A 144,179-nucleotide genomic window follows, 5' to 3' on the forward strand; every position below is an offset into this window, starting at 1 on the left:
TTGAAAGCAGCAACAGCTGTTTCCAGGGATTCCTGTTTTCTCATAGGCTTTCATGATGGAAATTCTAAGCCAATTTTACAACCTGTGAGGGGACAGTGCCTGCCGCTTCTTTCCACCAGGGAGAGCCATCCACAGAGTGTCCGACTTTCTGAATGGTGGGACTCGATCCAATTAAGCTTTTAGCTTTCTAACCGGACACATTTTGTGTAAACTGTCATGCTCCTCGTCTGAATGTGGAGGAGGTCAGAAAGCCTTTACTGATAAGGTGCTGACCTGTGTAGAAGAAGAGAGACATTTAGGTGCGAAGTCAGTCATAGAACCAGCGTTCTATGAGTTCACCCAGGTCCACGTGGTGTCGCAGAATCTCGGGGTTGACTGTGAAACTGAAGGACATGTCAATGACGGAGTATCTTCTTGATCTATATGGGCAGGTGAGGAGACAGGCACTTTCAATTCGGAAGATACTCTGTCAAGACAGGCGACCTGAGCACAGGAGAGCACCAGGCCTCCGGAGCGGATCTAGGATAGAAGGGTCATCGTTCTCAGCGCCCACTCCTCAGGGCACTTCAACTCCGGTGGTTCTTCAAAAACAGACTTGCTTTTGTCAGTTGAGCTGTGAGTGGAAGCAGGGCCCCCAAACTTGCAGTGTACTTTGATCTGACAAAAACAAATTTTTGAAGCCAGAGTTCGCACTGACTGGAACCGGAAGAGAACTTGTCCAGTGAGAAACTGTAATTTTGGGCAGAGAGGAAACAGACCCGATACCAAAGTAATCCATCTTATATTTTATTCAACTTAGACTTTGGTTTAGATGCATACTTTTAGATACAAAGTTTTCTTCGTACACTTTTGGAGGGAGCAGAGGTGAGAGCAGCCGACTGGTCTCTCCAAGAGGAGCAGCGATGATCTGTGCGGCTATGATCCAGACAGCTGGGCTCTCCGCGCCCCTTCAACCAGCGATGGTGTTCGACCCGGGCGGCAGCTGTCTGTGGAGGAGGCGCCGCGAGCAGAGCACCACACCGACGGACTGTTGAATCTCCAAAATCTCTGGTGGAGTGACAGAGGTTCTGGAATGGATGAGCCTGTCCACGGAGCTCATAAAGACCACAATGATGTCTGCAAGCGCTATGAGCTGGTTGCCGATAGTGTAGACACCATTCCACTGCGTGATGGTGGGATGGTCACTCCTCAGGGGAGAAGTCGAGCTCCAGGGGCGAGGGCATCGCGCATCGCAAATCGGGCATGACTTCTGAGTGAGAGGGAACACACTCAGAAACCCTCCAAACCCTCCACCTGGCAGTAAGCTCCGTACCTGATCACGTGCGGTGCGAGTGCCAGTGGAGTGTCAGAACTGCGACGGGAATAGTCCAGATTTCTTCCAGATGTGGGCAGACAACATGCGGTAGCGCCACGTGTGTAGTCTCGCCAACCACCGCCAGTGGGCCGTCAGTGAAGTGGGATGATTCTTGAGCAGGAGGTGGAGAGAGAGCTCAACTTCGATACGACGGCCGGCGGATGCCATGAGGCACAGGTGAAGATCAAGCGGGAACTTGCCTGACTCCACCACACGGAACTCAGCCAAGTCTGGGAACACAGTCTACAGATCCACCTCATAGCAGTGCCTGGCTCTCGTCAAACTCATCCCATGGCTTGGAAGCAAGCGCCCTATTCGTAGAGGTTTAGTGTTGATCACACTAGAAAGAGTGTTATTCCTATTGCTGTAAGTGAAAATTTCATGTTCTCAGTCACCCCTCTAACTGCGGTCCTCCTCCATCAGACATGACCGCTGGAACTCTGAGTTCACTCAGGTCCACATGGTGTCGCAGAACCTGGGGGTTGACTGTGAAACTGAAGGGCGTGTCAAAGACCGTGTATTTTTTCGATCCATATGGGCTGGTGAGGAGACAGGCGCTTTCAATTCGGAAGATACTCTGTCAAGACGGGCACCCTGAGCACAGGAGCGGACCCGGCCTCCCGGGAGGGCCTAGAATGAAAGGCTCGTCGGTGCTCAGCGCCCACTCCTCTGGGCACTTCAAGTCCCGCTGGTTCTTCAAAAACAGACTCGCTTTTGTCAGTTGAGCCGTCAGAGGAATTCGGTTCCCCAATCTTGCAGTGTACCTTGATCTGACGCTGCAATTCTCCTAAGATGAAGACCCGAGGGACCGGCCCAATCATCCTCAGAAAGAGATGACTCTGTAGATGACGATGTCGTGCTTGCCTCTGAGAGGTTTGGAGGGCTGCAAAGAACAGAATCGCAGACAGACATCGCAGACAGACATCGCAGACAGACATCGCATCAGACATCGCGTGAAGGAGCTGAGAACAGAGCAGGTCTGGCACGCAGCGCCTACTGTGAGATCCTCTGAAGAGGTGGCTTTCGTGGTCCTGTGGCGACCCCTGCTGGAAACTGGCGAGTCTGAGGAATAAGAAAAGTTAATGGCAGAATTGAAACTCTCCTGACTTTTGGCTGCAACCGGGATCTGTAGAGAGACGGGAAAGTGATATTTGATGCCTATGCTTCCTATTGTGGCTAATCTGAGGAAAACCACCAAGCTCCAGAAACTTCCCCAGGTACAGTTCTGACGTCAGGGATAACGTGGCACATAGACCATTACTTTACCGCTCTGTCTCATGAGACGATGTCAAACAAAAACACATTTTTTAAGCCGGAGTTCGGACTGACTGGAACCGGAAGAGATCTTGGCGGGTGATGATCCTTAATTTTAGGCAGAGAAGAAGCGGACCCGATACCAAAGTAATGAATCTTATTTTTTTACAAGTTAGACTTTGGTTTAGATGTATGCTTTTAGATACAAAGCATACAGCAGAGGTGAGAGCAGCCGACTGGTCTCTCCAAGAGAAGCAGCGATGATCAGCGCGGCTATTATACGGTGTTCCCCCCGGGCGGCTGTGTGTGGAGGAGGCGCCGCGAGCAGAGCACCATGCCGACGGACTGTTGAATCTCTGGTGGACTGAGAGAGGTTCTGCGATGGATGAGCCTGTCCACGGAGCTCATAAGGAGTGCGATGATGTTCTCAAGCGCTATGAGCCGGTTGCCGACGGCTGAGACACCATTCTACTGCGCGATGGTGGCTCTGTCACGCTGGGTGTGATGGTCACTCCTCATGTGGGATGTCAAGCTCCAGGGGCGAGGGAATCGCACATTACGGCTGAGTGAGAGCGAGCGTCGTGCCGCAAAATCCAAACCCTCCACCTGGCAGAAAGCTCCGTACCTGACCACGTGCGGGCCTAGTGCCAGTGGAGTGTCAGAACTGCGCCGGGAATAGTCCGGAATGAATTGGACGAGCAGTTGATGTTTACCCAACAGACGGCAGTCCACACTCATTTGGGATTATATACTTTGAGTGTTGCGGGTACTTTAGCATTTCGAATAGTGAACTGCACTTCGGGGGGCAAAAGACTGCCTGCCAGCCTTGAAGTAGCCATGCTTTGAGGGGACGCCCCAGGATCAGAGGTCCGCTCATAATTTCTGCCCCGTGTTAAAGGACTGTTTGGGAGGGAGGCAGGCTCCAGGGACAGCTGGACACAAACATATTCCAGGAATATTACACCAGCCTTTCTACTTCACTGGAAGTGCCAGGGCACTCCACAAAATCTGATTGTGAAATTAAAGAGGCGTGAGTGAGTGACTCTGTAATTGTGAAATTACAGCCGGCGCATCTGGCACATCAAGAGAAGAAGAGGTGCGGAGCGGCTCATCTGAACCACGGAAACTTCATGCAGGACTGAAGTCTCATCGCAGTCAGGGGAGAACGATTGCCGCGCTTCCTGGCAAACCGATCCACTCAAATATTTGTGAAAGTGCTGCACCCCAAAAATGACTGCTAAGCCCTCTTTATCCAACTGTGAATAGTTTTTTTCTGCTGCTGTGGGTGTGCGCGAGGCATAACCCACAGGCTTTTCTGCTCCCCCTTCCAGCCTGTGTGCCAAGACTGCCCCCACCCCATAAGGTGAGGTATCATATGACAGCAGTAAGTTTTTGTTCATCATAATGAACCAACACTTGACTGCTTTGTAGTAACTTCTTTGCCTGCTTAAAAGCCTCTTCTTGCTCAACCTCCCACCTCCGTTTGTCATCTTTCCTCAGTAACTTGTGTAATGGAGCCGGCACAGTAGACAAGTTCGGCAAGTTATAAAAGTTTAACAGACCTAGAAAAGCTTTAACCCTCGTATTATGCTTAGGGTCAATTTGACCGATATCCGTTTTTGTGTTCATAAAAGTAGTGGTTATCCTGACTTTTTCTTCATAAAATGTTGTGACTTTTCCTCATCAAGGGTAATGAACAGGTGTGTAAAATCTGGACACTTTGATGTCAAGTGGCATGTCTGTACAGAGCTTGTATACAAAGATGATGTTGCGGGTCATTTTGACCCGGATTCTTTAATGTGGGTAAGTGGCTGTTCAGATCCAAAATAAACATGTCTCTTTGATATACCTATTTAGACTGCCCAGCTATGTGTATTTTGATTGATTTGATTGTCTGAATAGCCATTCAGACCCAGCTGTGTGTAGAGGGATAACTTTCTCTCCCTTGTTCTTGTCAGTGTTCTCATGTAGTCTCTTTGACAAACCAAAAATGAGCTACAGAAGGTTTACAGTACATGCCCAACAAGCCCGCCAAGTATGGCATCAAAATATGGGTGGCCTGTGATGCAAAATCTAGCTATGCCTGTAATATGAAAGTATACGCTGGAAAGCTACCTGGAAGAGCACCCGAGAACAATCAGGGGATGCGTGTAGTGATGGACATGAGTGAAGGGCTTACATTCTATCTCCTTGGAGATGAACTTCAGAAGAGAAAGCTGGACAGCGGGAACAGTCAGAAGAAAGAAGCCAGACCTTCCCAAGGAAATTCTGAAGGTGCAGGGCAGACCTCTGCATTGCTCAATATTTGCTTTCAGTGACAAGGCAACAGTTGTTTCATACTGCCCAAAGAGAAACAAGAATGTTCTTGTAATGAGCACAATGCACAGAGATGCATCTCTAAGCACAAGAGAAGACATGCAGCCACACATGATCCTGGACTGAAACTGCACCAAAAAAGGAGTTGACAAAGTCACAGCAACATACAGCTGCCAGCGCAAGACTGCCCATTGGCCCTTGGTGATTTTCTGCAACATCGTTGTTGTGTCTGCTTACAATGCCTATGTCCCGTCACTCCCAAGCTGCAGAGTCAAGCCAGGCCACCTCGATGCCCAGCAACTGCTGCTGTCATTGACAAAGGTCAAGCTCACATCACCCTACCAATCTGCCAAGGATGCATTGGATACAGGTGTGAAGAAACGGAAAAGATGCGAGATCTGACAGTAAAACAAGTACCTGTTTTGTGAAATGCAAGAATTGCATCTACAAAACACACAGTTACAGTCTGTCCATCATGTGGAGAGCATTGAACATATTGAACATTGAAAAATGGGTCAAGTTAAATGAAAATAAAAGTGTTTGTGAGGAGGGAAAAACTGAAATTGCTCTTAAATATAGGGTTGAAATTGAAAATGTGTTCTATGTCTGTTTTACAAATTTTTATATAATCTAAAATGAAGATGTTTTGAAGATTGAAGATTGGTTCAATCTGTTTTTTGGACTGTTTTGAGTGGATTTACACAGTGTGTGTCAAAATGACCCCCAACATAATCAATGTAATTTTTTTTCATCATAATACGAGGGTTAAGTTCACTTACAGACCGTGGCACCAGAGCCTCCTGGACTGCTTTGACCTTCGCTGGCATTGGATGCAGGCCTGTCCTGTCCACCTGATGACCCAAGAATGTTACTTTGTTTTCCATGGACTGACGCTTTCTCCGTTACAACTTCAGGCCTTTATCCTCCAACCTCTGCAGCACTTCGTTGAGTGTTTGCAGATGAGAGCTGTCATCTCTTCCTCTCAATAAAATTTCATGTAAATACACTGCCACATTTAACATACCTTGAAGTACATTCTCCATGGTGCGTTGGAAAATAGCAGGACTGGAGTTTACTCCAAAAGGCAGACGTGTATATGTTAAAAGACCTTTGTGAGTGTTGACACTCACAAAATTCCTTGATTCCTTTTCAAGGACTATTTGCTGATATGCTTGGCTCATATCGAGTTTTGTGAACTTCTGTCCCCCTGCAGGCTTGCCATCATATCCTCCATTCTTGGAATCGGATACTGTTCGGTCGTGGAGACTTTGTTCACTGTTAATTTATAATCTCCACAAATCCTCACACCACCATCAGGTTTGAACACAGGCACAATAGGTGCTGCCCATTCAGAGAACATCACAGGTTCCAATATTCTTTCCTCTGCTAGTCTCTGAAGTTCGATTTCCACTTTTCTTTTAATGGCAAATGGAACCGACCTGGGTTTGTAAAATAAGGGCGTGGCATCCTGAGCCACATGAATCTTGGCTGTGGCCCTTAATGACCCTAACTCTTCTTTGAATACCTTCTCATGTCGGGAGAGAACCTCTTGCAGGGAACTGTCCACCTCATCTGTTTTGTGGACAAACTGCCCCTCTATCTGGAATGCTTTCATCCTGCCTCTGCCCAGAAGACTTGCTCCTGAACCTTTCACCAACCTTTCAACAATGACAGGCAGCCATTTGATCTGATCATTGTGTTCAACCTTGACCTTAATTGCCCCCACCACTGGAACCTGATGACCTCCATATGTTTTTAACTTTATCTTGCAGTCCACAAGTTTAGTGTTAGTTCTGTTTTGTCAACCATCTGTTGAGCCATAATAGTGTAACTGCAGCCGGTGTCTACCTCAAAAACCACCTTCTTTCCATTTACCCTCAACGGCTCTACTCTAGGAATGTCCAGTTCCTCACTGCTGCATCTTCTTTTATCTGTCACTGTAAACATCTCTTCATTTTCACTGTCATCCTTCTCCTGCATGAAATTTGTTCGACGGCGTTGTACCTTTCCCCCTTTTTCTTGTTTGTTTTGTCTCCCTCACCTCTGTCATACTTTTACGTACTGTCTTTAAGTGATCCACTTTTCCACAGTTATGACATTTGACCTCAGCAAACCGGCAATCACTGGCCAAGTGAGTCTCTCCACCACATCTATAGCACCTTCTCGACTCCATGGACACTACTGCCCTCGTCTCTTCCACTTTGTTGACCGGTGATGATCCACTTCCTTGGAGTGAGTCCTTCACACCTCGTGGGTTCATCAAGTCTCTATCTGCAGCTTCCATCGCTAAGGCCACTTTGAACGCTCTGTCAAATGTCAGTCCATCCTGCGACAGCAGCTTCCTCTGTATCCTGTCGTCGTTGAACCCACACACCAAGCGGTCTCTCAGCATCACAGTCAGTGTCTCACCATAGTTACAATCATGAGCCAGTTCCTCAACTCCGCCACGTAGTCACAAACGGTCTCTTCAGTCCTTCTATTCTTCTTCCATCGTTGCATAATCTCACTCGGTTTCAGATGGAAATGATTCCTCAAAAGGATGACCAGTTCAGCATACGAACGATCCCCTGGTTTTTCCGGTCTCAACAGGTTCCGACGTTTGCAATAAAAAAATGTTCCAAAATTTCACAATAGTCCTCCCATGAATGCGAACTAGCTTCGAAAGGCGTCACTGTACCCACAGTAGCCGCCATGATTATCGCTATGATGAACAAACTACACAAAAACATTGCCGTCAATTACCACAGTGACCGGTTTGCAAAAAGTCTCGTTCTTTATCCTCGTCGCTAACAGTGATGGCCGAAACTGAAAGGACTCACAGGAGGTATCAACACAGCAGGTTTTATTCACGATTCCAACTTCCAACAAACCGGATGGTGACACGGCAACATAACAAGAGCGCCCCCAAGTTGTGACCCCAAATAATCCCATGACACATCGCAACACGTCCATTGAAGAACTTCTTCTCCGGTTTGCTGTGCAGTCTGAATATGAGGCCTGAGGCATTCTGAGGACTCATGCGCTGACTCCTCCGAGAGGCGCACTGGACCCTGGAGCAGAGGATGGTCCGATGTTGGCAGTCAGCTGCACCTGGGTCACCTCATCCCCCGGACAGAGTTGTCTTGAGAGCACAAAAAGGCCAAACTGTTGGCCATCGCTCTGATCTGTGCAGCTCCCTTCCCCCCATGCAGGTCCGGTAGTAGAGGGGAGCCGTCGTACGATCTCCGGACACTGAGAGGGTTCCGTCCCAGCCAGGTTTTGGCCGAACCCCGGCATCAGCGTGGCTCTCATTACGTCGGTGATGGACGTTGCACTTTCTTCTTACCCCTCAAATGCGCCGCCGGAGCCGATGCACCTGGCACATCAAGCGAGGGAGCTTGAGAAATGAAGATGAGCGGAGTGCCTCATCTGGACCACGGAAACTTCAGCAGAGACTGACGTCTCATCGCAGTCATGGGAGAACGATTGCCGCACGCCGTGACGCACCGGTATTTCATAGCTCGTGATGCCGACATCCTCCTATTTAAGGGAGCAACGCCGTTTAGCTTCAGCCAAGCACAGAGGCATGTCGGACTTGATCGGGTAAACTGGATGGTCGCCATCTGCCTGTAAATTGTTACCGGTCACATGCGCCGCCGGAATATAGGCACGATTCACACTCTCATCCCACCCCGTTGAAGTAAGATGGAGAGAGAAGTGTTGTGATGGCTTTACAAATCACTCCCAATGTTTCAAAAGAAACTAGCCTCATAACTGTGCTGGATTTGAGATCGTAGAACAACCTATATGCTTATTAACGTTGTCTTTGTTTGGATGAACCGAAGGAGACAAGTGATCAAAACACTAAAGCACAGCATGGCACAAAAAGTGCAAGAAGCAACGCAGTCCTTGGCCTCTCCGGGGCCAGGAGGCGATGAGTTAATCTCGTCCATCCTGCAGTGACTGGAATCCGAGTGTAGCCAGGATGAAGGGGGAGCTCAGGTGAGCAATCCGGAACCCATCCGGAACTCTGAATCACCCAAGAGGTCATCTTGACCACAAAGCTTAACCGCCAGCCTTGCAACATGGCCTGACCTGAGAACCATGGGCCGTCCAGACCGGAAGTCTGACTGGCACAGCTGGCTCTTTTGCCAGACTGCTGTCAATGAGATGCACGTTTTGCTGCACTGAACCGTCTGCAATGTCACCGGCGATGTTGCTTCGGTATGACGGACGGAGGTGAGGCCAGAGTCCTGTCGATATCTCGGATGGGCCATCTTATGATAGTCCCTACGCCACCAGCCTGTCTGTCCAGCCTGATTGAATGAATGGGTTGTGAAGATGTAGCATTAACAACCCCTCATACGTAGAGTGTAATTTTACACTCAAGGTGGCAGGAGCTGCCGCCTCGCCTTTACCACCGTAAGCTGAAATAGAGGGTGGCGTTAACAACCCCTCATATATAGAGTGAAACTTACACTCTGAATCAGCAGGAACTGCGTTGCCCTCTTTTAGCCACGATACGGCTGAAATAGAATGTGGCATTAACAATCCTCCATACCTGGAGAGAAATCATTTACTGAGCAGCTGCAGTGAGGGTTTTAGTCTCAGCTGAGCAAGAAAGAGGGAGTTTATTCACAAATGAATAGACAGTTATGCAGGAATCCGGTGGATCTTGGTACGCTGCACACCCCACAGCAATGTAATGAAGCAGATACTGGTGTCCCAGAGCCTGTGCTGTCAATGAGGGACTATTCGTCGAAGGGTTCGGCTGCTCCTGAAGACAGAACGACATGAGGGAAGGAGGATGGAGACACATTAGACAAATAGTGGTGAGCAAAAGTCGAGATTGATGACCAAGAAGCTGCCTGGCAGATTTCTGCCAGAGATACTCCCTTGAAAGCAGCCACAGATGTTGCCAGGTCATTTTTCATGATGGCAATTCTAAGCCAATGCGACAACCTGTGAGGGGACAGCGCCTGCCCCATCTTACCATCTGCGACAGCCACCCACAGACTGTCCGTCTTTTATGTAGGGTGGGACTCGACCCAATTAAGATTTTAGCTCTCTCACCGGACACATTTTGTGTAAATGCTCATGCTCCTCATCTGAATGGGGAGGAGGGCATAAAACCTTTCTTGAAAAGGAGCTGACCTGTGAAGAAGAAGAGAGTCATTTAGGTGCGATGGCAGGGTTGGGTCTAAGTGACACCGCCGAGTCATTGTCACCAAAAGAGATGCAATCAGGGCAGATGGAAAAAGAACTCAGCTCTCCCACTCTCTTTGGTGAAGCTAAGGCTATAAGATGAGCTGCCTTGTAAGCTGCTAGCTCCAGGGAGGCCTCATCGAGTGGCTCGAAAGGAGAGTGAATTGAGTACCAGCGGCAGGACCCAGTAGAGACATAAATGTCTTGAGGTTGGTCTAAGCCTTTTCACTCCTCTCATGAAACGGCTCACTCGACGATGCTCGCCAAAGGGGTGGCCGTCCAGACCATTGTGTAGCATGGAATGGGCTGCTACATAAACCCGTAATGTGGTGCAGCTCCGATCTTCGTTAACCAGATGCTGGAGAAAAGAGAGGATTAGAGAAACAGGCGCCGATTCTGGGAAGGCTGACTGGGTTCCACACCATTGGGGAAAAAATGTGCAATTAGCATTGTATGCTCTGAGGGTTGGCAGAGCTTAAACGTTCTGAAGAGTCAATTGGACATCAGGAGGCAAGTGACTAATTCTTAACCCTGGAGAAGCCAAACCGTGAGGGGTCGTCCTATTATTGGCGGAGACCTCAGGGTTTCTGATGCTTGCAGAAGCGCTGACCTCGATGGAGAGAACTCCCAGGGGCCTTTGATCCCCATCTGACACATGTCCGGATACCAGCTGGACCTGGGGCTGTTTAGATTAAGGCAATGAGGAGGAAAGGCATACAGGAATCCTTCTGGCCACCTTGGATGAGCCAGGGCGTCCACTCCCAGTGGAGGGTCATCGGATCTACGGAAAGAGAACCAGCGAGGACATTTGTAGTTCTCTCTGCTCGCAAAGAGATCAGCCACTGGGTGGCCGAAAAACTCCAAGATCATATTTGCCGTCTCCTGAGATAAACTCCATTCAACTGGCAGTGGTCTCCGAGATAATCCATCTGCTGCCACATTGTCTCCACCTGGAACATGCAGAGTCCTCAATGAGGCTAATTCTACATCAGCCCAGAGAAAAAATCTTTCTTGCTAGGTTGTGTAACACAGACGACCTCACGCCACCCTGGTGGTTGATATAGGCCACTGTGGTGGAGCTGTCTGATCTCACCATAACGTGGTTCCCACTTAGATGGAGAGAAAGAGCCACCAACACTTTAAAAACTGCGAACAGTTCCAGCAGGTTAGTGGAACGACTTTTGGAACTGCTCCAGATCCCAATGACGCATGTTGATCATGGTGGCCTACCCAGCCTGACAGAGATGCATCTGTAAATACTTTTAAAGAAGTGTTTTGACAATGCAAGGATAAAGTGCGACGGAGGTTTGAAGCAGAGTTCCTAAACCTCACAATTGTCAGAGCTCGTGGAGACACTTTCACCAACCGTCTCTGATCCCGGACAGGTTGAAGATTGAGCGGTCGGAACCCTGACTGCAGACTTCGCATGTTCAGGAGACCCTGGCGGACGACGGAGTGGGCTGCTGACATCATGCCCAGGAGCCTCATAATCCATAAGGCTGGAACCACACGTTTTCAGAGTTATCAACGTTTTTATTTTTGTCGGACTGAAAACCACATTTTCTTGGGCTGAATACACTTTTTCTGCTCTATTCAGTCACTGCTTTGGGGGGACACAGAACATTAAAATTTCACCTGCAACTACAGGAAAAACACTCTTTGTTGTATGTTCAACACTTAATCTACCTTTCTGAACTGTATTTCAAGGGGTTATCAACTTTTTTTCTTTTTCCTGCTCTGAATCTGAGCTTCTTTCGGGCTGAAAACGCGTTTTCTGCACTGTTCACTTACTGCTCGGGGATGCCTCAGAACATGAAAATTCCACCTGAAACTATAGGAAAAAGGGGCGGGGTGAGCCCAGCTGTCCGGATCATAGACGTGCTGATCATCGCTGCTCCTCCTGGAGAGACCAGTCGGCTGCTCTCACCTCTGCTCCCTCCAAAAGCGTAAGAAGAAAACTTTGTATCTAAAAGTATGCATCTAAACCAAAGTCTAAATTGAATAAAAAATAAGAGCCATTACTTTGGAATCGGGTCTGTTTCTTCTCTGCCCAAAATTAGGGTTTATTACCTGCCAAGTTATCTTCCGGTTACAGTTAGTGGGAATTTGAGTGGCAGCTCTCCGGCTTCAAAAATGTGTTTTTGTACATACAGCTCTCTAGTGCCTCGCACCTTGGCCAAGTGCGTGGAGGTGGGGCTCGAACCACTAAGGAGACATGGTCTGCGGATTCTGACGTACTTGGACTACTGGTTGATTCTCACCAGGTCCAAACAAGAGTCATGAGCGCACACCGGCTTGGTGTTGGAGCACATTGTGTTATTGAGGTTCAGAGTAAACCTCCTGATAAGCGCGCTTATTCTCAGTCAGAGCACGACCTTTCTGGGGGTCATGCTGGACTCAGTCTCGGGTCAGGCCCGCCTTCCACCGGCCAGCGTTCTCCCCATCACACAGCACACACTGATTGTTTTGAAGGCCGCCAAAAGGAGTTACAAATGTCCATGTGCGCGGTGATTGTGGCGTTGCGGAGAGGCAAAACTCAAGTGCTGATGGCTGTCGGAACTGATACCCAGCCTGCTGTGTCGCTCGACCGAAACCTGGGGGATACTGGAGGGACGAGACCGACAGCTGCTCATCCCGTTGCCACGGACGCTTCAGGCAGGACTTACATCAGAGGTGTCAAATGGATGTCGAGATAACACAGGTTTCATCCAGAGCTTGCTATGTTCTCCTATGTGGGAAGCTCACTATCCAGCTTATTCTATATGGATCAAAAGGATTCTGAAGGTGGGTTATCCTCTCCAATTCAGCCAGTGCCAACCTCAGTTTAATGGCATTCTGAGAATGCGTCAGATCCGGCAAAAAATGTCTTCAGAACGAGGTCAGTGTTTGATTGAGGCATGATTGAGTCAGTTACTCCTCAAAAGTCTCCTGAAGTGCATGCGTCATGGAGACTGGCTGACGTCCATCGACCTCACGGACGCTTATTGTCACGTGCCAATTTGGCCTGCTCATAAGCGATATCTCCACTTCGCATTGGACGGCCGACTTTTTCAGTTCCGGAGGCTCCCGTTTGGCTACTCTCTGGCTCAGAGAACCTTCTTTAAGATGGTCGACACAGCCCTACAGTCCTTGAGGGCAAGGGGCCTCAGGATCTTGTCTTACCTAGACGACTGGTTAATGCTCGCCAGATCGAGGGAAGAGTCGTTAGCTCACACCAGAATGGTGTTGGACCACGAAAGCCACCTTGGCTTTCCGGTGAACCAAGAAAAGAGTCAACTCCAGCCATCTCAGCTTACAGCTTTTCTTGGTGTACTTCTGAACTCTCATGAAGAGTGCGCTCGCTTGACAGACGAGAAGATACTTTCTATTTCAAATCTGTCAGCCCAGGTTCTGGCGGTTCGTCTATGTGTGGTCCCAGCCTAATGGATTATGACGCTCCTGGGCATGATGTCAGCAGCCCACTCCGTCATACGCCTGGGTCTCCTGAACATGCGAAGTCGGCAGTCATGGTTCAGCCGGCTCAATCTTCATCCTGTTCGGGATCAGAGACGGTTGGTGAAAGTGTATCCAAGAGCTTTGAGAGATGTGACTCTGCTTCAAACCTCCATCGCACTTGGATTGTAAGAACTCTTCTTTCTGGAGCAGTTCCGAAGGTCGTCACATTAACGTACTGGAACTGTTGGCAGTTTTTGGCCCTTTCTCTCCATCTTAGTGGGAACCACGTTATGGTGAGATCAGACAGCTCCACCACAGTGGCCAATTTCAACCGCCAGGGTGGCGTGAGGTCGTCTACGTTACACAACCTAGCCAGAAAGATTTTTTCCCTGAGCTGCTACATTTAGCCTCATTGAGGGCTCTGCATGTGCCAGGTGGAGACAATGTGGCACCAGATGGATTATCTCGGAGACCACTGCCAGATGAATGGAGTTTATCTCAGGAGATGTCAAATATGATCAGGGAGTTTTTCGGCCACCCAGTGGCTGATGTCTTTGCGAGCAGAGAGAACTTCAAATGTCCTCTCTGGTTCTCTCCCCGTAGATCCGACGACCCTCCACAGCTCCAGCTGGTATCCGGAGATGTGTCAGATGCAGATCTTTTCCGATCAGCCCTGATTGCATCTCTTTTGGTGACGATGACTCGGCGGTATCACTTACACCCAACCCTGCCTTCGCACCTAAATGTCTCTCTTCTTCTTCGCAGGTCAGCTCCTTTTCAGTAATGGCTTTCTGCACTCCTCCACATTCAGACGAAGAGCATGAGCGTTTACTCAAAATATGTCCGGTCAGAGAGCTAAAAGCTTAACTGGATCGAGTCCCACCCTTCAGAAAGTCCGACACTCTGTGGGTGGCTCTCCCTGGTGGAAAGAAGCGGCAGGCACTGTCCCCTCAAAGGTTGTAAAATTGGCTTAGAATTTCCATCATGAAAGCCTATGAGACAGCGGGAAAACAGGCACCGGAATCCCTGAGAGCACAGTCGACGAGATGCCTGGAAACATCTGTTGCTGCTTTCAAGGACTTCTTAAAGAAAACTGCCAGGCAGCTTCTTGGTCATCATTTGTCTGTTGTGTCTGCATCCTCCTTCCCTCTTGTCTTTCTGTCTTCAGGAGCAGCCAAACCCTGCGACCAGTAGGCCCACAGCACTCGCTCTGGGACACCGGTATCTGCTTCATTACAGTGCAGTGGAGTGTGCAGCGTCTCAATATCCACCAGATTCCTGCATAACTGTCTATTCATTTGTGAATAAACTCCCTCTTCCTTGCTCAGCTCAGACTAGAACCCTGACTGTTGCTGCTCAGTAAATGATTTCTCTCCAGGAATGGAGGATTGTTAATGCCACATTCTATTTCAGCCATATAGTGGCTAAAAGAGGGCAACACAGTTCCTGCTGATCCAGAGTGTAAGTTACACTCCATATATGAGGGGTTGTTAATGCCACCTTCTATTTCAGCTTACGATGGCAAAGTTGAGGCGGCAGTCCTGCCACCTGCGGTGTAAAATTACACTCTATGTATGAAGGGATGTTAATGCTACATCTTCACAACCCATTCATTCATTCATTCAGGCTGGATAGACCCCAGGTGTGGCGGTGGCCTCGGAACTGTCATAGGCCGGTCAAGTTTGAGGCCCTGGCCATCCGAGATATCGACAGGAGTCTGGGCACTCCTCCATCAGTCATACCAAAGCAACATCGCCGGTGACAATGCAGGCGGTTCAGTGCAGCCAAACGTGCATCTCATTGATGGCAGTCTGGCAAAGGAGCCAGCTGTGCCAGTCAGACGTCCGGTATGGACGGCCCATGGTTCTCAGGTCAGGCCACGTTGCAAGGCTGGCGGTTAAGCTTTGTGGTCAAGATGACCTCATGGCTGATTCAGAGTTCCGGATGGGTTTCAGATTGCTCACCTGTGCTCCCCCTTAATCCTGGCTACACTCGGATTACGGTCACTGCAGGATGGAGAAGTTGAACACATCGCCCCCTGGCCCCAGAGTGGCCAAGGACTGCATTGCTTCTTGCACTGTTTGTGTCAAGCTCTGCTTTTGTGTTTGGATCACTTGTCTCCTTCGGTTCATTCAAAGACAACGTTAATATGCATATTGTTAGATTGTTCTACTATCTCAAATCCAGCACAGTTATGCAATTATATTCCGGCGGCGCATGTGACCGGAAAGAAGAAAGTGCCACCTCCATCACCGACGTAATGAGAGCCACGCTGATGCCGGGGTTCGGCCAGGCTGGGATGGAGCCCTCTCAGTGTCCGGAGATCGCAAGGCGGCTCGCCTCTACTTCCGGACCTGCAGGGGGTGAAGGGCGGAAGGGAGGTGCACAGATCAGAGCAATGGCCAACAGTTTGGCCTATTTGTGCACTCAAGACAACTCTGTCCGGGGGATGAGGTGACCCAGGTGCAGCTGACTGCCAACATCAGACCATCCTGTGCTCCAGGGTCCAGTGCGGCTCTCGGAAGAGACAGCGCATGAGGCCTCAAAATGCCTGAGGCTTCATATTCAGCCTGCACAGCAAACCGGAAAAGAAGTTCTTCAATGGACGTTTTGTTATGTGTCATGGGATTATTTGGGATCACAAATTTGGGGCGCTCTTTTTATGTTGCCGTGTCATCATTTGGTTTGTTGAAAGTTGGAACCGTGAATAAAACCTGCTGTGTTGATACCTCCTGTAAGTTTTCCTTTCAGCTTTGGCTATCATAGGGCATGTCTCTTCAACCCACTTGGGAGAACGAATCAAATGTCTGGACCATCATTGAGCAGTGTCGCCAGGTTCGCGGACAGGCCCCCAGGCTACCAGGCCCCCAGGCTACCAGGCCGGAGGAGAGGTTGAGGCCAAGGCGCTGGAAGGAGCGAATTCAATACGAATAATAATAAAAAAAACGCAAATGCGATGCTTCAAGCAATGCTTTTATTTCAAACAAGTTTTCCACACAAACAGAAATTTCCTCCGGTCTGCCGACTGCCCCGGGAAAAGCTGCTGTCAAAGATCCCGATGTCCTCCGGTCTCACGCTGAGTCTCCTCCGGTTAAATCCACTCCTGCGGTGATGTGACAAGTCTCTCCCCTGACTGCGACCAGACCTCAGTCCTGCCTGAAGTTTCCGTGGTCCATATCCAAATTATGAGCGGACCTCCAATCCTGGGGCGTCCCCTCAAAGCATGGCTACTTCAAGGCTAGCAGGCAGTCCCCTGCCCCCCCTAAGTGCAGTTCACTATTTGAAATGCTAAAGCACCCGCAACACTCAAAGCATATAATGCCAAATGGATGTGGACTGCCGTCTGTTGGGTAAACATCCACTGCTAGTCCAATTCAATCCGGACTATTCCCGGCGCATTTCTGACACTCCACTGGCACTTGGACCGCACGTGGTCAGGTACGGAGCTTAATTGGTGGAGGGTTTGGAGTTATGGGCCAGCGTTCCCTCTCACTCAGCCGTCATGCACGATGCTCGATGCCCTCGGCCCTGGAGCTTGACCTCCCCCCTGAGGAGTGACCATCCCACCCGGCACTGACAGAGCCACCATCGCGCAGTAGAATGGTGAATGGTGTCCGCAAACAGCTCATAGCGCTTGAGAACATCATCGCGCTCTTTATGAGCTCCATGGACTCCACCAGAGATTTTGGAGACACAACAGTCGCCGGCTGGGGGGAACACCGTATAATTGCCGGGCTGATCGTCGCCGCTCCTCTCGGAGAGACCAGTCGACTGCTCTCACCTCTGCCCCCTCCAAAAGCGTAGGAAGAACTTTTTATCTACAAGTATGCATCTAAACCAAAGTCTAACTTGAAAAATAATAAGATGCATTTCTTTGGTATCGGGTCTGTCTCTTCTCTGCCCAAAATTAGGGTTTATCAGCCGCCATGTTCTCTTCCGGTTCCAGTGAGTCCAAACTCCGGCTTCTAAACTTTGTTTTTGTTTGACATCGTCTCATGAGACCAAGCAGAATAGTAACGGTCTCTCTGCCTCTTTATCCCTGATGCCAGAACTGTCCCTGGGGAAGTTTCTGGAGCCAAGAAGTTATGTCTTTCCCCAGATTCACCATAATAAGAAGCACAGGCGTCAAATAACTCTTTCCCGTCTCACAACAGATCCCGGTTCCAGCCAAAAGTCAGGGAAGTTTCAATTCAGCTATTGACTCTTCTTATTGCTCAGACACGCCAGTTTCCAGCAGGGGTCGCCACAGGACCGTGAAAGCCACCACTTCAGAGGATCACTCAGTAGGTGCCACTTGCCAGACCTGCTCTGTTCTCAGCTCCCTCGTGCGATGTCTGATGTGATGTCTGTCTGTTATTCTGTTCTCTGCAGCCCTCCAATCCTCTCAGAGGCAAGCAGGACATCGTCATCTACAGAGTCATCTCTTTCTGAGGATGATTGGGCCAGTCCCTCGGGTCTCCATCTCAGGAGAATTGCAGTGTCAGATCAAGGTACACTGCAAGTTTGGGGAACCGAATTCCTCTGACGGCTCAGATGACAAAAGCGAGTCTGTTTTTGACAAACCAGACTTGAAGTCACCAGAGGAGAGGGCGCAGAGCACCAACGACCCTTTCGTCCTTGACCCGCCCTGGAGGCCAGATCCGCTCCTGTGCTCAGGGCGCCTGTCTCCTCACCTCCACATATGGATTGAGAAAATAAACGGTCATTGACACGCCCTTCAGCTTCACAGTCAACCCCCAGGTTCTGCGTCACCACATGGACCTGAGTGAACTCAGAGAACGAGCGGTCATGTCTGATGGAGGAGGACCGCGATCTCCTGTCAAAGGAAATAATCGAGCTACTGCCAAAGCGATCCTCCTACACTGGGTTTTACTCCGGGTTCTTTCTGGAACCCAAGAAGACAGGAGAGAGGAGACCTGTTGTGGATCTCAGTCTCCTCAACCAATTCATGATCAGACAGCGGTTCCGGACTACCAGCAGATTCCTGGAGTGAATCATAGTGTGAGAGTGTATGACCTCCATAGATCTTGCAGACGTCTACTTCCACAACACGGTCTCTAGTGTCTAGGGCCTCGTTTTTTCGCTAAGTGCATGGAGGAGTGGCTCGAACTACGAAGGAGAGAGAGTCTGCCGATTATGACGTACTTGGACTGCTGGTTGATTCTAGCCAGAGTCCAAACAGGAGTCATGAGCGCACACCAGCTTAGCAGAAGGGGTCTTTCTAGTAGCTGCAGAACAAATTCAATTGCAAATTCAATTTTTATGTTTGTTGGTCTGAAAGCTACAGGTCCCTCGGGCTGAAAACCCATTTTCTGCACTGTTCACTCACTGCTCAGCGAAGCCTCAGAACATGAAAATTTCACCTGCAACTATAGCGAAAAAACTATTTAGAGTATATTCAACAGTAAACCTCTGCAAATAGGGCGCTGCGACTGGCCTACAAGCAGTCGAACCGTTCCACATTTTCTTCTTCCAAGCCATGGGATGAGTTTGACGAGTGCCAGGCGCTGCTATGAGTTGGATCTGTAGACTGTGTTCCCAGACTTGGTTGAGTTCCGTATGGTGGAGTCAGGTTCCTGCTTGATCTTCTCCTGCGCCTCATGTCATCCGCCAAAGTCGTATCGAAGTCAACTTCGATACGACGCTCTCTCTCCACCAGAAGCTCAAAAATCATCCCTCTTCACTAACGGCCAGCTGGCGTTGGATGGTGAGACCACATACAGATCACGACCGCATGTTGTCTGCCCACAACTGGAAGAAATCTGGACTATTCCCGGCGCGGTTCTGACACTCCACTGGCACTAGGACCGCACTTGGTCAGGTACCGAGCTTACTGCCACGTGGAGGGTTTGGATTGGCAGTGCGGCGTTCCGGCTCACTCAGTCGTCATGCACAATGCCTAATGCGTTCGCCCCGGGATCTCGACCTCTCCTCTGAGGAATGACCATCCCAACCACCTCTGACAGAGCCACCATAGCGCAGAGGAATGGTGTTTACGCCGTCGGCAACCAGCTCATAGCGCTTGAGAACATCATCGCGCTCTTTATGAGCTCCGTGGACCGGCTCATCCATCGCAGAACCTCTCTCACTCTCCCAGAAATTTTGGAGTTTCAACAGTCCGTCAGCCTGGTGCTCTGCTCGTGGCGCCTACTCCACACACAGCCGCTGCCCATGGGGGAACACCGTCGCTGTTCGAAGGGGCAGGGTGACCCTAGCAATCCAAATCATAGCCGTGCTGATCATCGTTACACCTCTTGGAGAGACCAGTCGGCTGCTCTCACCTCTGCTCACTCTAAAAGCTTAGGAAGAAAACGTTGTATCAAGAACTTTGCATCTGTAACAGGTCTGAATACTGTGACCTTGTCTACAGTTAAAAAGTGGTGTCTCAATGTGGTTAGTAGAACGCCGTCTGAAACAAAATGCGGACAGAGTCACACAAGGCTTCCACATGTGTCGATGGTGAGAAAAGTAATCCAAGGGATTCTTTTTTTTTCATTGTGGTAACCCAGACCACAATTAGATGTCTTTCTGACACCATCTGATCACTCACAAACATGTCACTTTGTCATACGACAAGTGTTAGACATCATGAACGACATGCATAATTGCTTTTCATCTGAATGTATAATTCTGCCATTAAACCTTTTGGCTAGTGTTGAGAAATAATAAAACCTTACTTTTTACCAAACACCGTTATTCACCACAAGCAAACTGAACTCCACACAACTCAATCACCCGTGCCATGTCAACGTCGGTTGTCAGTATTAGCTTACAAGCGCCACATCCACACAGAGCGAACTCAACGCACGAAGGAAAAACAGTATACTTAAAAATTGAGTCACCATCCTCACACTCAAGACCCCAAATCAGTCAATCCGATGTGGAACAAACATTATAAAACAATGGATTTGACTAACCTGAAACTAAATGTAGACAGATTCACACGAGGCTTCCACATTTGGCGATGGGAAGAAAAGTAATGAAAAAAAGTGTCACTTCCTATTTACCCACACATCTTCAATGCCCAACCTCTGTCCTATCCTGCTCTCTACTGACCTAATTATATACCTGCCGGTTAATCAACTCCATGCTGAACAATTAAATGACATCTAACACACAATCTGTGACCACACATAAGTGGGCGTCACACTAGAAAGGCTCTTTTTCCTATAGTTGTGCGTGATATTTTCATGTTCAGAGGCTATTCCGATCAGTGAGTGAACAGTGCAGAAAATGCCTTTTCAGCCCGTCAAAAGCTGGGTTTCAGACCACAAAAAAAAAGTTAACCACCAGAAATACCGTTCAGAAATGTAGGTTTAGTGTTGAATATACAAAAAAGAGTGTTTATCCTATTGTTGCAGATGAAATTTTCATGTTGTGAGGAATCCCAGAGCAGTGAGTGAAGAGAGGAGAAAAAGTGTATTCAGCCCGAGAGAAGCTGAGTTTCTGACCAAGAAAAAAAAAAAAAGTTGATAACCCCCTGAAATACAGTTCCGAAAAGTAGGTTTAGTGTTTATTATACAAGAAAGAGTGTTTCTCCTATAGTTGCATGAGAAATTTTCCTGTTCACAGGCATCCCAGAGCAGTGAATAAACAGTGCATAAAATGCATTTTAAGCCAAAGGAAAGGTAGTTTACAGACCGACAAAAATAAAATTATTGACAACCCTCTAAAAACACTTCAGACAGCTTAGATTTGTTCTGTAACTACTAGAAAACCCCTTTCTGCTATAGTGGAATGTGAAAATGTCATATTCTGAAGCGTCCCTGAGAAGTTGTGGCAGGATGCAGAAAACGGGTTTTCAGCCTGAGATAAGGTGGGTCTCGGAACGCCAAACATAAAAATGTTGATAACTTTCGAAAAGCACTTCAGACAGCTTAGATTTGTGCTGCAACTGCTAGAATGACCCTTTCTGCTATAGTGGGAGGTCAAAAGCTTCCCTGAGAAGTTATGGCACAATGCACAAAACGCGTTTTCAGCCTGAGAAAAGGAGGGTTTCGGAACACCAAACATAAAAATGTTGATAGCTTTCGAAAAACACTTCAGACAGCTTAGATTTGATGTGCAACTACTCGAAAGACCCTTTCTGCTATAATGGTAGGTGAAAATTTCATGTTCTGAAGCTTCCCTGAGAAGTTATGGCACAACGCACAAAACGCTTTTTCAGCCTCAGATAAGGTGCATTTCGGAACGCCAAACAAAAAAATGTTGATAGCTTTGGTAAAACACTTCAGACAGCTTAGATTTGATGTGCAATTTATAGAAAGACCCTTTCTGCTATAGTGGGAGGTGAAATTTTCATGTTCTTAAGCTTCCCTGCAAAGTTATGGCACAATGCAGAAAACGCGTTTTCAGAGTGAGAAAAGGTGGGTTCCGGAACGCCAAACATAAAAATGTTGATAACTTTGGAAAAACAATTCAGACAGTTTAGATTTGATGTGCAACTACGAGAAAGACCCTTTCTGCGATAGTGGGATGTGAAAATTTCATGTTCTGAGGCGTCCCTGCAAAGTTATGGCACAATGCAGAAAAGGCGTTTTCAGCCTGAGATAAGGTGGGTTCCGGAACGCCGAACACAAAAATATTGATAAGTTTGGAAAAACACTTCAGACAGCTTAGATTTGATGTGCAACTACTAGAAACACCCTTTCTGTTATAGTGGGTGGTGATAATTTAATGTACTGAAGCTTCCCTGCAAAAATATGGCACAATGCAGAATTCGCATTTTCAGACTGAGATAAGGTCGATTCCAGAACGCCAAAAATAAAAAAAAGTTGATAACTTAGGAAAAACACTTCAGACAGCTTAGATTTGATGTGCAACTACTAGAAAGACCCTTTCTGCGATAGTAGGAGGTGAAATTTTCATGTTCTGAAGCTTCCCTGCAAAGTTATGGCACAATGCAGAAAACGCGTTTTCAGCCTGAGATAAGGTGGGTTCCGGAACGCCTAACACAAAAATATTGATAAGTTTGGAAAAACACTTCAGACAGCTTAGATTTTATGTGCAACTACTAGAAACACGCTTTCTGCTATAGTGGGAGGTGAAAATTTCATGTTCTGAAGCTTCCCTGCAAAGTTACGGCACAATGCAGAATTCGCGTTTTCAGCCTGAGATTATGTCGATTCCGGAACGCCAAACATAAAAATGTTGATACCTTTTGGAAAACACTTCAGACAGCTTAGATTTGATGTGCAATTTCTAGAAAGACCATTTCTGCTATAGTGGGAGGTGAAAATTTCATGTTCTGAAGCTTCCCTGCAAAGTTATGGCACAGTGCAGAAAACGCGTTTTCAGCGTGAGATAAGGTGGGTTCCGGAACGCCAAACATAAAAATGTTGATAACTTTGGAAAAGCAATTCAGACAGCTTAGATTTGATGTGCAACTACTTGAAAGACCCTTTCTGCTATAGTGGGTGGTGATAATTTCATGTTCTGAAGCTTCCCTGCAAAGTTATGGCACAATGTGTAAAACACGTTTTCACCCTGAGATAAGGTCGATTCCAGAACGCCCAACATAAAAATGTTGATACCTTTTGGAAAACACTTCAGACAACTTAGATTTGATGTGCAACTACTAGAAAGACCCTTTCTGCTATTGTGGGATGTGAAATTTTCATGTTCTGAAGCTTCCCTGCAAAGTTATGGCACAATGCAGAAAACACGTTTTCAGCCTGAGATAAGGAGGGTTCCGGTACGCCAAACATAAAAATGTTGATAACTTTGGGAAAACACTTCAGACATCTTAGATTTGATGTGCAATTTCTAGAAAGACCCTTTCTGCTATAGTGGGTGGTGATAATTTCATGTTCTGAAGCTTCCCTGCAAAGTTATGGCACAATGCAGAAAACGTGTTTTCATCGTGCGATAAGGTGGGTTCCGGAACGCCAAACATAAAAATGTTAATAACTTTGGAAAAACAATTCAGACAGCTTAGATTTGATGTGAAACTACTAGAAAGACACTTTCTGCTATAGTGGGTGGTGACAATTTCATGTTCTGAAGCTTCCCTGCAAAGTTATGGCACAATGCAGAAAACGCGTTTTCAGCCTGAGATAAGGTCGATTCCGGAACGCCAAACATAAAAAAGTTGACAACTTTGGAAAAACACTTCAGACAGTTTACGTTTGATGTGCAACTACTAGAAAGACCCTTTCTGCTATAGTGGGTGGTGATAATTTCATGTTCTGAAGCTTCCCTGCAAAGTTATGGCACAATGCAGAAAACGCGTTTTCAGCCTGAGATAAGGTGGGTTCCGGAACACCAAACATAAAAATGCTGATAACTTTGGAAAGAAACTTCAGACAGCTTAGATTTGATGTGCAACTACTAGAATCACCCTTTCTACTAGAGCAGCAGGTGAAAATTTCAAGTTCTGAGGCTTCCCTGCAAAGTTATGGCACAATGCAGAAAACAGGTTTTCAGACTGAGATAAGGTGAGTTCCAGAACGCCAAACATAAAAATGTTGATAACTTTGCAAAAACATTTCAGACAGCTTAGATTTGATCTGCAACTACTAGAAAGACCCTTTCTCCCATAGAGGGAGGTGAAAATTTCATGTTCTGAAGCTTCCCTGCAAAGTTATGGCACAATGCAGAAAACACTTTTTCAGCCTGAGATAAGGTGGGTTCCGGAACGCCAAACATAAAAATGTTCATTACTTTGGAAAAACACTTCAGACAGCTTAGATATCATGTGCAACTACAAGAAAGACCCTTTCTGCTATAGTGGGAGGTGAAAATTTCATGTTCTGAAGCTTCCCTGCAAAGTTATGGCACAATGCAGAAAATGCGTTTTCAGCCTGAGATAAGGTGGGTTCCGGAACGCCAAACATAAAAATGTTGATAACTTTCGAAAAACACTTCAGACAGCTTAGATTTGATGTGCAACTACTAGAAACACCCTTTCTGCTATAGTGGGAGGTGAAAATTTCATGTTCTGAAGCTTCCCTGCAAAGTTATGGCACAATGCAGAAAACGCGTTTTCAGCCTGAGATAAGGTGGGTTCCGGAACGCCAAACATAAAAATGTTGAGAACTTTCGAAAAACACTTCAGACAGCTTAGATTTGATGTGCAACTACTAGAAAGACTCTTTCTGCTATAGTGGGAGGTGAAAATTTCATGTTCTGAAGCTTCCCTGCAAAGTTATGGCACAATGCAGAAAACGCGTTTTCAGCCTGAGATCAGGTGGGTTCAGGAACGCCAAAAATAAAAATGTTGATAACTTTGGAAAAACACTTCAGACAGCTTAGATTTGATGTGCAACTACGAGAAAGACCCTTTCTGCTATAGTGGGAGGTGAAAATTTTATGTTCTGAAGCTTGCCTGCAAAGTTATGGCACAATGCGTAAAAAGCGTTTTCAGCCTGAGATAAGGTCGATTCCGGAAGGCCAAACATAAAAATGTTGATAACTTTGGAAAGACACTTCAGACAGTTGAGATTTGATGTGCGACAACTAGAAGGACCCTTTCTACTATAGCGAGAGGTGAAAATTTCATGTTAGGAGGCTTCCCTGCAAAGTTATGGCACATTGCAGAAAACACGTTTTCAGACTGAGATAAGGTGGGTTCCGGAACGCCAAACATAAAAATGTTCATTACTTTGGAAAAACACTTCAGACAGCTTAGATTTGATGTGCAACTACAAGAAAGACCCTTTCTGCTATAGTGGGAGGTGAAAATTTCATGTTCTGAAGCTTCCCTGCAAAGTTATGGCACAATGCGTAAAACGCGTTTTCAGCCTGAGATAAGGTCGATTCTGGAACGCCAAACATAAAAATGTACATTACTTTGGAAAAACACTTCTGACAGCTTAGATTTGATGTGCAACTACTATAAAGACATTTTCTGCTATAGTGGAAGTTTAAAATTTCATGTTCTGAAGCTTCCTTGCAAAGTTATGGCACAATGCAGAAAACGCATTTTCAGCCTGATATAAGGTGGGTTCAGGAAAGACAAACTTAAAAATGTTGATAACTTTGGAAAAACACCAGAAAACTTAGATTTGATGTGCAACGACTAGAAAGACCCTTTCTGCTATAGTGCGATGTGACAATTTCATGTTCTGAAGCTTCCCTGAGAAGTTATGGCACAATGCAGAAAACGCATTTTTAGCCTGAGATAAGGTCGATTCCGGAACGTCAAACATAAAAATGTAGATAACTTTGGAAAAACACTTCGGACAGCTTAGATTAGATGTGCAACTACTAGTAAGACCCTTTCTGCTATTGTGGGAGGTGAAAATTTCATGTTCTGAAGCTTCCCAGCAAATTTATGGCACAATGCGGAAAACGCGTTTTCAGCCTGAGATCAGGTGGGTTCAGGAACGCCAAAAATAAAAATGTTGATAACTTTGGAAAGACACTTCAGACAGTTGAGATTTGATGTGCGACAACTAGAAGGACCCTTTCTACTATAGCGAGAGGTGAAAATTTCATGTTAGGAGGCTTCCCTGCAAAGTTATGGCACATTGCAGAAAACACGTTTTCAGACTGAGATAAGGTGGGTTCCGGAACGCCAAACATAAAAATGTTCATTACTTTGGAAAAACACTTCAGACAGCTTAGATTTGATGTGCAACTACAAGAAAGACCCTTTCTGCTATAGTGGGAGGTGAAAATTTCATGTTCTGAAGCTTCCCTGCAAAGTTATGGCACAATGCGTAAAACGTGTTTTCAGCCTGAGATAAGGTCGATTCCGGAACGCCAAACATAAAAATGTACATTACTTTGGAAAAACACTTCTGACAGCTTAGATTTGATGTGCAACTACTATAAATACATTTTCTGCTATAGTGGAAGTTTAAAATTTCATGTTCTGAAGCTTCCTTGCAAAGTTATGGCACAATGCAGAAAACGCATTTTCAGCCTGATATAAGGTGGGTTCAGGAAAGACAAACTTAAAAATGTTGATAACTTTGGAAAAACACCAGAAAACTTAGATTTGATGTGCAACGACTAGAAAGACCCTTTCTGCTATAGTGCGATGTGACAATTTCATGTTCTGAAGCTTCCCTGAGAAGTTATGGCACAATGCAGAAAACGCATTTTTAGCCTGAGATAAGGTCGATTCCGGAACGTCAAACATAAAAATGTAGATAACTTTGGAAAAACACTTCGGACAGCTTAGATTAGATGTGCAACTACTAGTAAGACCCTTTCTGCTATTGTGGGAGGTGAAAATTTCATGTTCTGAAGCTTCCCAGCAAATTTATGGCGCAATGCAGAAAACGCGTTTTCAGCCAGAGATAAGGTCGATTCCGGAACGCCAAACATAAAAATGTTGATAACTTTGTAAAAACACTTCAGACAGCTTAGATTTGATGTGCAACTACTAGAAAGACACTTTCTGATATGGTGGGTGGTGAAAATTCGATGTTCTGAAGCTTCCCTGAAAAGTTAAGGCGCAATGCGTAAAACGCGTTTTCAGCCTGAAATAAGGTCGATTCCGGAACGCCAAACATAAAATTGTTAATAACTTTGGAAAAACACTTCAGACAGCTTAGATTAGATGTGTAACTACTAGAGAGACCCTTTCTGCTATAGTGGGAGGTAAAAATTTCATCTTCTGACGCTTCCCTGCAAAGTCATGGCGCAATGCAGAAAACGCGTTTTCAGCCAGAGATAAGGTCGATTCCGGAACGCCAAACAGAAAAATGTTGATAACTTTGTAAAAGCACTTCAGACAGCTTAGATTTGATGTTCAACTACTAGAAAGACCTTTTCTGCTATAGTGGAAGTTTAAAATTTCATGTTCAGAAGCTTCCCTGCAAAGTTATGGCACAATGCGTAAAAACGCTTTTCAGCCTGAGATAAGGTGGGTTTCGGAACGCCAAACATAAAAGTGTTAATAACTTTGGAAAAACACTACAGACAGCTTAGATTTGATGTGCAACTACTAGAAAGACCCTTTCTGCTATAGTGGGAGGTTAAAATTTCATGTTCTGAAGCTTCCCTGAAAAGTTATGGCACTATGCACAAAAACGCTTTTCAGCCTGAGATAAGGTGAGTTTCGGAACGCCAAACATAAAAGTGTTGATAACTTTGGAAAAACACTTCAGACAGCTTAGATTTGATGTGCAACTACTAGAAAGACACTTTCTGATATGGTGGGTGGTGAAAATTCGATGTTCTGAGGCTTCCCTGAAAAGTTATGGCGCAATGCGTACAACGCGTTTTCAGCCTGAAATAAGGTCGATACCGGAACGCCAAACATAAAAATGTAGGTAACTTTGGAAAAACAATTCAGACAGCTTAGATTTGGTGTGCAACTACTAGAAACACCCTTTCTGCTATAATGGGATGTAAAAATTTCATGTTCTGAGGCTTCCCTGCAAAGTTATAGCACAATGCAGAAAAGGCGTTTTCAGTCTGAGATAAGGTGGGTTCCGGAACGCCAAACATAAAAATGTTGATGACTTTGGAAAAACACTTCAGACAGCTTATATTGTTGTACAACTACTAGTAAGACCCTTTCTGTTATAGTGGGATGTGAAAATTTCATGTTCTGAAGCTTCCCAGCAAATTTATGGCGCAATGCAGAAAACGCGTTTTCAGCCAGAGATAAGGTCGATTCCGGAACGCCAAAGATAAAAATGTTGATAACTTTGTAAAAACACTTCAGACAGCCGAAATTTGATGTGCAACTACTGGAAAGACCCTTTCTGCTTTAGTGGGAGGTGAAAATTTCATGTTCTGAAGCTTCCCTGCAAAGTTATAGCACAATGCAGAAAAGGCGTTTTCAGTCAGACATAAGGTGGGTTCCGGAACGCCAAACATAAAAGTGTTGATAACTTTCGAAAAAGACTTCAGACAGCTTAGATTTGATGTGCACCTACTAGAAAGACCCTTTCTGCTATAGTGGGAGGTTAAAATTTCATGTTCTGAAGCTTCCCTGTAAAGTTATGGCACAATGCACAAAAACGCTTTTCAGCCTGAGATAAGGTGGGTTTCGGAACGCCAAACATAAAAGTGTTAATAACTTTGGAAAAACACTTCAGACAGCTTAGATTTGATGTGCAACTACTAGAAAGACCCTTTCTGCTATAGTGGGAGGTTAAAATTTCATGTTCTGAAGCTTCCCTGAAAAGTTATGGCACAATGCACAAAAACGCTTTTCAGCCTGAGATAAGGTGGGTTTCGGAACGCCAAACATAAAAGTGTTGATAACTTTGGAAAAACACTTCAGACAGTTTAGATTTGATGTGCAACTACTAGAAAGACCCTTTCTGCTATAGTGGGAGGTTAAAATTTCATGTTCTGAAGCTTCCCTGAAAAGTTATGGCACAATGCACAAAAACGCTTTTCAGCCTGAGATAAGGTGGGTTTCGGAACGCCAAACATAAAAGTGTTGATAACTTTCGAAAAACACTTCAGACAGCTTAGATTTGATGTGCAACTACTAGAAAGACCCTTTCTGTTATAGTGGGAGGTTAAAATTTCATGTTCTGAAGCTTCCCTGAAAAGTTATGGCACAATGCACAAAAACGCTTTTCAGCCTGAGATAAGGTGGGTTTCGGAACGCCAAACATAAAAGTGTTGATAACATTCGAAAAACACTTCAGACAGCTTAGATTTGATGTGCACCTACTAGAAAGACCCTTTCTGCTATAGTGGGAGGTTAAAATTTCATGTTCTGAAGCTTCCCTGAAAAGTTATGGCACAATGCGTAAAAACGCTTTTCAGCCTGAGATAAGGTGGTTTTCGGAACGCCAAACATAAAAGTGTTGATAACTTTGGAAAAACACTTCAGACAGTTTAGATTTGATGTGCAACTACTAGAAAGACCCTTTCTGCTATAGTGGGAGGTTAAAATTTCATGTTCTGAAGCTTCCCTGAAAAGTTATGGCACAATGCACAAAAACGCTTTTCAGCCTGAGATAAGGTGGGTTTCGGAACGCCAAACATAAAAGTCTTGATAACTTTTGAAAAACACTTCAGACAGCTTAGATTTGATGTGCAACTACTAGAAAGACCCTTTCTGCTATAGTGGGAGGTTAAAATTTCATGTTCTGAAGCTTCCCTGAAAAGTTATGGCACAATGCACAAAAACGCTTTTCAGCCTGAGATAAGGTGGGTTTCGGAATGCCAAACATAAAAGTGTTGATAACTTTCGAAAAACACTTCAGACAGCTTAGATTTGATGTGCACCTACTAGAAATACCCTTTCTGCTATAGTGGGAGGTTAAAATTTCATGTTCTGAAGCTTCCCTGAAAAGTTATGGCACCATGCACAAAAACGCTTTTCAGCCTGAGATAAGGTGGGTTTCGGAACGCCAAACATAAAAGTGTTAATAACTTTGGAAAAACACTTCAGACAGTTTAGATTTGATGTGCAACTACTAGAAAGACCCTTTCTGCTATAGTGGGAGGTTAAAATTTCATGTTCTGAAGCTTGCCTGAAAAGTTATGGCACAATGCACAAAAACGCTTTTCAGCCTGAGATAAGGTCGGTTTCGGAACGCCAAACATAAAAGTGTTGATAACTTTCGAAAAACACTTCAGACAGTTTAGATTTGATGTGCAACTACTAGAAAGACCCTTTCTGCTATAGTGGGAGGTTAAAATTTCATGTTCTGAAGCTTCCCTGTAAAGTTATGGCACAATGCACAAAAACGCTTTTCAGCCTGAGATAAGGTGGGTTTCGGAACGCCAAACATAAAAGTGTTGATAACTTTCGAAAAACACTTCAGACAGTTTAGATTTGATGTGCAACTACTAGAAAGACCCTTTCTGCTATAGTGGGAGGTTAAAATTTCATGTTCTGAAGCTTCCCTGAAAAGTTATGGCACAATGCGTAAAAACGCTTTTCAGCCTGAGATAAGGTGGGTTTCGGAACGCCAAACATAAAAGTGTTAATAACTTTGGAAAAACACTTCAGACAGTTTAGATTTGATATGCACCTACTAGAAAGACCCTTTCTGCTATAGTGGGAGGTTAAAATTTCATGTTCTGAAGCTTCCCTGGAAAGTTATGTGACAATGCAGAAAACGCATTTTCATCCTGAGATAAGGTCGATTCCGGAACGCCAAACATAAAAATGTTGATAACTTTCGAAAAACACTTCAGACAGCTTAGATTTGATGTGCAACTACTAGAAAGACCCTTTCTGCTTTTGTGGGAGGTGAAAATTTCATGTTCTGAAGCTTCCTTGCAAAGTTATGGCACAATGCAGAAAACGCGTTTTCAGCCTGTGATAAGGTTGATTCCGGAACGCCAAACATAAGAATGTTGATAACTTTCGAAAAACACTTCAGACAGCTTAGATTTGATGTGCAACTACTAGAAAGACCCGTTCTGCTATAGTGGGAGGTTAAAATTTCATGTTCTAAAGGTTCCCTGCAAAGTTATGGCACAATCCGTAAAACGCGTTTTCAGCCTGAGATAAGGTCGATTCCGGAACGCCATACATAAAAATGTTGATAACTTTGGAAAAACACATCAGACAGCTTAGATTTGATGTGCAACCACTAGAAAGACCCTTTCTGCTACAGTGGGAGGTTAAAAATTCATGTTCGGAAGCTTCCATGCAAAGTAATGGCACAATGCGGACAACGCTTTTTTAGCGTGAAATAAGGTCGATTCTGGAACGGCCTACATAAAAATGTTGATAACTTTCGAAAAACATATCAGACTGCTTAGATTTAATGTGCAACTACTAGAAAAACCCTTTCTGCTATAGTGGGAGGTGAAAATCTCATTTTCTGATGCTTCCCTGCAAAGTTATGGCACAATGCGTAAAACGCGTTTTCAGCCTGAGATAAGGTCGATTCCGGAACGCCAAACATAAAAATGTTGATAACTTTCGAAAAACACTTCAGACAGCTTAGATTTGATGTGCAACTACTAGAAAAACCCTTTCTGCTATAGTGGGAGGTGAAAATCTCATTTTCTGAAGCTTCCCTGCAAAGTTATGGCACAATGCGTAAAACGCGTTTTCAGCCTGAGATAAGGTCGATTCTGGAACGCCAAACATAAAAATGTTGATAACTTTGGAAAAACACTTCAGACAGCTTAGATTTGATTTGCAACTACTAGAAAGACCCTTTCTGCTATAGTGGGAGGTTAAAATTTCATGTTCGGAAGCTTCCATTAAAAGGTATGGCACAATTCAGACAACGCGTTTTCAGCCTGACATAAAGTCGATTCTGGAACGCCAAACATAAAAATGATGATAACTTTCGAAAAACACTTCATACAGCTTACATTTGATGTGCAACTACTGGAAAGACCCTTTCTGCTATAGTGGGAGGTCAAAATTTCATGTTCTGAAGCTTCCCTGGAAAGTTATGGCACAATGCAGAAAACGCGTTTTCAGCCAGAGATAAGGAGGGTTCCGGAACGCCAAACATAAAAATGTTGATAACTTTGGAAAAACAGTTCAGACAGATTAGATTTGATGTGCAACTACTAGAAAGACCCTTTCTGCTATAGTGGGAGGTGAACATTTCATGTTCTGAAGCTTCCCTGCAAAGTTATGGGACAATGCAGAAAACGATTTTTCATCCTGGGATAAGGTCGATTCCGGAACGCCAAACATAAAAATGTTGATAACTTTCGAAAAACACTTCAGACAGCTTAGATTTGATGTGCAACTACTGGAAAGACCCTTTCTGCTATCGTGGGAGGTGAACATTTCATGTTCTGAAGCTTCCCTGAGAAGTCATGGCACAATGCAGAAAACGCGTTTTCAGCCTGAGATAAGGTGGGTTCCGAAACGCCAAACGTAAAAATGTTGATAACTTTCGAAAAACACTTCAGACAGCTTAGATTTGATGTGCAACTACTACAAAGAACCTTTCTGCTATTGTGGGAGGTCAAAATTTCATGTTCTGAAGCTTCCCTGGAAAGTTATGGGACAATGCAGAAAACGCATTTTCATCCTGAGATAAGGTCGATTCCGGAACGCCAAACATAAAAATGTTGATAACTTTCGAAAAACACTTCAGACAGCTTAGATTTGATGTGCAACTACTAGAAAGACCCTTTCTGCTTTTGTGGGAGGTGAAAATTTCATGTTCGGAAGCTTCCTTGCAAAGTTATGGCACAATGCAGAAAACGCGTTTTCAGCCTGTGATAAGGTTGATTCCGGAACGCCAAACATAAAAATGTTGATAACTTTCGAAAAACACTTCATACAGCTTAGATTTGATGTGCAACTACTAGAAAGACCCTTTCTGCTATAGTGGGAGGTGAACATTTCATGTTCTGAATCTTCCCTGCAAAGTTATGGCACAATGCAGAAAACGCGTTTTCAGCTTGAGATAAGGTCGATTCCGGAACGCCAAACATAAAAATGTTGATAACTTTCGAAAAACACTTCAGACAGCTTAGATTTTATGTGCAACCTCTAGAAAGACCCTTTCTGCTATAGTGGGACGTGAAAATTTCATGTTCTGAAGCTTCCCTGCAAAGTTATGGGACAATGCAGAAAACAATTTTTCATCCTGAGATAAGGTCGATTCCGGAACGCCAAACATAAAAATGTTGATAACTTTTGAAAAACACTTCAGACAGCTTAGATTTGATGTGCAACTACTGGAAAGACCCTTTCTGCTATAGTGGGACGTGAAAATTTCATGTTCTGAAGCTTCCCTGCAAAGTTATGGCACAATGCCGAAAACGCGTTTTCAGCCTGAGATAAGGTGGGTTCTGGAACGCCAAACATAAAAATGTTGATAACTTTGGAAAAACACTCCAGACCGCTTAGATTTGATGTGCAACTACTAGAAAGACCCTTTCTGGTATAGTGGGAGGTGAAAATTTCATGTTCTGAAGCTTGCTTGCAAAGTTATGGCACAATGCAGAAAATGCGTTTTCAGCCAGAGATAAGGTTGATTCCGGAACGCCAAACATAAAAATGTTCATAACTTTGGAAAAACACTTCAGACAGCTTAGATTTGATGTGCAAATACTAGAAAGACCCTTTCTGCTATAGTGGGACGTGAAAATTTCATGTTCAGAATCTTCCCTGCAAAGTTATGGGACAATGCAGAAAACAATTTTTCATCCTGAGATAAGGTCGATTCCGGAACGCCAAACATAAAAATGTTGATAACTTTCGAAAAACACTTCAGACAGCTTAGATTTGATGTGCAACTACTAGAAAGACCCTTTCTGCTATAGTGGGAGGTGAACATTTCATGTCCTGAAGCCTTCCTGCAAAGTTTTAGCACAATGCAGAAAACGCGTTTTCAGCTTGAGATAAGGTGGGTTCCGGAACGCCAAACATAAAAATGTTGATAACTTTGGAAAAACACTTCAGACAGTTTGATTTGATGTGCAACTACTAGAAAGACCCGTTCTGCTATAGTGAGAGGTGAACATTTCATGTTCTGCAGCTTCCCAGCAAAGTTAAGGCACAATGCAGAAAACGCGTTTTCAGCTTGAGATAAGGTGGGTTCCGGAACGCCAAACAAAAAAATGTTGATAACTTTTGTAAAACACTTCAAACAGCTTAGATTTGATGTGCAACTACTAGAAAAACCCTTTCTGCTATAGTGGGAGGTGAAAATTTCATTTTTTGATGCTTCCCTGCAAAGTTATGGCACAATGCGTAAAACGCGTTTTCAGCCTGACATAAGGTCGATTCTGGAACGCCAAACATAAAAATGTTGATAACTTTGGAAAAACACTTCAGACAGCTTAGATTTGATGTGCAACTACTAGAAAAACCCTTTCTGCTATAGTGGGAGGTGAACATTTCATGTTCTGAAGCTTCCCTGAGAAGTTATAGCACAATGCAGAAAATGCATTTTCAGCCTGAGATAAGGTCGATTCCGGAACGCCAAACATAAGAATGTTGATAACTTTGGAAAAACACTTCAGACAGCTTTGATTTGATGTGCAACTACTAGAAAAACCCTTTCTGCTATAGTGGGAGGTGAAAATTTCATTTTCTGAAGCTTCCTTGCAAAGTTATGGCACAATGCAGAAAACATGTTTTCAGCCTGAGATAAGGTTGATTCCGGAACGCTGTCGTCGGGTTTAGGTTTTCAAGGCCTTGTGTACAAGGCGATTGGCTATAACATAAGCCGTCCCTAGTTCCGAGCACACTACCTCCCTTTGCCTCTCTGGTAAAGGGCCCCTCGGTTGGTCAACTCAGTCAGCCTCTTGTTGCGGACACGGTTCTAAGACTATAATAAGCATATCAACTATACCTTATTATATTAGTGAGTAGTGTCGGCGCTTCACTGAGCGGGTTATTTAATTAGCCCGACCTGTTTAGAAACAGGTTCTTGACCTTACAATGCTACACCTCTTACCGTAGTCTCTTTACTTAACTTCGTTTAGGGACTCATGATCGGATCCTAAATCCATTCCTTTCAAATAACATTTTCCCCATAACTGCCTAAAACTACCACCTAATCATTGACACAATAATTCAGGATGGAATAATGCTACCATGTGAGACACTCATTAAATGTGCAACAGGAGGAAATCAAACAATAACTCACCTATAACCCAATTGATGGTAGTAGGTAGGAGCCAGTTGATTCTTTAGTAGTCAGGGATCAACGCCGTTGTGCCTTTTCAGTACTTAATTCGTACTCAATTTTATTATGTTTTTGTTACAAAAGTGTTTCTTCAAAAAATTAATAAAAGAATAGTAAAAACAGCAAAGTCAACCAAAAATAATAAAATCCATAAACTCAAGGGTATTGCCAGACGCTGATACCCAACAATATCAAAAGTACCGCCAGACGCTGGTACTAGTACATATACTTCAAAAACCATATAATCAAAAAATACTTCAAAGACCGTATAATCAAAAAAAATACTTCAAAATCATATAATCAAAATTACTTCAATAAAAATGATTAATTCAAAAATAGTAAAAGAGAAATAAAAGATGAGTTAAAATCAAATGGTCCGAGAGCAAACAGCAAGAGCAACGTCCCAAGATAAGATATAAAACCTTACAGCGGAAAGACGCGGGCGAAGACCCAAAAAGAGCAAGAACCCAGGGTCACATCTCCGAGCGCTTATATAGCCACACACGGCTTTGAAGACATACCGACGTCCGTTTTCTCACGCCAAGCCAATTAATCATATCTCTAACTTATCTTGTTTTTCTCCAGGTGGCCTTTTGAAGTCCTTCCTTCAAAAGGATACATGTTTGGTGATAGATCATATTAGTGTCAATTGCGTCAGCACTTGCGTCATTTTTTTACGTCACTGATGCCCGGTTTACCATATTAGGTCAGTACATCTACTCCATCTTTGCCAGCACGTGCGCTTACAAGTTCAAACTAAGTTCAAGATGGCCACTTTCTCATGACTTCAAACGAGCGCGCCTACAAGGTCATTCTTAGATCAACGCACACAGCTGTTCGTGAGTTCAAACGCGCACGATCAAAAGCATACAGGTTCACTAAAGTTCGAAACATTAAACAATTAATGATAAAAAATCAGAAACAATATCAAATATCTTTTAGCAGGTCCATTAAGGATAAAAACAGAAACAATACCAAATATTGTTTAGCAGGTTTTGATTATAATATTTTCGAACTTCCAGTATATACAACATCCCCCTCCGAAAATATCTTCCTTCACCATTTGTCCAATTCGCCAAAGTCCAGTGGTCCGACTTCTTCTGGTCCATCATCTCGTTGTCTCAGCAGTGACTCGAGATCATCCAATTCTCTCATCATGTTCACGTAGTAGCAGATCCACATCAGCGCCGATGCCGATCTTGGCACACCAGGCGACGTAGGGCTGGACGTCAAAGGGGCAGTGTAGTCATTAGGTTCTCCACCACAATCCTCAGACGCTGCGGGACCTGGAACCTCATCTTGGGGAGTACTGGGTGAATATTCATTTCGTGGGGCTGGAGTCGAGTGGCTTGCAGATTGAGAAGATGTGGGGCACAGATCACTGGAGTCTTCAGTTTGAGGAGAAGGTGTCTGGCGTCTTGGTGATGCCGGGGGTACAGGGTTTAGCATGCTTCCGGGGTTCATCTCCACAGGGCCATCTGTCCCCGTGTGAGAGCCATTAACTGGGCCTGCTACGAACTGTCCTACATCAGGGAAGACAAATCTGGTGTCCCTCATGTTTAACCCACACAGGTGGCAACTTCCCAGGATATGGCCATCGTGCTTACAAAGGAGTGGATCTTTAAGGGCCACTAATTCTCCCTTTCAATAAGCACAGTTTGCTGCGCTGGCATCTCCTTGGTGATCTGGCTGTTCTTCCTGGCTGTCCTCAACTGCACTATTTTCTGAAGGTGGTGGAGCATTCGGCAGTGGTTCGGGAGAGGACCGCGCTGGCTCAGGGTACATCGGTACAGACACGGAGGCCCTCCGACACTTGGGTGCCCTTGGGGCTGGAGTAGCTACCGACTCCGAGCTGGCAGGTGTCTCGTCATTGGACGGGAGATTGCTTCTCCCTCCAGAGGCCACCTCTGTGCTACTGGATGTCGCGGCTCTCCTTGCCCAACATCTCGCCGGGTTTGGTCTCCGGGGGGCGGGCCTCCCGAGTTGCCGTTTGTACTGTTGGAGCATGGCAGGGCGCCTCCAGTCGCGATTTCCCTTCAACACCGCCATTGCCTCCGTCTTAGCTCCACTCATCACCAGTCGGGCGAATTTCTCCCAAGTGACTGGTCCTTGCATATGCACACTCACGACATCTTTCCGCCATTGAGTCACCATCAGTAAGTATGGGTCATAGAGGTAAATCTGCTTTCCGGGAGGTTGGTAGCCTGGCTGAATGTTTCCTGGCCCCCAAGGTCTGGCTGGGCTAACATTTCCCAAGTCTTTGTTGTATATTTCTCCCACCTGTTCGGTTTTCAGCACCATTCCCTCCATCATATACGGAGGATGGAATGCTCCACGTTCAATCCAGGATGTCTGCCCAGGTCCTATTTTACAATGGTACGCCCTAAGGGCGTGCGTGGTCAACGGGGGCAGCTTACCATCCCCGGGGAACGTAAACTCCCAGAGTTCAGCACAAACAACTGGGAGCCAATGGTTCAATGGCTCGTTCTCCTGGCACATTACCACAAAGCGTGGCCATGCCTGGAGAATGAACGGGGTCTCCTTTTCGAATGACCACACAACCTGATCCTTTGCTTTGATTTCATGCGGTATCCACAATTTTTGGACCTTCTTTTTATGATCTTGGGTAATTACACCGCGTGACACCTTTGCTGTAAATCTCATGCGGGGCTCACCCCTCCAATATTCAACCATTTTGGTGGAGGGTCCCCAACTAAAAATCCTATGTCTTCCTCTGTCTACAGGGCGGACTTTGGTTCCGGGATCAAGGGGCTCCATGATCACATCTAGGGCAAACAGGACTCTCGTTTTTTGTGTGTGCCATGGATCCCATTGATCTGCTTTGTTGTTCCCGTCCGTAATCACAATTGAGCCCTGTAGAAACATTACAAAATGTCAATTTTGAGAAGGTCTACGAACAGTAGACGCCATTCCAAACAGCCTTATGCTGTTCGAAGTTTTCCATATCTTTATGGGGTAACAAGTCCCCATCAGATAACCTATATAAAACACAGAGACATACAAAGAAGTTCCTCCAGCTAACTTTTTGAACAGAATCCATATCATCAGAATTATCCATTGCGCAGTAAGATTAAGTGCTGCCCTTTTATACCTCCCCAGGGTTGACCAAATTAATGTCAGTAATAAACCTATGAGTATGAAATATATCGCCGTTCCTGCTATAATGCAATAGGTACACTGAGAACCTATGCAAAACAAAAGGGCCAATTCGGTGTACAGACTGTCCAGTACGTATACTATGGTGACCGCGGTCGGCCAAAGCCATGGTCTCGGAGGGCTTAAATTTAAACCCTCGCATCCAATGAGGCTGAACGAGGCATGTAAAGGGGATGCTTTTCTAACGAAAAAGCGAATGCACCCTACTATTAATCCGAGGATGCATCCCAGACAAGTTTTTTGCTTATGTAATGGAGGAACAAATATTACTTGCAAAATGGACAGCATTGCAAAATCAATAAAATCTGTCCTTGCCTGGGGAGGACTCTCTGGGTGATACCCGGTGGTGTTCGTCTGGTTGCTTGCCATGTTCAGCGTGACTAAACGTGAGATACTTGCTGCGTAGCTCTTTTTATGTGCTTGCGGATGGAGGCGTTACCTTGAGTCCCCTGTTGATGTAGGCGGAGCGTCAGTGCATCTGCTCCAATACACGCCCATGTCATCCAGAAGAGTGTCCAAACTATTGTCTGGTTCCGTGCTGTGTTTAAACACTTTATGGGTATTTTAATGTAATCGTGGGTAAAAGCCATAGAGCGTATTACATTGCTCTGCAAAGTTGTATCATTTAGTTTTCATTTTAATCAGTCCTGAAGTGATATCGTAAACTAATGCTTTGGTACTGATTAAGATGTATTTTTCTGTTATTACAGTGGTAGTTTCGATCTCTCTCTCTCTCCACCCTAGGAGAGTTTTAAGAGAACTCTAAGTAACTATGATTTTACACAGTGTATGGTTCGTCCTTCGACACCAGTCTTCTCTTTAGGAGAAATGGGTAACTTTGAAGTTAAGTAATACTAATATTATTAAAATGGTGCCTAACACTCAGGTTAAAATTATGATTTTCATCCTAAGATCTTCCTTATTTACTTCCCCCTCAGGTACTTTCGTGGCCAATACCTTAACCCTTAAGACATAAGTGGGATGCCTAATTCAAACTTAGCTATACCCTTTGTCCATTGACTTTTTTCCACTTTTCTTGCTTGGTGCCGTTTTCCTCCTCCGTCTTTCTGTCCCGTCCAGGGCACGCACAGATTCGTGCCTCAAAACACCTTCTCCCCAGCACGTTACCATCAGTGGTTTCCAGCGTAAGGATGGTGAGGATAGGCCGGCGATTCATGCCCCCCATGCATGAGCTGTTGCACATGTATGACAGCAAAATGGTCGTATGGCAAGAGCCAAGCTGAGGCGGTTCATACGGCGCAGTCACACTATGCCTCTTCGTGTTGGGGTCTTCATAATACAGTGCCAGTTGGCTGCCCTCGAGCCGAATCAAGTGGCTCCTGTTTTCTGCAGCGTCCTCATTTTGGTGGTGGGGGCAGCGGCGGACCACCTCTGCCACGTGCTCCGTTTTAGTGTCTTGACGGTCACCTGACTCTTCACTTCCTGACTATCAAGTTTTGGTTTCTCATACTCACAAGTGCCACTTATAGCTCCATGGATATTTAGGTAGACAATTGCATGTTTTATCCATAGAGCTTGATCAAATTGAGTGCCATTTTTATCTGTTGCAATTGGCAAAGATATTTCTTTCGTATCCGGGGTCAAGACGGTGCAGTTTCTACAACGTACTGTTTTCGATTTCCAGCGTCGGGTGACACTGCTGGTATAGGTCATATGTTCATAGACTATATTTGACCATGAGGCTATTACTAATATTAATATAAATAGTAGCATTCCAATTATAAAAAGACTCAAGGGAGACATCCTAGTGGTTTTCTCCCATTCCTTGATCATTTTGTCGCGTTTCATTTGTTTCCTGGAAATTGTAGCTGGTGTCTGGTGCTGTATATCCTTGGCCTGATCTTTATATGCCAATTGTTGTCTCGCCTTAAACTGCCACCAGCGCCTAGCTCTCCAATACCAGAATTTATCCCATAAATTCATTATTCTTCTTTCCCTTTCTTCTTTTGAGAAGGAGGGCTATTCGCGATTGCTTACCACTAGCTGGTCGCTTGCCTTTATCGCGTACTTTAGGCACCTCCTCGTCTTCTGACCCAGGACTATCAAGATCCTGTGGGTGAGAAGAGGGTGGTGGCATTAGTTCTTGCGACGCCGTCTTTTTGATCTCTCCTGATTGGTTCATAATAGCTGAACTGTTCTTGGGATTATTCCTCTCCCCCTCTGGACCAATCGCACCTCCCAGGCATGGTTCCAGGTGCTGCTGGAAAAACGTGCAGCCTGGCATCTCATGATCCAGGACAGCTTCAGTAAATCCAGTACGGCTGAGCTTAGCTCTCCTCTTCAGCCAAGCTGACCACCATCCAGTCACCTTTGTCCTTGCTACAGGTCTAACCGGGATCGAGACATTAGTCAGTATCATCAAGTCCTTTGTGTCAACTTCTATGAAGACCCCCAACGGGCACCATATGAAGCCAGTGAACGAGATAAGGACATGGGCGGTCCCAGACACTACACGTGGGCCGCATTCAGTAACAAGAATAAGGTTACGTTCAATAGTGGAGACCCTGGCTTCCTGTACCTCCTTAGCATGTCTGGGCAAGGTTCCAGAAGTTGTAAAAATCCTCTTATTGTTGGTTAAATGCGGGTAGTTGTACACGTCTGGGCAGAAAATCTCTCTGGCTATAGCCTGGCAAGGATAGGCTTCCATCTCCAGACAAACGCAAGGCATCCTCCCACTTCCAAGGGAGAAAGTCTTCCCACTTCATGGTGGTATCCCTGGGGATGACTGAGAGTTTCTTTTCCTGTTTAGATGACAATTTGTCATAGCCAATAGTCATCACAGTCTGGTATATCAGAATGGGGCAGTTCCAAGAATCTATGACACTGGCCCGTAAAGCAAACGGTGGCTGAGGAAGGTGATCGTTTGAGTGGAAACTATACCGTAGCGCCAAGAATTGTGCTGGGTTTATCTGCCAGGGGGTGCCAGTATCGCACACATTCCAAACCCCGTTACGTCGGCCACAGGTGCATGGCCCGCAATGGGTGTCTTTGCGTAGTATTTGATATCGACATCCCCACGAGTCCCAGCAGCACTTGCAAAACGTGAAGGGGGCAGACCCCATTAATTCGATCCCGCACATCAAATGTTCAGCGCCCACCTCCGCTCGCTTAGGACGGTGCTCTTGCTTGTACTTTGTATCTCCAGACCAAATTAGGGCAAAAACAGGCGCAGCACAAAGGACACAGTCACCAGGCTCATAGTTAGACCAACTAACACTGGTGGTGGGGTGAGTATAGGGCATAACAATCCCTTTTTTCCAGGAATGATTAACACCATCCCAGGCCATGACCAAAAGGCCATTATTTGGGAAGACTCGGTCGGGGAGCATCTTCACATAGTCCTCCCCAACCCCCTGAACCCAACCTGGCACATGGTCTCGGTCAGCTTCCATCCTGATTTTTATACTTAAGTCGTAGTTGCTTGGGGTGGTACCTGTGGCCATCTTTACCTGTAAGTACGTTCCCTTCGACTTTTACTATAGTGGTAGATTTTCCGGTGGCGAGTATCCACAACTCACTTCCCACCTATAACGATACAGAGGGCTCGTGAGAGTCGGCAGGGGTAGAACCCCGTAACTTGGGGAGACTGAGTTGTTGGTTAATGGCAAAGAGGTTTTCAGGTAAGTGCCATCTGTGCTTATACAGTAGTATTTGTGATTTTGCCGCGCGTACTGCACGTTCCGCGGACTCCGTTAGTGTTGGATTGATGCGGGATGGATAAGACATGTCGTATCCCTTCCTGCTCCAACCATGAACGAAAGTGCTTGGAAGTAAAGTAATGGCGGCATTATCTCTTAAGAGCTCCACCACTTTTTGGCACAACCTCTTTGCTCATTTCCATTTTTCAATCTCAGTCAAATTATTTTTAAGGAATTCACTTTACCGGCTATGAACAGTTTCCCGAACTATGCCGCTGCTTCCTGCTGCAGTTCCCCAGTTGTCCTTAGCGGACTCCTTACCATGGGGTGCCCGTTATAAGGCCTCACGGGACTTTTTGCTGTACTTCTGTATTCCAGCTATATTATATAGTTGTACTACAATTACCTTAATACTTTAACTATCCTGCTTGGGGTGATCAGTCCCAAGGGACAGTCTTTCGGTAAATTGTAGAGTCAACACGATCGTACGTTGTCGAGTGATAGAGCCTGAATCTTTCTCTTTGATTCAAAACTCAGAGATTGTAGGATCCATCTATTCACTACCGAACTTTTCCCGCCAGAATTTTAATCTGTGGTCCAGTTACTCACAAATAGATTGTACGTTTTTCAATCATGTCCCTGTTCGGGCGCCATGTCGTCGGGTTTAGGTTTTCAAGGTCTTGTGTACAAGGCGATTGGCTATAACATAAGCCGTCCCTAGTTCCGAGCACACTACCTCCCTTTGCCTCTCTGGTAAAGGGCCCCTCGGTTGGTCAACTCAGTCAGCCTCTTGTTGCGGACACGGTTCTAAGACTATAATAAGCATATCAACTATACCTTATTATATTAGTGAGTAGTGTCGGCGCTTCACTGAGCGGGTTATTTAATTAGCCCGACCTGTTAAAAAACAGGTTCTTGACCTTACAATGCTACACCTCTTACCGTAGTCTCTTTACTTAACTTTGTTTAGGGACTCATGATCGGATCCTAAATCCATTCCTTTCAAATAACATTTTCCCCATAACTGCCTAAAACTACCACCTAATCAGTGACACAATAATTCAGGATGGAATAATGCTACCATGTGAGACACTCATTAAATGTGCAACAGGAGGAAATCAAACAATAACTCACCTATAACCCAATTGATGGTAGTAGGTAGGAGCCAGTTGATTCTTTAGTAGTCAGGGATCAACGCCGTTGTGCCTTTTCAGTACTTAATTCGTACTCAATTTTATTATGTTTTTTGTCACAAAAATGTTTCTTCAAAAAATTAATAAAAGAATAGTAAAAACAGCAAAGTCAACCAAAAATAATAAAATCCATAAACTCAAGGGTATTGCCAGACGCTGATACCCAACAATATCAAAAGTACCGCCAGACGCTGGTACTGGTACATATACTTCAAAAACCATATAATCAAAAAATACTTCAAAGACCGTATAATCAAAAAAAATACTTCAAAATCATATAATCAAAATTACTTCAATAAAAAGGATTAATTCAAAAATAGTAAAAGAGAAATAAAAGATGAGTTAAAATCAAATGGTCCGAGAGCAAACAGCAAGAGCACCGTCCCAAGATAAGATATAAAACCTTAGAACGGACAGACGCGGGCGAAGATCCAAAAAGAGCAAGAACCCAGGGTCACATCTCCGAGCGCTTATATAGCCACACACGGCTTTGAAGACATACCGACGTCCGTTTTCTCACGCCAAGCCAATTAATCATATCTCTAACTTATCTTGTTTTTCTCCAGGTGGCCTTTTGAAGTCCTTCCTTCAAAAGGATACATGTTTGGTGATAGATCATATTAGTGTCAATTGCGTCAGCACTTGCGTCATTTTTTTACGTCACTGATGCCCGGTTTACCATATTAGGTCAGTACATCTACTCCATCTTTGCCAGCACGTGCGCTTACAAGTTCAAACTAAGTTCAAGATGGCCACTTTCTCATGACTTCAAACGAGCGCGCCTACAAGGTCATTCTTAGATCAAAGCAAACAGCTGTTCGTGAGTTCAAACGTGCACGATCAAAAGCATACAGGTTCACTAAAGTTCGAAACATTAAACAATTAATGATAAAAAATCAGAAACAATATCAAATATCTTTTAGCAGGTCCATTAATGATAAAAACAGAAACAATACCAAATATTGTTTAGCAGGTTTTGATTATAATATTTTCGAACTTCCAGTATATACAACAAACGCCAAACATAAAAATGTTGATAACTTTGGAAAAACACTTCAGACAGCTTAGATTTGATGTGCAACTACTAGAAAAACCCTTTCTGCTACAGTGGGAGGTGAACATTTCATGTTCTGAAGCTTCCCTGAGAAGTTATAGCACAATGCAGAAAATGCATTTTCAGCCTGAGATAAGGTCGATTCCGGAACGCCAAACATAAGAATGTTGATAACTTTGGAAAAACACTTCAGACAGCTTTGATTTGATGTGCAACTACTAGAAAAACCCTTTCTGCTATAGTGGGAGGTGAAAATTTCATTTTCTGAAGCTTCCTTGCAAAGTTATGGCACAATGCAGAAAACATGTTTTCAGCCTGAGATAATTTTGATTCCGGAACGCTGTCGTCGGGTTTAGGTTTTCAAGGACTTGTGTACAAGGCGATTGGCTATAACATAAGCCGTCCCTAGTTCCGAGCACACTACCTCCCTTTGCCTCTGTGGTAAAGGGCCCCTCGGTTGGTCAACTCAGTCAGCCTCTTGTTGCGGACACGGTTCTAAGACTATAATAAGCATATCAACTATACCTTATTATATTAGTGAGTAGTGTCGGCGCTTCACTGAGCGGGTTATTTAATTAGCCCGACCTGTTTAGAAACAGGTTCTTGACCTTACAATGCTACACCTCTTACCGTAGTCTCTTTACTTAACTTCGTTTAGGGACTCATGATCGGATCCTAAATCCATTCCTTTCAAATAACATTTTCCCCATAACTGCCTAAAACTACCACCTAATCAGTGACACAATAATTCAGGATGGAATAATGCTACCATGTGAGACACTCATTAAATGTGCAACAGGAGGAAATCAAACAATAACTCACCTATAACCCAATTGATGGTAGTAGGTAGGAGCCAGTTGATTCTTTAGTAGTCAGGGATCAACGCCGTTGTGCCTTTTCAGTACTTAATTCGTACTCAATTTTATTATGTTTTTTGTCACAAAAATGTTTCTTCAAAAAATTAATAAAAGAATAGTAAAAACAGCAAAGTCAACCAAAAATAATAAAATCCATAAACTCAAGGGTATTGCCAGACGCTGATACCCAACAATATCAAAAGTACCGCCAGACGCTGGTACTGGTACATATACTTCAAAAACCATATTATCAAAAAATACTTCAAAGACCGTATAATCAAAAAAAATACTTCAAAATCATATAATCAAAATTACTTCAACAAAAAAGGATTAATTCAAAAATAGTAAAAGAGAAATAAAAGATGAGTTAAAATCAAATGGTCCGAGAGCAAACAGCAAGAGCACCGTCCCAAGATAAGATATAAAACCTTAGAACGGACAGACGCGGGCGAAGATCCAAAAAGAGCAAGAACCCAGGGTCACATCTCCGAGTGCTTATATAGCCACACACGGCTTTGAAGACATACCGACGTCCGTTTTCTCACGCCAAGCCAATTAATCATATCTCTAACTTATCTTGTTTTTCTCCAGGTGGCCTTTTGAAGTCCTTCCTTCAAAAGGATACATGTTTGGTGATAGATCATATTAGTGTCAATTGCGTCAGCACTGATGCCCGGTTTACCATATTAGGTCAGTACATCTACTCCATCTTTGCCAGCACGTGCGCTTACAAGTTCAAACTAAGTTCAAGATGGCCACTTTCTCATGACTTCAAACGAGCGCGCCGACAAGGTCATTCTTAGATCAAAGCACACAGCTGTTCGTGAGTTCAAACGCGCACGATCAAAAGCATACAGGTTCACTAAAGTTCGAAACATTAAACAATTAATGATAAAAAATCAGAAACAATATCAAATATCTCTTAGCAGGTCCATTAATGATAAAAACAGAAACAATACCAAATATTGTTTAGCAGGTTTTGATTATAACATTTTCGAACTTCCAGTATATACAACAAACGCCAAACATAAAAATGTTGTTAACTTTGGAAAAACACTTCAGACAGCTTAGATTTGATGTGCAACTACTAGACAAACCCTTTCTGCTATAGTGGGAGGTGAAAATTTCATTTTCTGATGGTTCCCTGAGAAGTTATGGCACAAAGCAGAAAACGCGTTTTCAGCCTGAGATAAGGTGGGTTCCAAAACGCCAAACGTAAAAATGTTGATAACTATTGAAAAACACTTCAGACAGCTTAGATTTGATGTGCAACTACTAGAAAGAACCTTTCTGCTATAGTGGGAGGTGAAAATTTCATTTTCTGAAGCTTCCCTGCAAAGTTATGGCACAATGCGTAAAACGCGTTTTCAGCCTGAGATAAGGTCGATTCCGGAACGCCAAACATAAAAATGTTGATTTGCAGGCTGAAAACGCGTTTTCGGAATTGTGCCATAGCTTTGCAGGGAAGCTTCAGAACATGAAGTTTTCACCTCCCACTATAGCAGAAAGGGTCTTTCTAGTAGGTACACATCAAATCTTAGCTGTCTGATGTGTTTTTCCAAAGTTATCAACATTTTTATGTTTTTCGTTCCGGAATCGACCTTATCTCAGGCTGAAAACGCGTTTTCGGAATTGTGCCATAGCTTTGCAGGGAAGCATCAGAACATGAAGTTTTCACATCCCACTATAGCAGAAAGGGTCTTTCTCGTACTTGCACTTCAAATCTAAACTGTCTGAAGTGTTTTTTGAAAGTTGTCAACATTTTTGTGTTTGGTGTTCCTGAATCGACCTTATTTCAGGCTGAAAACGCCTTTTCTGCAATGTGCCATAACTTTGCAGGGAAGCTTCAGAACATGAAATTTTCAACTCCCACTATAGCAGAATGGGTCTTTCTAGTAGTTGCACATCAAATCTAAGCTGTCTGAAGTGTTTTTCCAAAGTTATCAACATTTTTACGTTTGGCATTCCGGAATCGACCTTATCTCAGGATGAACACGCATTTTCTGCATTGTGCCATAACTTTGCAGTATAGCGTCAGAACATGAAATTTTCACCTCCCACTATAGCAGAAAGGGTCTTTCTAGTAGTTGCACATTAAATCTAAGCTGTCTGAAGTGTTTTTCCAAAGTTATCAACATTTTTATGTTAGGCGTTGTTGTGGAATAATTTGACCTTTGTCATTACAGTTACAAGGATAACTTGTTTCTCAGTACCAATGGAATGTTTAACAGATATCTACCCACTCTGTATTCCAAATACGCCAGAGATGGCTACCTTGGGGTGGAGACAGGAATGTATGTTTTGTCTGGAGCTGCCAGAAGCTCTTGTGATTCAGCCAGAAGGCCAAACGTGTATATGCATGTTTGTGACGACGTATCTGGTCCAAGGAGCGCCCTTGATCCAGCCCCTACTTAATGTGTCTGTACTTTGAACAATTTGATACTGAGCGATGTCAAGCGAAGAGATGATGTTACGCTGATGTGGAATAAAACAAAGCTTGTATCCCGCTACTTCTGTGGTTTCTTCCGCTCCCAACTCGACGCCCTGAGAAGTGTATACCCCGCTGGCCGGACCACATAATTGGCGCCCAAACGTTCGCACCGAGGATTGAGGAACGTCTGACTCGATCCCCGCGGCACAAGGCACCCTGAGGTAAGATACCGTTTTCTTCCTCAGTGTGCTGCTGGGTGAGAGCTGGATGCAGAATTGACCTCACGGTGAAAGAACCAGAGAGTGGGGAGACGGAAATCCACAGAAGTAGTGCCAAACCGACGTGCAACTTCTAGAAAGACCCTTTCTGCCATAGTGGGAGGTGAAAATTTCATGTTCTGAAGCTTCCCTGCAAAGTTATGGCACAATGCAGAAAACGCGTTTTCAGCTTGAGATAAGGTGGGTTCCGGAACGCCAAATATAAAAATGTTGATAACTTTGGAAAAACACTTCAAACAGCTTAGAGTTGATGTGCAACTACGAGAAAGACCCTTTCTGCTATAGTGGGAGGTGAAAATTTCAAGTTCTGAAGCATCCCTGCAAAGTTATGCCACAATGCAGGAAACGCGTTTTCAGCCTGAGATAAGGTCGATTCCGGAATGCCACACATAAAACTGTTGATAACTTTGGAAAAACATTTCAGACAGCTTAGTTTTGATCTGCAACTACTAGAAAGACCCTTTCTGCTATCGTGGGAGGTGAAAATTTCATGTTCTGAAAATTTATGCAAAGTTATGGCACAATGCGTAAAACGCGTTTTCAGCCTGAGATAAGGTCGATTCCGGAACGCCAAACATTAAAATGTGGATAACTTTGGAAAAACACTTCAGACAGCTTAGATTTGATGTGCAACTACCAGAAAGACCCTTTCTGCTATAGTGGGACGTCAAAATTTCATGTTCTGAAGCATCCCAGCAAAGTCATGGCACAATGCAGAAAACCCGTTTTCAGCTTGAGATAAGGTGGGTTCCGGAACGCCAAACATAAAAATGTTGATAACATTCGAAAAACACTTCAGACAGCTTAGATTTGATGTGCAACTACTAGAAAGACCCTTTCTGCTATAGTGGGAGGTGAACATTTCATATTCTGAAGCTTCCCTGCAAAGTTATGGCACAATGCAGAAAACGCGTTTTCAGCTTGAGATAAGGTCGATTCCGGAACGCCAAACATAAAAATGTTGATAACTTTCGAAAAACACTTCAGACAGCTTAGATTTGATGTGCAACTACTAGAAAGACCGTTTCTGCTATCGTGGGACGGGAAAATTTCATGTTCTGAAGCTTCCCTGCAAAGTTATATCACAATGCAGAAAACCTGTTTTCAGCCTGAGTTAAGGTGGTTCCGGAACGCCAAACATAAAAATGTTGATAACTTTGGAAAAACACATCAGACAGCTTAGATTTGATGAGCAACTACTAGAAAGACCCTTTCTGCTATAGTGGGAGGTGAACATTTCATGTTCTGAAGCTTCCATGCAAAGTTATGGCACAATGCAGACAACGCGTTTTCAGCCTGAGATAAGGTCGATTCTGGAACGCCAAACATAAAAAGGTTGATAACTTCCGAAAAACACTTCAGACAGCTTAGATTTGATGTGCAACTACTAGAAAGACCCTTTCTGCCGTAGTGGGAGGTGAACATTTCATGTTTTGAAGCCTCCCTGCAAAGTTATGGCACAATGCAGAAAACGCGTTTTCAGCTTGAGATAAGGTGGGTTCTGGATCGCCAAACAAAAAAAATGTTGATAACTTTCGAAAAACATTTCAGACAGCTTAGATTTGATGTGCAACTACTAGAAAGACCCTTTCTGCTTTAGTGGGAGGTTAAAATTTCATGTTCGGAAGCTTCCATGCAAAGTTATGGCACAATGCAGACAACGCGTTTTCAGCCTGAGATAAGGTCGATTCCGGAACGCCAAACATAAAAATGTTGATTTCTTTCGAAAAACACTTCAGACAGCTTAGATTTGATGTGCAACTACTAGAAAGACCCTTTCTGCTATAGTGGGACGTGAAAATTTCATGTTCTAAAGGTTCCCTGCAAAGTTATGGCACAATACGTAATACGCATTTTCATCCTGAGATTAGGTCGATTCCGGAACGCCAAACATAAAAATGTTGATAACGTTCGAAAAACATTTCAGACAGCTTAGATTTGATGTGCAAGTACTAGAAAGACACTTTCTGCTATAGTGGGAGGTGAAAATTTGATTTTCTGAAGCTTCCCTGCAAAGTTATGGCACAATGCGTAAAACGCGTTTTCAGCCTGAGATAAGGTCGATTCGGAACGCCAAACATAAAAATGTTGATAACTTTGTAAAAACACATCAGACAGCTTAGATTTGATCTGCAACTACTAGAAAGACCCTTTCTGCTATAGTGGGAGGAGAAATTTTCATGTTCTGAATCTTCCCTGCAAAGTTATGGCACAATGCAGAAAACGCGTTTTCAGCCTGAGATAAGGTTGATTCCGGAACGCCAAACATAAAAATGTTGATAACTCAGGAAAAACTCTACAGACAGCTTAGATTTGATGTGCAACTACTAGAAATACCCTTACTGCTGAAGTGGGAGGTGAAAATTTCATGTTCTAAAGCTTCCCTGCAAAGTTATGGCACAATGCAGAAAACGCGTTTTCAGCCTGAGATAAGGTGGGTACCAGAACGCCAAACATAAAAATGTTGATAACTTTGGAAAAGCACTTCAGACAGCTTAGATTTGATGTTCAACTACTAGAAAGACCCTTTCTGCTATAGTGGAAGGTGAAATTTTCATGTTCTGAAGCTTCCCTGCAAAGTTATTGCACAATGCGTAAAACGCGTTTTCAGCCTGGGATAAGGTCGATTCCGGAACGACAAACGTAAAAATGTTGATAACTTTGGGAAAACACATCAGACAGCTTAGATTTGATGAGCAACTACTAGAAAGACCCTTTCTGCTATATTGGGAGGTCAAAATCTCATGTTCTGAAGCTTCCCTGCAAAGTTATGGGACAATGCAGAAAACGATTTTTCATCCTGAGATAAGGTCGATTCCGGAACGCCAAACATAAAAATGTTGATAACGTTCGAAAAACATTTCAGACAGCTTAGATTTGATGTGCAACTACTAGAAAGACACTTTCTGCTATAGTGGGAGGTGAAAATTTCATTTTCTGAAGCTTCCCTGCAAAGTTATGGCACAATGCGTAAAACGCGTTTTCAGCCTGAAATAAGGACGATTCGGAACGCCAAACATAAAAATGTTGATAACTTTGTAAAAACACATCAGACAGCTTAGATTTGATCTGCAACTACTAGAAAGACCCTTTCTGCTATAGTGGGAGGAGAAATTTTCATGTTCTGAATCTTCCCTGCAAAGTTATGGCACAATGCAGAAAACGCGTTTTCAGCCTGAGATAAGGTTGATTCCGGAACGGCAAACATAAAAATGTTGATAACTCAGGAAAAACTCTACAGACAGCTTAGATTTGAAGTGCAACTACTAGAAATACCCTTACTGCTGAAGTGGGAGGTGAAAATTTCATGTTCTAAAGCTTCCCTGCAAAGTTATGGCACAATGCAGAAAACGCGTTTTCAGCCTGAGATAAGGTGGGTTCCAGAACGGCAAACATAAAAATGTTGATAACTTTGGAAAAACACTTCAGACAGCTTAGATTTCATGAGCAACTACTAGAAAGACCCTTTCTGCTACAGTGGGAGGTGAAAATTTCATGTTCTGAAGCTTCCCTGCAAAGTTATGCCACAATGCAGGAAACGCGTTTTCAGCCTGAGATAAGGTCGATTCCAGAACGCCAAACATAAAAATATTGATAACTTTGGAAAAACACTTCAGACAGCTTAGATTTGATGTGCAACTCCTTGAAAGACCCATTCTGCTATACTGGGAGGTTAAAATTTCATGTTCTGAAGCTTCCCTGCAAAGTTATTGCACAATGGCTAAAACGCGTTTTCAGTCTTCGATAAGGTCGATTCCGCAACGGCAAACATAAAAATGTTGACAACTCAGGAAAAACTCTACAGACAGCTTAGATTTGATGTGCAACTACTAGAAAGACCCTTTCTGCTATAGTGGGAACTGAAAATATCATGTTCTAAAGCTTCCCTTCAAAGTTATGGCGCAATGCAGAAAATGCGTTTTCAGCCTGAGATAAGGTCGATTCCGGAACGCCAAACATAAGAATGTTGATAACTTTGGAAAAACACTTTAAGACAGCTTAGATTTGATGTGCAACTACTAGAATGACCTTTTCTGCTTCAGTGGGAGGTGAAGTTTTCATGTTCTGAAGCCTCCCTGCAAAATTATGGCACAATGCGTAAAACGCGTTTTCAGCCTGAGATGAGGTTGACTTCAGAACGCCAAACATAAAAATGTTGTGAACTTTGGAAAAACACTTCAGACAGCTAAGATTTGATGTGCAACTACTAGAAAGACCCATTCTGCTATACTGGGAGGTTAAAATTTCATGTTCTGAAGCTTCCCTGCAAAGTTATGGCGCAATGCAGAAAACGCATTTTCAGCCTGAGATATGGTCGATTCCGGAACGCCAAACATAAAAATGTTGATAACTTTGGAAAAACACTTCAGACAGCTTCGATTTGATGTGCAACTACTAGAAAAACCCTTTCTGCTATAGTGGGAGTTGAAAATTTCATGTTCTGAAGCTTCCCTGCATAGTTATGGCACAATGCAGAAACACGTTTTCAGCCAGAGATAAGGTCGATTTCGGAACGCCAAACATAAAAGTGTTGATAACTTTGGAAAAACACTTCAAACAGCTTAGATTTGATGTGCAACTACTAGAAAGACCCTTTCTGCTGTAGTGGGAGGTGAAAATTTCATGTTCTGGAGCTTACCTACAAAGTTATGGCACAATGCAGAAAACGAGTTTTCAGCATCACACAAGGTCGATTCCGGAACGCCAAACATAAAAATCTTGATAACTTTGGAAAAACACTTCAGACAGCTTAGATTTGATGTGCAACTACTGGAAAGACCCTTTCTGCTCTAGTGGGAGGTGAAAATTTCATGATCTGAAGGTTCCCTGCAAAGTTATGGCACAATGCAGAAAACGCGTTTTCAGCCTGAGATAAGGTCGATTGAGGAACACCAAACATAAAAATGTTGAAAACTTTCGAAAAACACTTCAGACAGCTTAGATTTGATGCGCAACTACGAGAAAGACCCTTTCTGCTATAGTGGGAGGTGAAAATTTCATGTTCTGAAGCTTCGCTGCAAAGTTATGGCACAATGCGTAAAACTCGTTTTCAGCCTGAGATGAGGTTGATTTCAGAACGCCAAACATAAAAATGTTGATAACTTTGGAAAAACACTTCAGACAGCTTAGATTTGATGTGCAACTACTAGAAAGACCCTTTCTGCTATAGAGGGAGGTGAAAATTTCATATTCTGTAGCTTTCCTGCAAAGTTATGGCACAATGCAGAAAACGCGTTTTCAGCCTGAGATAAGGTGGGTTCCAGAACGCCAAACATAAAAATGTTGATAACTTTGGAAAAACACTTCAGACAGCTTAGATTTGATGTGCAACTACTAGAAAGACCCTTTCTGCTTTGGTGGGAATTGAAAATTTCATGTTCTGAAGCTTTCCTGCAAAGTTATGGCACAATGCGTAAAACGCGTTTTAAGCCTGAGATAAGGTTGATTCCGGAACGCCAAACATAAAAATGTTGATAACTTTGGAAAAACACCTCAGACAGATTAGATTTGATGTGCAACTACTAGAAAGACCCTTTCTGCTATAGTGGGAGGTCAAAATTCCATGTTCTAAAGCCTCCCTAGAAAGTTATGGGACAATGCAGAAAACGTGTTTTCAGCCTGAGATAAGGTGGGTTCCGAAACGCCAAAACGTAAAAATGTTGATCACTTTGGAACAACACTTCAGACAGCTTAGATTTGATGTGCAAGTACTAGAAAGACCCTTTCTGCTATAGAGTTAGGTCAAAATTTCATGTTCTGAAGCTTCCCTGGAAAGTTATGGGACAATGCAGAAAACAATTTTTCATCCTGTGATACGGTCGATTCTGTAACGCCAAACATTAAAATGTTGATAACTTTGGAAAAACACTTCAGACAGCTTAGATTTGAAGTGCAACAACTAGAAAGACCCTTTCTGCTATAGTGGGTGGCGAACATTCGATGTTCTGAAGCTTCCCTGGAAAGTTATGGCATAATGCGTAAAACGCGTTTTTAGCCTGAGATAAGGTCGATTCCGGAACGCCAAACATAAAAATGTTGATCACTTTGGAACAACACTTCAGACAGCTTAGATTTGATGTGCAACTACTATAAAAACCCTTTCTGCTATAGTGGGAGGTGAAAATTTCATGTTCTGAAGCTTCCCTACAAAGTTATGGCACAATGCAGAAAATGCGTTTTCAATAAGGTGCGATCCGGAACGCCAAACATAAAAATGTTGATAACTTTGGAAAAACACTTCAAACAGCTTAGATTTGATGTTAAACTACTAGAAAAACCCTTTCTGCTATAGTGTGATGTGAAAATTTCATGTTCTGAAGCTTCCCTCCAAAGTTATGGCACAATGCAGAAAACGCGTTTACAGCCTGAGATAAGGTGGGTTCCGGAACGCCAAACATAAAAATGTTCATAACTTTGGAAAAACACTTCAAACAGCTTAGATTTGATGTGCAACTTCTAGAAAGACCCTTTCTGCTATAGCGGGAGGTGAAAATTTCATGTTCTGAAGCTTCCCTGCGAAGTTATGGCACAATGCAGAAAACGAGTTTTCAGCCTGAGATAAGGTCGATTCAGGAACGCCAAATATAAAAATGTTGATAACTTTCGAAAAACACTTCAGACAGCTTAGATTTGATGTGCAACTACGAGAAAGACCCTTTCTGCTATAGTGGGAGGTTAAAATTTCATGTTCTGAAGCTTCCCTGCAAAGCTGTGGCACAATGCAGAAAACGCATTTTCAGCCTGAGAAAAGGTGGGTTCCAGAACGCCAAACAAAAAAATGTTGATAACTTTGGAAAAACACTTCAGACAGCTTAGATTTGATGTGCAACTACTAGAGAGACCCTTTCTGCTATAATGGGAGGTGAAATTTTCATGTTCTGAAGCTTCCCTGCAAAGTTATGGCGCAATGCAGAAAATGCGTTTTCAGCCTGAGATAAGTTGGGTACCAGAACGCCAAACATAAAAATGTTTATAACTTTGGAAATACACTTCAGACAGCTTAGATTTGATGTGCAACTACTAGAAAGACCCTTTCTGCTATAGTTGGAGGTGAAAATTTTAGCCTCAGGATAAGGTCGATTCCGGAATGCCAAACATAAAAATATTGATAGCTTTGGAAAAACACTTCAGACAGCTTAGATTTGATGTGCAACTACTAGAAAGACCCTATCTGCTATAGTGGGATGTGAAAATGTCATGTTGTGAAGCTTCCCTGGAAAGTTATTGCACAAGGCAGAAAACGCGTTTTCAGCCTGAGATAAGGTGGGTTCCGGTACGCCAAACATAAAAATGTTGATAACTTTGGAAAAACACTTCAGACAGCTTAGATTTGATGTGCAATTACTAGAAAGACCCTTTCTGCTACAGTGGGAGGTGAAAATTTCATGTTCTGAAGGTTCCGTGCAAAGTTATGGCACCATGCAGAAAAGGCGTTTTCAGCCTGAGATAAGGTAGATTCCGAAACGCCAAACAAAAAAATGTTGATAACTTTAGAAAAACACATCAGACAGCTTAGATTTGATGCGCAACTACTAGAAAGACCATTTCTGCTATAGTGGGAGGTGTAAATTTCAAGTTCTGAAACTTCCCTGCAAAGTTAGGGCACAATGCGGAAAACGCGTTTTCAGCATGAGACAAGGTCAATTCTGGAACGCCAAACATAAAAATATGATAACTTTGGAAAAACACTTCAGACAGCTTAGAATTGATGTGCAACTACTAGAAAGACCCTTTCTGCTATAGTGGGAGGTGAAAATATCATATTCTGCAGCTTTCCTGCAAAGTTATGGCACAATACAGAAAACGCGTTTTCAGCCTGAGATAAGGTCGATTCAGGAACGGCAAACATAAAAATTTGATAACTTTTGAAAAACACTTCAGACAGCTTAGATTTGATGTGCAACTACGAGAAAGACCCTTTCTGCTATAGTGGGAGGTGAAAATTTCATGTTCTGAAGCGTCCCTGTGATGTTATGGCACAATGCACAAAAACTCTTTTTCATCCTGAGATAAGGTGGGTTTCGGAACGCCAAACATAAAAGTGTTGAAAACTTTGGTAAAACACTTCAGACAGCTTAGATTTGATGTGCAACTACTAGAAAGACCTTTTCTGCTATAGTGGAAGTTTAAAATGTCATGTTTTGATACTCCCCAGAAAAGTTATGGCACAATGCCTAAAACGCGTTTTCAGCCTGAAATAAGCTCGATTCCGTAACGCTAAACATAAAAATGTTGAGAACTTTGGAAAAACACTTCAGACAGCTTAGATTTGATGTGCAACTATTAGAAAGACGCTTTCTGCTATAGTGGGACGTGAAAATTTCATGTTCTGAAGCTTCCCTGCAAAGTTATGGCACAATGCAGAAAAAGCGTTTTCAGCCTGAGATAAGGTGGGTTCCGGAACGCCAAACATAAAAATGTTGAAAACTTTGGAAAAACATTTCAGACAGGTTAGATTTGATGTGCAACTACTAGAAAGACCCTTTCTGCTATAGTGGGAGCTGAAAATTTCATGTTCTGAAGCTTTATGCAAAGTTATGGCACAATGCGTAAAACGCGTTTTCAGCCTGACATAAGGTGGGTTCCCGAACGCCAAACATAAAAATGTTGAAAACTTTGTAAAAACACTTCAGACAGCTCAGATTTGATGTGCAACTACTAGACAAACCCTTTCTGCTATAGTGGGAGGTCAAAATGTCATGTTCTGAAGCTTCCCTGCCAAGTTATGGCACAATGCAAAAAACACGTTTACAGACTGAGATAAGGTGGGTTCCAGAACGCCAAACATAAAAATGTAGATAACTTTGGAAAAACACTTCAGACAGCTTAGATTTGATGTGCAACTACTAGAAAGACCCTTTCTACTATAGCGGGAAGTGAAAATTTCATGCTCTGAAGCATCCCTGCAAAGTCATGGCACCATGCGTAAGACGCGTTTTCAGCCTGAGATAAGGTCGATTCCGGAACGCCAAATATAAAAATGTTTAAAACTATCGAAAAACACTTAAGACAGCTGAGATTTGATGTGCAAGTAGGAGAAAAATCCTTTCTGCTTTAGTGGGAATTGAAAATTTCATGTTCTGAAGCTTTCCTGCAAAGTTATAGCAGAATGCGTAAAACGCGTTTTCAGCCTGAGATAATGTTGATTCCGGAACGCCAAACATAAAAATGTTGATAACTTTGGAAAAACACTTCCGACAGCTTAGATTTGATGTGCAACTACTAGAAAGACCCATTCTGCTATAGTGGGAGTTGAAAATTTCATGTTCTGAAACTTCCCTGCAAAGTTATGGCACATTGCAGAAAACGCGCTCACAGCCTGAGATAAGGTAGGTTCCGGAACGCCAAACATAAAAATGTTGATAACTTTGGAAGAACACTTCATACAGCTTAGATTTGATGTGCAACTACTCGAAAGACCCTTTCTTCTATAGTGGGATTTGAAAATTTCATGTTCTGAAGCTTTATGCAAAGTCATGGCACCATGCGTAAGACGCGTTTTCAGCCTGAGATAAGGTCGATTCCGGAACGCCAAATATAAAAATGTTTAAAACTATCGAAAAACACTTAAGACAGCTGAGATTTGATGTGCAACTACTAGAAAGACCCTTTCTGCAATAGTGGGAGTTTAAAATTTCATTTTCTGAAGTTTCCTGCAAAGTTATGGCACAATGCAGAAAACGCGTTTTCAGCTTGAGATAAGGTGGGTTCCCGAACGCCAAACGTAAAAATGTTGAAAAGTTTGGAAAAACACTTCAGACAGCTTAGATTTGATGTACAATTACCAGAAAGACCTTTTCTGCTATAGTGGAAGTTTAAAATTTCATGTTCTGAAGCTTCCTTGCAAAGTTATGGCACAATGCGGAAAACACGTTTTCAGCCTGAGATAAGGTCGATTCAGGAACGCCAAACATAAAAAATATGATAACTTTTGAAATACACTTCAGACAGCTTAGATTTGATGTGCAACTACTAGAAAGACCCTTTCTGCTATAGTGGGAGGTGAAAATTTCATGTTCTGAAGCTTCCTGCAAAGTTATGGCACAATGCAGAAAACGCGTTTTCAGCCTGAGATAAGGTGGGTTCCAGAACGCCAAACATAAAAATGTTGATAACTTTGGAAAAACACTTCAGACAGCTTAGATTTGATGTGCAACTACTAGAAAGACCGTTTCTGCCATTGTGGGAGGTGAAAATTCGATGTTCTGAAGCTTCACGGCAAAGTTATGGAACAATGCGTAAAACGCGTTTTCAGCCTGTGATAAGGTCGATTCAGGAACGTCAAACATAAAAAAGTTGAAAACTTTGGAAAAACACTTCAGAAAGCTTAGAGTTGACGTGCAACTACTAGAAAGACCATTTCTGCTATATTGGGAGGTGAAAATTTCATGTTCTGAAGCTTCCCTGCAAAGTTATGGGAAAATGCAGAAAACGATTTTTCATCCTGAGATAAAGTCGATTCCGGAACGCCAAACGTAAAAATGTTGATAACTTTGGAAAAACACTTCAGACAGCTTAGATTTGATGTGCAACTACGAGAAAGACCCTTTCTGCTATAGTGGGAGGTGAAAATTTCATGTTCTGAAGCTTCCCTGCAAAGTTATGGCACAATGCAGAAAACGCCTTTTCAGCCTGAGATAAGGTTGATTCCCGAACGCCAAACATGAAAATGTTCATAACTTTCGAAAAACACTTCAGACAGCTTAGATTTGATGTGCAACTACCAGAAAGACCCTTTCTGCTATAGTGGGAGGTGAACATTTCATTTTCTGAAGCTTCCCTGCAAAGATATGGCACAATGCAGAAAACGCGTTTTCAGCCTGAGATAAGGTGGGTTCCGGACCGCCAAACATAAAAATGTTGATAACTTTGGAAAAACACTTCAGACATCTTAGATTTGATGTGCAACTACTCGAAAGACCCTTTCTGCTATAGTGGGAGGTCGAAAATTCATGTTCTGAAGCTTCCCGTGGAAAGTTATGGGACAATGCAGAAAACGATTTTTCATCCTGAGATAAGGTCGATTCCGGAACGCCAAACATAAAAAATGTTGATAACTTTGGAAAAACACTTCAGACAGCTTAGCTTTGATGTGCAACTACCAGAAAGACCCTTTCTGCTATAGTGGGAGGTGAACATTTCATGTTCTGAAGCTTCCCTGCAAAGTTATGGCACTATGCAGAAGACGCGTTTTCAGCTTGAGATAAGGTGGGTTCCGGAACGCCAAACATAAAAATGTTGATAACTTTGGAAAAACACTTCAGACAGCTTAGATTTGATGTGCAACTACTAGAAAGACCCTTTCTGCTATAGTGGGAGGTGAAAATTTCATTTTCTGAAGCTTCCCTGCAAAGATATGGCACAATGCGTAAAACGCGTTTTCAGCCTGAGATAAGGTCGATTCCGGAACGCCAAACATAAAAATGTTGATAACTTTCGAAAAACACTTCAGACAGCTTAGATTTGATGTGCAACTACTAGAAAGACCCTTTCTGCTATAGTGGGAGGTCAAAATTTCATGTTCTGAAGCATCCCATGGAAAGTTATGGGACAATGCAGAAAACGATTTTTCATCCTGAGATAAGGTCGATTACGGAACGCGAAACATAAAAATGTTAATAAGTTTCGAAAAACACTTCAGACCGCTTAGATTTGATGTGCAACTACTAGAAAGACCCTTTCTGCTATAGTGGGAGGTGAAAATTTCATGTTCTGAAGCTTCCCTGCAAAGTTATGGGACAATGCAGAAAACGATTTTTCATCCTGAGATAAAGTCGATTCCGGAACGCCAAACTTAAAAATGTTGATAACTTTCGAAAAACACTTCAGACAGCTTAGATTTGATGTGCAACTACTAGAAAGACCCTTTCTGCTATAGTGGGACGTGAAAATTTCATGTTCTGAAGCGTCCCAGCAAAGTTATGGCACAATGCCGAAAACGCGTTTTCAGCCTGAGACAAGGTCGATTCCAGAACGTCAAACATAAAAATGTTGATAACTTTGGAAAAACACTTCAGACAGCTTAGATTTGATGTGCAACTACGAGAAAGACCCTTTCTGCTATAGTGGGAGGTGAAAATTTCATGTTCTGAAGCTTCCCTGCAAAGTTATGGCACAATGCAGAAAACGCCTTTTCAGCCTGAGATAAGGTTGATTCCCGAACGCCAAACATGAAAATGTTCATAACTTTGGAAAAACACATCAGACAGCTTAGATTTGTTGTGCAACTACTAGAAAGACCCTTTCTGCTGTAGTGGGAGGTGAAAATTTCATGTTCTGAAGATTCCCTGCAAAGTTATGGGACAATGCAGAAAACGATTTTTCATCCTGAGATAAGGTCGATTCCTGAACGCCAAACATAAAAATGTTGATAACTTTCGAAAAACACTTCAGACAGCGTAGATTTCATGTGCAACTACTAGAAAGACCCTTTCTGCTATAGTGGGAGGTGAACATTTCATGTTCTGAAGCTTCCCTGCAAAGTTATGGGACAATGCAGAAAACGATTTTTCATCCTGAGATAAGGTCGATTGCGGAACGCCAAACATAAAAATGTTGATAACTTTCGAAAAACACTTCAGTCAGCTTAGATTTGATGTGCATCTACTAGAAAGACCCTTTCTGCTATATTGGGAGGTCAAAATTTCATGTTCTGAAGCTTCCCTGCGAAGTTATGGGACAATGCAGAAAACGATTTTTCATCCCGAGATAAGGTCGATTCCGGAAGGCCAAACATAAAAATGTTGATAACTTTCGAAAAACACTTCAGACAGCTTAGATTTGATGTGCAAGTACAAGAAAGACCCTTTCTGCTGTAGTGGGAGGTGAAAATTTCATGTTCTGAAGATTCCCTGCAAAGTCATGGCACGATGTAGAAAACGCGTTTTCAGCCTGAGATAAGGTCGATTCCGGAATGCCAAACATAAAAATGTTGATAACTTTGGAAAAACACTTCAGACAGCTTAGATTTGATGTGCAACTACTAGAAAGACCCTTTCTGCTACAGTGGGAGGTGAAAATTTCATGTTCTGAAGCTTCCCTGCAAAGTTATGGCACAATGCGTAAAACGCGTTTTCAGCCTGAGATAAGGTTGATTTCAGAACGCCAAACATAAAATTGTTGAGAACTTTGGAAAAACACTTCAGACAGCTAAGATTTGATGTGCAACTACTGGAAAGACGCATTCTGCTATAGTGGGAGGTTAAAATTTCATGTTCTAAAGCTTCCCTGCAAAGTCATGGCACATTGCGTAAAACGCGTTTTCAGCCTGAGATAAGCTGGGTTCCAGAACGCCAAACATAAGAATGTTGATAACTTTGGGAAAACACTTCAGACAACTTAGCTTTTATGTGCAACTACTAGAAATACCCTTTCTGCTATAGTGGGAGGAGAAAATTTCATGTTCTGAAGTCTCCCTGCAAAGTTATGGCACAATGCAGAAAACGCGTTTTCAGCCTGAGATAAGGTGGGTTCCAGAACGCCAAAAATAAAAATGTTGATAACTTTGGAAAAACACTTCAGACAGCTTAGATTTGATGTGCAACTACTAGAAAGACCCTTTCTGCTATAGTGGGAGGTGAAAATTTCATGTTCTGAAGTTTCCCTGCAAGGTTATGGCACAATGCAGAAAACACGTTTTCAGTCAGAGATAAGGTTGATTCCGGAACGCCAAACATAAGAATGTTGATAACTTTGGAAAAACACTTCAGACAACTTAGATTTTATGTGCAACTACTAGTAAGACCCTTTCTGCTATAGTGGGAGGTGAAAATATGATGTTCTGAACCTTCCCTGCAAAGTTATGGCACAATGCAGAAAACGCGTTTTCAGCCTGAGATAAGGTTGATTCCGGAACGCCAAAGTAAAAATGTTGATAACTTTGGAAAAACACTTCAGACAGCTTAGATTTGATGTGCAACTACTAGAAAGACCCTTTCTGCTATAGTTGGAGGTGAAAATTTCATGTTCTGAAGTTTCCCTGCAAAGTTATGGCACAATGCAGAAAACACGTTTTCAGTCTGAGATAAGGTTGATTCCGGAACGCCAAACATAAGAATGTTGATAACTTTGGAAAAACACTTCAGACAACTTAGATTTGATGTGCAACTACTAGAAAGACCCTTTCTGCTATAGTGGGAGGTGAAAATTTCATATTCTGCAGCTTTCCTGCAAAGTGATGACACCATGCAGAAAACGCGTTTTCAGCCTGAGGTAAGGTTGATTCCGGAACGCCAAACAAAAGAATGTTGATAACTTTGGAAAAACACTTCAGACAACTTAGATTTGATGTGCAACTACGAGAAATACCCTTTCTGATATAGTGGGAGGAGAAAATTTCATGTTCTGAAGCTTCCCTGCAAAGTTATGGCACAATGCAGAAAACGCCTTTTCAGCCTGAGATAAGCTTGATTCCCGAACGCCAAACATGAAAATGTTCATAACTTTGGAAAAACACATCAGACAGCTTAGATTTGTTGTGCAACTACTAGAAAGACCCTTTCTGCTGTAGTGGGAGGTGAAAATTACATGTTCTGAAGATTCCCTGCAAAGTTATGGGACAATGCAGAAAACGATTTTTCATCCTGAGATAAGGTCGATTCCTGAACGCCAAACATAAAAATGTTGATAACTTTCGAAAAACACTTCAGACAGCTTAGATTTCATGTGCAACTACTAGAAAGACCCTTTCTGCTATAGTGGGAGGTGAACATTTCATGTTCTGAAGCTTCCCTGCAAAGTTATGGGACAATGCAGAAAACGATTTTTCATCCTGAGATAAGGTCGATTCCGGAACGCCAAACATAAAAATGTTGATAACTTTCGAAAAACACTTCAGTCAGCATAGATTTGATGTGCATCTACTAGAAAGACCCTTTCTGCTATATTGGGAGGTCAAAATTTCATGTTCTGAAGCTTCCCTGCGAAGTTATGGGACAATGCAGAAAACGATTTTTCATCCCGAGATAAGGTCGATTCCGGAAGGCCAAACATAAAAATGTTGATAACTTTCGAAAAACACTTCAGACAGCTTAGATTTGATGTGCAAGTACAAGAAAGACCCTTTCTGCTGTAGTGGGAGGTGAAAATTTCATGTTCTGAAGATTCCCTGCAAAGTCATGGCACGATGTAGAAAACGCGTTTTCAGCCTGAGATAAGGTCGATTCCGGAATGCCAAACATAAAAATGTTGATAACTTTGGAAAAACACTTCAGACAGCTTAGATTTGATGTGCAACTACTAGAAAGACCCTTTCTGCTACAGTGGGAGGTGAAAATTTCATGTTCTGAAGCTTCCCTGCAAAGTTATGACACAATGCGTAAAACGCGTTTTCAGCCTGAGATAAGGTTGATTTCAGAACGCCAAACATAAAAATGTTGAGAACTTTGGAAAAACACTTCAGACAGCTAAGATTTGATGTGCAACTGCTGGAAAGACGCATTCTGCTATAGTGGGAGGTTAAAATTTCATGTTCTAAAGCTTCCCTGCAAAGTCATGGCACATTGCGTAAAACGCGTTTTCAGCCTGAGATAAGGTGGGTTCCAGAACGCCAAACATAAAAATGTTGATAACTTTGGAAAAACACTTCAGACAGCTTAGATTTGTTGTGCAACTTCTAGAAAGACCCTTTCTGCTATAGTTGGAGGTGAAAATTTCATGTTCTGAAGTTTCCCTGCAAAGTTATGGCACAATGCAGAAAACGCGTTTTCAGTCTGAGATAAGGTTGATTCCGGAACGCCAAACATAAGAATGTTGATAACTTTGGGAAAACACTTCAGACAACTTAGCTTTTATGTGCAACTACTAGAAATACCCTTTCTGCTATAGTGGGAGGAGAAAATTTCATGTTCTGAAGTCTCCCTGCAAAGTTATGGCACAATGCAGAAAACGCGTTTTCAGCCTGAGATAAGGTGGGTTCCAGAACGCCAAAAATAAAAATGTTGATAACTTTGGAAAAACACTTCAGACAGCTTAGATTTGATGTGCAACTACTAGAAAGACCCTTTGTGCTATAGTGGGAGGTGAAAATTTCATGTTCTGAAGTTTCCCTGCAAGGTTATGGCGCAATGCAGCAAACACGTTTTCAGTCAGAGATAAGGTTGATTCCGGAACGCCAAACATAAGAATGTTGATAACTTTGGAAAAACACTTCAGACAACTTAGATTTTATGTGCAACTACTAGTAAGACCCTTTCTGCTATAGTGGGAAGTGAAAATATGATGTTCTGAACCTTCCCTGCAAAGTTATGGCACAATGCAGAAAACGCGTTTTCAGCCTGAGATAAGGTTGATTCCGGAACGCCAAACATAAGAATGTTGATAACTTTGGAAAAACACTTCAGACAACTTAGATTTGATGTGCAACTACTAGAAAGACCCTTTCTGCTATAGTGGGAGGTAAAAATTTCATGTTCTGAGGCTTTCCTGCAAAGTTATGTCGAATTGCGTAAAACGCGTTTTCAGCCTGAGATAAGGTTGTGTCTGGAACGCCAAACATAAAAATGGTGTTAACTTTGCAAAAACACTTCAAACAGCTTAGATTTGATGTGCAACTACTAGAAAGAACCTTTCTGCTATAGTTGGACGTGAAAATTTCATGTTCTGAAGTTTCCCTGCAAGGTTATGGCACAATGCAGAAAACACGTTTTCAGTCAGAGATAAGGTTGATTCCGGAACGCCAAACATAAGAATGTTGATAACTTTGGAAAAACACTTCAGATAACTTAGATTTTATGTGCAACTACTAGAAATACCCTTTCTGCTATAGTGGGAGGAGAAAATTTCATGTTCTGAAGTCTCCCTGCAAAGTTATGGCACAATGCAGAAAACGCGTTTTCAGCCTGAGATAAGGTGGGTTCCAGAACGCCAAACATAAAAATGTTGATAACGTTGGAAAAACACTTCAGACAGCTTAGATTTGATGTGCAACTACTAGAAAGTCACTTTCTGCTATAGTGGGAGGTGAAAATTTCATGTTCTGAAGCTTTCCTGCAAAGTTATGGCAAATTGCGTAAAACGCGTTTTCAGCCTGAGATAAGGTTGTTTCTGGAACGCCAAACATAAAAATGGTGTTAACTTTGGAAAAACACTTTCCACAGCTTAGATTTGATGTGCAACTACTAGAAAGACCCTTTCTGCTATAGTGGGATGTTAAAATTTCAACTTCTGAAGCTTCCCTGCAAAGTTATGGCACAATGCAGAAAACGCGTTTTCAGCCGGAGATAAGGTCGATTCCGTAACGCCAACATAAAAATGTTGATAACTTTGCAAAAACACTTTCCACAGCTTAGATTTGATGTGCAACTACTAGAAAGACCCTTTCTGCTATAGTGGGATGTTAAAATTTCAACTTCTGAAGCTTCCCTGCAAAGTTATCGCAAAATATGTAAAACGCGTTTTCAGGCTGAGATAAGGTGGGTTCCGGAACGCCAAACATAAAAATGTTGATAACTTTGGAAAAACACTTCAGACAGCTTAGATTTGATGTGCAACTACTAGAAAGACACTTTATGCTATAGTGGGAGGTGAAAATTTCATGTTCTGAAGCTTTCCTGCAAAGTTAGGGCAAATTGCGTAAAACGCGTTTTCAGCCTGAGATAAGGTGGGTTCCAGAACGCCAAACATAAAAATGTTGATAACTTTGGAAAAACACTTTCGACAGCTTAGATTTGATGTGCAACTTCTAGAAATACCCTTTCTGCTATAGTGGGAGGAGAAAATTTCATGTTCTGAAGTCTCCCTGCAAAGTTACGGCACAATGCAGAAAATGCGTTTTCAGCCTGAGATAAGGTGGGTTCCAGAATGCCAAACATAAAAATGTTGATAACTTTGGAAAAACACTTCAGACAGCTTAGATTTGATGTGCAACTACTAGAAAGACCCTATCTGCTATAGTGGGAGGCGAATATTTCATGTTCTGAAGCTTCCCTGCAAAGTTATGGCAAAATATGTAAAACGCGTTTTCAGGCTGAGATAAGGTGGGTTCCGGAACGCCAAACATAAAAATGTTGATAACTTTAGAAAAACACTTCAAGACAGCTTAGATTTGATGTGCAACTTCTCGAATGACCTTTTCTGCTATAGTGGGAGGTCGAAAATTCATGTTCTGATGCTTCCCTGCAAAGTTATGGCACAATGCAGAAAACGCATTTTCATTCGGAGATAAGTTCGCTTCCGAAACGACAAACATAAAAATGTTCATAACTTTGGAAAAACACTTTCGACAGCTTAGATTTGATGTGCAACTACTAGAAAGACCCTTTCTGCTATAGTGGGAGGTGAAAATTTCATGTTCTGGAGCTTACCTATAAAGTTATGGCACAATGCAGAAAACGCATTTTCAGCCTGAGATAAGGTCGATTCCGGAACGCCAAACATAAAAATGTTGATAACTTTGGAAAAACACTTCAAACAGCTTAGATTTGATGTGCAACTACTAGAAAGACCGTATCTGCTATAGTGGGAGGCGAGCATTTCATGTTCTGAAGCTTCCCTGCAAAGTTACGCCACAATGCCGGAAACGCGTTTTCAGCCTGAGATAAGGTCGATTCCGGAACGCCAAACATAAAAATGTTGAAAACTTTCAAAAAACACTTCAGACAGCTTAGATTTGATGTGCAAGTACGAGAAAGACCCTTTCTGCTATAATGGGAATTGAAAATTTCATGTTCTGAAACTTCCCTGCAAAGTTATGGCACAATGCGTAAAACGCGTTTTCAGCCTGAGATGAGGTTGATTCCGGAACGCCAAACATAAGAATGTGGATAACTTTGGACAAACACTTCAGACAGCGTAGATTTGATCTGCAACTACGAGAAAGACCCTTTCAGCTTAAGTGGGAGGTGAACATTTCATGTTCTGAAGCTTCCCTGCAATGTTATGGCACAATGCAGAAAACGAGTTTTCAGCCTGAGATAAGGTGGATTCCGGAACGCCAAACATAAAAATGTTGATAACTTTGGAAAAACACTTCAAACAGCTTCGATCTGATGTGCAACTACTAGAAAGACCCTTTTTGCTATAGTGGGAGGTGAAAATTTCATGTTCTGAAGCTTCCCTGCAAAGTTATGGCACAATGCAGAAAACGTGTTTTCAGCCTCACATAAGGTCAATTCCGGAATGCCAAACATAAAAATGTTGATAACTTCGGAAAAACACTTCAGACAGCTTAGATTTGACGTGTAAGCACGAGAAAGACCCCTTCAGCTATAGTGGGAGGTGAACATTTCATGTTCTGAGGCTTCCCTGCAAATTTATGGCACAATGCAGAAAACGCTTTTTCAGCCTGAGATAAGGTGGGTTTCAGAACGCCAAAAATAAAAATGTTGATAACTTTGGAAAAACACTTCAGACAGCTTAGATTTGATGTGCAAGTACTAGAAAGACCCTTTCTGCTATAGTGGAAGTTTAAAATTTCATGTTCTGAAGCTTCCTTGCAAAGTTATGGCACAATGCGGAAAAAAAGGTTTTCAGCCTGAGATAAAGTCGGTTCCGGAACGCCAAACATAAAAATGTTGAGAACTTTGGAAAAACACTTCAGACAGCTTAGATTTGATTTGCAAGTACTAGATAGACCCTTTCTGCTATAGTGGAAGTTTAAAATTTCATGTTCTGAAGCTTCCTTGCAAAGTTATGGCACAATGCGGAAAAAAAGGTTTTCAGCCTGAGATAAAGTCGGTTCCGGAACGCCAAACATAAAAATGTTGATAAATTTGGAAAAACACTTCAGACAGCTTAGATTTGATGTGCAAATACTAGAAAGACCCTTTCTACTATAGTGGGAGGTGAAAATTTCATGTTCTGTGGCATCCCTGCAAAGTTATGGCACAATGCAAAAAAGACGTTTTCAGACTGAGATAAGGTGGGTTCCAGAACGACAAACATAAAAATGTTGATAACTTTGGAAAAACTCTTTAGACCGCTTAGATTTGATGTCCAACTACTAGAAAGACCCTTTCTGCTATAGTGGGAGGTGAAAATTTCATATTCTGCAGCTTTCCTGCAAAGTGATGACACCATGCAGAAAACGCGTTTTCAGCCTGAGGTAAGGTTGATTCCGGAACGCCAAACAAAAGAATGTTGATAACTTTGGAAAAACACTTCAGACAACTTAGATTTGATGTGCAACTACGAGAAATACCCTTTCTGATATAGTGGGAGGAGAAAATTTCATGTTCTGAAGTCTCCCTGCAAAGTTATGGCACAATGCAGAAAACGTGTTTTCAGCCTGAGATAAGGTGGGTTTCAGAACGCCAAAAATAAAAATGTTGATAACTTTGGAAAAACACTTCAGACAGCTTAGATTTGATGTGCAACTACTAGAAAGACCCTTTCTGCTATAGTGGGAGGTAAAAATTTCATGTTCTGAGGCTTTCCTGCAAAGTTATGTCGAATTGCGTAAAACGCGTTTTCAGCCTGAGATAAGGTTGTGTCTGGAACGCCAAACATAAAAATGGTGTTAACTTTGGAAAAACACTTCAAACAGCTTAGATTTGATGTGCAACTACTAGAAAGAACCTTTCTGCTATAGTTGGACGTGAAAATTTCATGTTCTGAAGTTTCCCTGCAAGGTTATGGCACAATGCAGAAAACACGTTTTCAGTCAGAGATAAGGTTGATTCCGGAACGCCAAACATAAGAATGTTGATAACTTTGGAAAAACACTTCAGATAACTTAGATTTTATGTGCAACTACTAGAAATACCCTTTCTGCTATAGTGGGAGGAAAAAATTTCATGTTCTGAAGTCTCCCTGCAAAGTTATGGCACAATGCAGAAAACGCGTTTTCAGCCTGAGATAAGGTGGGTTCCAGAACGCCAAACATAAAAATGTTGATAACGTTGGAAAAACACTTCAGACAGCTTAGATTTGATGTGCAACTACTAGAAAGTCACTTTCTGCTATAGTGGGAGGTGAAAATTTCATGTTCTGAAGCTTTCCTGCAAAGTTATGGCAAATTGCGTAAAACGCGTTTTCAGCCTGAGATAAGGCTGTTTCTGGAACGCCAAACATAAAAATGGTGTTAACTTTGGAAAAACACTTTCCACAGCTTAGATTTGATGTGCAACTACTAGAAAGACCCTTTCTGCTATAGTGGGATGTTAAAATTTCAACTTCTGAAGCTTCCCTGCAAAGTTATGGCACAATGCAGAAAACGCGTTTTCAGCCGGAGATAAGGTCGATTCCGTAACGCCAACATAAAAATGTTGATAACTTTGGAAAAACACTTTCCACAGCTTAGATTTGATGTGCAACTACTAGAAAGACCCTTTCTGCTATAGTGGGATGTTAAAATTTCAACTTCTGAAGCTTCCCTGCAAAGTTATCGCAAAATATGTAAAACGCGTTTACAGGCTGAGATAAGGTGGGTTCCGGAACGCCAAACATAAAAATGTTGATAACTTTGGAAAAACACTTCAGACAGCTTAGATTTGATGTGCAACTACTAGAAAGACACTTTATGCTATAGTGGGAGGTGAAAATTTCATGTTCTGAAGCTTTCCTGCAAAGTTAGGGCAAATTGCGTAAAACGCGTTTTCAGCCTGAGATAAGGTGGGTTCCAGGACGCCAAACATAAAAGTGTTAATAACTTTGGAAAAACACTACAGACAGCTTAGATTTGATGTGCAACTTCTCGAATGACCTTTTCTGCTATAGTGGGAGGTCGAAAATTCATGTTCTGATGCTTCCCTGCAAAGTTATGGCACAATGCAGAAAACGCATTTTCATCCGGAGATAAGTTCGCTTCCGAAACGACAAACATAAAAATGTTCATAACTTTGGAAAAACACTTTCGACAGCTTAGATTTGATGTGCAACTACTAGAAAGACCCTTTCTGCTATAGTGGGAGGTGAAAATTTCATGTTCTGGAGCTTACCTATAAAGTTATGGCACAATGCAGAAAACGCATTTTCATCCGGAGATAAGTTCGCTTCCGAAACGCCAAACATCAAAATGTTGATAACTTTGGAAAAAAAACTTCAGACAGCTTAGATTTGATGTGCAACTACTAGAAAGACCCTTTCTGCTATAGTGGAAAATTAACATTTCATGATCTGAAGCTTCCCTGCAAAGTTATGCCACAAAGCAGAAAACGCGTTTTCAGCCTGAGATAAGGTCGATTCCGGAACGCCAAACATAAAAATGTTGATAACTTTGGAAAAACACTTCAAACAGCTTAGATTTGATGTGCAACTACTAGAAAGACCGTATCTGCTATAGTGGGAGGCGAGCATTTCATGTTCTGAAGCTTCCCTGCAAAGTTACGCCACAATGCCGGAAACGCGTTTTCAGCCTGAGATAAGGTCGATTCCGGAACGCCAAACATAAAAATGTTGAAAACTTTCAAAAAACACTTCAGACAGCTTAGATTTGATGTGCAAGTACGAGAAAGACCCTTTCTGCTATAATGGGAATTGAAAATTTCATGTTCTGAAACTTCCCTGCAAAGTTATGGCACAATGCGTAAAACGCGTTTTCAGCCTGAGATGAGGTTGATTTCAGAACACCAAACATAAAAATGTTGAGAACTTTGGAAGAACACTTCAGACAGCTAAGATTTGATGAGCAACTACTAGAAAGACCCTTTCTGCTACAGTGGGAAATGAAAATTTCATGTTCTGAAGCTTCCCTGCAAAGTTATGGCACAATGCAGAAAACACGTTTGCAGCCTGAGATATGGTTGATTCCGGAACGCCAAACATAAGAATGTGGATAACTTTGGACAAACACTTCAGACAGCGTAGATTTGATCTGCAACTACGAGAAAGACCCTTTCAGCTTAAGTGGGAGGTGAACATTTCATGTTCTGAAGCTTCCCTGCAATGTTTTGGCACAATGCAGAAAACGCGTTTTCAGCCTGAGATAAGGTGGATTCCGGAACGCCAAACATAAAAATGTTGATAACTTTGGAAAAACACTTCAAACAGCTTCGATCTGATGTGCAACTACTAGAAAGACCCTTTTTGCTATAGTGGGAGGTGAACATTTCATGTTCTGAGGCTTCCCTGCAAATTTATGGCACAATGCAGAAAACGCTTTTTCAGCCTGAGATAAGGTTGATTCCGGAACGCCAAACATAAAAATGTTGAGAACTTTGGAAAAACACTTCAGACAGCTTAGATTTGATGTGCAAGTACTAGAAAGACCCTTTCTGCTATAGTGGAAGTATAAAATTTCATGTTCTGAAGCTTCCTTGCAAAGTTATGGCACAATGCGGAAAAAAAGGTTTTCAGCCTGAGATAAAGTCGGTTCCGGAACGCCAAACATAAAAATGTTGATAACTTTGGAAAAACACTTCAGACAGCTTAGATTTCACGTGAAACTACTAGAAAGACCCTTTCTGCTATAGTGGGAGGTGAAAATTTCATGTTCTGAGGCTTCCCTGCAAATTTATGGCACAATGCAGAAAACGCTTTTTCAGCCTGAGATAAGGTTGATTCCGGAACGCCAAACATAAAAATGTTGAGAACTTTGGAAAAACACTTCAGACAGCTTAGATTTGATGTGCAAATACTAGAAAGACCCTTTCTACTATAGTGGGAGGTGAAAATTTCATGTTCTGTGGCATCCCTGCAAAGTTATGGCACAATGCAAAAAAGACGTTTTCAGACTGAGATAAGGTGGGTTCCAGAACGACAAACATAAAAATGTTGATAACTTTGGAAAAACTCTTTAGACAGCTTAGATTTGATGTCCAACTACTAGAAAGACCCTTTCTGCTATAGTGGGAGTTGAAAATTTCATGTTCTGAAGCTTTCCTGCAAAGTTATGGCACAATGCGTAAAACGCGTTTTCAGCCTGAGATAAGGTTGATTCCGGAACACCAAACATGAAAGTGTTGATAACTTTGGAAAAACAATTCAAACAGCTTCGATTTGATGTGCAACTACTAGAAAGACCCTTTCTGGTATAGTGGGAGGTTAAAATTTCATGTTCCGAAGCTTCCCTGCAAAGTTATGTCACAATACACAAAACGCGTTTTCAGCCTCACATAAGGTCAATTCCGGAACGCCAAACGTAAAAAGTTGATAACTTCGGAAAAACACTTCAAACAGCTTAGATTTGATGTGCAACTACTAGAAAGACCCTTTCTGCTATAGTGGGAGGTGAAAATTTCATGTTCTGAAGCTTTCCTGCAAAGTTATGGCACAATGCGTAAAACGCGTTTTCAGCCTGAGATAAGGTCGATTCCGGAACGCCAAACATAAAAAGGTTCATAATTCTGGAAAAACACTTCAGACAGCTTAGATTTGATGTGCAACTGCTAGAAAGACCCTTTCTGCTATAGTGGGAGGTGAAAATTTCATGTTCTGAAGCTTCCCTGCAAAGTTATGGGACAATGCAGAAAACACGTTTTCAGCCTGAGATATGGTTGATTCCGGAACGCCAAACATAAGAATGTTGATAACTTTGGACAAACACTTCAGACAGCGTAGATTTGATCTGCAACTACGAGAAAGACCCTTTCAGCTAAAGTGGGAGGTGAACATTTCATGTTCTGAAGCTTCCCTGCAAAGTTAAGGCACAATGCAGAATACGCGTTTTCAGCCTGAGATATGGTCGATTCCGGAACGCCAAACATAAAAATTTTGAAAACTTTGGAAAAACACTTCAGACAGATTAGATTTGATGTGCAACTACTGGAAAGACCCTTTCTGCTATAGTGGCATGTGAAAATTTCATGTTCTGAAGCTTCCCTGAGAAGTTATGGCACAATGCAGAAAACGCGTTTTCAGCCTGAGATGAGGTTGATTTCAGAACGGCAAACATAAAAATGTTGCTAACTTTGGAAAAACACTTCAGACAGCTTAGATTTGATGTGCAACTACTAGAAATACCCGTTCTGCTATAGTGGGAGTTGAACATTTCATGTTCTGAAGCTTCCCTGCAAAGTTATGGCTCAATGCAGAAAAGGCGTTTTCAGCCTGAGATAAGGTGGGTTCCGGAACGCCAAGCGTAAAAATGTTGATAACTTTGGAAAAACACTTCAGACAGGTTAGATTTGATGTGCAACTACTAGAAAGACTCTTTCTGCTATAGTGGGAGTTGAAAATGTCATGTTCTGAAGCTTCCCCGCAAAGTTATGGCACATTGCAGAAAACGCGTTTTCAGCCTGAAATAAGGTCGATTGCGGAACGCCAAACAAAAAAATGTTGAAAGCTTTAAAAAAACACTTCAGACAGTTTAGATTTGAAGTGCAAGTACGACAAAGACCCTTTCTGCTATAATGGGAGGTGAAAACTTCATGTTCTGAATCTTCCCTGGAAAGTTATGGCCCAATGCGTAAAACACGTTTTCAGCCTGAGATAAGGTCGATTCCGGAACGCCAAACATAAAAAAGTTGATAACTTGTGAAATACACTTCAGACAGCTTCAATTTGATGTGAAACTACTAGAAAGACCCTTTCTGCTATAGTGGGTGGTGAAAATTCGATGCTCTGAAGCTTCCCTGGAAAGTTATGGTACAATGCGTAAAACGCGTTTTCAGCCTGAGATAAGGTCGATTCCGGAACGCCAAACATAAAAATGTTTATCACTTTGGAACAACACTTCAGACAGCTTAGATTTGATGTGCAACAACTAGAAAGACCCTTTCTGCTATAGTGGGAGGTCGAAATTTCATGTTCTGAAGCTTCCCTGAGAAGTTATGGCACAATTCCGAAAACGCGGTTTCAGTCTGAGATAAGGTCGATTCCGGAACGCCAAACATAAAAATGTTGATAACTTTGGAAAAACACTTCAGACAGCTTAGATGAGATGTGCAACTACTAGAAAGACCCTTTCTACTATAGTCGGAGGTGAAAATTTGATGTTCTGAAGCTTCCCTGCAAATTACGCCACAATGCGTAAAAAACGTTTTCAGCCTGAGATAAAGTCGATTCCGGAACGCCAAACATAAAAATGTTGATAACTTCGGAAGAACACATCAGACAGCTTCGATTTGACGTGCAACTACGAGAAAGACCCTTTCTGCTATAGTGGGAGGTGAAAATTTCATGTTCTGAAAATTCCCTGCAAAGTTATGGCACAATTCCGAAAACACGTTTTCAGCCTGAGATGAGGTCGATTCCGGAACGCCAAACATAAAAATGTTGATAACTTTCGAAAAACACTTCAGACAGCTTAGATTTGACGTGCAACTACGAGAAAGACCCTTTCTGCTATAGTAGGAGGTGAAAATTTCATGTTCTGAAGCTTCCCTACAAAGTTATGGCACAATGCGTAAAACACGTTTTCAGCCTGAGAAAAGTTCGGTTCCGCAACGCCAAACGTAAAAATGTTGATAACTTTGGAAAAACACTTCAGACAGCTTAGATGTGATGTGCAACTACTAGAAAGATCCTTTCCGATATAGTGGGAGGTGAAAATTTCATATTCTGAAGTTTCCTGCAAAGTTATGGCACAATGCAGAAAACGCGTTTTCAGCTTGAGATAAGGTGGGTTCCCGAACGCCAAACGTAAAAATGTTGAAAAGTTTGGAAAAACACTTCAGACAGCTTAGATTTGATTTGCAATTACTAAAAAAACCCTTTTTGCCATTGTGGGAGGTGAAAATTTCATGTTCTGAAGCTTCACGGCAAAGTTATGGAACAATGCGTAAAACGCGTTTTCAGCCTGTGATAAGGTCGATTCAGGAACGTCAAACATAAAAAAGTTGATAACTTTTGAAATACACTTCAGACCGCTTAGATTTGATGTGCAACTACTAGAAAGACCCTTTCTGCTATAGTGGGAGGTGAACATTTCATGTTCTGAAGCTTCCCTGCAAAGGTATGGCACAATACAGAAAACGCGTTTTCAGCCTGAGATAAGATGGGTTCCGGAACGCCAAACACAAAAATGTTGATAACTTTGGGAAAACACCTCAGACTGCTTAGATTTGATGTGCAACTACTAGAAAGACCCTTTCTGATATAGTGGGTGGTGAAAATTGGATGTTCTGAAGCTTCCCTCCAAAGTTATGGCACATTGCGTAAAACGCATTTTCAGCCTGAGATAAGGTCGATTCCGGAACGCCAAACATTAAAATGTTGATAACTTTGGAAAAACACTTCAGACAGCTTAGCTTTGATGGTGCAACTACTAGAACGACCCTTTCTGCTATAGTGGGATGTGAAAATTTCATGTTCTGAAGCTTTCCTCCAAAGTTATGGCACAATGCAGAAAACGCGCTCACAGCCTGAGATAAGGTGGGTTCCGGAATGCCAAACATAAAAATGTTGATAACTTTGGAAAAACACTTCAGACACCTTAGATTTGACGTGCAACTGCTAGAAAGACCCTTTCTGCTATAGTGGGAGGTGAAAATTTCATGTTCTGAAGCTTCCCTGCAAAGTTATGGCACATTGCAGAAAACACGTTTTCAGCCTGAGATAAGGTCGATTCCGGAACGCCAAACATAAAAATATGATAACTTTGAAAAAACACTTCAGACAGCTTAGATTTGATGTGCAACTACTAGAAAGACCCTTTCTGCTATAGTGGGAGGTGAAAACTTCATGTTCTGAAGCTTCCCTGCAAAGGTATGGCACAATTCCGAAAACGCGTTTTCAGCCTGAGATAAGGTCGATTCCGGAATGAAAAACATAAAAATGTCGATAACTTCGGAAAAACACATCAGACAGCTTAGATTTCATTTGCAACTACGAGAAGGACCCTTTCTGCTATAGTGGTTCGTGAAAATTTGATGTTCGGAAGCTTCCCTGCAAAGTTATGGAACAGTGCGTTAAACGCGTTTTCATCCTGAGATTAGGTCGATTCCGGAACGCCAAACATAAAAATGTTGATAACTTTCGAAAAACACTTCAGACAGATTAGATTTGATGTGCAACTACTAGAAAGACCCTTTCTGCTATAGTGGGAGCTGAAAATTTAATGTTCTGATGCTTCCCTGCTAAGTTAAGGAACAATGCAGAAAACGCGTTTTCAGCCTGAGATAAGGTGGGTTCCGGAACACCAAACAAAAAAATGTTGATAACTTTGGAAAAACACTTCAGACAGCTTAGATTTGATGTGTAACTACGATAAAGACCATTTCTGCTACAGTTGGAGGTGAAACTTTCATGTTCTGAAGCTTTCCTTCAAAGTTATGGCACAATGCAGAAAACGCGTTTTCATCCTGAGATAAGGTGGATTCCCGAACGCCAAACATAAAAATGTTGATAACTTTGGAAAAATCATTTCAGACAGCTTAGATTTGATGTGCAACTACTAGAAAGACCCTTTCTGCCCGAGTGTGAAGTGAAAATTTCATGTTCTGAAGCTTCCCTGCAAAGTTATGGCACAATGCAGAAAACGCGTTTTCATCCTGAGATAAGGTCGATTCCGGAACGCCAAACATAAATATGTTTATAACTTTGGAAAAACACTTCAGACAGCTTAGATTTGATGTACAACGACTTGACAGACCCTTTCTTCTATAGTGGGAGGTTAAAATTTCATGTTCTGAAGCTTCCCTGCAAAGTTATGGCACAATGCAGAAAACGCGTTTTCAGCCCGAGATAAGGTCGTTTCTGGAACGCCAACCTAAAAAATGTTGATAGCTTTCGAAAAACACTTCAGACAACTTAGATTTGATGTGCAACTACTAGAAAGACCCTGTCTGTTATAGTGGGAGTTGAAAATGTCATGTTCTGAAGCTTCCCTGCAAAGTTAAGGCACAATGCAGAAAACGCGTTTTCAGCCTGAGATAAGGTGGGTTCCGGAACGCCAAACATAAAAATGTTGATAACTTTGGAAAAACACTTCAGACAGCTTAGATTTGATGTGCAACGACTACAAAGACCCTGTCTGTTATAGTGGGAGTTTAAAATTTCATGTTCTGAAGCTTCCCTGCAAAGTTAAGGCACAATGCAGAAAACGCGTTTTCAGCCTGAGATAAGGTGGATTCCCGAACGCCAAACATAAAAATGTTGATAACTTTGGAAAAAACATTTCAGACAGCTTAGATTTGATGTGTAACTACGAGAAAGACCCTTTCTGCTATAGTGGGAGGTGAAACTTTTGTGTTCTGATGCTTACCTGCAAAGTTAAGGAACAATGCAGAAAACGCGTTTTCAGCCTGCGATAAGGTGGGTTCCGGAACGCCAAACTTAAAAATGTTGATAACTTTGGAAAAACACTTCAGACAGCTTAGATTGGATGTGCAACTACTAGAAAGACCCTTTCTGCTACAGTGGGAGGTTAAAATTTCATGTTCTGAAGCTTCCCTGCAAAGTTATGGCACAATGCAGAAAACGCGTTTTCAGCCCGAGATAATGTGGGTTCCGGAGCGGCAAACGTAAAAATGTTGATAACTTTGGAAAAGCATATCAGACAGCTTAGATTTAATGTGCAACGACTAGAAAGACCCTTTCTGCTATAGTGGGAGGTGAAAATTTCATGTTCTGAAGCTTCCCTGCAAAGTTATGGCACAATGCAAAAAACGCGTTTTCAGCCTGAGATAAGGAGGGTTCCGGAACGCCAAACATAAAAATGTTGATAACTTTGGAAAAAACATTTCAGACAGCTTAGATTTGATGTGCAACTACTAGAAAGACCCTTTCGGCTATAGTGGTAAGTGAAAATTTCATGTTCTGAAGTTTCCTTGCAAAGTTATGGCACAATGCAGAAAACGCGTTTTCAGCCTGAGATAATGTGGGTTCCGGAACGCCAAACATAAAAATGTTGATAACTTTGGAAAAACACTTTAGACAGCTTATATTTCATGTGCAACTACGAGAAAGACCCTTTCTGCTTTAGTGGGAGGTGAAACTTTCATGTTCTGTAGCTTTCCTTCAAAGTTATGGCACAATGCAAAAAACGCGTTTTCAGCATGAGACAAGGTGGGTTCCGGAACGCCAAACATAAGAATGTTGATAACTTTGGAAAAACACTTCAGACAGCTTAGATTTGATGTGCAACTACTAGAAAGACCCTTTCTGCTATAGTTGGAGGTGAAAATTTCATGTTCTGAAGTTTCCCTGCAAAGTTATGGCACAATGCAGAAAACACGTTTTCAGTCTGAGATAAGGTTGATTCCGGAACGCCAAACATATGAATGTTGATAACTTTGGAAAAACACTTCAGACAACTTAGATTTGATGTGCAACTACTAGAAAGACCCTTTCTGCTACAGTGGGAGGTGAAAATTTCATGTTCTGAAGCATCCCTGCAAAGTTATGCCACAATGCAGGAAACACGTTTTCAGCCTGAGATAAGGTCGATTCCGGAACGCCAAACATAAAAATGTTGATAACTTTGGAAAAACACTTCAGACAGCTTACATTTGATGTGCAACTACTAGAAAGACCCTTTCTGCTACAGTGGGAGGTGAAAATTTCATGTTCTGAAGCATCCCTGCAAAGTTATTCCACAATGCAGGAAACGCGTTTTCAGCCTGAGATAAGGTCGATTCCGGAAAGCCAAACATAAAAATGTAGACAACTTTGGAAAAACACTTCAGACAGCTTAGATTTGATGTGCAACTACTAGAAAGACCCTTTCTGCTATTGTGGGAGTTGAAAATTTCATGTTCTGAAACTTTCCTGCAAAGTTATGGCACATTGCGTAAAACGCATTTTCAGCCTGAGATAAGGTTGTTTCTGGAACGCCAAACATAAAAATGGTGTTAACTTTGGAAAAACACTTCAAACAGCTTAGATTTGATGTGCAACTACGAGAAAGACCCTTTCTGCTATAGTGGGAGGTGAAAATTTCATGTTCTGAAGCTTCCCTGCAAAGGTATGGCACAATGCAGAAAACGCGTTTTCAGCCTGAGATAAGGTTGATTCCGGAACGCCAAACATAACAATGTTTATAGTTTTCGAGAAACACTTCAGACAACTGATATTTGATGTGCGACTACTAGAAAGACCCTGTCTGTAATATGGGAGCTGAAAATTTCATGTTCTGAAGCTTCCCTGCAAAGTTATGGAACAATGCGGAAAACGCATTTTCAGCCTGAGATAAGGTTGGTTCGGGGACGCCAAACATAAAAATGTTGATAAGTTTCGAAAAACACTTCAGACAGCTTAGATTTGATGTGCAACTACTAGAAAGACCCTTTCTGCTATAGTGGGACGTGAACATTTCATGTTCTGAAGCTTCCCTGAGAAGTTATGGCGCAATGCAGAAAACGCGTTTTCAGCCTGAGATAAGGTGGTTTCCATAACGCCAAACGTAAAAATGTTGATTACTTTGGAACAACACTTCTGACAGCTTAGATTTAATGTGAAACTACTAGAAAGACCGTTTCTGCTATAGTGGGAGGTGAAAATTTCATTTTCTTAAGCTTCCCATGGAAAGTTATGGGACAATGCAGAAAACGATTTTTCATCCTGAGATAAGGTCGATTACGGAACGCGAAACATAAAAATGTTCATAACTTTCGAAAAACACTTCAGACAGCTTAGATTTGATGTGCAACAACGAGAAAGACCCTTTCTGCTATAGTGGGAGGTCAAAATTTCATGTTCTGAAGCTTCCCTGCAAAGTTATGGGACAATGCAGAAAACGATTTTTCATCCTGAGATAAGGAGGTTTCCAAAACGCCAAACGTAAAAATGTTGATTACTTTGGAACAACACTTCAGACAGCTTAGATTTAATGTGCAACTACTAGAAAGACTCTTTCTGCTATAGTGGGAGCTGAAAATTTCATGTTCTGAAGCTTCCCTGCAAAGTTATGGGACAATGCAGAAAACGATTTTTCGTCCTGAGATAAAGTCGATTCCGGAACGCCAAACATAAAAATGTTGATAACTTTCGAAAAACACTTCAGACAGCTTAGATTTGATGTGCAAGTACTAGAAAGACCCTTTCTGCTATAGTGGGAGGTCAAAATTTCATGTTCTGAAGCTTCCCATGGAAAGTTATGGGACAATGCAGAAAACGATTTTTCATCCTGAGATAAGGTCGATTACGGGACGCGAAACATAAAAATGTTCATAACTTTTGAAAAAAAATTCAGACAGCTTAGATTTGATGTGCAACTACGAGAAAGACCCTTTCTGCTATAGTGGGAGGTTAAATTTTCATGTTCTGAAGCTTCCCTGCAAAGTTATGGCACTATGCAGAAAACGTGTTTTCAGCTTGAGATAAGGTGGGTTCCGGAACGCCAAACATAAAAATGTTGATAACTTTCGAAAAACACTTCAGACAGCTTAGATTTGATGTGCAACTACTAGAAAGACCCTTTCTGCTATAGTGGGAGGTCAAAATTTCATGTTCTGAAGCTTCCCTGCAAAGTTATGGGACAATGCAGAAAACGATTTTTCATCCTGAGATAAAGTCGATTCCGGAACGCCAAACGTAAAAATGTTGATAACTTTCGAAAAACACTTCAGACAGCTTAGATTTTATGTGCAACTACTAGAAAGACCCTTTCTGCTAAACTGGGACTTGAAAATTTCATGTTCTGAAGCTTCCTTCCAAAGTTACGGCACAATGCCGTAAACGCGTTTTCAGCCTGAGATAAGGTGGGTTCCGGAACGCCAAACATAAAAATGTTGATAACTTTGGAAAAACACTTCAGACAGCTTAGATTTGATGTGCAACTACTAGAAATACCCTTTCTGCTAAAGTGGGACATGAAAAGTTCATGTTCTGAAGCTTCCCTCCAAAGTTATGGCACAATGCAGAAAACGCGTTTTCAGCCTGAGATAAGGTGGTCTCCAAAACGCCAAACGTAAAAATGTTGATAACTTTGGAAAAACACTTCTGACAGCTTAGATTTAATGTGCAACTACTAGAAAGACCCTTTCTGCTATAGTGGGAGGTGAAAATTTCATTTTCTGAAGCTTCCCTGCAAAGTTATGGCACAATGCTTAAAACGCGTTTTCAGCCTGAGATAAGGTCGATTCCGGAACGCCAAACATAAAAATGTTGATAACTTTCGAAAAACACTTCAGACAGCTTAGATTTGATGTGCAACTACTAGAAAGACCCTTTCTGCTATAGTGGGAGGTCAAAATTTCATGTTCTGAAACTTCCCATATAAAGTTATGGGACAATGCAGAAAACGATTTTTCATCCTGAGATAAGGTCGATTACGGAACGCGAAACATAAAAATGTTCATAACTTTCGAAAAACACTTCAGACAGCTTAGATTTGATGTGCAACTACTAGAAAGACCCTTTCTGCTATAGTGGGAGGTTAAATTTTCATGTTCGCAAGATTCCCTGCAAAGTTATGGCACAATGCCGAAAACGCGTTTTCAGCCTGAGATAAGGTGGGTTCCGGAACGCCAAACATAAAAATGTTGATAATTTTGGAAAAACACTTCAGACAGCTTAGATTTGATGTGCAACTACTAGAAAGACCCTTTCTGCTATAGTGGGAGGTGAACATTTCATGTTCTGAAGCTTCCCTGCAAAGTTATGCCACAATGCGTAAAACGCGTTTTCAGACTAAGATAAGGTCGATTCCAGAACGCCAAACATAAAAATGTTGATAACTTTGGAAAAACACATCAGACAGCTTAGATTTGATGTGCAACTACTAGAAAGACCCTTTCTGCTATAGTGGGACCTGAAAATTTCATGTTCTGAAGCTTCCCTGCAGCACAATGCCGAAAACGCGTTTTCAGCCTGAGATAAGGTGGGTTCCGGAACGCCAAACATAAAAATGTTGATAATTTTGGAAAAACACTTCAGACAGCTTAGATTTGATGTGCAACTACTAGAAAGACCCTTTCTGCTATAGTGGGAGGTGAACATTTCATGTTCAGAAGCTTCTCTGCAAAGTTATGGCACAATGCAGAAAACGCGTTTTCAGCCTGAGATAAGGTGGTTTCCAAAACGCCAAACGTAAAAATGTTGATAACTTTGGAAAAACACTTCTGACAGCTTAGATTTAATGTGCAACTACTAGAAAGACCCTTTCTGCTATAGTGGGAGGTGAAAATTTCATTTTCTGAAGCTTCCCTGCAAAGTTATGGCACAATGCTTAAAACGCGTTTTCAGCCTGAGATAAGGTCGATTCCGGAACGCCAAACATAAAAATGTTGATAACTTTCGAAAAACACTTCAGACAGCTTAGATTTGATGTGCAACTACTAGAAAGACCCTTTCTGCTATAGTGGGAGGTCAAAATTTCATGTTCTGAAACTTCCCATATAAAGTTATGTGACAATGCAGAAAACGATTTTTCATCCTGAGATAAGGTCGATTACGGAACGCGAAACATAAAAATGTTCATAACTTTCGAAAAACACTTCAGACAGCTTAGATTTGATGTGCAACTACTAGAAAGACCCTTTCTGCTATAGTGGGAGGTTAAATTTTCATGTTCGCAAGATTCCCTGCAAAGTTATGGCACAATGCCGAAAACGCGTTTTCAGCCTGAGATAAGGTGGGTTCCGGAACGCCAAACATAAAAATGTTGATAATTTTGGAAAAACACTTCAGACAGCTTAGATTTGATGTGCAACTACTAGAAAGACCCTTTCTGCTATAGTGGGAGGTGAACATTTCATGTTCTGAAGCTTCCCTGCAAAGTTATGCCACAATGCGTAAAACGCGTTTTCAGACTAAGATAAGGTCGATTCCAGAACGCCAAACATAAAAATGTTGATAACTTTGGAAAAACACATCAGACAGCTTAGATTTGATGTGCAACTACTAGAAAGACCCTTTCTGCTATAGTGGGACCTGAAAATTTCATGTTCTGAAGCTTCCCTGCAGCACAATGCCGAAAACGCGTTTTCAGCCTGAGATAAGGTGGGTTCCGGAACGCCAAACATAAAAATGTTGATAATTTTGGAAAAACACTTCAGACAGCTTAGATTTGATGTGCAACTACTAGAAAGACCCTTTCTGCTATAGTGGGAGGTGAACATTTCATGTTCAGAAGCTTCTCTGCAAAGTTATGGGACAATGCAGAAAGCGATTTTTCATCCTGAGATAAGGTCGATTCCGGAACGCCAAACATAAAAATGTTGATAACTTTCGAAAAACACTTCAGACAGCTTAGATTTCATGTGCAACTACTAGAAAGACCCTTTCTGCTATAGTGGGACCTGAAAATTTCATGTTCTGAAGCTTCGCTGCAAAGTTATGGCACAATGCCGAAAACGCGTTTTCAGCCTGAGATAAGGTGGGTTCCGGAACGCCAAACATAAAAATGTTGATAATTTTGGAAAAACACTTCAGACAGCTTAGATTTGATGTGCAACTACTAGAAAGACCCTTTCTGCTATAGTGGGAGGTGAACATTTCATGTTCAGAAGCTTCTCTGCAAAGTTATGGCACAATGCAGAAAACGCGTTTTCAGCTTGAGATAAGGTGGGTTCCGAAACGCCAAACGTAAAAATGTTGATAACTTTGGAACAACACTTCAGACAGCTTAGATTTAATGTGCAACTACTAGAAATACCCTTTCTGCTATAGTGGGACCTGAAAATTTCATGTTCTGAAGCTTCGCTGCAAAGTTATGGCACAATGCCGAAAACGCGTTTTCAGCCTGAGATAAGGTGGGTTCCGGAACGCCAAACATAAAAATGTTGATAACTTTTGAAAAACACTTCAGACAGCTTAGATTTGATGTGCAACTACTAGAAAGACCCTTTCTGCTATAGTGGGAGGTGAACATTTCATGTTCTGAAGCTTCCCTGCAAAGTTATGCCACTATGCAGAAAACGCGTTTTCAGCTTGAGATAAGGTGGGTTCCGGAACGCCAAACTTAAAAATGTTGATAACTTTCGAAAAACACTTCAGACAGCTTACATTTGATGTGCAACTACTAGAAAGACCCTTTCTGCTATAGTGGGACGTGAACATTTCATGTTCTGAAGCTTCCCTGAGAAGTTATGGCGCAATGCAGAAAACGCGTTTTCAGCCTGAGATAAGGTGGTTTCCATAACGCCAAACGTAAAAATGTTGATTACTTTGGAACAACACTTCTGACAGCTTAGATTTAATGTGCAACTACTAGAAAGACCGTTTCTGCTATAGTGGGAGGTGAAAATTTCATTTTCTTAAGCTTCCCATGGAAAGTAATGGGACAATGCAGAAAACGATTTTTCATCCTGAGATAAGGTCGATTACGGAACGCGAAACATAAAAATGTTCATAACTTTCGAAAAACAATTCAGACAGCTTAGATTTGATGTGCAACAACGAGAAAGACCCTTTCTGCTATAGTGGGAGGTGAAAATTTCATGTACTGAAGCTTCCCTGCAAAGTTATGGGACAATGCAGAAAACGATTTTTCATCCTGAGATAAAGTCGATTTCGGAACGCCAAACGTGAAAATGTTGATAACTTTCGAAAAACACTTCAGACAGCTTAGATTTGATGTGCAACTACTTGAAAGACCCTTTCTGCTATAGTGGGACCAGAAAATTTCATGTTCTGAAGCTTCCCAGCAAAGTTATGGCACAATGCCGAAAATGCGTTTTCAGCCTGAGATAAGGTGGGTTCCGGAACGCCAAACATAAAAATGCTGATAACTTTTGAAAAACACTTCAGACAGCTTAGATTTGATGTGCAACTACTAGAAAGACCCTTTCTGCTATAGTGGGAGGTGAACATTTCATGTTCTGAAGCTTCCCTGCAAAGTTATGGCACTATGCAGAAAACGCGTTTTCAGCTTGAGATAAGGTGGGTTCCGGAACGCCAAACTTAAAAATGTTGATAACTTTCGAAAAACACTTCAGACAGCTTACATAAGATGTGCAACTACTAGAAAGACCCTTTCTGCTATAGTGGGAGGAGAACATTTCATGTTCTGAAGCTTCCCTGAGAAGTTATGGCACAATGCAGAAAACGCGTTTTCAGCCTGAGATAAGGAGGTTTCCAAAACGCCAAACGTAAAAATGTTGATTACTTTGGAACAACACTTCAGACAGCTTAGATTTAATGTGCAACTACTAGAAAGACTCTTTCTGCTATAGTGGGAGCTGAAAATTTCATGTTCTGAAGCTTCCCTGCAAAGTTATGGGACAATTCAGAAAACGATTTTTCGTCCTGAGATAAAGTCGATTCCGGAACGCCAAACGCAAAAATGTTGATAACTTTCGAAAAACACTTCAGACAGCTTAGATTTGATGTGCAACTACTAGAAAGACCCTTTCTGCTATAGTGGGACGTGAACATTTCATGTTCTGAAGCTTCCCTGAGAAGTTATGGCGCAATGCAGAAAACGCGTTTTCAGCCTGAGATAAGGTGGTTTCCAAAACGCCAAACGTAAAAATGTTGATTACTTTGGAACAACACTTCTGACAGCTTAGATTTAATGTGCAACTACTAGAAAGACCCTTTCTGCTATAGTGGGAGGTGAAATTTTCATTTTCTGAAGCTTCCCTGCAAAGTTATGGCACAATGCGTAAAACGCGTTTTCAGCCTGAGATAAGGTCGATTCCGGAACGCCAAACATAAAAATGTTGATAACTTTCGAAAAACACTTCAGACAGCTTAGATTTGATGTGCAACTACGAGAAAGACCCTTTCTGCTATAGTGGGAGGTGAAAATTTCAAGTTCTGAAGCTTCCCTGCAAATTTATGGGACAATGCAGAAAATGATTTTTCATCCTGAGATAAGGTCGATTCCGGAACGCCAAACATAAAAATGTTGATAACTTTCGAAAAACACTTCAGACAGCTTAGATTTGATGTGCAACTACTAGAAAGACCCTTTCTGCTATAGTGGGAGGTGAACTTTTCATGTTCTGAAGCTTCCCTGCAAAGTTATGGCACTATGCAGAAAACGCATTTTCAGCTTGAGATAAGGTGGGTTCCGGAACGCCAAACATAAAAATGTTGATAACTTTCGAAAAACACTTCAGACAGCTTAGATTTGATGTGCAACTACTAGAAAGACCCTTTCTGCTATAGTGGGAGGTCAAAATTTCATGTTCTGAAGCTTCCCTGCAAAGTTATGGGACAATGCAGAAAACGATTTTTCATCCTGAGATAAAGTCGATTCCGGAACGCCAAACGTAAAAATGTTGATAACTTTCGAAAAACACTTCAGACAGCTTAGATTTTATGTGCAACTACTAGAAAGACCCTTTCTGCTAAAGTGGGACTTGAAAATTTCATGTTCTGAAGCTTCCTTCCAAAGTTACGGCACAATGCCGTAAACGCGTTTTCAGCCTGAGATAAGGTGGGTTCCGGAACGCCAAACATAAAAATGTTGATAACTTTGGAAAAACACTTCAGACAGCTTAGATTTGATGTGCAACTACTAGAAATACCCTTTCTGCTAAAGTGGGACATGAAAAGTTCATGTTCTGAAGCTTCCCTCCAAAGTTATGGCACAATGCAGAAAACGCGTTTTCAGCCTGAGATAAGGTGGTTTCCAAAACGCCAAACGTAAAAATGTTGATAACTTTGGAAAAACACTTCTGACAGCTTAGATTTAATGTGCAACTACTAGAAAGACCCTTTCTGCTATAGTGGGAGGTGAAAATTTCATTTTCTGAAGCTTCCCTGCAAAGTTATGGCACAATGCTTAAAACGCGTTTTCAGCCTGAGATAAGGTCGATTCCGGAACGCCAAAGATAAAAATGTTGATAACTTTCGAAAAACACTTCAGACAGCTTAGATTTGATGTGCAACTACTAGAAAGACCCTTTCTGCTATAGTGGGAGGTTAAATTTTCATGTTCGGAAGATTCCCTGCAAAGTTATGGAACAATGCCGAAAACGCGTTTTCAGCCTGAGATAAGGTGGGTTCCGGAACGCCAAACATAAAAATGTTGATAATTTTGGAAAAACACTTCAGACAGCTTAGATTTGATGTGCAACTACTAGAAATACCCTTTCTGCTATAGTGGGAGGTGAACATTTCATGTTCTGAAGCTTCCCTGCAAAGTTATGGCACAATGCAGAAACCGCCTTTTCAGCCTGAGATAAGGTTGATTCCCGACCGCCAAACATGAAAATGTTCATAACTTTGGAAAAACACATCAGACAGCTTAGATTTGATCTGCAACTACTAGAAAGACCCTTTCTGCTATAGTGGGAGGTTAAATTTTCATGTTCGGAAGCTTCCATGCAAAGTTATGGCACAATGCAGACAACGCGTTTTCAGCCTGAGATAAGGTCGATTCAGGAACACCAAACATAAAAATGTTGAAAACTTTCGAAAAACACTTCAGACAGCTTAGATTTGATGTGCAACTACTAGATAGACCCTTTCTGCTATAGTGGGAGGTGAACATTTCATGTTCTGAAGCTTCCCTGAGAAGTTATGGCACAATGCAGAAAACGCGTTTTCAGCCTGAGATAAGGTGGTTTCCGAAACGCCAAACGTAAAAATGTTGATAACTTTGGAACAACACTTCAGACAGCTTAGATTTAATGTGCAACTACTAGAAATACCCTTTCTGCTATAGTGGGAGGTGAAAATTTCATTTTCTGAAGCTTAGCTGCAAAGTTATGGCAGAATGCGTGAAACGCGTTTTCAGCCAGAGATAAGGTCGATTCCGGAATGCAAAACATAAAAATGTTGATAACTTTGGAAAAACACTTCAGACAGCTTACATTTGATGTGCAACTTCTAGAAAGACCTTTTCTGCTATAGTGGGAGGTGAACATTTCATGTTCTGATGCTTCCCTGAAAAGTTATGGCACAATGCCTAAAACGCGTTTTCAGCCTGAGATAAGGTCGATTCCGGAACGCCAAACATAAAAATGTTGATAACTTTGGAAAAACACTTCAGACAGCTTAGATTTGATGTGCAACTACTAGAAAGACCCTTTCTGCTATAGTGGGATGTGAACATTTCATGTTCTGAAGCTTCCCTGCAAAGTTATTGCACAATGCGTAAAACGCGTTTTCAGCCTAATATAAGGTCGATTCCGGAACGCCAAACATAAAAATGTTGATAACTTTGGAAAAACACATCAGACAGCTTAGATTTGATCTGCAACTACTAAAAAGACCCTTTCTGCTATAGTGGGAAGTGAACATTTCATGTTCTGAAGCTTCCCTACAAAGTTATGGCACAATGCAGACAATGCGTTTTCAGCCTGAGATAAGGTTGATTCCCTAACGATAAACATAAAAATTTTCATAACTTTGGAAAAACACTTCAGACAGCTTAGATTTGATGTGCAACTACTAGAAAGTCCCTTTCTGCTATAGTGGGAGGTGAACATTTCATGTTCTGAAGCTTCCCTGCAAAGTTATGGCACAATGCAGAAAACGCGTTTTCAGCTTGAGATAAGGTCGATTCAGGAACACCAAACATAAAAATGTTGAAAACTTTGGAAAAACACTTCAGACAGCTTAGATTTGATGTGCAACTACTAGAAAGACCCTTTCTGCTATTGTGGGGGGTGAACATTTCATGTTCTGAAGCTTCCCTGCAAAGTTATTGCACAATGCGTAAAACGCGTTTTCAGCCTGAGATGAGGTTGATTTCAGAACGCCAAACATAAAATCGTTGATAACTTTGGAAAAACAGTTCAGACAGCTTAGATTTGATGTGCAACTACTAGAAAGACCCTATCGGCTATAGTGGGAGGCGAATATTTCATGTTCTGAAGCTTCCCTGCAAAGTTATGGCCCAATGCGTAAAACGCGTTTTCAGCCTGAGATAAGGTTGATTCCGGAACGCCAAACATAAGAATGTTGATAACTTTGGAAAAACACTTCAGACAGCTTAGATTTGATGTGCAACTACTAGAAAGACCCTTTCTGCTATAGTGGGATGTTAAAATTTCATGTTCTTAAGCTTCCCTGCAAAGTTATGGCAAAATATGTAAAACGCGTTTTCAGGCTGAGATAAGGTGGGTTCCGGAACGCCAAATATAAAAATGTTGATAACTTTAGAAAAACACTTCAAGACAGCTTAGATTTGATGTGCAACTACTAGAAAGACCCTTTCTGCTATAGTGGGAGGTAAAAATTTAATGTTCTGAAGCTTCCCTGCAAAGTTATGGCACAATGCGTAAAACGCGTTTTCAGCCTGAGATGAGGTTGATTTCAGAACGCCAAACATAAAAATGTTGATAACTTTGGAAAAACACTTCAGACAGCTTAGATTTGATGTGCAACTACTAGAAATACCCTTTCTGCTCTAGTGGGAGGTGAAAATTTCATGTTCTAAAGCTTCCCTGCAAAGTTATGGCACAATGCAGAAAACGCGTTTTCAGCCTGAGATAAGGTGGGTACAAGAACACCAAACATAAAAATGTTGATAACTTTGGAAATACACTTCAGACAGCTTAGATTTGAAGTGCAACTACTAGAAATACGATTTGTGCAATAGTGGGATGATAAAATTTCATGTTCTGAAGCTTCCCTGCAAAGTTATGGCACAATGCGTGAAATGCGTTTTCAGCCTGAGATAAGGTCGATTCCGGAACGCCAAACATAAAAATGTTGATAACTTTGGAAAAACACTTCAGAAAGCTTAGATTTGATGTGAGACTACTAGAAAGACCCTTTCTGCTATAGTGGGATATGAAAATTTCATGTTCTGAAGCTTCCCTGCAAAGTTATGGCAGAATGTGTAAATCGTGTTTTCAGCCTGAGATAAGGTCGATTCCGGAACGCCAAACATTAAAGTGTTGATGACTTTGGAAAAACACTTCTAACAGATTTGATTTGATATGCACCTACTCGAAAGACCCTTTCTGCTATAGTGGGAGGTGAAATTTTCATGTTCTGAAGCTTCCCTGCAAAGTTATGGCACAATGCAGAAAACGCGTTTTCGGCCAGAGATAAGGTCGATTCAGGAACACCAAACATAAAAATGTTGAAAACTTTCGAAAAATACTTCAGACAGCTTAGATTTGATGTGCAACTATGAGAAAGACCCTTTTAGCTACAGTGGGAGGGGAAAATATCATGTTCTGAAGCTTCCCTGCAAAGTTATGTCACAATGCGTAAAACGCGTTTTCAGCCTGAGATAAGGTTGATTCCGGAACGACAAAAATAAGAATGTTGATAACTTTAGAAAAACACTTCAGAAAGCTTAGATTTGATGTGCAACTACTAGAAAGACCCTTTCTGCTATAGTGGGAGGTGAAAATTTCATGTTCTGAAGCTTCCCTGCAAAGTTATGGCACAATGCAGAAAACCTGTTTTCAGCCTGAGATATGGTGGTTTCCAGAACGCCAAACATAAAAATGTTGATAACTTTGGAAAAACACTTCAGACAGCTTAGATTTGATGTGCAACTACTAGAAAGACCCTTTCTGCTACAGTGGGAGGTGATAATTACATGTTCTGAAGCTTCCCTACAAAGTTATGCCACAATGCAGGAAACGCGTTTTCAGCCTGAGAAAAGGTCGATTCCGGAACGCCAAACATAAAAATATTGATAACTTTGGAAAAACACTTCAGACAGCTTAGATTTGATGTGCAACTACGAGAAAGACCCTTTCTGCTATATTGGGAGTTGAAAATTTCATGTTCTGAAGCTTTCCTGCAAAGTTATGGCACAATGTGTAAAACGCGTTTTCAGCCTGAGATAAGGTTGATTCCGGAACGCCAAACATAAGAATGTTGATAACTTTAGAAAAACACTTCAGACAGCTGAGATTTGATGTGCAACTACTAGAAAGACCCTTTCTGCTATAGTGGGATGTTAAAATTTCATGTTCTGAAGCTTCCCTGCAAAGTTATGGCAGAATGCGTCAATCGTGTTTTCAGCCTGAGATAAGGTCGATTCCGGAAAGCCAAACAGAAAAGTGTTGATAAGTTTGGAAAAACACTTCAAACAGCTTTGATTTGATGTGCACCTACTCGAAACACCGTTTCTGCTATAGTGGGCGGTGAAATTTTCATGTTCTGAAGCTTCCCTGCAAAGTTATGGCACAATGCAGAAAACGCGTTTTCGGCCTGAGATAAGGTCGATTCAGGAACATCAAACATAAAAATGTTGAAAACTTTGGAAAAACACTTCAGACAGCTTAGATTTGATGTGCAACTGCTAGAAAGACCCTTTCTGCTATAGTGGGAGGTGAAAATTTCATGTTCTGAAGCTTCCCTGCAAAGTCATGGCACAATGCAGAAAACCTGTTTTCAGCCTGAGATAAGGTGGTTTCCAGAACGCCAAACATAAAAATGTTGATAACTTTGGAAAAACACTTCAGACAGCTTAGATTTGATGTGCAACTACTAGAAAGACCCTTTCTGCTACTGTGGGAGGTGAAAATTTCATGTTCTGAAGTTTCCCTGCAAAGTTATGGCACAATGCGTAAAACGCGTTTTCAGCCTGAGATGAGGTTGATTTCAGAACGCCAAACATAAAAATGTTGATAACTTTGGAAAAACACTTCAGACAGCTTAGATTTGATGTGCAACTACTAGAAAGACCCTTTCTGCTATAGTGGGAGGTGAAAATTTCATGTTCTGAAGCTTCCCTGCAAAGTTATGGCACAATGCAGAAAACGCGTTTTCGGCCTGAGATAAGGTCGATTCAGGAACACCAAACATAAAAATGTTGAAAACTTTCGATAAACACTTCAGACAGCTTAGATTTGTTGTGCAACTACTAGAAATACTCTTTCTGCTCTAGTGGGAGGTGAAAATTTCATGTTCTAAAGCTTCCCTGCAAAGTTATGGCACAATGCAGAAAACGGGTTTTCTGCCTGAGATAAGGTCGATTCCGGAACGCCAAACATAAAAATGTTGATAACTCAGGAAAAACTCTACAGACAGCTTTGATTTGATGTGCAACTACTGGAAAGACCGTTTCTGCTATAGTGGGAGGTGAAAATATCATGTTCTGAAGCTTCCCTGCAAAGTTATGGCACAATGCGTAAAACGCGTTTTCAGCCCGAGATGAGGTTGATTTCAGAACGCCAAACATAAAAATGTTGATAACTCAGGAAAAACTCTACAGACAGCTTAGATTTGATGTGCAACTACTAGAAATACCCTTTCTGATATAGTGGGAGGAGAAAATTTCATGTTCTGAAGTCGCCCTGCAAAGATATGGCACAATGCAGAAAACGCGTTTTCAGCCTGAGAAAAGGTCGATTCAGGAACACCAAACATAAAAATGTTGAAAACTTTCGAAAAACACTTCAGACAGCTTAGATTTGATGTGCAACTACTAGAAAGACCCTTTCTGCTATAGTGGTAGGTAAAAATTTCATGTTCTGAAGCTTTCCTGCAAAGTTATGGCACAATGCGTAAAACGCGTTTTCAGCCTGAGATAAGGTTGATTCCGCATCGCCAAACATAAGAATGTTGATAACTTTGGAAAAACACGTCAGACAGCTTAGATTTGATGTGCAACTACTAGAAAGACCCTTTCTGCTACAGTGGGATGTTAAAATTTCATGTTCTGAAGCTTCCCTGCAAAGTTATGGCAAAATATGTAAAACGCGTTTTCAGGCTGAGATAAGGTGGGTTCCAGAACGCCAAACACAAAAATGTTGATAACTTTGGAAAAACACTTCAGACAGCTTAGATTTGATGTGCAACTACTAGAAAGACCCTATCTGCTATAGTGGGAGGCGAATATTTCATGTTCTGAAGCTTCCCTGAAAAGTTATGGCACAATGCATAAAACGCGTTTTCAGCCTGAGATAAGGTCTATTCCGGAACGCCAAACATAAAAATGTTGAGAACTTTGGAAAAACACTTCAGACAGCTAAGATTTGATGTGCAACTACGAGAAATACGCATTCTGCTATAGTGGGAGGTTAAAATTTCATGTTCTGAAGCTTCCCTGCAATGTTATGGCACAATGCGTGAAACGCGTTTTCAGCCTGAGATAAGGTCGATTCCGGAACGCCAAACATAAAAATGTTGATAACTTTGGAAAAACACTTCAGATAGCTTACATTTGATCTGCAACTACTAGAAAGACCCTTTCTGCTATAGTGGGAGGTGAAAATTTCATTTTCTGAAGCTTCCCTGCAAAGTTATGGCACAATGCCGAAAACGCGTTTTCAGCCTGAGATAAGGTGGGTTCCGGAACGCCAAACATAAAAATGTTGATAATTTTGGAAAAACACTTCAGACAGCTTAGATTTGATGTGCAACTACTAGAAAGACCCTTTCTGCTATAGTGGGAGGTGAACATTTCATGTTCTGAAGCTTCCCTGAGAAGTTATGGCACAATGCAGGAAACGCGTTTTCAGCCTGAGATAAGGTCGATTCAGGAACACCAAACATAAAAATGTTGAAAACTTTCGAAAAACACATCAGACAGCTTAGATTTGAGGTGCCACTACTAGAAAGACCCTTTCTGGTATAGTGGGAGGTGAAAATTTCATGTCCTGAAGCTTCCTTCCAAAGTTATGGCACAATGCAGAAAACGCCTTTTCAGCCTGAGATAAGGTTGATTCCCGAACGATAAACATAAAAATGTTCATAACTTTGGAAAAACACTTCAGACAGCTTACATATGATGTGCAACATCTAGAAAGACCTTTTCTGTTATAGTGGGAGGTGAACATTTCATGTTCTAAAGCTTCCTTGAAAAGTTATGGCACAATGCGTAAAACGCGTTTTGAGCCTGACATAAGGTCGATTCCGGAACGCCAAACATAAAAATGTTGATAACTTTGGAAAAACACTTCAGACAGCTTAGATTTGATGTGCGACTACTAGAAAGACCCTTTCTGCTATAGTGGGAGGTGAACATTTCATGTTCTAAAGCTTCCCTGAAAAGTTAAGGAACAATGCAGAAAACGCGTTTTCAGCCTGAGATAAGGTTGATTCTGGAACGCCAAACTTAAAAATGTTGATAACTTTGGAAAAACACTTCAGACAGCTTAGATTTAATGTGCAACGACTAGAAAGACCCTTTCTGCTACAGTGGGAGGTTAAAATTTCATGTTCTGAAGCTTCTCTGCAAAGTTATGGCACAATGCCGAAAACGCGTTTTCAGCCCGAGATAAGGTCGTTTCCGGAACGCTAACCTAAAAAATGTTGATAGCTTTCGAAAAATACTTCAGACAACTTAGATTTGATGTGCAACTACTATAAAGACCCTGTCTGTTATAGTGGGAGTTGAAAATTTCATGTTCTGAAGCTTCACTGCAAAGTTATGGCACAATGCAGAAAACGCGTTTTCAGCCTGAAAAAAGGTGGGTTCCGGAACACCAAACATAAAAATGTTGATAACTTTGGAAAAACACTTCAGACAGCTTAGATTTGATGTGCAACTACTAGAAAGACCCTTTCTGCTATTGTGGGACGCCAAAATTTCATGTTCTGAAGCTTCCCTGCAAAGTTATGTCACAATGCGTAAAACGCGTCTTCAGCCTGAGATAAGGTCGATTCCGGAACGCCAAACATGAAAATGTTGATAACTTTGGAAAAACTCATCAGACAGCTTCGATTTGATGTCCAACTCCTAGAAAGACCCTTTCTGCCATAGTGGGAGGTGAAAATTTCATGTTCTGAAGCTTCCCTGGAAAGTTATGGGACAATGCGTAAAACACGTTATCAGCCTGAGATAAGGTGGGTTCCAGAACGCCAAACATAAAAATGTTGATAACTTTCGAAAAACATTTTAGACAGCTTAGATTTGATGTTCAAATACTAGAAAGACCCTTTCTGCTCCAGTGGGAGGTTAAAGTTTCATGTCCTGAAGCTTCCCTGCAAAGTTATGGCACAATGCAGACACGCGTTTTCAGCCCGAGATAAGGTCGTTTCCGGAACGCCAACCTAAAAAATGTTGATAGCTTTCGAAAAACACTTCAGACAACTTAGATTTGATGTGCAACTACTAGAAAGACCCTGTCTGTTATAGTGGGAGTTGAAAATTTCATGTTCTGAAGCTTCCCTTCAAAGTTAAGGAACAATGCAGAAAACGCGTTTTCAGCCTGACATAAGGTGGGTTCCGGAACGCAAAACTCAAAAATGTTTATAACTTTGGAAAAACACTTCAGACAGCTTAGATTTGATGTGCAACTACTAGAAAGACCCTTTCTGCTATAGTGGAAGGTGAAAATTTCATTTTTGAAGCTTTCCTGCAAAGTTATGGCACAATGCAGAAAACGCGTTTTCAGCCTGAGATAAGGTGGGTTCCGGCACGCCAAACATAAAAATGTTGATAACTTTGGACAAACACATCAGACAGCTTATATTTGATGTGCAACTACTAGAAAGAGCCTTTCTGCTACAGTGGGAGGTTAAAATTTCATGTTCTGAAGCTTCCCTGCAAAGTTATGGCACAATGCAGAAAACGCGTTTTCAGCCTGAGATAAGGAGGGTTCCGGAACGCCAAACATAAAAATGTTGATAACTTTGGAAAAAACATTTCAGACAGCTTAGATTTGATGTGCAACTACTAGAAAGACCCTTTCTGCTATAGTGGAAGGTGAAAATTTAATTTTTGAAGCTTTCCTGCAAAGTTATGGCACAATGCGTAAAATGCGTTTTCAGCCTGAGATAAGGTTGATTCCGGAACTCCAAACATAAAAATGTTTATAACTTTGGAAAAACACTTCAGACAGCTTAGATTTGATGTGTAACTACTAGAAAGACCCTTTCTGCTATAGTGGGAGGTGAAAATTTCATGTTCTGAAGCTTCCCTGCAAAGTAATGGCACAATGCATAAAACGCGTTTTCAGCCTGAGATGAGGTCGATTCAGGAACGCCAAACATAAAGGTGTTGATAACTTTGGAAAAAAACTTCAGACAGCTTAGATTTGATATGCAACTACGAGAAAGACCCTTTCTGCTATAGTGGAATGTAGAAATTTCATGTTCTGAAGCTTTCCTGCAAAGTTATGGCACAATGCAGAAAACGCGTTTTCAGCCTGAGATATGGTCGATTCCGGAACGCCATACATAAAAATCTTGATAACTTTGGATAAACACTTCAGACAGCGTCGATTTGATGTGCAACTACTAGAAAGACCCTTTCTGCTATAGTGGGAGGTGAACATTTCATGTTCTGAAGCTTCCCTGCAAAGTTATGGCACAATGCAGAAAACGCGTTTTCAGCCCGAGATAAGGTCGTTTCCGGAACGCCAACCTAAAAAATGTTGATAGCTTTCGAAAAACACTTCAGACAACTTAGATTTGATGTGCAACTATTAGAAATACCCTTTCTAATATAGTGGGAGGTGAAAATTTCATGTTCTGAAGCTTCCCTGCAAAGTTATGGCGCAGTGCAGAAAACGCGTTTTCAGCCTGAGATTAGGTGGGTTCCAGAACGCCAAACATAAAAATGTTGATAACTTTGGAAAAACACTTCAGACAGCTTAGATTTGATGTGCAACTACGAGAAAGACCCTGTCTGTTATAGTGGGAGTTGAAAATTTCATGTTCTGAAGCTTCCCTGCAAAGTTAAGGAACAATGCAGAAAACGCGTTTTCAGCCTCACATAAGGTGGGTTCCGGAACGCAAAACACAAAAATGTTTATAACTTTGGAAAAACACTTCAGACAGCTTAGATTTGATGTGCAACTACTAGAAAGACCCTTTCTGCTGTAATGGGAGGTTAAAATTTCATGTTCTGAAGCTTCCCAGCATAGTTATGGAACAATGCAGAAAACGCGTTTTCAGCCCGAGATAAGGTCGTTTCCGGAACGCCAACCTAAAAAATGTTGATAGCTTTCGAAAAACACTTCAGACAACTTAGATTTGATGTGCAACTACGAGAAAGACCCTGTCTGTTATAGTGGGAGTTGAAAATTTCATGTTCTGAAGCTTCCCTGCAAAGTTAAGGAACAATGCAGAAAACGCGTTTTCAGCCTCACATAAGGTGGGTTCCGGAACGCAAAACACAAAAATGTTGATAACTTTGGAAAAACACTTCAGACAGCTTAGATTTGATGTGCAACTACTAGAAAGACCCTATCTGCTATAGTGGGATGTGAAAATGTCATGTTGTGAAGCTTCCCTGGAAAGTTATTGCACAAGGCAGAAAACGCGTTTTCAGCCTGAGATAAGGTGGGTTCCGGTACGCCAAACATAAAAATGTTGATAACTTTGGAAAAACACTTCAGACAGCTTAGATTTGATGTGCAATTACTAGAAAGACCCTTTCTGCTATAGTGGGATGTGAAAATGTCATATTCTGAAGCTTCCCTGCAAAGTTATATCACAATGCAGAAAACTGGTTTTCAGCCAGAGATAAGGTCGATTCTGGAATGCCGAATATAAAAATGTTGATAACTTTCGAAAAACACTTCAGACAGCTTAGATTTGACGTGGAACTACTAGAAAGACCCTTTCTGCTGTAGTGGGAGTTGAAAATTTCATGTTCTGAAGCTTCCCTGCAAAGTTTTGGAACAATGCAGAAAACGCGTTTTCAGCCTGAGATAAGGTCGATTCAGGAACGGCAAACATAAAAATATGATAACTTTTGAAAAACACTTCAGACAGCTTAGATTTGATGTGCAACTACTGGAAAGACCCTTTCTGCTACAGTGGGAGGTGAAAATTTCATGTTCTGAAGGTTCCGTGCAAAGTTATGGCACAATGCAGAAAAGGCGTTTTCAGCCTGAGATAAGGTAGATTCCGAAAGGCCAAACATAAAAATGTTGATAACTTTGGAAAAACACTTCAGACAGCTTAGATTTGATGTGCAACTACTAGAAAGACCCTTTCTGCTATAGTGGGATATGAAAATTTCATGTTCTGAAGCTTCCCTGCAAAGTTATGGCACAAGGCAGAAAAGGCGTTTTCAGCATGAGACAAGGTCAATTCTGGAACGCCAAACATAAAAATATGATAACTTTGGGAAAACACTTCAGACAGCTTAGAATTGATGTGCAACTACTAGAAAGACCCTTTCTGCTACAGTGGGAGGTGAAAATTTCATGTTCTGAAGATTCCCTGCAAAGTTATGGCACAATGCAGAAAACGCGTATTCAGCCTGAGATAAGGTCGATTCCGGAATGCCAAACATAAAAATGTTTATAACTTTGGAAAAACACTTCAGACAGCTTAGATTTGATGTGCAACTACTAGAAAGACCCTTTCTGCTATAGTGGGAGGTGAAAATTTCATGTTCTGAAGCTTCCCTGCAAAGTTATGGCACAATGCAGAAAAGGCTTTTCAATAAGGTGCGATCCGGAACGCCAAACATAAGAATGTTGATAACTTTGGAAAAACACTTCAGACAGGTTAGATTTGACGTGCAACTACTAGAAGAACCCTTTCTGCTATAGTGGCAGGTTAAAATGTCATGTTCTGAAGCTTCCCTCCAAAGTTATGGCACAATGCAAAAAAAGCGTTTTCAGACTGAGATAAAGTGGGTTCCGGAACGCCAAACATAAAAATGTTGATAACTTTGGGAAGAACATTTCAGACAGCTTAGATTTGAAGTGCAACTACTAGAAAGACCCTTTATGCTATAGTGGGATGTGAAAATTCGATGTTCTGAAGCTTCCCTGCAAAGTTATGGCACAATGTGTAAAATGCGTTTTCAGCCTGAGATAAGGTGGGTTCCGGAACGCCAAACATAAAAATGTGGACAACTTTGGAAAAACACTTCAGACAACTTAGATTTGATGTGCAACTACGAGAAAGACCCTTTCTGCTATAGTGGGAGGTGAAAATTTCATGTTCTGAAACGTCCCTGTGATGTTATGGCACAATGCACAAAAACTCTTTTTCAGCCTGAGATAAGGTGGGTTTCGGAACGCCAAACATAAAAGTGTTGAAAACTTTGGTAATACACTTCAGACAGCTTAGATTTGATGTGCAACTACTAGAAAGACCTTTTCTGCTATAGTGGAAGTTTAAAATGTCATGTTTTGATACTCCCCAGAAAAGTTATGGCACAATGTAGAAAACGCGTGTTTAGCCTGAGATATTGTCGATTCCGGAACGCCAAACATAAGAATGTTGATAACTATGTAAAAACACTTCAGACAGCTTTGATTTGATGTGCAACTACTAGAAAGACCCTTTCTGCTGTAGTAGGGTGTGAAAATGAAATGTTCTGAAGCTTTATGCAAAGTTATGGCACAATGCCTAAAACGCGTTTTCAGCCTGAGATAAGCTCGATTCCGTAACGCTAAACATAAAAATGTTGAGAACTTTGGAAAAACACTTCAGACAGCTTAGATTTGATGTGCAACTATTAGAAAGACGCTTTCTGCTATAGTGGGACGTGAAAATTTCATGTTCTGAAGCTTCCCTGCAAAGTTATGGCACAATGCAGAAAAAGCGTTTTCAGCCTGAGATAAGGTGGGTTCCGGAACGCCAAACATAAAAATGTTGAAAACTTTGGAAAAACATTTCAGACAGGTTAGATTTGATGTGCAACTACAAGAAAGACCCTTTCTGCTATAGTGGGAGCTGAAAATTTCATGTTCTGAAGCTTTATGCAAAGTTATGGCACAATGCGTAAAACGCGTTTTCAGCCTGACATAAGGTGGGTTCCCGAACGCCAAACATAAAAATGTTGAAAACTTTGTAAAAACACTTCAGACAGCTCAGATTTGATGTGCAACTACTAGACAAACCCTTTCTGCTATAGTGGGAGGTGAACATTTCATGTTCGGAAGCTTCCCTGCAAAGGTATGGCACAATGCAGAAAACGCGTTTTCAGCCTGAGATGAGGTGGGTTTCGGAACGCCAAACATAAAAGTGTTGATAACTTTCGAAAAACACTTCACACAGCTTAGATGTGATGTGCAACTACTAGAAAGACCCTTTCTGCTATAGTGGGATGTTAAAATTTCATGTTCTGAAGCTTCCCTGCAAAGTTATGGCAAAATATGTAAAACGCGTTTTCAGGCTGAGATAAGGTGGGTTCCGGAACGCCAAACATAAAAATGTTGATAACTGTAGAAAAACACTTGAGACAGCTTAGATTTGATGTGCAACTACTAGAAAGACCCTTTCAGCTATAGTGGGAGGTGAAATTTCATTTTCTGCAGCTTTCCTGCAAAGTTATGGCACAATGCAGATAACGCGTTCTCAGCCTGAGATAAGGTGGGTTCCAGAACGCCAAACGTAAAAATGTTGAGAACTTTCGAAAAACACTTCAGACAGCTTAGATTTGTTGTGCAACTACGAGAAAGACCCTTTCTGCTATAGTGGAAGTTTAAAATTTCATGTTCTGAAGCTTCCTTGCAAAGTTATGGCACAATGCGGAAAACACGTTTTCAGCCTGAGATAAGGTCGATTCCGGAACGCCAAACATAAAAATATTGATAACTTTGGAAAAACACTTCAGACAGCTTAGATTTGATGTGCAACTACTAGATAGACACTTTCTGCTATAGTGGGAGTTGAAAATTTCATGTTCTGAAGCTTTCCTGCAAAGTTATGGCACAATGCATAAAGCGCGTTTTCAGCCTGAGATAAGGTGGGTTCCGGAACGCCAAACATAAAAATGTTGATAACTTTCGAAAAACACTTCAGACAGCTTAGATTTGATGTGCAACTACTAGAAAGAACCTTTCTGCTTTAGTTGGACGTGAAAATTTCATGTTCTGAAGTTTCCCTGCAAAGTTATGGCACAATGCAGAAAACGCGTTTTCAGACTGCGATAAGGTTGATTCCGGAACGCCAAACATAAGAATGTTGATAACTTTGGAAAAACACTTCAGACAACTTAGATTTGATGTGCAACTATTAGAAATACCCTTTCTAATATAGTGGGAGGTGAAAATTTCATGTTCTGAAGCTTCCCTGCAAAGTTATGGCACAGTGCAGAAAACGCGTTTTCAGCCTGAGATTAGGTGGGTTCCAGAACGCCAAACATAAAAATGTTGATAACTTTGGAAAAACACTTCAGACAGCTTAGATTTGATGTGCAACTACTAGAAAGACCCTTTCTGCTACAGTGGGAGGTGAAAATTTCATGTTCTGAAGCATCCCTGCAAAGTTATGCCACAATGCAGGAAACGCGTTTTCAGCCTGAGATAAGGTCGATTCCGGAATGCCAAACATAAAAATATTGATAACTTTGGAAAAACACTTCAGACAGCTTAGATTTGATGTGCAACTACTAGAAAGACCCTTTCTGCTATAGTGGGAGTTGAAAATTTCATGTTCTGAAGCTTTCCTGCAAAGTTATGGCACAATGCGTAAAACGCGTTTTCAGCCTTAGATAAGGTTGATTCCGGATCGCCAAACATAAGAATGTTGATAACTTTGGAAAAACACTTCAGACAGCTTAGATTTGATGTGCAACTACTAGAAAGACCCTTTCTGCTATAGTGGGATGTCAAAATTTCATGTTCTGAAGTTTCCCTGCAAAGTTATGGCAAAATATGTAAAACGCATTTTCAGCCTGAGATAAGGTTGTTTCTGTAACGCCAAACATAAGCTTCCCTGCAAAGTTATGGCACAATGCAGAAAACGCGTTTTCAGCCTGAGATAAGGTGGGTTCCAGAACGCCAAACATAAAAATGTTGATAACTTTGGAAAAACACTTCAGACAGCTTAGATTTGATGTGCAACTACTAGAAAGACCCTTTCTGCTACAGTGGGAGGCGAACATTTCATGTTCTGAAGCATCCCTGCAAAGTTATGCTACAATGCAGGAAACGCGTTTTCAGCCTGAGATTAGGTCGATTCCGGAACGCCAAACATAAAAATATTGATAACTTTGGAAAAACACTTCAGACAGCTTAGATTTGATGTGAAACTACTAGAAAGACCCTTTCTGCTATAGTTGGAGGTGACAATTTCATGTTCTGAAGTTTCCCTGCAAAGTTATGGCACAATGCAGAAAACACGTTTTCAGTCTGAGATAAGGTTGATTCCGGAACGCCAAACATAAGAATGTTGATAACTTTGGAAAAACACTTCAGACAACTTAGATTTTATGTGCAACTACTAGAAAGACCATTTCTGCTATAGTGGGATGTTAAAATTTCATCTTCTGAAGCATCCCTGCAAAGTTATGGCAAAATATGTAAAACGCGTTTTCAGGCTGAGATAAGGTGGGTTCCAGAACGCCACACATAAAAATGTTGATAACTTTGGAAAAACACTTCAGACAGCTTAGATTTGATGTGCAACTACTAGAAAGACACTTTCTGCTATAGTGGGAGGTGAAAATTTCATGTTCTGAAGCTTCCCTGCAAAGTTATGGCACAATGCAGAAAACGTGTTTTCAGCCTGAGATAAGGTTGATTCCGGAACGCCAAACATAAAAATGTTGATAACTTTGGAAAAACACTTCAGACAGCTTAGATTTGATGTGCAACTCCTCGAAAGACCCTATCTGCTATAGTGGGAGGCGAACATTTCATGTTGTGAAGCATCCCTGCAAAGTTATGCAACAATGCAGGAAACGCGTTTTCAGCCCGAGATTAGGTGGGTTCCAGAACGCCAAACATAAAAATGTTGATAACTCTGGAAAAACACTTCAGACAGCTTAGATTTGATGTGCAACTACTAGAAAGACCCTTTTAGCTACAGTGGGAGGTGAAAATTTCATGTTCTAAAGCTTCCCTGCAAAGTTATGCCACAATGCAGGAAATGCGTTTTCAGCCTGAGATAAGGTCGATTCCGAAACGCCAAACATAAAAATATTGATAACTTTGGAAAAACACTTCAGACAGCTTAGATTTGATGTGCAACTACTAGAAAGACCCTTTCTGCTTTAGTGGGATGTGAAAATGTAATGTTCTGAAGCTTTATGCAAAGTTATGGCACAATGCGTAAAACGCGTTTTCAGCCTGAGATAAGGTCGATTCCGGAACGCCAAACATAAAAATGTTGATAACTTTGGAAAAACACTTCAGACAGCTTAGATTTGATGTGCAACTACTAGAAAGACCCTTTCTGCTACAGTGGGAGGTGAAAATTTCATGTTCTGAAGCATCCCTGCAAAGTTATGCCACAATGCAGGAAACGCGTTTTCAGCCTGAGATAAGGTCGATTCCGGAAAGCCAAACATAAAAATATTGATAACTTTGGAAAAACACTTCAGACAGCTTAGATTTGATGTGCAACTACTAGAAAGACCCTTTCTGCTATAGTGGGAGTTGAAAATTTCATGTTCTGAAGCTTTCCTGCAAAGTTATGGCACAATGCGTAAAACGCGTTTTCAGCCTTAGATAAGGTTGATTCCGGATCGCCAAACATAAGAATGTTGATAACTTTGGAAAAACACTTCAGACAGCTTAGATTTGATGTGCAACTACTAGAAAGACCCTTTCTGCTATAGTGGGATGTCAAAATTTCATGTTCTGAAGTTTCCCTGCAAAGTTATGGCAAAATATGTAAAACGCATTTTCAGCCTGAGATAAGGTTGTTTCTGTAACGCCAAACATAAGCTTCCCTGCAAAGTTATGGCACAATGCAGAAAACGCGTTTTCAGCCTGAGATAAGGTGGGTTCCAGAACGCCAAACATAAAAATGTTGATAACTTTGGAAAAACACTTCAGACAGCTTAGATTTGATGTGCAACTACTAGAAAGACCCTTTCTGCTACAGTGGGAGGCGAACATTTCATGTTCTGAAGCATCCCTGCAAAGTTATGCTACAATGCAGGAAACGCGTTTTCAGCCTGAGATTAGGTCGATTCCGGAACGCCAAACATAAAAATATTGATAACTTTGGAAAAACACTTCAGACAGCTTAGATTTGATGTGAAACTACTAGAAAGACCCTTTCTGCTATAGTTGGAGGTGACAATTTCATGTTCTGAAGTTTCCCTGCAAAGTTATGGCACAATGCAGAAAACACGTTTTCAGTCTGAGATAAGGTTGATTCCGGAACGCCAAACATAAGAATGTTGATAACTTTGGAAAAACACTTCAGACAACTTAGATTTTATGTGCAACTACTAGAAAGACCATTTCTGCTATAGTGGGATGTTAAAATTTCATCTTCTGAAGCATCCCTGCAAAGTTATGGCAAAATATGTAAAACGCGTTTTCAGGCTGAGATAAGGTGGGTTCCAGAACGCCACACATAAAAATGTTGATAACTTTGGAAAAACACTTCAGACAGCTTAGATTTGATGTGCAACTACTAGAAAGACACTTTCTGCTATAGTGGGAGGTGAAAATTTCATGTTCTGAAGCTTCCCTGCAAAGTTATGGCACAATGCAGAAAACGTGTTTTCAGCCTGAGATAAGGTTGATTCCGGAACGCCAAACATAAAAATGTTGATAACTTTGGAAAAACACTTCAGACAGCTTAGATTTGATGTGCAACTCCTCGAAAGACCCTATCTGCTATAGTGGGAGGCGAACATTTCATGTTGTGAAGCATCCCTGCAAAGTTATGCAACAATGCAGGAAACGCGTTTTCAGCCCGAGATTAGGTGGGTTCCAGAACGCCAAACATAAAAATGTTGATAACTCTGGAAAAACACTTCAGACAGCTTAGATTTGATGTGCAACTACTAGAAAGACCCTTTTAGCTACAGTGGGAGGTGAAAATTTCATGTTCTAAAGCTTCCCTGCAAAGTTATGCCACAATGCAGGAAATGCGTTTTCAGCCTGAGATAAGGTCGATTCCGAAACGCCAAACATAAAAATATTGATAACTTTGGAAAAACACTTCAGACAGCTTAGATTTGATGTGCAACTACTAGAAAGACCCTTTCTGCTTTAGTGGGATGTGAAAATGTAATGTTCTGAAGCTTTATGCAAAGTTATGGCACAATGCGTAAAACGCGTTTTCAGCCTGAGATAAGGTCGATTCCGGAACGCCAAACATGAAAATGTTGATAACTTTGGAAAAACACATCAGACAGCTTAGATTTGATGTGCAACAACAAGACAGACCCTTTCTGCAGTAGTGGGAGGTTAAAATTTCATATTCTGAAGTTTCCTGCAAAGTTATGTCACAATGCAGAAAACGCGTTTTCAGCTTGAGATAAGGTGGGTTTCCGAACGCCAAACATAAAAATGTTGAAAAGTTTGGAAAAACACTTCAGACAGCTTAGATTTGAAGTGCAACTACCAGAAAGACCTTTTCTGCAATGGTGGAAGTTTAAAATTTCATGTTCTGAAGCTTCCTTGCAAAGTTATGGCACAATGCGGAAAACACGTTTTCAGCCTGAGATAAAGTCGATTCCGGAACGCCAAACATAAAAATGTTGATAACTTTGGAAAAACACTTCAGACAGCTTAGATTTGAAGTGCAACTACTTGAAAGACCGTTTCTGCTATAGTGGCAGGTGAAAATTTCATGTTCTGAAGCTTCCCTGCAAATTTATGGCACAATGCAGAAAACGCATTTTCATCCTGACATAAGGTGGGTTCCGAAACGCCAAACATAAAAATGTTGATAACTTTGGAAAGACACTTCAGACTGCTTAAAGTTGATGTGCAAATACTAGTAAGACCCTTTCTGCTATAGTTGGTAGTGAAAATTCCATGTTCTGAAGCTTCCCTGCAAATTTATGCAAAAGGCGTAAAACGCGTTTTCAGCCTGAGATAAGGTCGATTCCGGAACGCCAAACATAAAAATGTTGATAACTTTGGAAAAACACATCAGACAGCTTAGATTTGATGTGCAACTACTGGAAAGACCCTTTCTGCTATAGTGGGAGGTGAAAATGTCATGTTCTGAAGCTGCCCTGCAAAGTTATGGCACACAACAGAAAACGCGTTTTCAGCCTGAGATAAGGTGGGTTCCAGAACGCCAAACATAAAAATGTTGATAACTTTGGAAAAACTATTCAGACAGCTTAGATTTGATGTGCAACTACTAGAAAGGCCCTTTCTGCTATAGTGGGAGGGGAAAATTTCATGTTCTGAAGCTTCCCTGCAAAATTATGGCACAATGCAGAAAACGCGTTTTCAGCCTGAGAAAAGGTGGGTTCCGGAACGCCAATCATAAAAATGTTGATATCTTTGGAAAAACACTTCAGACAGCTTAGATTTGATGTGCAACTACTCGAAAGACCCTGTCTGTTATAGTGGGAGTTGAAAATTTCATGTTCTGAACCTTCTCTGCAAAGTTAAGGAACAATGCAGAAAACGCGTTTTCAGCCTGAGATAAGGTGAGTTCCGAAACGCCAAACATAAAAATGTTGATAACTTTGGAAAAACACTTCAGACAGCTTAGATTTGATGTGCAACAACTAGAAAGACCCTTTCTGCTATAGTGGGAGGTGAACATTTCATGTTCTGAAGCTTCCCTGAGAAGTTATGGCACAATGCACAAAACGCGTTTTCAGCCTGAGATAAGGTGAGTTCCGGAACGCCAAACATAAAAATATTGATAACTTTGGAAAAACACTTCAGACAGCTAAGATTTGATGTGCAACTACTAGAAAGACCCTTTCTGCTATAGTGGGATGTAAAAATTTCATGTTCTGAAGCTTCCCTGCAAAGTTATGGCAAAATATGTAAAACGCGTTTTCAGGCTGAGATAAGGTGGGTTCCGGAACGCCAAACATAAAAATGGTGATAACTTCAGAAAAACACTTCAAGACAGCTTAGATTTGATGTGCAACTACTAGAATGACCTTTTCTGCTATAGTGGGAGGTTAAAACTTCATGTTCTCAAGCTTCCCTGCAAAGTTATGGCACAATGCAGAAAACGCATTTTCAGCCGGACATAAGGTCGATTCCGAAACGCCAAACATAAAAATGTTGATAACTTTGGGAAAACACTTCAAACAGCTTAGATTTGATGTGCAACTACTAGAAAGATCCTTTCTGCTATAGTGGGAGGTTAAAACTTCATGTTCTGAAGCTGCCCTGCAAAGTTATGGCACATTGCAGAAAACGCGTTTTCAGCCTGAGATAAGGTGGGTTCCAGAACGCCAAACATAAAAATGTTGATAACTTTGGAAAAACACTTCAGACAGCTTAGATTTGATGTGCAACTACTAGAAAGACCCTATCTGCTATAGTGGGAGGCGAACATTTCATGTTCTGAAGCTTCCCTGAAAAGTTATGGCACAATGCAGAAAACGCGTTTTCAGCCTGAGATTAGGTGGGTTCCAGAACGCCAAACATAAAAATGTTGTTAACCTTGGAAAAACACTTCAGACAGCTTAGATTTGATGTGCAACTAGTAGAAAGACCCTTTCTGCTATAGTGGGATGTAAAAATTTCATGTTCTGAAGCTTCCCTGCAAAGTTATGGCAAAATATGTAAAACGCGTTTTCAGGCTGAGATAAGGTGGGTTCCGGAACGCCAAACATAAAAATGTTGATAACTTCAGAAAAACACTTCAAGACAGCTTAGATTCGATGTGCAACTACTAGAATGACCTTTTCTGCTATAGTGGGAGGTTAAAACTTCATGTTCTGAAGCTTCCCTGCAAAGTTATGGCACATTGCAGAAAACGCGTTTTCAGCCTGAGATAAGGTGGGTTCCAGAACGCCAAACATAAAAATGTTGATAACTTTGGAAAAACACTTCAGACAGCTTAGATTTGATGTGCAACTCCTCGAAATACCCTATCTGCTATAGTGGGAGGCGAACATTTCATGTTCTGATGCATCCCTGCAAAGTTATGCAACAATGCAGGAAACGCGTTTTCAGCCTGAGATTAGGTGGGTTCCAGAACGCCAAACATAAAAATGTTGATAACTTTGGAAAAACACTTCAGACAGCTTAGATTTGATGTGCAACTACTAGAAAGACCCTTTCTGCTATGGTGGGATGTAAAAATGTCATGTTCTGAAGCTTCCCTCCAAAGTTATGGCAAAATATGTAAAACGCGTTTTCAGGCTGAGATAAGGTGGGTTCCGGAACGCCAAACATAAAAATGTTGATAACTTCAGAAAAACACTTCAAGACAGCTTAGATTTGATGTGCAACTGCTAGAATGACCTTTTCTGCTATAGTGGGAGGTTAAAACTTCATGTTCTCAAGCTTCCCTGCAAAGTTATGGCACAATGCAGAAAACGCATTTTCAGCCGGAGATAAGGTCGATTCCGAAACGCCAAACATAAAAATGTTGATAACTTCGGAAAAACACTTCAAACAGCTTAGATTGGATGTGCAACTACTAGAAAGACCCTTTCTGCTATAGTGGGAGGTGAAAATTTCATGTTCTGGAGCTTACCTACAAAGTTTTGGCACAATGCAGGAAACGCGTTTCCATCATTAGATAAGGTCGATTCCGAAACGCCAAACATCAAAATGTTGATAACTTCGGAAAAACACTTCAAACAGCTTAGATTGGATGTGCAACTACTAGAAAGACCCTTTCTGCTATAGTGGGAGGTGAAAATTTCATGTTCTGAAGCTTCCCTGCAAAGTTAAGGCACAATGCAGAAAACGGGTTTTCAGCCTGAGATAAGGTCGATTCCTGAACGGCAAACATAAAAATGTTGATAAATTTCGAAAATCATTTCAGACAGCTTAGATTTGATGTGCAAGTAGGAGAAAAACCCTTTCTGCTTTAGTGGGAATTGAAAATTTCATGTTCTGAAGCTTTCCTGCAAAGTTATGGCGCAATGCGTAAAACGCGTTTTCAGCCTGAGATAAGGTTGATTCCGGAACGTCAAACATAAAAATGTTGATAACTTTGGAAAAACACTTCAGACAGCTTAGATTTGATGTGCAAGTAGGAGAAAAACCCTTTTTGCTTTAGTGGTGGGAATTGAAAATTTCATGTTCTCAAGCTTCCCTGCAAAGTTATGGCACAATGCAGAAAACGCATTTTCAGCCGGAGATAAGGTCGATTCCGAAACGCCAAACATAAAAATGTTGATAACTTCGGAAAAACACTTCAAACAGCTTAGATTGGATGTGCAACTACTAGAAAGACCCTTTCTGCTATAGTGGGAGGTGAAAATTTCATGTTCTGGAGCTTACCTACAAAGTTTTGGCACAATGCAGGAAACGCGTTTCCATCATTAGATAAGGTCGATTCCGAAACGCCAAACATCAAAATGTTGATAACTTCGGAAAAACACTTCAAACAGCTTAGATTTGATGTGCAACTACTAGAGAGACCCTTTCTGCTATAGTGGGAGGTGAACATTTCATGTTCTAAAGCTTCCCTGCAAAGTTATGGCACAATGCAGAAAACGCGTTTTCAGCATGAGACAAGGTCAATTACGGAACGCCAAACATAAAAATATGATAACTTTGAAAAAACACTTCAGACAGCTTAGATTTGATGTGCAACTACTAGAAAGACCCTTTCTGCTATAGTGGGAGGTGAACATTTCATGTTCTGAAGTTTCCCTGCAAAGTTATGGCACAATGCAGAAAACGCGTTTTCAGCCAGAGATAAGGTCGATTCTGGAATGCCAAACATAAAAATGTTGATAACTTTGGAAAAACACTTCAGACAGCTTAGATTTGACGTGCAACTACGAGAAAGACCCTTTCTGCTGTAGAGGGAGTTGAAAATTTCATGTTCTGAAGCTTCCCTGCAAAGTTATGGCACAATGCAGAAAACGTGTTTTCAGCCTGAGATAAGGTCGATTCTGGAACGCCAAATATAAAAATGTTGAAAACTATCGAAAAACACTTCAGACAGCTTACATTTGATGTGCAAGTAGGAGAAAAACCCTTTTTGCTTTAGTGGTGGGAATTGAAAATTTCATGTTCTGAAGCTTTCCTGCAAAGTTATGGCGCAATGCGTAAAACGCGTTTTCAGCCTGAGATAAGGTTGATTCCGGAACGCCAAACATAAAAATGTTGATAACTTTGGAAAAACACTTCAAACTGCTTAGATTTGATGTGCAACTACTAGAAAGTCCCTTTCTGCTATAGTGGGAGGAGAAAATTTCATGTTCTGAAGATTCCCTGCAAAGTTATGACACAATGCAGAAAACGCGTATTCAGCCTGAGATAAGGTTGATTCCGGAACGCCAAACAAAAAAATGTTGATAACTTTGAAAAAACACTTCAGACAGATTAGATTTGATGTGCAACTACTAGAAAGACCCTTTCTGCTAAAGTGGGCGGTGAAAATTTAATATTCTGCAGCTTTCCTGCAAAGTGATGGCTCAATGCTGAAAACGCGTTTTCAGCCTGAGATAAGGTTGATTCCGAAACGCCAAACATAAGAATGTTGATAACTTTGGAAAAACACTTCAGACAGCTTAGATTTGATGTGCAACTAATAGAAAGACCCTTTCTGCTATAGTGGGAGGTGAAAATTTCATGTTCTGAAGCTTCCCTGCAAAGTTATGGCACAATGCAGAAAACGCGTTTTCAGCCCAAGATAAGGCCGTGTCCGGAACGGCAACCTAAAAAATGTTGATAGCTTTCGAAAAACACTTCAGACAACTTAGATTTGATGTGCAACTACAAGAAAGACCCTGTCTGTTACAGTGGGAGTTGAAAATTTCATGTTCTGAAGCTTGCCTGCAAAGTTATGGCACAATGCAGAAAACGCGTTTTCAGCCTGAGATAAGGTTGATTCCGCAACGCCAAACATAAAAATGTTGATAACTTTGGAAAAACACTTCATACAGCTTAGATTTGATGTGCAAATACTAGAAAGACCCTTTCTGCTATAGTGGGAGGTGAACATTTCATGTTCTGAAGCTTCCCTGCAAAGTTATGGCACAATGCAGAAAACGCGTTTTCAGCTTGAGATAAGGTCGATTCCGGAACGCCATACATAAAAATGTTGATAACTTTCGAAAAACACTTCAGACAGCTTAGATTTGATGTGCAACTACTAAAAAAACCCTTTCTGTTATAGTGGGAGGTGAAAATTTCATTTTCTGGAACTTCCCTGCAAAGTTATGGCACAATGCGTAAAACGCGTCTTCAGCCTGAGATAAGGTCAATTCCGGAACGCCAAACATAAAAATGTTGATAACTTTCTAAAAAAACTTCATACAGCTTAGATTCGATGTGCAACTACTAGAAAGACCCTTTCTGCTAGAGTGGGAGGTCAAAATTTCATGTTCTGATGCTTCCCTGGAAAGTGATGGGACAATGCGTGAAACGCGCTTTCAGCCTGAGATAAGGTCGATTCCGGAACGCCAAACATAAAAATATTGATAACTTTGGAAAAACACTTCATACAGCTTAGATTTGATGTGTAACTACTAAAAAGACTCTTTCTGCTATAGTGGGAGGTGAAACTTTCATCTTCTGAAGCTTTCCGTCAAAGTTATGGCACAATGCATAAAACGCGTTTTCAACCTGAGACAAGGTGGGTTCCGGAACGCCAAACAGAAAAATGTTGATAACTTTCGAAAAACACTTCAGACAGATTAGATTTGATGTGCAACTATTAGAAAGACCCTGTTTGTCATAGTGGGAGCTGAAAATTTCATGTTCTGATGCTTCCCTGCAAAGTTAAGGAACAATGCAGAAAACGCGTTTTCAGCCTGCGATAAGGTGGGTTCCGGAACGCCAAACTTAAAAATGTTGATAACTTTGGAAAAACACTTCAGACAGCTTAGATTTGATGTGCAACTACTAGAAAGACCCTGTCTGTTGTAGTGGGAGTTGAAAATTTCATGTTCTGAAGCTTCCCTGCAAAGTTATGGCACAATGCAGAAACCGCGTTTTCAGCCTGAGATAAGGTGGGTTTCGGAACGCCAAGCATAAAAATGTTTATAACTTTGGAAAAACGCTTCAGACAGCTTAGATTTGATGTGCAACTACTAGAAAGACCCTTTCTGCTAGAGTGGGAGGATAAAATTTCATGTTCTGAAGCTTCCCTGCAAAGTTATGGCACAATGCAGAAAACGCCTTTTCAGCCTGAAAAAAGGTGGGTTCCGGAACGCCAAACATAAAAATGTTGATAACTTTGGGAAACCACTTCAGACAGCTTAGATTTGATGTGCAACTACAAGAAAGACCCTTTATGCTATTGTGGTAGGTTAAAATTTCATGTTCTAAAGATTCCCAGCAAAGTTATTGCACAAAAGCAGAAAGTGCGTTTTCAGTCTGAGATAAGGTGGGGCCCGGAAAGCCAAACATAAAAATGTTGATAACTTTGGAAAAAACATTTCAGACAGCTTAGATTTGATGTGCAACTACTAGAAAGACCCTTTCTGCTATAGTGGGAGGAGAAAATTTCATGTTCTGAAGCTTCCTGGAAAGTTATGGCACAATGCAGAAAACGCGTTTTCAGCCAGAGATAAGGTGGGTTCCGGAACGCCAAACATAAAAATGTTGATAACTTTGGAAAAAACATTTCAGACAGCTTAGATTTGATGTGCAACTACTAGAAAGACCCTTTCTGCTATAGTGGGAGGTGAAAATTTCATGTTCTGAAGCTTCCTGCAAAGTTATGGCACAATGCAGAAAACGCGTTTTCAGCCTGAGATAAGGTGGGTTCCAGAACGCCAAACATAAAAATGTTGATAACTTTGGAAAAAACATTTCAGACAGCTTAGATTTGATGTGCAACTACTAGAAAGACCCTTTCTGCTATAGTGGGAGGTGAAAATTTCATGTTCTGAAGCTTCCTGCAAAGTTATGGCACAATGCAGAAAACGCGTTTTCAGCCTGAGATAAGGTGGGTTCCGGAACGCCAAACATAAAAATGTTGATAACTTTCGAAAAACACTTCAGACAGATTAGATTTGATGTGCAACTATTAGAAAGACCCTGTTTGTTATAATGGGAGTTGAAAATTTCATGTTCTGATGCTTCCCTGCAAAGTTAAGGAACAATGCAGAAAACGCGTTTTCAGCCTGAGATAAGGTGGGTTCCGGAACACCAAACGTAAAAATGTTGATCACTTTGGGAAACCACTTCAGACAGCTTAGATTTGATGTGCAACTACAAGAAAGACCCTTTATGCTATTGTGGGAGGTTAAAATTTCATGTTCTAAATATTCCCAGCAAAGTTATGGCACAACGCATAAAACGCGTTTTCAACCTGAGACAAGGTGGGTTCCGGAACGCCAAACAGAAAAATGTTGATATCTTTCGAAAAACACTTCAGACAGATTAGATTTGATGTGCAACTATTAGAAAGACCCTGTTTGTCATAGTGGGAGCTGAAAATTTCATGTTCTGATGCTTCCCTGCAAAGTTATGGCACAATGCAGAAAACGCGTTTTCAGCCCGAGATAATGTGGGTTCCAGAGCGGCAAACGTAAAAATGTTGATAACTTTGGAAAAACATATCAGAAAGCTTAGATTTAATGTGCAACGACTAGAAAGACCCTTTCTGCAATAGTGGGAGGTGAAAATTTCATGTTCTGAAGCTTCTCTGCAAAGTTAAGGAACAATGCAGAAACCGCGTTTTCTGCCTGAGATAAGGTGGGTTCCAGAACGCCAAACATAAAAATGTTTATAACTTTGGAAAAACACTTCAGACAGCTTAGATTTGATGTGCAACTACTAGAAAGACCCTTTCTGCTACAGTGGGAGGTGAAAATTTCATGTTCTGAAGCTTCCTGCAAAGTTATGGCACAATGCAGAAAACGCGTTTTCAGCCTGAGATAAGGTGGGTTCCAGAACGCCAAACATAAAAATGTTGATAACTTTGGAAAACCACTTCAGACAGCTTAGATTTGATGTGCAACTACATTAAAGACCCTTTATGCTATTGTGGGAGGTGAAACTTTCATGTTCTGAAGCTTTCCTTCAAAGTTATGGCACAATGCAGAAAACGCTTTTTCAGCCTGAGACAAGGTGGGTTGCGGAACGCCAAACATAAAAATGTTGATAATTTTCGAAAAACACTTCAGACAGCTTAGATTTGATGTGCAACTACTACAAAGACCCTTTCTGCTATAGTGGGAGGTGAAAATTTCATGTTCGGAAGCTTCCTGCAAAGTTATGGCACAATGCAGAAAACGCGTTTTCAGCCTGAGATAAGGTGGGTTCCGGAACGCCAAACATAAAAATGTTGATAACTTTCGAAAAACACTTCAGATAGCTTATATTTCATGTGCAACTACGAGAAATACCCTTTCTGCTATAGTGGGAGGTGAAAATTTCATGTTCGGAAGCTTCCCTGCAAAGTTATGGCACAATGCAGAAAAGGCGTTTTCAGCCTGAGATAAGGTGGGTTCCGGAAAGCCAAACATAAAATTGTTGATAACTTTCGAAAAACACTTCAGACAGATTAGATTTGATGTGCAACTATTAGAAAGACCCTGTTTGTCATAGTGGGAGTTGAAAATTTCATGTTCTGATGCTTCCCTGCAAAGTTAAGGAACAATGCAGAAAACGCGTTTTCAGCCTGAGATAAGGTGGGTTCCGGAACACCAAACTTAAAAATGTTGATAACTTTGGAAAAACACTTCAGACAGCTTAGATTTGATGTGCAACTAATAGAAAGACCCTTTCTGCTACAGTGGGAGGTTAAAATTTCATGTTCTGAAGCTTCCCGGCAAAGTTATGGCACAATGCAGAAAACGCCTTTTCAGCCTGAAAAAAGGTGGGTTCCGGAACGCCAAACATAAAAATGTTGATAACTTTGGGAAACCACTTCAGACAGCTTAGATTTGATGTGCAACTACAAGAAAGACCCTTTATGCTATTGTGGGAGGTTAAAATTTCATGTTCTAAATATTCCCAGCAAAGTTATGGCACAAAGCAGAAAATGCGTTTTCAGCCTGAGATAAGGTGGGTTCCGGAACGCCAAACATAAAAATGTTGATAACTTTCGAAAAACACTTCAGACAGCTTATATTTCATGTGCAACTACGAGAAATACCCTTTCTGCTATAGTGGGAGGTGAAAATTTCATGTTCTGAAGCTTCCCTGCAAAGTTATGGCACAATGCAGAAAAGGCGTTTTCAGCCTGAGATAAGGTGGGTTCCGGAACGCCAAACATAAAATTGTTGATAACTTTCGAAAAACACTTCAGACAGATTAGATTTGATGTGCAACTATTAGAAAGACCCTGTTTGTCATAGTGGGAGTTGAAAATTTCATGTTCTGATGCTTCCCTGCAAAGTTAAGGAACAATGCAGAAAACGCGTTTTCAGCCTGAGATAAGGTGGGTTCCGGAACACCAAACTTAAAAATGTTGATAACTTTGGAAAAACACTTCAGACAGCTTAGATCTGATGTGCAACTAATAGAAAGACCCTTTCTGCTACAGTGGGAGGTTAAAAATTCATGTTCTGAAGCTTCCTTGCAAAGTTATGGCACAATGCAGAAAACGCCTTTTCAGCCTGAAAAAAGGTGGGTTCCGGAACGCCAAACATAAAAATGTTGATCACTTTGGGAAACCACTTCAGACAGCTTAGATTTGATGTGCAACTACAAGAAAGACCCTTTATGCTATTGTGGGAGGTTAAAATTTCATGATCTAAAGATTCCCAGCAAAGTTATCGCACAATGCAGAAAACGCGTTTTCAGCCAGAGGTAATGTGGGTTCCGGAGCGCCAAACGTAAAAATGTTGATAACTTTGGAAAAACACTTCAGACAGCTTAGATTTGATGTGCAACTACAAGAAAGACCCTTTAAGCTATTGTGGGAGGTTAAAATTTCATGTTCTAAAGATTCCCAGCAAAGTTATGGCTCAATGCAGAAAACACGTTTTCAGCCTGAGATAAGGTGGGTTCCGGAACGCCAAACATAAAAATGTTGATAACTTTGGAAAAACACTTCAGACAGCTTATATTTCATGTGCAACTACGAGAAAGACCCTTTCTGCTATAGTGGGAGGTGAAAATTTCATGTTCTGAAGCTTCGCTGCAAAGTTATGGCACAATGCAGAAAACGAGTTTTCAGCCTGAGATAAGGTGGGTTCCGGAACGCCAAACATAAAAATGTTGATAACTTTCGAAAAACACTTCAGACAGATTAGATTTGATGAGCAACTATTAGAAAGACCCTTTCTGCTATAGTGGGAGGTGAAAATTTCATGTTCTGAAGCGTCCCTGTGATGTTATGGCACAATGCACAAAAACTCTTTTTCAGCCTGAGATAAGGTGGGTTTCGGAACGCCAAACATAAAAGTGTTGAAAACTTTGGTAAAACACTTCAGACAGCTTAGATTTGATGTGCAACTACTAGAAAGACCTTTTCTGCTATAGTGGAAGTTTAAAATGTCATGTTTTGATACTCCCCAGAAAAGTTATGGCACAATGTAGAAAACGCGTGTTTAGCCTGAGATATGGTCGATTCCGGAACGCCAAACATAAGAATGTTGATAACTATGTAAAAACACTTCAGACAGCTTTGATTTGATGTGCAACTACTAGAAAGACCCTTTCTGCTGTAGTAGGGTGTGAAAATGAAATGTTCTGAAGCTTTATGCAAAGTTATGGCACAATGCCTAAAACGCGTTTTCAGCCTGAGATAAGCTCGATTCCGTAACGCTAAACATAAAAATGTTGAGAACTTTGGAAAAACACTTCAGACAGCTTAGATTTGATGTGCAACTATTAGAAAGACGCTTTCTGCTATAGTGGGACGTGAAAATTTCATGTTCTGAAGCTTCCCTGCAAAGTTATGGCACAATGCAGAAAAAGCGTTTTCAGCCTGAGATAAGGTGGGTTCCGGAACGCCAAACATAAAAATGTTGAAAACTTTGGAAAAACATTTCAGACAGGTTAGATTTGATGTGCAACTACAAGAAAGACCCTTTCTGCTATAGTGGGAGCTGAAAATTTCATGTTCTGAAGCTTTATGCAAAGTTATGGCACAATGCGTAAAACGCGTTTTCAGCCTGACATAAGGTGGGTTCCCGAACGCCAAACATAAAAATGTTGAAAACTTTGTAAAAACACTTCAGACAGCTCAGATTTGATGTGCAACTACTAGACAAACCCTTTCTGCTATAGTGGGAGGTGAACATTTCATGTTCTGAAGCTTCCCTGCAAAGGTATGGCACAATGCAGAAAACGCGTTTTCAGCCTGAGATGAGGTGGGTTTCGGAACGCCAAACATAAAAGTGTTGATAACTTTCGAAAAACACTTCACACAGCTTAGATGTGATGTGCAACTACTAGAAAGACCCTTTCTGCTATAGTGGGATGTTAAAATTTCATGTTCTGAAGCTTCCCTGCAAAGTTATGGCAAAATATGTAAAACGCGTTTTCAGGCTGAGATAAGGTGGGTTCCGGAACGCCAAACATAAAAATGTTGATAACTGTAGAAAAACACTTGAGACAGCTTAGATTTGATGTGCAACTACTAGAAAGACCCTTTCAGCTATAGTGGGAGGTGAAATTTCATTTTCTGCAGCTTTCCTGCAAAGTTATGGCACAATGCAGATAACGCGTTCTCAGCCTGAGATAAGGTGGGTTCCAGAACGCCAAACATAAAAATGTTGAGAACTTTCGAAAAACACTTCAGACAGCTTAGATTTGTTGTGCAACTACGAGAAAGACCCTTTCTGCTATAGTGGAAGTTTAAAATTTCATGTTCTGAAGCTTCCTTGCAAAGTTATGGCACAATGCGGAAAACACGTTTTCAGCCTGAGATAAGGTCGATTCCGGAACGCCAAACATAAAAATATTGATAACTTTGGAAAAACACTTCAGACAGCTTAGATTTGATGTGCAACTACTAGATAGACACTTTCTGCTATAGTGGGAGTTGAAAATTTCATGTTCTGAAGCTTTCCTGCAAAGTTATGGCACAATGCATAAAGCGCGTTTTCAGCCTGAGATAAGGTGGGTTCCGGAACGCCAAACATAAAAATGTTGATAACTTTCGAAAAACACTTCAGACAGCTTAGATTTGATGTGCAACTACGAGAAAGAACCTTTCTGCTTTAGTTGGACGTGAAAATTTCATGTTCTGAAGTTTCCCTGCAAAGTTATGGCACAATGCAGAAAACGCGTTTTCAGTCTGCGATAAGGTTGATTCCGGAACGCCAAACATAAGAATGTTGATAACTTTGGAAAAACACTTCAGACAACTTAGATTTGATGTGCAACTATTAGAAATACCCTTTCTAATATAGTGGGAGGTGAAAATTTCATGTTCTGAAGCTTCCCTGCAAAGTTATGGCACAGTGCAGAAAACGCGTTTTCAGCCTGAGATTAGGTGGGTTCCAGAACGCCAAACATAAAAATGTTGATAACTTTGGAAAAACACTTCAGACAGCTTAGATTTGATGTGCAACTACTAGAAAGACCCTTTCTGCTATTGTGGGAGGTGAAAATTTCATGTTCTGAAGCATCCCTGCAAAGTTATGCCACAATGCAGGAAACGCGTTTTCAGCCTGAGATAAGGTCGATTCCGGAAAGCCAAACATAAAAATATTGATAACTTTGGAAAAACACTTCAGACAGCTTAGATTTGATGTGCAACTACTAGAAAGACCCTTTCTGCTATAGTGGGAGTTGAAAATTTCATGTTCTGAAGCTTTCCTGCAAAGTTATGGCACAATGCGTAAAATGCGTTTTCAGCCTTAGATAAGGTTGATTCCGGATCGCCAAACATAAGAATGTTGATAACTTTGGAAAAACACTTCAGACAGCTTAGATTTGATGTGCAACTACTAGAAAGACCCTTTCTGCTATAGTGGGATGTCAAAATTTCATGTTCTGAAGTTTCCCTGCAAAGTTATGGCAAAATATGTAAAACGCATTTTCAGCCTGAGATAAGGTTGTTTCTGTAACGCCAAACATAAGCTTCCCTGCAAAGTTATGGCACAATGCAGAAAACGCGTTTTCAGCCTGAGATAAGGTGGGTTCCAGAACGCCAAACATAAAAATGTTGATAACTTTGGAAAAACACTTCAGACAGCTTAGATTTGATGTGCAACTACTAGAAAGACCCTTTCTGCTACAGTGGGAGGCGAACATTTCATGTTCTGAAGCATCCCTGCAAAGTTATGCTACAATGCAGGAAACGCGTTTTCAGCCTGAGATTAGGTCGATTCCGGAACGCCAAACATAAAAATATTGATAACTTTGGAAAAACACTTCAGACAGCTTAGATTTGATGTGAAACTACTAGAAAGACCCTTTCTGCTATAGTTGGAGGTGACAATTTCATGTTCTGAAGTTTCCCTGCAAAGTTATGGCACAATGCAGAAAACACGTTTTCAGTCTGAGATAAGGTTGATTCCGGAACGCCAAACATAAGAATGTTGATAACTTTGGAAAAACACTTCAGACAACTTAGATTTTATGTGCAACTACTAGAAAGACCATTTCTGCTATAGTGGGATGTTAAAATTTCATCTTCTGAAGCATCCCTGCAAAGTTATGGCAAAATATGTAAAACGCGTTTTCAGGCTGAGATAAGGTGGGTTCCAGAACGCCACACATAAAAATGTTGATAACTTTGGAAAAACACTTCAGACAGCTTAGATTTGATGTGCAACTACTAGAAAGACACTTTCTGCTATAGTGGGAGGTGAAAATTTCATGTTCTGAAGCTTCCCTGCAAAGTTATGGCACAATGCAGAAAACGTGTTTTCAGCCTGAGATAAGGTTGATTCCGGAACGCCAAACATAAAAATGTTGATAACTTTGGAAAAACACTTCAGACAGCTTAGATTTGATGTGCAACTCCTCGAAAGACCCTATCTGCTATAGTGGGAGGCGAACATTTCATGTTGTGAAGCATCCCTGCAAAGTTATGCAACAATGTAGGAAACGCGTTTTCAGCCCGAGATTAGGTCGATTCTGGAATGCCAAACATAAAAATGTTGATAACTTTGGAAAAACACTTCAGACAGCTTAGATTTGATGTGCAACTACTAGAAAGACCCTTTTAGCTACAGTGGGAGGTGAAAATTTCATGTTCTAAAGCTTCCCTGCAAAGTTATGCCACAATGCAGGAAATGCGTTTTCAGCCTGAGATAAGGTCGATTCCGAAACGCCAAACATAAAAATATTGATAACTTTGGAAAAACACTTCAGACAGCTTAGATTTGATGTGCAACTACTAGAAAGACCCTTTCTGCTTTAGTGGGATGTGAAAATGTATTGTTCTGAAGCTTTATGCAAAGTTATGGCACAATGCGTAAAACGCGTTTTCAGCCTGAGATAAGGTCGATTCCGGAACGCCAAACATAAAAATGTTGAAAAGTTTGGAAAAACACTTCAGACAGCTTAGATTTGATGTGCAACTACCAGAAAGACCTTTTCTGCAATGGTGGAAGTTTAAAATTTCATGTTCTGAAGCTTCCTTGAAAAGTTATGGCACAATGCGGAAAACACGTTTTCAGCCTGAGATAAAGTCGATTCCGGAACGCCAAACATAAAAATGTTGATAACTTAGGAAAAACACTTCAGACAGCTTAGAATTCACGTGAAACTACTAGAAAGACCCTTTCTGCTATAGAGGGAGGTGAAAATTTCATGTTCTGAAGCTTTATGCAAAGTTGTGGCACAATGCGTAAAACGCGTTTTCAGCCTGAGATAAGGTCGATTCCGGTACGCCAAACATAAAAGTGTTGATAACTTTGGAAAAACACTTCAGACAGCTTACATTTGATTTGCAACTACTAGAAAGACCGTTTCTGCTATTGTGGGAGGTGAAAATTTGATGTTCTGAATCTTCCCAGCAAAGTTATGGCACCATGCGTAAAACGCGTTTACAGCCTGAGATAAGGTCGATTCCAGAATGCCAAGCATTAAACTGTTGATAACTTTGGAAAAACATTTCAGACAGATTAGTTTTGATCTGCAACTACTAGAAAGTCCCTTTCTGCTATAGTGGGAGTTGAAAATTCGATGTTCTGAAGCTTCCCTGCAAATTTATGGAACAATGCGTTAAACGCGTTTTCAGCCTGAGATAAGGTTGATTCAGGAACGCCAAACATAAAAAAGTTGATAACTTTTGAAATACACTTCAGACAGCTTAGATTTGATGTGCAAGTACTAGAAAGACCCTTTCTGCTATAGTGGGAGGTGAAAATTTCATGTTCTGAAGCTTCCCTGCAAAGTTATGGCACAATGGAGAAAACGCGTTTTCAGCCTGAGATAAGGTGGGTTCCGGAACGCCAAACATAAAAATTTTGATAACTTTGGAAAAACACTTCAGACAGCTTAGATTTGATGTGCAACTACAAGAAAGACCCTTTCTGCAATAGCGGGAGGTTAAAATATCATATTCTGAAGCTTCCCTGCAAAGTTATGGCACAATGCAGAAAACGCGTTTTCAGCCTGAGATAAGGTGGGTTCCAGAACGCCAAACATAAAAATGTTGATAACTTTGGAAAAACATTTAAGACAGCTTAGATTTGATGAGCAACTATTAGAAAGACCCTTTCTGCCATTGTGGGAGGTGAAAATTTGATGTTCTGAAGCTTCCCTGCAAAGTTATGGCACCATGCCTAAAACGCGTTTTCAGGCTGAGATAAGGTCGATTCTGGAACGCCAAACATAAAAGTGTTGATAACTTCGAAAAGACACTTAAGACAGCTTAGATTCGATGAGCAACTACTAGAAAGACCCTTTCTACTATAGCGGCAGGTAGAAATTTCATGTTCTGAGGCTTCCCTGCAAAGTTATGGCACAATGCAAAAAACACGTTTTCAGACTGAGATAAGGTGGGGTCCAGAACGCCAAACATAAAAATGTTGATAACTTTGGAAAAACATTTCAGACAGCTTAGATTTGATCTGCAACTACTTGAAAGACCCTTTCTGCTATGGTGGGATGTGAAAATGTAATGTTCTGAAGCTTTATTCAAAGTTATGGCACAATGCGTAAAACACGTTTTCAGCCAGTGATAAGGTCGATTCAGGAACGTCAAACATAAAAAAGTTGATAACTTTTGAAATACACTTCAGACCGCTTACATTTGATGTGCAACTACTAGAAAGACCCTTTCTGCTATAGTGGGAGCTGAAAATTTCATGTTCTGAAGCTTCCCTGCAAAGGTATCGCACAATGCAGAAAACGCGTTTTCAGCCTGAGATAAGATGGGTTCCGGAACGCCAAACATAAAAATGTTGATAAGTTTGGAAAAACACTTCAGACCTCTTAGCTTTAATGTGCAACTACTAGAAAGACCCTTTCTGCTATAGTGGGATGTGGAAATTTCATGTTCTGAAGCTTCCCTGCAAAGCTATGGCACAATGCAGAAAACACGTTTTCAGCCTGAGATAAGTTCGATTCCGGAACGCCAAACATAAAAATGTAGATAACTTTGGAAAAACACTTCAGACAGCTTAGATTTGATGAGCAACTACTAGAAAGACCGTTTCTGCTATTGTGGGAGGTGAAAATTTGATGTTCTGAAGCTTCCCAGCAAAGTTATGGCACCATGCGTAAAACGCGTTTACAGCCTGAGATAAGGTCGTTTCCGGAATGCCAAACATAAAACTGTTGATAACTTTGGAAAAACATTTCAGACAGCTTAGTTTTGATCTGCAACTACTAGAAAGACCCTTTCTGCTATCGTGGGAGGTGAAAATTTCATGTTCTGAAGCTTTATGCAAAGTTATGGCACAATGCGTAAAACGCGTTTTCAGCCTGAGATAAGGTCGATTCCGGAACGCCAAACATTAAAATGTGGATAACTTTGGAAAAACACTTCAGAGAGCTTAGATTTGATGTACACCTACTAGAAAGACCTTTTCTGCTATAGCGCAATTATAAAATTTCATGTTCTGAAGCTTCCTTGCAAAGTTATGGCACAATGCAGAAAACGCGTTTTCAGCCTGAGATAAGGTGGGTTCCGGAACGCCAAACATAAAAATGTTGATAACTTTGGAAAAACACTTCAGACAGATTAGAATTTTTTTGTGCAACTACTAGAAAGACCTTTTCTGCTATAGTGGGAGGTGAAAATTTTTTATTCTGAAGATTTCCTGCAAAGTGATGGCATAATGCAGAAAACGCGTTTTCAGCCTGAGATAAGGTTGATTCCGGAACGCCTAACATAAAAATGTTGATAACTTTGGAAAAACACTTCAGACAGCCTAGATTTGATGTGCAACTACTAGAAAGACCCTTTCTGCTATAGTGGGAGATGAAAATTTCATGTTCTGAAGCTTCCCTGCAAAGTTATGTCACAATGCAGAAAACGCGTTTTCAGCCTCACATAAGGTCAATTCCGGAACGCCAAACATAAAAATGTTGATAACTTCGGAAAAACACTTCAGACAGCTTAGATTAGTTGTACAAGTACTAGAAAGACCCTTTCTGCTATAGTGGGAGGTGAAAATTTAATGTTCTGAAGCTTTCCTGCAAAGTTATGGCACAATGCGTAAAATGCGTTTTCAGCCTGAGATTAGGTTGATTCCGGAACGTCAAAAATAAAAATGTTGATTACTTTGGAAAAACACTTCAAACAGCTTAGATTTGATGTGCAACTACTAGAAAGACCCTTTCTGCTATAGTGGGATGTAGAAATTTCATGTTCTGAAGCTTTCCTGCAAAGTTATGGCACATTGCAGAAAACGAGTTTTCAGCATCACATAAGGTCGATTCCGGAATGTCAAACATAAAAATGTGTATAACTTTGGAAAAACACTTCAGACAGCTTATATTTGATGTGCAACTACTAGAAAGACCGTTTCTGCTATAGTGGGAGGTGAAATTTCGATGTTCTGAAGCTTCCCTGCAAAGTTATGGCACCATGCGTAAAACGCGTTTTCAACCTGAGATAAGGTCGATTCCGGAACGCCAAAGATAAAAATGTTCATAATTCTGGAAAAACACTTCAGACAGCTTAGATTTTATGTGCAAGAATGAGAAAGACCCTTTCTGCTATAATGGGAATTGAAAATTCGATGTTCTGAAGCTTCCCTGCAAAGTTATGCCACAATGCAGGAAACGCGTTTTCAGCCTGAGATAAGGTCGATTCCGGAACGCCAAACATAAAAATATTGATAACTTTGGAAAAACAATTCAAACACCTTCGATTTGATGTGCAACTACTAGAAAGACCCTTTCTGCTATCGTGGGAGGTTAAAATTTCATGTTCTGAAGCTTCCCTGCAAAGGTATGTCACAATGCAGAAAACGCGTTTTCAGCCTCACATATGGTCAATTCCGGAACGCCAGACATAAAAATGTTGATAACTTCGGAAAAACACTTCAGACAGCTTAGATTTGATGTACAAGTACTAGAAAGACCCTTTCTGCTATAGTGGGAGGTGAAAATTTAATGTTCTGAAGGTTTCCTGCAAAGTTATGGCACAATGCGTAAAATGCGTTTTCAGCCTGATATTAGGTTGATTCCGGAACGCCAAACTTAAAAATGTTGATTACTTTGGAAAAAGACTTCAAACAGCTTAGATTTGATGTGCAACAACTAGAAAGACCCTTTATGCTATAGTGGGAGGTGAAAATGTCATGTTCTGAAGCTTCCCTGCAAAGGTATGGCACAATGCAGAAAACGCGTTTTCAGCCTGAGATAAGGTTGATTCCGGAACGCCAAACATAAAAATGTTGATAACTTTGGAAAAACACTTCAGACAGCTTAGATTTGATGTGCAACTACTAGAAAGACCCTTTCTGCTATAGTGGGAGGTGAAAATTTCATATTTTGCAGCTTTCCTGCAAAGTTATGGCACAATGCAGAAAACGCGTTTTCAGCCTGAGATAAGGTGGGTTCCAGAACGCCAAACATAAAAATGTTGAGAACTTTGGAAAAACACTTCAGACAGCTTAGATTTGATATGCAATTACTAGAAAGACCCTTACTGCTATAGTGGGAGTTGAAAATTTCATTTTCTGAAAATTCCCTGCAAAGTTATGGCACAATGAAGAAAACGCGTTTTCAGCCTCACATAAGGTCGATTCCGGTACGCCAAATATAAAAATGTTGATAACTTCGGAAAAACACTTCAGACAGCTTAGATTTGATGTGCAACTACTAGAAAGACCCTTTCTGCTATAATGGGAGGTGAAAATTTCATGTTCTGAAGCTTTCCTGCAAAGTTATGGCACAATGCGTAAAATGCGTTTTCAGCCTGAGATAAGGTTGATTCCGGAACGCCAAATATAAAAATGTTGATAACTTTGGACAAACACTTCAGACAGCTTCGATTTGATGTGCTTTTTACGAGAAAGACCCTTTCTGCTATAGTGGGAAATGAACATTTCATGATCTGAAGCTTCCCTGCAAAGTTATGGCACAATGCAGAAAACGCGTTTTCAGCCTGAGATAAGGTCGATTCAGGAACACCAAACATACAAATCTTGAAAACTTTCGAAAAACACTTCAGACAGCTTAGATTTGATGTGTGACTACGAGAAAGACCCTTTCTGCTATAGTGGGAGGTTAAAATTTCATGGTCTGAAGCTTCGCCGCAAAGTTATGGAACAATGCAGAAAACGCGTTTTCAGCCTGACAAAAGGTGGGTTCCGGAACGCCAAACATAAAAATGTTGATAACTTTGGAAAAACAATTCAGACAGCTTAGATTTGATGTGCAACTACTAGAAAGAACCTTTGTGCTATTGTGGGAGGTTAAAAATTCATGTTCTTAAGCTTCCCTGCAAAGCTGTGGCACAATGCAGAAAACGCATTTTCAGCCTGACAAAAGGTGGGTTCCGGAACGCCAAACATAAAAATGTTGATAACTTTGGAAAAACACTTCAGACAGGTTAGATTTGATGTGCAACTACTAGAGAGACCCTTTATGCTTATAGTCGGAGGAGAAAATTTCATGTTCTGAAGCTTCCCTGCAAAGTTATGGCACAATGCAGAAAACGCGTTTTTAGCCTGAGAAAAGGTAGATTCCGGAACATCAAACATAAAAATGTTGACAACTTTGGAAAAACACTTCAGACAGCTTAGATTTGATGTGTAACTACTAGAAAGACCATTTCTGCTATAGTGGCAGGTGAAAATTTCATGTTCTGAAGCTTCCCTGCAAATTTATGGCACAATGCAGAAAACGCATTTTCATCCTGACATAAGGTGGGTTCCGAAACGCCAAACATAAAAATGTTGATAACTTTGGAAAGACACTTCAGACTGCTTAAAGTTGATGTGCAACAACTAGAAAGACCCTTTCTGCTATAGTGGGAGGTGAACATTTCATGTTCTGAAGCTTCCCTGCAAATTTATGCAAAAGGCGTAAAACGCGTTTTCAGCCTGAGATAAGGTCGATTCCGGAACGCCAAACATAAAAATGTTGATAACTTTGGAAAAACACATCAGACAGCTTAGATTTGATGTGCAACTACTGGAAAGACCCTTTCTGCTATAGTGGGAGGTGAAAATGTCATGTTCTGAAGCTGCCCTGCAAAGTTATGGCACACAACAGAAAACGCGTTTTCAGCCTGAGATAAGGTGGGTTCCAGAACGCCAAACATAAAAATGTTGATAACTTTGGAAAAACTATTCAGACAGCTTAGATTTGATGTGCAACTACTAGAAAGGCCCTTTCTGCTATAGTGGGAGGGGAAAATTTCATGTTCTGAAGCTTCCCTGCAAAATTATGGCACAATGCAGAAAACGCGTTTTCAGCCTGAGAAAAGGTGGGTTCCGGAACGCCAATCATAAAAATGTTGATATCTTTGGAAAAACACTTCAGACAGCTTAGATTTGATGTGCAACTACTCGAAAGACCCTGTCTGTTATAGTGGGAGTTGAAAATTTCATGTTCTGAAGCTTCTCTGCAAAGTTAAGGAACAATGCAGAAAACGCGTTTTCAGCCTGAGATAAGGTGAGTTCCGAAACGCCAAACATAAAAATGTTGATAACTTTGGAAAAACACTTCAGACAGCTTAGATTTGATGTGCAACAACTAGAAAGACCCTTTCTGCTATAGTGGGAGGTGAACATTTCATGTTCTGAAGCTTCCCTGAGAAGTTATGGCACAATGCACAAAACGCGTTTTCAGCCTGAGATAAGGTGAGTTCCGGAACGCCAAACATAAAAATGTTGATAACTTTGGAAAAACACTTCAGACAGCTTAGATTTGATGTGCAACTACTAGAAAGACCCTTTCTGCTACAGTGGGAGGTTAAAATTTCATGTTCTGAAGCTTCCCTGCAAAGTTATGGCACAATGCAGAAAACGCGTTTTCAGCCCGAGATAATGTGGGTTCCGGAGCGGCAAACGTAAAAATGTTGATAACTTTGGAAAAACATATCAGAAAGCTTAGATTTGATGTGCAACTACTAGAAAGAACCTTTCTGCTATAGTGGGAGCTCAAAATTTCATGTTCTGAAGCTTCCCTGGAAAGTTATGGGACAATGCAGAAAATGCATTTTCATCCTGAGATAAGGTCGATTCCGGAATGCCAAACATAAAAATGTTGATAACTTTGGAAAAAACATTTCAGACAGCTTAGATTTGATGTGCAACTACTAGAAAGACCCTTTCTGCTATAGTGGGAGGTGAAAATTTCATGTTCTGAAGCTTCCTGCAAAGTTATGGCACAATGCAGAAAACGCGTTTTCAGCCTGAGATAAGGTGGGTTCCGGAACGCCAAACATAAAAATGTCGATAACTTTGGAAAAAACATTTCAGACAGCTTAGATTTGATGTGCAACTACTAGAAAGACCCTTTTTGCTATAGTGGGAGGTGAAAATTTCATGTTCTGAAGCTTCCTGCAAAGTTATGGCACAATGCAGAAAACGCGTTTTCAGCCTGAGATAAGGTGGGTTCCGGAACGCCAAACATAAAAATGTTGATAACTTTCGAAAAACACTTCAGACAGCTTATATTTCATGTGCAACTACGAGAAATACCCTTTCTGCTATAGTGGGAGGTGAAAATTTCATGTTCTGAAGCTTCCCTGCAAAGTTATGGCACAATGCAGAAAAGGCGTTTTCAGCCTGAGATAAGGTGGGTTCCGGAACGCCAAACATAAAATTGTTGATAACTTTCGAAAAACACATCAGACAGATTAGATTTGATGTGCAACTATTAGAAAGACCCTGTTTGTCATAGTGGGAGTTGAAAATTTCATGTTCTGATGCTTCCCTGCAAAGTTAAGGAACAATGCAGAAAACGCGTTTTCAGCCTGAGATAAGTTGGGTTCCGGAACACCAAACTTAAAAATGTTGATAACTTTGGAAAAACACTTCAGACAGCTTAGATCTGATGTGCAACTAATAGAAAGACCCTTTCTGCTACAGTGGGAGGTTAAAATTTCATGTTCTGAAGCTTCCCTGCAAAGTTATGGCACAATGCAGAAAACGCCTTTTCAGCCTGAAAAAAAGTGGGTTCCGGAACGCCAAACATAAAAATGTTGATCACTTTGGGAAACCACTTCAGACAGCTTAGATTTGATGTGCAACTACAAGAAAGACCCTTTATGCTATTGTGGGAGGTTAAAATTTCATGATCTAAAGATTCCCAGCAAAGTTATGGCACAATGCAGAAAACGTGTTTTCAGCCAGAGGTAATGTGGGTTCCGGAGCGCCAAATGTAAAAATGTTGATAACTTTGGAAAAACACTTCAGATAGCTTAGATTTGATGTGCAAATACAAGAAAGACCCTTTATGCTATTGTGGGAGGTAAAAATTTCATGTTCTAAAGATTCCCAGCAAAGTTATGGCACAATGCAGAAAACACGTTTTCAGCCTGAGATAAGGTGGGTTCCGGAACGCCAAACATAAAAATGTTGATAACTTTGGAAAAACACTTCATACAGCTTATATTTCATGTGCAACTACGAGAAAGACCCTTTCTGCTATAGTGGGAGGTGAAAATTTCATGTTCTGAAGCTTCCCTGCAAAGTTATGGCACAATGCAGAAAACGCCTTTTCAGCCTGAAAAAAGGTGGGTTCCGGAACGCCAAACATAAAAATGTTGATAACTTTGGGAAACCACTTCAGACAGCTTAGATTTGATGTGCAACTACAAGAAAGACCCTTTATGCTATTGTGGGAGGTTAAAATTTCATGTTCTAAAGATTCCCAGCAAAGTTATGGCACAAAGCAGAAAATGCGTTTTCAGCCAGAGATAAGGTGGGTTCCGGAACGCCAAACATAAAAATGTTGATAACTTTCGAAAAACACTTCAGACAGCTTAGATTTGATGTGCAACTACTAGAAAGACCCTTTCATCTATAGTGGGACGTGAAAATTTCATGTTGTGAAGCTTCCTGCAAAGTTATGGCAAAATGCAGAAAACGCGTTTTCAGCCTGAGATAAGGTGGGTTCCGGAACGCCAAACGTAAAAACGTTGATAACTTTGGAAAAACACTTCAGAAAGCTTCGATTTGATGTGCAACTACAAGAAAGACCCTTTATGCTATTGTGGGAGGTCAAACTTTCATGTTCTGAAGCTTTCCTTCAAAGTTATGGCACAATGCTGAAAACGCGTTTTCAGCCTGAGACAAGGTGGGTTCCGGAACTTCAAACATAAAAATGTTGATAACTTTGGAAAAACACTTCAGACAGCTTAGATTTGATTTCCAACTACTAGTAAGACCCTTTCTGCTACAGTGGGAGGTTAAAATTTCATGTTCTGAAGCTTCCCTGCAAAGTTATGGCACAATGCAGAAAACGCGTTTTCAGCCTGACATAAGGTGGGTTCCGGAACGCCAAACATAAAAATGTTGATAACTTTGGAAAAACACTTTAGACAGCTTATATTTCATGTGCAACTACGAGAAAGACCCTTTCTGCTACAGTGGGAGCTGAAAATTTCATGTTCTGAAGCTTCCCTGCAAAGTTATGGCACAATGCAGAAAACGCGTTTTCAGCCTGAGATAAGGTGGGTTCCGGAACGCCAAACATAAAAATGTAGATAACTTTCGAAAAACACTTCAGACAGCTTAGATTTGATGTGCAACTCCTCGAAAGACCCTATCTGCTATAGTGGGAGGCGAACATTTCAAGTTGTGAAGCATCCCTGCAAAGTTATGCAACAATGCAGGAAACGCGTTTTCAGCCCGAGATTAGGTGGGTTCCAGAACGCCAAACATAAAAATGTTGATAACTTTGGAAAAACACTTCAGACAGCTTAGATTTGATGTGCAACTACGATAAAAGACCCTTTTAGCTACAGTGGGAGGTGAAAATTTCATGTTCTGAAGAACCCCTGCAAAGTTATGCCACAATGCAGGAAATGCGTTTTCAGCCTTAGATAAGGTCGATTCCGAAACGCCAAACATAAAAATATTGATAACTTTGGAAAAACACTTCAGACAGCTTAGATTTGATGTGCAACTACTAGAAAGACCCTTTCTGCCATAGTGGGATGTTAAAATTTCATGTTCTGAAGCTTCCCTGCAAAGTTATGGCAAAATATGTAAAACGCGTTTTCAGGCTGAGATAAGGTGGGTTCCGGAACGCCAAACATAAAAATGTTAATAACTTCAGAAAAACACTTCAAGACAGCTTAGATTTTATGTGCAACTTCTCGAATGACCTTTTCTGCTATAGTGGGAGGTTAAAATTTCATGTTCTGAAGCTTCCCTGCAAAGTTATGGCACAATGCAGAAAACGCGTTTTCATCCGGAGATAAGTTCGCTTCCGAAACGCCAAAAATAAAAATGTTGATAACTTTGGAAAAACACTTTCGACAGCTTAGATTTGATGTGCTACTACTAGAAAGACACTTTCTGCTATAGTGGGAGGTGAAAATTTCATGTTCTGAAGCTTCCCTGCAAAGCTATGGCACAATGCAGAAAACGCGTTTTCAGCCTGAGATAAGGTGGGTTCCAGAACGCCAAACATAAAAATGTTGATAACTTTGGAAAAACACTTCAGACAGCTTAGATTTGATGTGCAACTCCTCGAATGACCCTATCTGCTGTAGTGGGAGACGAACATTTCATGTTCTGAAGCATCCCTGCAAAGTTATGCAACAATGCAGGAAACGCGTTTTCAGCCTGAGATTAGGTGGGTTCCAGAACGCCAAACATAAAAATGTTGATAACTTTGGAAAAACACTTCAGACAGCTTAGATTTGATGTGAAACTACTAGAAAGACCCTTTTAGCTACAGTGGGAGGTGAAAATTTCATGTTCTGAAGCTTCCCTGCAAAGTTATGCCACAATGCAGGAAATGCGTTTTCAGCCTGAGATAAGGTCGATTCCGAAACGCCAAACATAAAAATATTGATAACTTTGGAAAAACACTTCAGACAGCTTAGATTTGATGTGCAACTACTAGAAAGACCCTTTCTGCCATGGTGGGATGTTAAAATTTCATGTTCTGAAGCTTCCCTGCAAAGTTATGGCAAAATATGTAAAACGCGTTTTCAGGCTGAGATAAGGTGGGTTCCGGAACGCCAAACATAAAAATGTTGATAACTTCAGAAAAACACTTCAAGACAGCTTAGATTTTATGTGCAACTTCTCGAATGACCTTTTCTGCTATAGTGGGAAGTTAAAATTTCATGTTCTGAAGCTTCCCTGCAAAGTTATGGCACAATGCAGAAAATGCGTTTTCATCCGGAGATAAGTTCGCTTCCGAAACGCCAAAAATAAAAATGTTGATAACTTTGGAAAAACACTTTCGACAGTTTAGATTTGATGTGCAACTACTAGAAAGACCCTTTCTGCTATAGTGGGAGGTTAAAATTTCATGTTCTGAAGCTTCCCTGCAAAGTTATGGCACAGTACGTAAAACGCGTTTTCAGCCTGAGATAAGATTGATTTCAGAACGCCAAACATAAAAATGTTCAGAACTTTGGAAAAACACTTCAGACTGCTAAGATTTGATGTGCAACTACTAGAAATACCCTTTCTGCTATAGTGGGAAGAGAAAATTTCATGTTCTGAAGTCTCCCTGCAAAGTTACGGCACAATGCAGAAAACGCGTTTTCAGCCTGAGATAAGGTGGGTTACAGAACGCCAAACATAAAAATGTTGATAACTTTGGAAAAACACTTCAGACAGCTTAGATTTGATGTGCAACTACTAGAAAGACCCTTTCTGCCATAGTGGGATGTTAAAATTTCATGTTCTGAAGCTTCCCTGCAAAGTTATGGCAAAATATGTAAAACGCGTTTTCAGGCTTAGATAAGGTGGGTTCCGGAACGCCAAACATAAAAATGTTGATAACTTCAGAAAAACACTTCAAGACAGCTTAGATTTTATGTGCAACTTCTCGAATGACCTTTTCTGCTATAGTGGGAGGTTAATATTTCATGTTCTGAAGCTTCCCTGCAAAGTTACGGCACAATGCAGAAAACGCGTTTTCATCCGGAGATAAGTTCGCTTCCGAAACGCCAAAAATAAAAATGTTGATAACTTTGGAAAAACACTTTCGACAGCTTAGATTTGATGTGCAAATACTAGAAAGACCCTTTCTGCTATAGTGGGAGGTTAAAATTTCATGTTCTGAAGCTTCCCTGCAAAGTTATGGCACAGTACGTAAAACGCGTTTTCAGCCTGAGATAAGATTGATTTCAGAACGCCAAACATAAAAATGTTCAGAACTTTGGAAAAACACTTCAGACTGCTAAGATTTGATGTGCAACTACTAGAAATACCCTTTCTGCTATAGTGGGAGGAGAAAATTTCATGTTCTGAAGTTTCCCTGCAAAGTTACGGCACAATGCAGAAAACGCGTTTTCAGCCTGAGATAAGGTCAATTCCGGAAAGCCAAACATAAAAATATTGATAACTTTGGAAAAACACTTCAGACAGCTTAGATTTGATGTGCAACTGCTAGAAAGACCCTTTCTGCTATAGTGGGAGTTGAAAATTTTATGTTCTGAAGCTTTCCTGCAAAGTTATGGCACCATGCGTAAAACGCGTTTACAGCCTGAGATAAGGTCGATTCCGGAACGCCAAACATTAAAATGTGGATAACTTTGGAAAAACACTTCAGACAGCTTAGATTTGATGTACAACTACTAGAAAGACCTTTTCTGCTATAGCGCAAGTTTAAAATTTCATGTTCTGAAGCTTCCTTGCAAAGTTATGGCACAATGCAGAAAACGCGTTTTCAGCCTGAGATAAGGTGGGTTCCGGAACGCCAAACATAAAAATGTTCAGAACTTTGGAAAAACACTTCAGACTGCTAAGATTTGATGTGCAACTACTAGAAAGTCCCTTTCTGCTATAGTGGGAGTTGAAAATTCGATGTTCTGAAGCTTCCCTGCAAATTTATGGAACAATGCGTTAAACGCGTTTTCAGCCTGAGATAAGGTTGATTCAGGAACGCCAAACATAAAAAAGTTGATAACTTTTGAAATACACTTCAGACAGCTTAGATTTGATGTGCAAGTACTAGAAAGACCCTTTCTGCTATAGTGGGAGGTGAAAATTTCATGTTCTGAAGCTTCCCTGCAAAGTTATGGCACAATGGAGGAAACGCGATTTCAGCCTGAGATAAGGTGGGTTCCGGAACGCCAAACATAAAAATGTTGATAACTTTGGAAAAACACTTCAGACAGCTTAGATTTGATGTGCAACTACAAGACAGACCCTTTCTGCAATAGCGGGAGGTTAAAATATCATATTCTGAAGCTTCCCTGCAAAGTTATGGCACAATGCAGAAAACGCGTTTTCAGCCTGAGATAAGGGGGGTTCCAGAACGCCAAACATAAAAATGTTGATAACTTTGGAACAACACTTCAGACAGCTTAGATTTGATGTGCAACTACTAGAAGGACCCTTTCTGTTATCGTGGGATGTGAAAATTCCATGTTCTGAAGCTCCCCAGAAAAGTAAAGGCACAATGCAGAAAACGCGTTTACAGCCAGAGATAAGGTGGGTTCCGGAACGCCAAACATAAACATGTTGATAACTTTGGAAAAACACTTCAGACAACTTAGATTTGATGAGCAACTACGAGAAAGACCCTTTCTGCTATAGTGGGAGGTTAAAACTTCATGTTCTCAAGCTTCCCTGCAAAGTTATGGCAAAATATGTAAAACGCGTTTTCAGGCTGAGATAAGGTGGGTTCCGGAACGCCAAACATAAAAATGTTGATAACTTCAGAAAAACACTTCAAGACAGCTTAGATTTGATGTGCAACTACTAGAAAGTCCCTTTCTGCTATAGTGGGAGTTGAAAATTCAATGTTCTGAAGCTTCCCTGCAAATTTATGGAACAATGCGTTAAACGCGTTTTCAGCCTGAGATAAGGTTGATTCAGGAACGCCAAACATAAAAAAGTTGATAACTTTTGAAATACACTTCAGACAGCTTAGATTTGATGTGCAAGTACTAGAAAGACCCTTTCTGCTATAGTGGGAGGTGAAAATTTCATGTTCTGAAGCTTCCCTGCAAAGTTATGGCACAATGGAGGAAACGCGATTTCAGCCTGAGATAAGGTGGGTTCCGGAACGCCAAACATAAAAATGTTGATAACTTTGGAAAAACACTTCAGACAGCTTAGATTTGATGTGCAACTACAAGACAGACCCTTTCTGCAATAGCGGGAGGTTAAAATATCATATTCTGAAGCTTCCCTGCAAAGTTATGGCACAATGCAGAAAACGCGTTTTCAGCCTGAGATAAGGGGGGTTCCAGAACGCCAAACATAAAAATGTTGATAACTTTGGAACAACACTTCAGACAGCTTAGATTTGATGTGCAACTACTAGAAGGACCCTTTCTGTTATCGTGGGATGTGAAAATTCCATGTTCTGAAGCTCCCCAGAAAAGTAAAGGCACAATGCAGAAAACGCGTTTACAGCCAGAGATAAGGTGGGTTCCGGAACGCCAAACATAAACATGTTGATAACTTTGGAAAAACACTTCAGACAACTTAGATTTGATGAGCAACTACTAGAAAGACCCTTTCTGCTGTAGTGGGAGTTGAAAATTTCATGTTCTGAAGCTTCCCTGCAAAGTTATGGCACAATGCAGAAAACGTCTTTTCAGCCAGAGATAAGGTCGATTCAGGAACGCCAAATATAAAAATGTTGAAAACTATCGAAAAACACTTCAGACAGCTTAGATTTGATGTGCAACTACTAGAAAGACTCTTTCTGCTATAGTGGGATTTGAAAATTTCATGTTCAGAAGCTTCCCTGCAAAGTTATGGCAGAATGCGTAAATCGCGTTATCAGCCTGAGATAAGGTCGATTCCGGAACGCCAAACATAAAAATGTTGATAACTTTCGAAAAACACTTCAGACAACTTAGATTTGATGAGCAACTACGAGAAAGACCCTTTCTGCTATAGTGGGAGGTTAAAACTTCATGTTCTCAAGCTTCCCTGCAAAGTTATGGCAAAATATGTAAAACGCGTTTTCAGGCTGAGATAAGGTGGGTTCCGGAACGCCAAACATAAAAATGTTGATAACTTCAGAAAAACACTTCAAGACAGCTTAGATTTGATGTGCAACTACTAGAATGACCTTTTCTGCTATAGTGGGAGGTTAAAACTTCATGTTCTCAAGCTTCCCTGCAAAGTTATGGCACAATGCAGAAAACGCATTTTCAGCCGGACATAAGGTCGATTCTGGAATGCCAAACATAAAAATGTTGATAACTTTGGAAAAACACTTCAGACAGCTTAGATTTGACATGCAACTACTAGAAAGACCCTTTCTGCTGTAGTGGGAGTTGAAAATTTCATGTTCTGAAGCTTCCCTGCAAAGTTATGGCACAATGCAGAAAACGTCTTTTCAGCCAGAGATAAGGTCGATTCAGGAACGCCAAATATAAAAATGTTGAAAACTATCGAAAAACACTTCAGACAGCTTAGATTTGATGTGCAACTACTAGAAAGACCCTTTCTGCTATAGTGGGATTTGAAAATTTCATGTTCAGAAGCTTCCCTGCAAAGTTATGGCAGAATGCGTAAATCGCGTTATCAGCCTGAGATGAGGTCGATTCCGGAACGCCAAACATAAAAATGTTGATAACTTTCGTAGAACACTTCAAACAGCTTAGATTTGATGTGCAACTACTAGAAAAACCCTTTCTGCTATAGTGGGAGGTGAAAATTTTATATTCTGCAGCTTTCCTGCAAAGTGATGGCACAATGCTGAAAACGCGTTGTCAGCCAGAGATAAGGTTGATTCCGAAACGCCAAACATAAGAATGTTGATAACTTTGGAAAAACACTTCAGACAGCTTAGATTTGATGTGCAACTACTGGAAAAAGCCTTTCTGCTATAGTGGGAGTTGAAAATGTCATGTTCTGAAGCTTCCCTGCAAAGTTATGGCACATTGCAGAAAACACGTTTTCAGCCTGAGATAAGGTCGATTCCGGAACGCCAAACATAAAAATATGATAACTTTGAAAAAACACTTCAGACAGCTTAGATTTGATGTGCAAGTATGAGAAAGACCCATTCTGCTATAGTGGGAGTTGAAAATGTCATGTTCTGAAACTTCCCTGCAAAGTTATGGCACATTGCAGAAAACGCATTTTCAGCCTGAGATAAGGTCGATTCAGGAACGCCAAACATAAAAATGTTGAAAACTTTCAAAAAACACTTCAGACAGGTAAGATTTGATGTGCAAGTACGAGAAAGACCCTTTCTGCTATAATGGGAATTGAAAATTTCATGTTCTGAAGCTTTCCTCCAAAGTTATGCCACAATGCAGAAAACGCGCTCACAGCCTGAGATAAGGTGGGTTCCGGAACGCCAAACATAAAAATGTTGATAACTTTGGAAAAACACTTCAGACAGCTTAGATTTGATGTGCAACTACTAGAAAAACCCTTTCTGCTATAGTGGGAGGTGAAAATTTGATGTTCTCAACCTTCCCGGCAAAGTTATGAAACAATGTGTAAAAGGCGTTTTCAGCCTGAGATAAGGTCGATTCCGAAACGCCAAACATAAGAATGTTGATAACTTTGGAAAAACACTTCAGACAGCTTAGATTTGATGTGCAACTACTAGAAAGACCCTTTCTGCTATAGTGGGATGTCAAAATTTCATGTTGTGAAGCTTTCCTGCAAAGTTATGGCACAATGCGTAAAACGCGTTTTCAGCCTGAGATAAGATGGTTCCGGAACGCCAAACATAAAAATGTTGATAACTTTCGAAAAACACTTCAGACAGCTTAGATTTGATGTGCAACTACTAGAAAGACCCTTTCTGCTATAGTGGGAGGTAAAAATTTCATGTTCTGAAGCTTCCCTGCAAAGTTATGGCACAATGCAGAAAACGCGTTTTCAGCCTGAGATTAGGTGGGTTCCAGAACGCCAAACATAAAAATGTTGATAACTTTCGAAAAACACTTCAGACAGCTTAGATTTGATGTGCAACTACTAGAAAGAACCTTTCTGCTATAGTTGGACGTGAAAATTTCATGTTCTGAAGTTTCCCTGCAAAGTTATGGCACAATGCAGAAAACACGTTTTCAGTCTGCGATAAGGTTGATTCCGGAACGCCAAACATAAGAATGTTGATAACTTTGGAAAAACACTTCAGACAACTTAGATTTGATGTGCAACTATTAGAAATACCCTTTCTGATATAGTGGGAGGTGGAATTTTCATGTTCTGAAGCTTCCCTGCAAAGTTATGGCACAGTGCAGAAAACGCGTTTTCAGCCTGAGATTAGGTGGGTTCCAGAACGCCAAACATAAAAATGTTGATAACTTTCGAAAAACACTTCAGACAGCTTAGATTTGATGTGCAACTACTAGAAAGACCCTTTCTGCTACAGTGGGAGGTGAAAATGTCATGTTCTGAAGCATCCCTGCAAAGTTATGCCACAATGCAGGAAACGCGTTTTCAGCCTGAGATAAGGTCGATTCCGGAAAGCCAAACATAAAAATATTGATAACTTTGGAAAAACACTTCAGACAGCTTAGATTTGATGTGCAACTACTAGAAAGACCCTTTCTGCTATAGTGGGAGTTGAAAATTTCATGTTCTGAAGCTTCCCTGCAAAGTTATGGCACAATGCGTAAAACGCGTTTTCTGCCTGAGATAAGGTTGATTCCGGATCGCCAAACATACGAATGTTGATAACTTTGGAAAAACACTTCAGACAGCTTAGATTTGATGTGCAACTACTAGAAAGACCCTTTCTGCTATAGTGGGATGTCAAAATTTCATGTTGTGAAGCTTCCCTGCAAAGTTATGGCAAAATATGTAAAACGCATTTTCAGCCTGAGATAAGGTTGTTTCTGGAACGCCAAACATAAGCTTCCCTGCAAAGTTATGGCACAATGCAGAAAACGCGTTTTCATCCTGAGATAAGGTGGGTTCCAGAACGCCAAACATAAAAATGTTGATAACTTTGGAAAAACACTTCAGACAGCATAGATTTGATGTGCAACTCCTCGAAAGACCCTATCTGCTATAGTGGGAGGCGAACATTTCATGTTCTGAAGCTTCCCTGCAAAGTTATGCGACAATGCAGGAAACGCGTTTTCAGCCTGAGATTAGGTCGATTCCGGAACGCCAAACATAAAAATATTGATAACTTTGGAAAAACACTTCAGACAGCTTAGATTTGATGTGAAACTACTAGAAAGACCCTTTCTGCTATAGTGGGAGTTGAAAATTTCATGTTCTGAAGCTTTCCTGCAAAGTTATGGCACAATGCGTAAAACGCGTTTTCAGCCTCAGATAAGGTTGATTCCGGAACGCCAAACATAAGAATGTTGATAACTTTGGAAAAACACTTCAGACAGCTTAGATTTGATGTGCAACTACTAGAAAGACCCTTTTAGCTACAGTGGGAGGTGAAAATTTCATGTTCTGAAGCTTCCCTGCAAAGTTATGCCACAATGCAGGAAATGCGTTTTCAGCCTGAGATAAGGTCGATTCCGAAACGCCAAACATAAAAATATTGATAACTTTGGAAAAACACTTCAGACAGCTTAGATTTGATGTGCAACTACTAGAAAGACCCTTTCTGCCATAGTGGGATGTTAAAATTTCATGTTCTGAAGCTTCCCTGCAAAGTTATGGCAAAATATGTAAAACGCGTTTTCAGGCTGAGATAAGGTGGGTTCCGGAACGCCAAACATAAAAATGTTAATAACTTCAGAAAAACACTTCAAGACAGCTTAGATTTTATGAGCAACTTCTCGAATGACCTTTTCTGCTATAGTGGGAGGTTAAAATTTCATGTTCTGAAGCTTCCCTGCAAAGTTATGGCACAATGCAGAAAACGCGTTTTCATCCGGAGATAAGTTCGCTTCCGAAACGCCAAAAATAAAAATGTTGATAACTTTGGAAAAACACTTTCGACAGCTTAGATTTGATGTGCAACTACTAGAAAGACACTTTCTGCTATAGTGGGAGGTGAAAATTTCATGTTCTGAAGCTTCCCTGCAAAGTTATGGCACAATGCAGAAAACGCGTTTTCAGCCTGAGATAAGGTGGGTTCCAGAACGCCAAACATAAAAATGTTGATAACTTTGGAAAAACACTTCAGACAGCTTAGATTTGATGTGCAACTCCTCGAATGACCCTATCTGCTATAGTGGGAGGCGAACATTTCATGTTCTGAAGCATCCCTGCAAAGTTATGCAACAATGCAGGAAACGCGTTTTCAGCCTGAGATTAGGTGGGTTCCAGAACGCCAAACATAAAAATGTTGATAACTTTGGAAAAACACTTCAGACAGCTTAGATTTGATGTGCAACTACTAGAAAGACCCTTTCTGCTATAGTGGGAGGTTAAAATTTCATGTTCTGAAGCTTCCCTCCAAAGTTATGGCACAGTACGTAAAACGCGTTTTCAGCCTGAGATAAGATTGATTTCAGAACGCCAAGCATAAAAATGTTCAGAACTTTGGAAAAACACTTCAGACTGCTAAGATTTGATGTTCAACTACTAGAAATACCCTTTCTGCTATAGTGGGAAGAGAAAATTTCATGTTCTGAAGACTCCCTGCAAAGTTACGGCACAATGCAGAAAACGCGTTTTCAGCCTGAGATAAGGTGGGTTACAGAACGCCAAACATAAAAATGTTGATAACTTTGGAAAAACACTTCAGACAGCTTAGATTTGATGTGCAACTACTAGAAAGACCCTTTCTGCCATAGTGGGATGTTAAAATTTCATGTTCTGAAGCTTCCCTGCAAAGTTATGGCAAAATATGTAAAACGCGTTTTCAGGCTGAGATAAGGTGGGTTCCGGAACGCCAAACATAAAAATGTTGATAACTTCAGAAAAACACTTCAAGACAGCTTAGATTTTATGTGCAACTTCTCGAATGACCTTTTCTGCTATAGTGGGAGGTTAATATTTCATGTTCTGAAGCTTCCCTGCAAAGTTATGGCACAATGCAGAAAACGCGTTTTCATCCGGAGATAAGTTCGCTTCCGAAACGCCAAAAATAAAAATGTTGATAACTTTGGAAAAACACTTTCGACAGCTTAGATTTGATGTGCAAATACTAGAAAGACCCTTTCTGCTATAGAGGGAGGTGAAAATTTCATGTTCTGAAGCTTCCCTGCAAAGTTACGGCACAGTACGTAAAACGCGTTTTCAGCCTGAGATAAGATTGATTTCAGAACGCCAAACATAAAAATGTTCAGAACTTTGGAAAAACACTTCAGACAGCTTAGATTTGATGTGCAACTACTAGAAAGACCCTTTCTTCCATGGTGGGATGTTAAAATTTCATGTTCTGAAGCTTCCCTGCAAAGTTATGGCAAAATATGTAAAACGCGTTTTCAGGCTGAGATAAGGTGGGTTCCGGAACGCCAAACATAAAAATGTTGATAACTTCAGAAAAACACTTCAAGACAGCTTAGATTTTATGTGCAACTTCTCGAATGACCTTTTCTGCTATAGTGGGAAGTTAAAATTTCATGTTCTGAAGCTTCCCTGCAAAGTTATGGCACAATGCAGAAAACGCATTCTCATCCGGAGATAAGTTCGCTTCCGAAACGCCAAAAATAAAAATGTTGTTAACTTTGGAAAAACACTTTCGACAGTTTAGATTTGATGTGCAACTACTAGAAATACCCTTTCTGCGATAGTGGGAAGAGAAAATTTCATGTTCTGAAGTCTCCCTGCAAAGTTACGGCACAATGCAGAAAACGCGTTTTCAGCCTGAGATAAGGTGGGTTACAGAACGCCAAACATAAAAATGTTAATAACTTTGGAAAAACACTTCAGACAGCTTAGATTTGATGAGCAACTACTAGAAAGACCCTTTCTGCCATAGTGGGATGTTAAAATTTCATGTTCTGAAGCTTCCCTGCAAAGTTATGGCAAAATATGTAAAACGCGTCTTCAGGCTGAGATAAGGTTGTTTCTGGAACGCCAAACATAAGCTTCCCTGCAAAGTTATGGCACAATGCAGAAAACGCGTTTTCAGCCTGAGATAAGGTGGGTTCCAGAACGCCAAACATAAAAATGTTGATAACTTTGGAAAAACACTTCAGACAGCTTAGATTTGATGTGCAACTACTCGAAAGACCCTATCTGCTATCGTGGGAGGCGAACATTTCATGTTCTGAAGCTTCCCTGCAAATTTATGGAACAATGCGTTAAACGCGTTTTCAGTCTGAGATAAGGTTGATTCAGGAACGCCAAACATAAAAAAGTTGATAACTTTTGAAATACACTTCAGACAGCTTAGATTTGATGTGCAACTACTAGAAAGACCCTTTCTGCTATAGTGGGAGGTGAAAATTTCATGTTCTGAAGCTTCCCTGCAAAGTTATGGCACAATGGAGAAAACGCGTTTTCAGCCTGAGATAAGGTGGGTTCCGGAACGCCAAACATAAAAATGTTGATAACTTTGGAAAAACATTTCAGACAGCTTAGATTTGATGTGCAACTACGATAAAAGACCCTTTCTGCCATTGTGGGAGGTGAAAATTTGATGTTCTGAAGCTTCCCTGCAAAGTTATGGCACCATGCGTAAAACGCGTTTTCAGGCTGAGATAAGGTGGGTTCCGGAACGCCAAACATAAAAATGTTGATAACTTTGGAAAAAACATTTCAGACAGATTAGATTTGATGTGCAACTATTAGAAAGACCCTGTTTGTCATAGTGGGAGTTGAAAATTTCATGTTCTGATGCTTCCCTGCAAAGTTAAGGAACAATGCAGAAAACGCGTTTTCAGCCTGAGATAAGGTGGGTTCCGGAACACCAAACTTAAAAATGTTGATAACTTTGGAAAAACACTTCAGACAGCTTAGATTTGATGTGCAACTAATAGAAAGACCCTTTCTGCTACAGTGGGAGGTTAAAATTTCATGTTCTGAAGCTTCCCTGCAAAGTTATGGCACAATGCAGAAAAAGCCATTTCAGCCTGAAAAAAGGTGGGTTCCGGAACGCCAAACATAAAAATGTTGATAACTTTGGGAAACCACTTCAGACAGCTTAGATTTGATGTGCAACTACAAGAAAGACCCTTTATGCTATTGTGGGAGGTTAAAATTTCATGTTCTAAATATTCCCAGCAAAGTTATGGCACAAAGCAGAAAATGCGTTTTCAGCCTGAGATAAGGTGGGGCCCGGAAAGCCAAACATAAAAATGTTGATAACTTTGGAAAAAACATTTCAGACAGCTTAGATTTCATGTGCAAGTACGAGAAATACCGTTTCTGCTATAGTGGGAGGTGAAAATTTCATGTTCTGAAACTTCCCTGCAAAGTTATGGCACAATGCAGAAAAGGCGTTTTCAGCCTGAGATAAGGTGGGTTCCGGAACGCCAAACATAAAATTGTTGATAACTTTCGAAAAACACTTCAGACAGATTAGATTTGATGTGCAACTATTAGAAAGACCCTGTTTGTTATAGTGGGAGTTGAAAATTTCATGTTCTGATGCTTCCCTGCAAAGTTATGGCACAATGCAGAAAACGCGCTTACAGAGTGCGATAAGGTGGGTTTCGGAACGCCAAACATAAAAATGTTGATAACTTTGGAAAAACACTTCAGACAGCTTATATTTGACCTGCAACTACTAGAAAGACCCTTTCTGCTATAGTGGGAGTTGAAAATTTCATGTTCTGAAGCTTTCCTGCAAAGTTATGGCACAATGCAGAAAACGCGTTTTCAGCTTGAGATAAGGTGGGTTCCGGAACGCCAAACAAAAAAATATGATAACTTTGGAAAAACACTTCAGACAGCTTAGATTTGATGTGCAACTACTAGAAAGACCCTTTCTGCTATAATGGGATTTGAAAATTTCATGTTCTGCAGCTTTCCTGCAAAGTGATGGCATAATGCAGAAAACGTGTTTTCAGCCTGAGATAAGGTTGATTCCAGAACGCCAAACATAAGAATGTTGAAAACTTTGGAAAAACACTTCAGACAGGTTAGATTTGATGTGCAACTACTAGAAGGACCCTTTCTGCTATAGTGGCAGGTTAAAATTTCATTTTCTGAAGCTTCCCTGCAAAGTTATATCACAATGCAGAAAACGCGTTTTCAGCCTGAGATAAGGTGGGTTCCGGAACGCCAAACAAAAAAAATATGATAACTTTGGGAAAACACTTCAGACAGCTTAGATTTGATGTGCAATTACTAGAAATACCCTTTCTGCTATAGTGGGATGTGAAAATTTCATGTTCTGAACCTTCCCTGCAAAGTTATATCACAATGCAGAAAACGCGTATTGAGCCTGAGATAAGGTCGATTCCGGACCTCGAAACATAAAAATGGTGCTAACTTTGGAAAAAGACTGCAGACAACTTAGATTTGATGTGCAACTACTAGAAAGACCATTTCTGCAATAGTGGCAGGTGAAAATTTCATGTTCTGAAGCTTCCTTGCATAGTTATGGCACAATGCGTAAAACGCGTTTTCAGCCTGAGATAAGGTCGATTCCGAAACGCGAAACATAAAAATGTTGATAACTTTGGAAAAAGACTGGAGACAGCTTAGATTTGATGTGCAACTACTAGAAAGACCATTTCTGCAATAGTGGCAGGTGAAAATTTCATGTTCTGAAGCTTCCCTGCAAAGTTTTGGCACAATGCGTAAAACGCGTTTTCAGCCTGAGATAAGGTCGATTCCGGAACGCAAAACATAAAAATGTTGATAACTTTGGAAAGACACTTCAGACAGCTTAGAGTTGATGTGCAAATACTAGAAAGACCCTTTCTGCTATTGTTGGTACTGAAAATTCCATGTTCTGAAGCTTCCCTGCAAATTTATGCAAAAGGCGTTAAACGCGTTTTCAGCCTGAGATAAGGTCGATTCCGGAACGCGAAACATAAAAATGTTGATAACTTTGGAAAAACACTTCAGACAGCTTAGATTTGATGTGCAACTACTAGAAAGACCATTTCTGCTATAGTGGCAGGTGAAAATTTCATGTTCTGAAGCTTCCCAGCGAATTGATGGCATAATGCGAAAAACATGTTTTCAGCCTGAGACAAGGTCGATTCCGGAACGCCAAATATAAAAATGTTGATAACTTTGGAAAAACACTTCAGACAGCTTAGAGTTGATGTGCAAATACTAGAAAGACCCTTTCTGCTCTAGTTGGTAGTGAAAATTCCATGTTCTGAAGCTTCCCTGCAAATTTATGCAAAAGGCGTAAAACGCGTTTTCAGCCTGAGATAAGGTTGATTCCGGAACGCCAAACATAAAAATGTTGATAACTTTGGAAAAAGACTGGAGACAGCTTAGATTTGATGTGCAACTACTAGAAAGACCATTTCTGCTATAGTGGCAGGTGAAAATTTCATGTTCTGAAGCTTCCCTGCAAAGTTTTGGCACAATGCGTAAAACGCGTTTTCAGCCTGAGATAATGTCGATTCCGGTACGCCAAACATAAAAATGTTGATAACTTTGGAAAAAGACTGGAGACAGCTTAGAGTTGATGTGCAAATACTAGAAAGACCCTTTCTGCTATAGTTGGTAGTGAAAATTCCATGTTCTGAAGCTTCCCTGCAAATTTATGCAAAAGGCGTAAAACGCGTTTTCAGCCTGAGATAAGGTCGATTCCGGAACGCCAAACATAAAAATGTTGATAACTTTGGAAAAAGACTGGAGACAGCTTAGATTTGATGTGCAACTACTAGAAAGACCATTTCTGCTATAATGGCAGGTGAAAATTTCATGTTCTGAAGCTTCCCTGCAAAGTTTTGGCACAATGCGTAAAACGCGTTTTCAGCCTGAGATAATGTCGATTCCGGTAGGCCAAACATAAAAATGTTCATAACTTTGGAAAGACACTTCAGACAGCTTAGAGTTGATGTGCAAATACTAGAAAGACCCTTTCTGCTATAGTTG

Source organism: Synchiropus splendidus, chromosome 6, assembly GCF_027744825.2.
Source record: "Synchiropus splendidus isolate RoL2022-P1 chromosome 6, RoL_Sspl_1.0, whole genome shotgun sequence".
NCBI lineage: Eukaryota > Metazoa > Chordata > Actinopteri > Syngnathiformes > Callionymidae > Synchiropus > Synchiropus splendidus.